The sequence below is a fragment of the Miniopterus schreibersii genome (genome assembly GCF_964146895.1).
Source record: "Miniopterus schreibersii genome assembly, chromosome: 1".
In the NCBI taxonomy this organism is placed as follows: domain Eukaryota; kingdom Metazoa; phylum Chordata; class Mammalia; order Chiroptera; family Miniopteridae; genus Miniopterus; species Miniopterus schreibersii.
In genome coordinates, this window is record NC_138101.1 from 179116744 (window position 1) to 179238639 (window position 121896).

Sequence of the window (121896 nt, forward strand, 5' to 3'; positions counted from 1 at the left end):
TTTGTTTTTCATCTTTAATCCATTCTGAGTGGATTTTGTGTATGGCGTGAGATAGTAGTTTGGCTTCATTTTTCTGCATGTGGCTGTCCAGTTTTCCCATCACCACTTGTTGAAGAGACTATCCTTTCCCCATTGCATATTCTTAGCTCCTTTCTCATAAATTGACCATACATGCACGAGTTTATTTCTGGACTCTGTCTTCTGCTGCACTGATCTATGTATGAAAATGAAAGATTTAAAAAGTAAATAAAACATACACTTGAAAACTCATTCTGAAAAGAAAAATACACCAAATGTGATTAACATCAGATTTAACACCACAGCAGAAAAGGTAAGTAAACTTTAAGAAACCGTAGTAAAAATGAATTCGGTAAAGTATCAGGATACAAAATAAATATCCAGAAATCGGTTGCATTTTTATACCTTAATAATGAACTATCAGAAAGGGAAACTAAGAAAACAATCCCATTTACAATTGCATCCAAAGAAAAAAATACCAAGAAATAAATTTAACCAAGGATGTAAAAGACCTGTACTAGGAAAATTATAAGACACTGAAAAAAGAAATTGAAGAAGATACAAATAAGTGGAAGCATGGAGAGGAAGAATTAGCATCATTAAAGTGTCCATACTACCCAGAGCAATCTATAGATTCAATGCAATTTCTATCAAGATATCAATGGTGTATTTCACAGTTCTAGAACAAATATTCCAAAAATTTATATGGAACCACAAAATATCCTGAGTAGCTACAGCAATGTTGAGAAAGAAGAAAAAAGTTGGATGAATCATGCTACCAGGCATTAACCTATACTACAAGGCCACAGTAATCAAAACAGCATGGTATTGACATAAAAACAGGCATACAGATCAACAGAACAGAGAGCCCAGAAATAAACCCACACCTATATGGTCAATTAATATTTGACAAAGGAGGTAAAAATATACAAGGGGGTAAAGACAAATAAATGGTGCTGGGAAAATTGGACAGATACGTGCAAAAAAATGAAACTAGACCACCTTCTTACACCATACACAAAAATGAACTAAAAATGGATTAAAGACTTAAATGTTACATTTGAAACCTTAAGGATCCTAGAAAAAAACACAAGCAGTAAAACCTATGGCAATATTTTTTCTGGGCAAAGGAAACAAAAAAATAAACAAATGGGACTACGTCAAACTAAAAAGTTTTTTGCACAACAAAGGAAACAATCAACAATATGAAAAGACATCCACTGAATGGGAGAACATATTCACCAATGATACATCTGATAAGGGATTAATACCCAAAATTTATAAAGAACTTATAAAACTCAACACCAAAAAAACAAACAATCCAATTAAAAAGTGGGCAAAGGGTCTGAAGAGACACTTCTCCAAAGAAGACACAGAGATGGCAAATAGACATGAAAAGATGCTCCAGGTCACAAATCATCAGAGAAATGCAAATTAAAATCACAATGAGATATCACCTCACACCGGTCAGAATAACTATCATCAAAAAACCAACAAACAACAAGTGTTGGCAAGGATGTAGAGGAAAGGGTACCCTCACGCACTCCTGGTGGGAATGCAGACTGGTGCAGCCACTGTGGAAAGCAGTATGGAGTTGCTTCAAAAAATTGAAAATGGCCTGGCCGGGCTTGGCTCAGTGGTTGAGTATCAACCCAGGACGCAGGAGATTGTGGTTCGATTCACAGTTAGGGCACATGCCCAGGTTGCGGGCCTGATCCCCAGTGGGGGCATGCAAGAGGCAGCCGAACAATGACAACTCTCTCATCATTGATGTTTCCCTCTCTCTCTCCATCTCCCTTCTTCCTTCTTTTCCCTGAAATCTGTGAAGATATATTAAAAAAAAAAAAAAAAAAGAAAGAAAGAAAATTACAAATGAAACTGCCTTATAACCCAGTGATTCTACTTCAGGGAATATATCTGAAGAAACCCAAAACACTAATTCAGAAGAAAAAATGCAACCCTATGTTCACTGCAGTGTTATTTACAATAGCCAAGATTTGGAAGCAGCCCAAGTGTCCATCAGCAGATGACTACATAAAAAAGCTGTGGTACAATTACACAATGGAGTACTACTCAGCCATAAAAAAGAAGGAAATCTTACCCTTTCCAACAGCATGGATGGACCTAGAGAGCATTAGTAAAATAAGCCAGGCAGAGAAAGACAAGCACCATATGATATCCCTCATATGCGGAATCTAATGAACAAAATAAGCTAACAAACAAAATAGAAACAGACTCATAGATAGAGAACTGACTGACAGCTGTCAGAAGGAAGGGGAGTTGTGGGGCTGAGTGAAAACGGTGAAGGGATTAAGCAAAAAGAAAGAGAAAAAGAAAAAAAAAATCCACATAGACACAGACAATAGTATGGTGACTACCAGAGGGAAAGGGGGTAGGGGAGGTAGAAGAGGGTGAAGGGGGGATAAATGGTGATGGAAGGAGACTTGATTTGGGGTGATGAACATAAAATACAATATACAGATGATATGTTATAGAACTGTACACCTGAAACCTGTATGATTTTATTAACCAATGTCACCTCAATAAATTCAATTTCAAAAGTAATAAAGAAGTAAATTCAATTAAAAAAAGTTAAAAGAACAACATAGTAACATATGCAATAATAATAGCAAGTGGTTTAATATATATGTTACTGGAGTTCCAGAAGGAGAAGGAGAAGAAAAAGGAAAACAGTAAAAATACTTGAAGAAACTGGCTCAAATCTCATGAAAAATATAAACAAATACATCTAAGAAGCTCAACAAACTCCAATCAGGATAAACACAAAAGGAACCAATGACAAATCATATCATAATCACATTGCTCAAAACCAGGTATAAAGAAAAAATATTAAAAGTAGTCAGACGAAGAAAGGACACATTACATACAAGGAGTAAAGATAAGAATGACAACGGACTTCTCAAAAACTAGGCAAGCCAAAAGTCAATAAAACATAATCTTTAAAATGCTAAAAGAAAAATACAAGTAAAGTTAGAATTCTATATCCACTGAATATAGCCTTCAAAAAGTAAGGTAAAATAAATACTTTTTCACAAGAACAAAAGCTGGGAGAATTTGTTGCAAACAGATCTACACTATGAGAAATGTTGAAAAAAAAATTCTTCAGACGTAAGAAAAATAATATTGAATAAAAATATGGGTCTATATGAAGGAATGAATATCACCAGAAATCATAAATAAATGGGTAAAATACAAGCTAAAATTAAAAGGATAGACACAGATATACTAAGCAGTTGGGACTTTCCCGATTAATATAATAAAAAGTAGATTTCAGAATAAGGAATATTACAAGGGATAAAAAGGAACGTTTGCTAATGAAAAAGGATTCAATTTATCAAGAAGACATTAAAACGCTAAATATGAGTGCATCTACTAACAGAACCTGAATATCAAGGGAACAAACAAACATGAGAAAAGGGCATATAAAAAATGACAGATGCAAATTTCAACACTTCTCTCTCAGTACTTGATAGACAAAGTACAGAAAAATCCGTAAAAATATAAAACACTTGAACAACACTAAAAACCAACTTGACTTAATTTACCTTTTACAGAACAAACTCAACAACTATAGAATAAGCATTCTTTTCTAGTGCACAGGTCATGTTCACAAAGATTGACCGATGGCTGATCCATAAAGTAAGTCTCAGTGAATTTCAAGAGAGAACTGAATGAGAAGCCAGCAAAAAATAATTGTATTAGTTTTTTGGGTTGCCATAACAAAATACCACAGACTGGATGGTTTAAACAACAGCAATTCTGTTCTGGAAGACTAGAATGCCCAACATCAAGGTATCTGCAAGGTAAGTTTCATTCTGAGGCTTCTTCTCTTGACTAGTAGGAGGCCACCATCTCACTGTGTGTTAATGATTTCTTTGTGCCTGTGGGTCTCTTCCTATAAGGACAGTGATTCCATAAGATTAGGGCCCCACTCTTATAACTTCAGTGAACCTTAACTACTTTTGTAAGGGCCCTACCTCCAAATACAGTCACATCAGGGGTTAGGGCTCCAACATATTAATTTGGGGAAGACACCATTTGAAAGTCCCTAAATGTTTGGAAAACAAATAACCTATTAGTTAAAGATAAAATTATATGGGATAGAAAAGATTTTAGCTAAATAACAATGAAATCATAATATATTAAAAATTGTAGGATGCGGCCAAAGCAGCATTCAGAGGAAAATTTACAACTCTAAATTCTCATGAAAGAAAGGAAATAAAAAGGCATAATATTAATTATCTAAATTTCTATCTTAAGAAACTAGAAAAAGAGGAGTAAATTCAATCCAAGGGGAGTAGAAGTTAGGAAATAGTAAAATAAGTACAGAATCAATAAATAGAAAAAAATTTAACAGAGCCAAAAGACTATTCTTTGAAAAGATTAATAGAGTTGATGAATGGCTGGCAAGACTAATCCAGAAAAATAAAATTTACAAATTACCAGTATCAGGAATACAAAATAGATTTTCACTAGAATGGCTAAAATACACATATTTCACTGACATTGCTTGTTTAATTATCTCTTTACTTCAACAAAAGAATCAGTTCCAATTATGAACAAAACTGCTATAAACAGCCATGTACAAATAAATGTTTGTTCATTTAAAAAAATCTTGGTCCGGCTGGATGTGGAGGAGGAAGCCGATCAATGACTCTCATCATTGATGTGTCCATCTCTCTCTCTCCCTCTCCCTTCTTCTCTCTGAAATCAATAAAAATATACTTAATTAAAAAAAAAAATTGTACTCCTGTGCCCATACACTACCTAGTACATAAACAAACCTTGGTTGGTGCCAAATGACTATTAATGCCATAAGAAATAACAGGAATTCCTGACATTTCTATTTCTGTGCAAATCTAACAAGGTTAAAAATGTCTCTGTGAGCCGCTAGCAGGCTTTTCCATAATCCAAAAAAAGGACATTAAAAAAGGGGAGGTGGGGCAGGAGAATATAAAAGAGGAAGCCCAATGTCCTTAAAATTCCTATGACACAGGTTACCCTATCTTTTCTACATGACTCAACTCTTGCCCCACTAAAATCTATTCTCTACACAACAGCAGTAATGACAGGCGGCATTTAAGCTCTGTAAATTAATTAAGTGATTACCTTTTGGTAAAATGCTTAGAAAAGTGCCTGGTAGAGTCAACACTATAAAAGTATTTGTAAAACAAAACAAAAAAACATTTAATTTTTTCAACTCTATGAGTAGGTTCTATTAATACTCCCATTTTTTTGGCTTAAAAAAATTAAAGCATAGAGAAGTGAGGTAACTTGCCCAATGCCACAGAGCTAGTAACTCAGACATTGTAGCTTTTATTTACTATGCTCTGCTGCTCACTGCACTTGTATTAAAATTCAATTCTTTTGTATCCACAGCGCCTGGCACAGAAACTTGCCCTACAGTTGTTGCTCAATAATATGTCTGGATTGAAAGAATGATTCAATGATTCTAATGAATGAATCCAGAGATTAAATGACTAGGCATCTTTAGACCCAAAACTATTATATATTCCCTGGAGAAACTCTCTGGTCCAAAGATGAAATATGTCACTTGTCATTTTGTTACCTCTCCCAAAAGCCAGTAAGAAATATGCATTGACAAATAAAGGCAGCAAGAGGAAAATCTTTCACCTCAAAGGAACAAAAAGATGGTGCAACAATAAAAAAAAATGTATTATGCCCACGGTCAGTCAGTGCCTGCCCATCCCACTGCTTCATCTGATGGGGGCAACAAGTATGGCCTACCAAAGATGTTTCAGGCAGTACGTGCCAGGATGTACACCGGGGCCTCTTCTTATTGCTCCTCAACTTCTCTTTCAAATATCTAGGTAGACATTCTTATTTTCTCATCCCAGAATAAGCCCTTGTTCAAGCACTGAATGTAAATGCCTGGCCTCTACTACATCATGTCTCTGCTCCCTTGCTTTTGAAATGTTTCAGTCTCTTCATTTTTGCCTCATGGTACAATATGTACCCTCTCCACTGCCCTCTTTTCAACTTTCTCTTACTCTACCTCTTCTTGCCCAACATATAGTAAACTGCACAATGTCTATTCATTGCATGAATATACTTTAGTTTTGTGCAAGGGGAAAATGACATTATCTGTTTCCAAAATATTTCCTAAAGGTATTTAATATTTTCTTGGGTCTTTTGCCTGAAATGGTTAATTGACTTTGACTCTTCAAGGAACACAACATACCTGATGAAGATCCATAGCTCTTTCATTATTCTACCTCTTGAAGGTACTTAACACATGCCTACCATCCTTATCCTCCTATTGAACTGCAATATTCCTAAAAATAAGGATCACATTTTAATGTTTTATTCTAGAATCCATGATTTCTAATCATAATGTAATAAACACTAAATGAAGATTTTTAAAAAGAGCTTCCCACCCAGCCGGGCGTGGCTCAGCGGTTGAGCGTTGACCTAGGATCCAGGCGATCAGGGTTCGATTCCCGGTCGGGGCACATGCCTGGGTTTCGGGCTCGATTCCCAGTCGGGGGCGTGCAGGATGCAGCCGATCATGACTCTCATCACTGATGTTTCTATCTCTCTATCTCCCTCTCCTTTCCTCTCTGAAATCAATAAAGATATATTTTTTTAAAAAAACACCAAAAAAAAAAAAGCCCCAGCTTCCCTTCATTTCTGAGTCTCCTGAGACCAACAGCGTGTTCTGATTCATAATCTAAGTATAAATTTTTTCCTCAATAAATAATTTTGCTTTTATTCAAATACAGTAATTGGCTACTTTGCTGCCTAGTCACATGGCTTTACAAAATGTTTCTACAGTTGAGCATCTATCAACTTACCTTTCTACTTCTTCAAAGTAATTCCTAGATATTTAACACTTTACCATTATACTAAAGGACTGTCCGGAAAAAGTCTTAATAAGATTGATCCTTTCCCTGGCCGGTGTGGCTCAGGTGGCTGAGCATCATCCTATGCACCAAGAGGGCGCCGGTTTGATTTCTGTCAGGGCAGAAGCCTGAGTTTTGGTTTGATCCCAAGTGGGGGGCCTGCAGGAGGCAGGTGATCAATGTTTCTCTCTTATCAATGTTTCTCTCTCTCTCCATTTCCCTTTCTCTCTCTCTCAAATCAATAAAAACATGAAAAAAATAAATAAAAAGACCGATCCTTAAGCAATCTTTAGAGACTTGTACCATATACTCTTCTCTCTATGTGGTTTCCCATCTATTCCATCTCCTTGTTTCTGGTATCTTAGTTTCCTATTCATTATAATATATTATGTCCAAATTCATTCTTTCAGTCTTAAATTATATTTATTGGAGAACCCTGTTTGTGACTTTTTGAAAGCTGAAACAGACCACGTTACTGTTTTAATTTATTTAACAACATGCCTAGTCATTTAATAAACATTTGCTGACCACTTTATGTCATGTACCAGGCAAGGTGTTAGGAAAACAAGGGATGAAATATATATCCTTTGAATCAGAAGAGCTCAGAGTAAAGTAGAGGAAGGACACACAGTAAGCAAGCAAATATAAAAATAAACACTGAGATAGGAATATGCACAGAGTCCTTTAGTAGCAAAGGGATAAAAATAAAACTTTCTATGATAGTTCAGAGCCTCGATTTTTAAGTCACACAGACCTGGATCCAGTTCTTAACTCTGCCACCTAAAGAGTTATATGACGTGAGGGCCAAGGCTTTCTCATTTGTATAATGGAATAATAACCATTTCATCTGTTCTTTGTTGGGAGTAGATGAGACAAAGTGCTTAGTGTGGCAGTACACGACAGGTACTCAACAAGAGGTGTATGATATTCTTAATAAGAGGAATATCTGACCTGGGTCAGGAAGGCTTCCTAGAGGCAGCGACTCCTGAATTCAGTCTTAACCACTGAATAGGAAGGGAAAGGAATCAAGATGGAATCTTAAAGAAAGGTTAAGTTTCACCCTGGCTGGTGTGGTTCAGTGGTTAGAGCGTCGGCCCATGCACCAAAGGGCCGCAGGTTCAATTCCCGGTCAAGGGCACATACCTGGGTTGCAGGTTCGATCCATAGCACTGCCAGTTGGGGTGGCATTCGGGAGGCAACCAATCGATGTGACTGTCTCACTTTGATCTCTTTCTCTCTCCCTTCTTCTTTCCCTCCCTTCCTCCCTTCCACTCTCTCTACAAATCAATGGAAAAAATATCCTCTGGTGAGGATTAACAAAAAACAAAAAAAGAAAGAAAGGTTAAGTTTCCACAGTAGCATTGAGAACTTTTCATAATCCATTCTCCACCTCTCTTAGCAACCTCGTCTCCCTTAACTCTCCTTCTACCCAGGCTGCTTGACTCACTAATTTATTTCCTTTTCTCTATTACTGCTTAGGCCATACTCATCCCTGTTCCTCACACTAGCCTAAAGCCTATCTATAAAACTAACATAAGTTCTATCTTCTTGGAATTGATCAGTCTGGCCCTTATCAATGCCTTCATTCTCTGAGCTTTTCAATGACAGAGTCAGATGAACACACTCCCCTACACACATCCTTTGCCCTCCCTCCCATTACATACATGCTGGTCATAGTCCATAACCATCGCACCGAGATTTCACTTTTTACATGAGAATGCCATGTCCCCATTGAAATGTAATTTCCAGGAGGGCTAGATTTCGTGTAATCAAGAGAAAATAGGGCAAGGATATAGCATTTTAGTCTCAGATCTATTGGGTACATGAAAGAACAGATCAGAAAACTGTGAGCAGCAGTCTCAGGGTTAAACACAAAGCATGTGATGGGTCTGTAGAGGCTTAAACGCTTGCCCTTAATGAGGTTTCTTGTTTTTAGGTTCTCACCTTGACATGCCCTCAGCTCTATCAACAGCAAACTATAAAAACTTTCCCCTGTGGATTGTGTAAGTCATTTAAGATGCCTCAAATCCTTTGGGGATAAGGCATGATATAATAAAATAAAGGTCAGGAGAAAAGTTGGAGTCAGCTCCTTAGACTTCGCTACTATACTGGGATGCAGCATATGAAATAGTAGAAGCAAGAGATCGGGGGTTAGCCCAGCCGGTGTGGCTCGGTGGTTGGGCATCAGCCTAGGAATCAAGAGGTCATGGTTCAATTCCCAGTCAGGGCACATGCCTGGGTTGCAGGCTCAATCCCCAGTATGGGGCATGCAGGAGGCAGCCGATCAATGATATTTCTCTCTCACCAATGTTTCTGTCTCTCTATTCCTCTCTCTTCCTCTCTCTAAAAATCAATAAAAACATATTTTTTTAAAAAGAGAGAGAGATCTGGGTTAAATTCCTGACTCCTGAAACGCAATGGCTTTAGAACTTGGTTAAACCCTTAACCTCTCTGGGATACAATTTCCTCATCTAATAATGTGGATTAATCACTTAACCACTCAAGGTTCCTGTGAAAGTTATATGAGTTTAATACATATATAAAGCAAATAGCAGAGTGCCAGAAAGATAACATTTGCTTAATTATTCATTATTAAAACATTAAACCAACCCATTTATCCTTTGCAACTCCTTTAAAGTAGAGAAAGGGAGATTTTTTTTCCCTCTTTAAAGGTGTATCAGGAGCAACTTGCTGACACCCATTGAGGCCTCAGTCCTGAACAAGGAGTCCTAATCCTAATACCCAATGTACAACAGAGTTGTATTTATGGCCAATCTCTGGGGGGGGGGAAGCTAGATTAGATTCTTGTCATACTTCTTGTAGTAACTGAGTCTTTCCAACATTAAGAACTCTCAGTTTGATAAAGGAAAAAGTGGGAGGCTTAGAGAATTAATCAAGCTGGACTCCCATAAAAAGAAAAGAGATAAACAGTGTTCCATAAGGCATAAAAGGTAAACCCTTCAAACCCTTAAAGGCACTTGAGATTCTGACCACTGCCTTTGACAATTCTTTGAGCACCTATTGTCAAACCAAAGTGGCAGGAATCACAAAATAACAGGCGAAATAGGCCAAAGAATCCTGAACTCTTGGAAGTGGAAAAACCTACAAAGTTATCCGGCCTAAGTAAGCCTCTCCTTACAAAGTTGAGGAAGTTGGTACAGGACAGAAGCCAAACTGCATGCCAAGCTTCTCTTTGTCTCCCCAAATTGTTCTAATTTTCCTAAGATTTCATTATTTCCTTTAAAGTAACCAAGATCAGACAGTTCATCTGCCTTGCAAAATGGATCCAAACACTGGGAATATTTAAGACTCTTGCCCCTGACACAACACTGCTGCCAAAAAGAAAGGAAAGGTATGTACATATTTGCAGTTACCTGATTAAACTATCAAGTCCTTGCATAGGAAGTTGTACACAAACAGTGACAATACTACCTACAAACAGAAATGAGAACTAGAGGCTTTTCATAGTTCTACAGAAAGAAAGATCTCTATGGGACTACCAAAATCACTGGAAGTTTCTAGTGGTGGTAACTTACTTCTTGCTTGTTTATCTGCATGATGACACAGGGAAGAAAAGCAAACTAGACTGAGAGACTTCTTAGGAGTACCAGCTCTGGGAGGTGATAAACAGAAACTTGATACCTTTTCTTGTTAATTGAAGCACCCAAACTTCAAATGACGGATTTAATCTAAGTGCAATCCAAAATTTGTGGCTCTACTCTCTAAAGTTCATCAACTTATATGAGTATGACATGAACACACTTAAGAAATTTAAAGAAGTCACCCGGTGAATAAATCCATTCATTTTGAGGGTTTTTGTTTGCTTGTTTTTGTGTTTTTTAAATATGTTTTTATTGATTTTAGAGAGAGAAGAAGGGAGAGGGAGAGAGAGAAACATCAATGATGAGAGAGTCATAGATTGGCTGCGTCCGGCATGCCCCCCACTGGGGATGGAGCCCACAACCCGGGCATGTGCCCTGACCAAGAATCGAACGCTGACCTCCTGGTTCATGGCTCGACCACTGAGCCACACCAGCCATTCATTTTGAATAAATGTACGTATAATACAGAAATTAAAACACTTTTGAGTGAAATATATTAGCTAAATATAATTATTATTCTTAATTAGTCCCTTGAAGTTTGTCCAAACTCCAATGATTCAGAAAAAAAGGCTAACATTAGGAACTTTAGGTCTGCAAGATCAACATGGAATTTTAGTGAATGGTGAACTAAACATTAAGCAACACTGTTAGGCAAATACCAAAAAAGGTGAAGCAATACTATACTGAACTTTAAAAATATTTAGTGACTGGAACATGCAAGATCATTTCAGAGTTCTGCTCTGCTCCAGGCAGGAGATACTGAAAATACTGTTGGATACCACAGCCCAAGGTCTATGTCAAAGTACGTTAAATTCCTAACAGACAAGAATCAAACCTCAAATCACATCACAAGACAACAAGTATAATAACTACAGGTATTTAGGCTATAGAAGGAAGAGACAAAACAGGAGGAGGACAACTCGATGCCTTTAAATACAGGGTGTCCCAAAGAAATGTGTACAAACTTTAACAGCTGATAGCTCAATTTTGAAAATGAAATGTAAATAAACATTGCTTTAATAATTATTCAAAGTGTGTGTATACATTTTTGGGGGGGACACCCTATATTTGCAGGGAAATCAGGAAAGGAACTACCATTGTTTTAATGGGCCCTTAGGAGAAGAACAAGTACCAATGAATGAAAAACAGATTTTGGTTTAATAATAATTTTCCATGTTAGCTTCAAAGACAATAAATATTGAGAGTGAAAGGAGAAATTAATACAGAACGGGAAAAGTGAACCTAAGAAACAGGCATAAGAGCTTTTGACAAAAGTTTAGGAGCTCATACGGCGCATGACACTAAACCATACAGATTAGCAATGAATTATATTGATAAGTCAACTTCCAATTTTTTATAACCAGAAAGAAGGCAAAGTATGAATGATTCTGAAAGCCATATTTTGTGGAGAATAATCTAAGTGGTGGTCAAGCTACTGCAAAATTCCAGGTGAGAAAATATCATTGGACTGTTCTAGGTAGTGGTGATGGGAACAGAAAGGAGTGGAAGGCTCACAGAAACATTTCAGAGATTGCGCTCTTGGTACTTGATGACTTATTGGAGACTCTCAGAATAACAGTATTGAGTGGGATTTACTGTGTTATTAACAGTAACAACAGTAATAGTAAATACTTACATAGTGCTAACCATGTGTTAGGACATGTTCTAAATGTTTTACATAGTTTAATTGATTTCATTCTCATAACCCTATGAAGTGTATTCTATTATGCACATTTTACGGAAGAGAAACTAAGGTTTCCATCAGTCAAACTGAACAGAGAATAAATATCAAAGAACTGGTAGGAAATTAGATACCAGATCTGAACCTACATTATCCCACAGCTAAAACTCTGAATCCATACACTAGACAGGTGTAAAGGAAAGGCAACGAAATTTGAGGCAGGCAGCATGCAGTAATAGTAACAGGCTCAGTGAGTGAAGAACATCAGAGGGAAGAGGGCTGTAGGTGTGAGAATTTGGCAGTATCAGAATCAGAGAACCATGATCCATGTCAAGAAACAGAAAATCGTTGGCGCTCCAGAAGCATGATGCGCTTGTTTAAAAAAGAAAAACAAAACAAACACACACAAAAACACCAAAACATAAAACACCCGCATTAAATCTAAATTCCTAGAGACAGGGCCTAGTAATTTCATTTTAAAAGCAAAACCCCAAACGCCTGAGTAATTAATTCTGAGGCAGAACCAGGTTTAGGAACTTCTGTAATAGATCTCTAAGGTCTCTTTATAATTTAAAATTCTAGATGACACGAAATGAATTTCCCAGAAGTGAACAGCGGGAGGGAGGGATACTAGCACCAAGAAAACGGCTGTGCATTTTACAGTCTACACCGTTTATGCTCCCATTTTTACTATACAGTCCTCTCATAGAACAGGTATAGCCCAGGCAATGGGAGGAGAGGTGTGTTGTTCATGGTGTGCTGGCTAAAAAGCAGGCTTTCCCCCAGGATTTTCTGGTACCATTCGCAGAAAGAAACCTGTCCTGACTATAATAGAGGCGGTAATCAATTGGAAAAATGAGATGGATTCCTCAGGTCCATGTCTGGCTAACAATGGGTACCAATATATTCTTCTACGTGCTCAAAAGCATCGCAGGAAACCTCTAGGTTGGGGCCTGTCTGCTCTGAGGCCAAAAAATCTGGCTTAGCAGAAAAGGTGTCTGCTCTGCAAGCACACCTCAGTGCGCTGCTCCCAAAGATGACCAGGACCTGTTCCGGACGTACCTGAGGGTCCTCTGGTAAGATTGATCTCTTCCTCTATGACCAAATAATCCACTCTTCCGTTCATGTTTTACTACCTGCCTGGTTTCCCACTTGGTCCACTAAGGCTCTCACAGGTGAAGGTGAATCAATCTCAGCAGGGCGCCTAAAACACCGCACTTTCAGTTTCAGCGGCCCCTAGACCGGAAGAGGAAGCCGGGAACGCTGGGAGCGCCAGGAATGCTGGGAATTGTGGTTCCGGTGGCGGGCGCGTTGCGACGTCTTCGCCGGCCGTCCGGCCTAGTGTGAGGTGAGCAAAGAGCTAGTTACTGTTGAGGGTGGGGACGGAGGGAAGGTAAAGGTAAGAGGCGTAAGTAAATTCAGTGTGGAGGAACATGAAAACTAAGACCTCCTGCCACTTCAGGAAATCTCCACAAATGAAAAGGGAAAAAGAAGAACTGTGTTATTCAGTAAGCACTAAACCAGACTGGGCTGGGCGTCTCCGGCAATCTGCTCTTAGGACTCAAAGACAGAAACCTCACCCTTTTATGTAGCCAGGCCGGTACAGTGCACGTTTTCACGTAAGAGGACTTCCAACAACACCGTTTGCTATACCACCTTTGGTAAGTCACCTTTTGGGTGGCCATTATCCAGAGTGAAAAATAAAACTTTTCTATCTCTATGGCAAGCAGGCCCTTACAGCTTGGAGCAAGGCCCCTATCGACATATAAAAGGGGCAGTGGAAGGATTTATGATTACAAGTTCGCTCAAGAAGATACCTTAAGAAAAGGGGTAAAGTTCTCTTTCTTCTAGTAAAAGAGAAAATGCAATCTTAAAAAAAAAAAAATCCTTGCAATAAGACTAGTGGGTGAACTGTGACTTCAGCCGGGCCTTCCAGACCCTGAAGGTGGAATTCCAAAACAGGGCTTGAAGGAAGCTTAAGGGGTCAAAATCTGACAAGCCTTAAGGGCCAAGAAGGTGATTTAAATGTGGGAACAACCTGGAGTTAGACCACAGCAGTTAGCGGGGACTCTGGGGGACTGAACAGTGCAGTTCCAATTAAGGCATTCGAATTCAGATTAAATAATTAAAACAGAAGCTACAGTGTTTACCAAACAAAGAAAGAAAGAGGTGGATTCCTCAGGAAGGCCTTTTATTTGCTAATCCTGAGAGAAGTTAATAGGAAACAGTGGAAAAGAAAACGAGATAATGTTAGAAGGCTTGATCTCAAGTTTCGATTTTATCTTCTTCCAGTTGTCGAGCTTTGAGCAGGTAACATAATTGTCTCCCTTGTTTCCCCATCTGAAAAAGGGCATAATCATAGATCTTTAAAAGGTTGTTGAAAGGATTAAGTGAGATGAAATTTTAAAGCTTGCGCCTCAACTTCAAACTCAGATCCCTACCACCCTCACTTCCAACCCTCCTCAACATAAGTTGGTTGAATGAGTGAATAAAATGATCATAATAAAACATGGAGTATGATAAATTAAAAAAGTATGGTATAAGTAAGAGACGCTGGAATACTGAGAGGGAAGAGATAAAATAGAAATAGGAAAGGGAAATCAAGGAAGTTATCAATGAAGAAATTTGGAGGGGAAAAAAGTTTCTTGGGGACTACTGGGGGAAATCACTAGCCTGTACCTAGGAAGATTACCTTTCTCACCTGAGCACACAGCTTTAAGAGAAACACGTAGGGCAGTAAAAGGAAGAGTCACCAGTTATTTGCTCAGGAAACTATGTTCAGGAAATGCTGGTAATAAGTGGGGTGACAGATTAGGCATGTAAATTGACTTTATATCTTAATGTAAGTATAGTTTTTTAACAATGAGGAAACTTTAATATGTATGAAGAAAGAAAACAGGATATATGGATTTCTGCTCAGAGAGAACAATTCAGAAAAATGATGGAATCAGGATAGTAATGGGTGGGGGTGTTTAGAGAATAGCAAATACAACAGAGCCTATGAGTAGAAAAAGCATGAGTTGGTAGGTGATGACACTGAAAAAATAGGCTACAAACAGATGCTGGAGGAACACTGTGGCAGAGATATTCACTTAATTCTATATGCAATAGGCTAAGATGGAAGTTTATTTCTCTTGTATTAAAGAACTCTGGAAATCCATAGTTCAGGCCTCATATCAAGGCTCCTTAGTCACTGAGGCCCGGGTTCCTTCCAGCTTTCTGTCCTCTCTCCAGCCCCCTCCCCAGAGTGTGGCCTTTGCTTCATGGTCCAAAATGGGTTTTGGAACTCCCACCCTCATCTTCACACGCCAAGAAAGTAGTGAAGAAAAGGCAAAGAAAGTTTCACTCCATACTTTTATGGAGACCTCTTGGAAGTTTCATACACTTCTTATATCTCAGCCAGAAATCTGGTCTTACGGTTATACTTAACCGTAAGGGAGGCCTAGGATATGTCATATTTTAGTGAGATAGAAATGTGCCAACTGAAAGAAACCAGGATTACTATTATAAGTAAAAGGTGAGAATGGATATTGGTAGTCTGACACACAAAGCGACAGTCTGAACTAGCCTTTCTACTTAAGGCCTTATGACTTTGAGGTATATAAAAAGTATGAATCTTGGTTACTTCAGCCTACTGTTTTTACAAGATTAGTGGAAACTTTGCCTCACAGCTTGAGGGACTTTATTCACAACTTGCTCTATTTTTGCATATTTCGTGTCATGTAGTCACTTTTTCTTCCCAATCTCCTGTTTGCTCCTACCCCCTCCTACTTCAATATTTTATTGAAAACACTGACAGCCAGGTGTATCATAATCAATGCCTAAGTTATGACCTAGTGAGTGTGCCCCAATAGTGGCACCTAAAAATAAGTGATAATCCGCTATACATACATGTGCTACTCTCCAATTGGGGTTGCATACTACATCAAAGTTAGAAAAGTAGGTCACCCCATGTATTTCATGTTCTGTAAGAAGCAATGAAGTATCATGAGGAATAGTGAATCACCATCCCCAATATTTCCATAGACCAAATCAATTTATAGCAGCTGCAACATTGGGCCAGTTATACATATCCACCTAATCCCACCCATTTCATATACATATCATATGCATGTGGACCTCTAGAGTATTATGGTTACAAATGCTATGCAGGATGCTGTTTATGACCACTGCATTCTCTATTACATGTGTCTCATTATTGTACATTTGAAAGCTGTCAAGAGAATAGGTCTTAGAAGTTCTCATCACAAGAAAAAGTTTTTAACTATGTATGGTGAAGGGTGTTAACTAAATTTATTGTGGTGGTCATTTCTCAATATATACATATATGAAATAATTATGTTGTACAACTAAAACTAATAGGATGTTATATGTTAATTATGTGTCAATAAAACCCAAAAACACACACACGCAAAAGACAAAAACTAAAAAAGAATGTGTATACTTTTATTTTTCTACTTTAAATTTTTAAAATATTGACTTCACATTTTGTGATAATATAATTTCAAGGTCCATTTCTTTTTTATTTTATTTATTTTTCAGTTACAGGTGTATTTTGCTCTTGTTGGGTAGAGAATTCTGTGTATCTCTGTTGGTCCAATTGGTTCAAGTCCTAGTACCTTATCAATACTCTGCCTCATTATATCAAATATTTATAGTGGTATGTTGAACATCCAACTATTTTTATAAATCTGTATTTTCCCTTTCAATTCTGTCAATGTTTGCCTCACATATTCTGGAACTCGGGTGCTTGTGACATATATGTTTATAATTATTATATCTTCTTGGTGAATTTACCCTTTTATAAGTACATAATGTCCTGCTTTGTCTCTTTGTACAGGTTTTCCCTTACCATTTGAATATATTTAAAACAGTTGTTTTATAGCCTTTGTCTAGTAAGTCTGATGTCTGTGCTCCACTGGGGATGGTTTCTGTCAGCTTATTTTGTTCCTTCAAATGAGCCACGGTTTACTGTAGTTTTGTATGTGTTGTGATTTTTTAGTTGTTGAAAATTGGATATTTTATTAAAATGTGGTAACTCCGGAAATTATTTTCATCCTTCCTAGTGATGCTTTTTAAAAATTAGATTGTTGCCCTGTCTAGTGTGGCTCAGTTGGTTGGTGCATCGTCCCGTGGACCAAAGGGTCATGGGTTTGATTCCAGGTCAGGGCACATACCCAAGTTGTGGGTTCAATCCCCCGGTCAGGGCCTATACGAGAGGCAACAAATCGATGTTTCCCTCTCACACCGATGTTTCTCTCTCTCCCTCTCCCTTCCTCTTTCTAGAATCGAAGAAAAACATATCCTTGGGTATAGATTAAAAGAAATTTGTTGAAAGTCACTGGAGACTTTTTCAAACAAAAGTTTCAAAGACTGCTCAGGGTTATGGGTGCTCTCTGAAGACTGTTCCTTTAGCTCGTCTTGAGCTTATATGTTCACAAAGGTTCCCATGAATTCCTGAAGCAATTTGAAGATGGTTCATTCCTTTTTGTTATTGTTGTTAATCCTCTCCTGAGGGTATTTTTTCCATCGACTTTTAGAGAGAGTGGAAGGAAGGGAGGGAAGGGGAGAGGGAGGGAGAGAAACATCGATGTGAGAGAGACACATCAATTAGTTGCCTCCTGCATGTGCCTGGACCAGGGCCAGGGATGGACCCTGCAACCCAGGTATATTCCCTTGAAGGGGAATTGAACCCATAACCCTTTGATATGCTGGCCTACGCTCCAACCACTGAGCAACACCAGCCAGGGCAAAGATGGCTTATTCCTGACTGGGCCTTTTCTTGGTTGCTGGAAACATTTATTTTTTCCCCTGATCTCCTATAAAGTTGGTTCAGATAGTTTCTAGTTGTTTTTCTTCAGTTTTACTGTGGCGGAAGGAGAGCTTGGAGCTTCCTAGTCTGTCATTTTACTGATGTCACTCTCAGTACAAAACTTTTAAAAGTTGTATGATTTACACTGACCGGGTGGCTCAGTTGATTGCAGCGTCATCCTATCCATGGAAAGGTTGCCGGGTGTGTACAGGAGGTAGCTGATCAGTCTCTCTCTCTCTCTTCCTCTCTCTCTAAAATCAATGAACGTATCTTCAGGTGAGGATAAATAAGTAAATAAAATCTGTATGATTTCACAAAACAACACAGTAGTTCATTAAAACCCACAAATTGTTTCAAGACTGCCACTTAGCAAAACATGGTCCTGTTTCATTTATCACCATAGGGAATGGTATGAATTACAACTATTGCAAAATCCATCGAATTACCTCTCATTTTCATATATATCCAAACCTCTTTCTTTTTTTCTTTCTGTAATAGTAGAGCCTAATTCTACCATAAGTACACCTTTGCTTATAAAATATTAATTTATATTCTGGTCCATGATATTCTTAAGAATCTTACTGACTCTAAAACCATGATTTGTTTAAAATCTCATGCAGTTTTTCAATTGGAAAAATACATGAATCAGCGTCCAATTGTCACCACATCCTAACTCTCATATTGAATACCCCCACACTTACCACCCTCCTTCCTCCTCCCAAAATACCCACATTACCCTCCCTTAAGCAGGAGATAATATAAGTTGGTACAAGTGTTGACAGGTGAGATGCAAAAGAAAAATTCACAAAGACTTTTTTCTGACTTTAGCTTTTTTAATAAAATGAAGAAGAATTTTGAAAGGGTAAACATACACACATGATTACTCAAAACTAACTCATTTCTGATTTCTCCATGTATGGGAACAATCCTCTTCAGACCATTCAGATAGCCTATGAATTTGTGCAACATATTGTGTAGTAGCTTTCCTGGCTATACTTTTTCTATGGCCTGAATGCTAAAAGCAGCTTAATTATCTTTCAAACATTACCATCCTTGTATCACCCCTGTCCTCACAAATACCCTCCCAATAAACATAAATGAAAAATGGGTAACTTACTATCACTCTGTCCCAAATGGCCGAACTTTCTTGTCTGTTCCATTTTCCAAAAATACATATCTGATGTTTGAGTTCATCAGTTTTTCTAATCCTTACCAATACAGTTAGTTCTATTCATTTTTATACCATTCACAGTCCTTTTTGTTCTTAAAATTATCTTTTTTTTAATCATGGCCAGTTCATCTCAGGCTGAGGTCAAGGCATGCTTATAACTTTGCAAATGTTCCATATTGCACTGATACTGAAAAAAATCTTCCAGTGCTGCATAAAACATTTAAACATTTAAATATTAATGTGTGAGTTACTCTTCCCAACTGAAAGATATGATCCATAAGAGAAGAAAATAGGTGCCTGGCTCGCCATCCCATGAACCAGGAGGTCATGGTTTGGTTCCCAATCAGGGCACATGCCCAGGGTTGTGGGCTCGATTCCCAGTAAGGGGGTGTGCAGGAAGCAGCCAATCAATGTTTCTTCTCTCTCATTGATGTTTCTCTCTCTCTCTCCAGCTCCCTTCCTCTCTCTGAAATCAATGAAACATATATATATATATAAAAGAAAAAGAAAACAGATGAGATAAGTTCTTCTTGGTAACTTCCCTATATGGACTTGAGTACATTCACATGCAATTCAATGTTGAAATGATTTTTGAAAAGGTAAAGAAGATGGTGCGTGAGATAAGTTAATGATGTGTTTCTTCAGACTGGGTCAAAAAGAGGCTGAAGTCAGAACTTTTATACAAAATTAACTTCCTGAGGCATACTTAGCATTGCAATAAAATACACAGATTTTAAGGGTGCAGCGTGATGGATTTTGATTTGTAACCACAAGCCTGTCTTAGTCTGTTTGGGCTGCTATAACAAAATGCCATAGAGAGCAAGGGGGCTTCTAAACAAGAGAAGTTTACTTCTCACAGTTCAGGAGGCAGGGAAGTCCAAGTCCTAGGCACCAGCAGATTCAGTGTGTGGTGAAAACTGCTTTCTGGTTCATAGATGGCACCTTCTTCCTGTAACCACACAAGGCAGGCAGAAGGGGTGAGGGATCCCTCTGAGGTATCTTTTATAAAGGCACTAATCCCATTCCTGAGGGCCCTGCCCTCCTGACCTAATCACTTCCCAAAGGCCTCACCGCCTGATGCCTTCCCCCTAGGGGGTTAGGATTTCACCCTTTGAATTTGGGAGCTACACAAACATTCAATCTATAGCACACCCCCGTCAAGATACACAAGTTTTCCATCACTCCAGAAAGTTCCCTCCATTCCCACGTCAGGAAACTACCACGTTAAATTCTATTCCCAGAACTGATTCTGGACTATTCTAAAACTTTATGGAAATTAAATCACATATTAACTTCCTTTGGTCTGATTTCTTTCTGTCGTCATCCTCCTCCTCCTCCTCATCATCGTATCTGTGAGATACATCCATGTTCTTACACATAACAGAACTTTCTTCTGATTTACTGGTTATTCCACTAATATACCCATTTCTTTATCCACTGCTGTATTAAGTGCTGGTGGTTCCAGGTGGTGGGATAAATTCATGAATAATGCTGCTATGAACATTCATGTGCAAGACTCAGTGAATAATTTCCTAGGGCTAGAATCGCCGGGACATAGGGTAGATGTAGGTTTCACTCTTCAAGAAACTATTAATATACGCCCTGAATTTCCTACTCATGACATTTCTTTACACTTTCTTTCCATAACTCGGCCCAAATGCATTCAGTTTTCATAAAGTGTGTGAGAATATATTTCTCTCCTCAAAATTCTTAGAGAGAGAAGCTTCCACTCTCCTCACCATGCTCTCTTTTCATGTCATGTTGACGTATTATGTCCACCAAGCTTAAGGCAAAAAGCCACCATGTGTCTTAAAACTGTCACAAAAGAACATCCCCTGTGGGCCAAGACCTGTAGCCCTGGAGACTACACAGGTGCAGGGAGGGCAGCGGAACAGCCGCCAGTGGGTCAGTAAGAGGAATGGAAACTGGGCCACCCAGCTCCTACTCCTTGGTTCCTGGTCCCATGTGTTCTGCGTAACGGATGTACAGCACCACATAGCGGTCTCTGATTTAACACAGACACTGCACGCCGAAGGAGGGCGCTCTGTCCGTCCAGAGTAGTGTTTCAGGGCTGGCATTTTGGCCATGTCTTCAGTAGGCTCTCTCACACACTACGAGGGTAGCTGCTACTAAAAATTTGATAAGCGATGCAGACTGTGTATTCCCTTGGGTGGGCCCGTTCCTGTACCTCATTCTCTCAAGGGTGAGTTCTCTGTTTTCACGCTCAGTCGTGTGGGATTCCGTTTTTAAAGATCACACATCTCACCAGGAAATCCACTTATTCTTCCCCTGGGTCTTTTCCAAGAGACCAAGCGACCTTTCAGCGCAGGCTCCTTGGATCCCTGAGCACAGCCTCCCCTGATGAATGCGCCATTGTTATGTAATAGCTGCCCCCTCCCTGCTCCACCTCTCTGGGGGTGCCAGACCTCCAGTCTCTCTCTGCTCTCCTCCTGACTACACAGCTGGGAAAGGTGCTGTTGCAGGTTAGTCTTGCCTGCCTCCCACTTGCCTGCAGTTTCTTTGGTCACAGGCTGCCTCACTCATGGGGCCTGCCTGGGCCCAGGCCCACCTGACAGGTGATCTCTGGCTGCCTCTACTCTGGCTGCTCCTGTCCCAGGTCTGCTGCTCCCATGCCCTGCCAGGATGGCGCTTCACTTCCTCTGAAATTGTGATCCCCAGGAAGGTGTCCCACAGGGTGGGTGGAGCTGGGGTGCAAGACCAGCTGTCGTACAGAATTCACTTCAGGGGCCGTAGGCATGTGGTTCACATGAAGGTCAAGAAGAACTTGCTGCCCAGACAGTTTCCTGTTATCACCGATAATGACCAAGGTGCCATGGAGGAGGACTACCCCTTTGTCCCTCGAGACTGCTACTACTACAGCTACCTGGAAGGAGTGCCCGGGTCCATGGGCACGCTGGACACCTGCCGTGGGGGTCTGCGTGGCATGCTGCAGGTGGATGACTTCACTTACGAAATCAAACCACTGGAGGATTCTTCCAAGTTTGAGCATGTGGTTTCTCTGCTTGTGTCAGAAGAACAGTCAGCAGAGAATGAAAGGTGTAAGATTGAAGAAGAAGATGGTGATCTAGCATATGAAGAGGGAATGGTTGCTGAAAACCCTAGAGCTGTGCCCGTGTATTTGTGGTGGACCCATAAGCAATACGCGAAACTTCACTATACAGTTACAAGCTCATTATACATGATGTCCCGTAATATGACACAGGTAATAGAGAATGTGGTGATGATAAATAACATAATGCATACCATTTATATTCAAAATCAACTAGTCATCCACATACGCGTTATGTGCATATGGCAACATAGGGATCCTACGGACGTAACCCGTCGTGAGAATTCTTACAAAATTGTAGAACAGTTTGCTTTGTGGAAATTTTGGAGGTTTTATAAAGAAATTCCTCATGATACTTCATTGCTTCTTACAGGACATAAATTGGTTAGAGATATATATTTTAGCCACGACAATGGCGTATGCAACCCCAACTGGGGGGCAATGGCTGTATTTGTAGCAAATTATCATATATTTTTAGCTGCCTCTATTTCAGCACATGCACTTGGTCATGGTTTAGGCATCCTACATGATAAACCCGGATGTAGATGTTTTCGAAGGACCTTGTGTGTCATGGTTCCTAAGCCAGGTCTTTTTGATATGTTTAGCAACTGTTCTTATCTCGCACTCCAGTTTCGTCTGGCTGTCTTTCCCAACTGTCTGGCTCATAAAAATGAACCATATGGTAATTTTCCTTATATAGCTCCTCGTTGTGGTGACCAGATCATAAATGAGAGGGAAGAATGTGACTGTGGCACCTTTAGAGACTGTGCTAAAGATAAATGTTGTGAGACCAATTGTGCCCTCTCCCTTGGCAGTCAGTGCAGTGGAGGAGGTTGCTGTTTGAATTGTAAACCTGCTAAACCTGGATGGATTTGTAGGGAGAGGTCTGGCATTTGTGATCTAGCAGAATACTGTGACGGAAAAACGGCTCTTTGTCCAGAAGATGTTTATATCCAGGATGGAACCCCGTGTTCAGGATTAGCCGTTTGTGTGAGCGGAAACTGTAGTGACCATGATATGCAGTGTCAGGCCCTTTTTGGCTACCAAGTAAGAGATGGTTCTCCAGCGTGCTATAAGCAATTGAATGCAAGAGGTGACCGATTTGGAAACTGTGGGTTGGTGAACGTCCCTTACGGAAAAGTAACTGGGAAATGTGAACCAGATGATGTTTTTTGCGGAATGTTGCACTGTCGTAATGTCCCGGAAGTACCTGGTGGAGGTGATCATATTACATTTCGTCACATAATAGTAAAAGATGTTCAACAAGAAGTATGCTTTGGATATGATCTGCACCTTGGCTCAGAAGAACCAGCTCTCGGACTTGTAATGGATGGTGCAACATGTGGGCCAGGAAAATTTTGTGTGAAACAGAAGTGTACTTTTCATGCAGACATGGGTTATGATTGTGATGTCAAGACATGCAATTTCAGAGGGGTGTGCAACAATAAGAAACATTGTCACTGTCAACGAGGGTGGAATCCACCAGGATGTAACCAAACAGGACCAGGTGGTAGTGTGGACAGTGGCCCTGCACCTGACAGAGAACCAGGTGTTCGCGGCAAAATAAGTGTTAATGTAAACCACGCCCTAGTTGCGCTCCTTATTCGATCAGCCCTTTTACTGCTTGCATTCATTTTGGGTTGGCTTACATACTTAACTGAAGATGATGATGAAGGTGATGATGAAAGAAGGGGTAAAAAGTAAACTGGGAAAGAAACAGAATCCCCTGAACTTTACTAAATGCTAACTGGAACCTACACAATGGAGAAAAATCACATTGGCACTTACTGGGAGAAACGATCAAGAATCACTCTGAGAATGGCATCATCCTACAGCTATTCATCCCAAGGTTGTCATCTTGAAATAAAGTGACTTGGAAAGTGAAAAACATTCTGTGTGTTTCAGTTCACTTAACATATCATGTGTGGAAGTTTACATTTTCAAGGTCCACAATTACATTCAGAGAAGAAATAGATTTTTCTAAGGTTGTGTGATGATCAAAAAAGCCTATAAGCCCAGCTGGTGTGTCTCAGTGGTTGACCCATGAACCGGGAGGTCACAGTTTGATTCTCGGTCAGGGCACATGCCCGGGTTGCATGCTCGATCCCCATTGGGGGGCATGCGGGAGGCGGCCAATCAGTGACTCTCTCTCATCATCGATGTTTGCCCCTCTCTCCCCCCCTTCCTCTCTCTGAAATCACTAAAAACATTGCTTTTCTTTTTTTCTTTTTTTACCCCCAATAAAGCCTCTAAGAAAAGCCAGCCCAATTTAAGCACTTACAGGCCAACTCTTATCATTTTTCTTCTTCTTCGGTTGTGCTAAAGCTGGGGTATTCCAAGTATGATGAGTTCAGCATCCCCCCTTATTGTAAAGCTTTCACATAAGGAAGGGGCCACTGATAACTGATCCATCATTTCCTAAGGCCTCGGGTTATTGTGTCATAGTATCTCACATTCAAAATCACGGGAATTGACTCATCACAGCCTGTCCATAAATTACAGAATGGCACCGACTGTCTGACACATAGGGTGTTTCCGAAAAAGTGTATATACATTCTTGAATAATTATAAAGGCCGTGTTTTATTAAAATACATTTAATATTGCAAATTGAGCTATGGGCTGTTAAAGTGTGTATACGTTTTGGGGGGACACAGTGTATATATGAAGACAAAATTTTAGGTAAGAGGAAACAGGAAGCGGTCACTTCAGAAACAGTGCACTAGAACAGAGTCTGATAAGTGGTGTGTTGTGTTTGTGCTATTTAGATGCCTCAGGCCAAAGTTTACATCTCTTTCTGAAAATATGGGATGCAGATGAGGCCAGCCACCAAATGGTGGAGGAAGGATGCAGCAGTGGAGAATCGGTAGGATCGCCAGTGTGTGACACTGTAACTTGTCCATCTTTTATAGAGCTCTCATGGCCAGCACTTTGTGACCGGTTGGCTTCTCTGGTCGAGCGATCTGGACCTTCATCCATGATGGGCCTGAGCCCCTGCTTCCTTTACTCTTATCAAATATGGGCGCTCCATCAGCAACTGTCATCAGTATCTCCTAAAATCGAGGTTGGATGACCATTTCCTAAGAGGGTTATTTCTTGCTGATCCATGGGCAATTGTTGAAACTAGACTGTCTTCCTGGGGGGGTGGGGGTAGGGGGTGGGGGGTGGGTAGCAATTCGGTTTCTGTTTCAGCAGCCTGTTTACCAAAGCATGTGAACTCTGGGCCCTGTAACATTTTCCCTCTTTTTTCCCCACTTTCCCAGTACTGGTTCATATCCTCACTGATCTGTTTTGCATTTGTTAAGGGCCTGTTGTTTCCCTCAGGTTGTTTAATTTGTACTACAGTAAGTTTGATTGTGTGTGTGTGTGTGTGTGTGTTTGTGTGTGTTTTCTTTGGTTATCATGCTCTCTCCAAAAGTGTGAAGTAAGATTTTGACCCAAGGATGGGTGTGGCGTGCAAGTCTAAAATGTTTCTAAATAGCATTGACAATTCAGGTTATATGCCATAACTTCTAAAGAGGTGGCTGTGTCATGTTAAGGCCTAACATGTGTATTCCTTAAAAGTGTTTTCTAATTGGTGCCAGATATTCAAGACAGATCCCTTACAGCCTAGTGAACACAGCTAGACTTTTCCCAGTTAACATAAGAGCAGAAATGCTCAGGGTTAGCCTTAAGTTCCGTTTAACCCTATTTGTAGGGCTTTGGCATATCAAGAAAGGGTGAAGTTCCAGGACAAAGGTAAGGGGGAGCTGCAGAAGGTGAGGAAGAGGAGCAGTGGGGCTGAAAGGAAGAGAGGGATCAGGATAGGAGGGAGGTGAGAAAGGAGTGGGGCTATGAGACACACAGTTACAGAGGTAGACAGGAGGACAACGTCTTTGGGAGGGGAAGAAGGCTGAAGTTGTTTAAAAGGAAGCCTCAAAGTCTTAGAATTTGTTCAAAATCTTTCTTGCTTTCTTTCTTGCCTCCTTTGGACCAACCGAAGTAAGCAGCCCGTGGTGTGATCGCTGTTCTAATACCCTCTGTTCTAAGGTGGCACGCTACACAAGTGTGACCTGCCCAAGAAACCAAAGGGCCCCTGCAGTTCAAGACTGTACTTCCTGAAATCATGCCACTTTCAGAAGAAAGTAATAGAGTCAGGAACTTTGTGGCACACCACAGAGCTAGCACAAATCTGACCAGGGGTTGGGCGGATTACGGGTTTCCCCTAGTTAAAGAGGACTGACATAGAAGGAGGGACTTGCCCAACCTTACAGTAAGCCTGATTCTCTGCTCATCCAAAGGACTCCAAAAAGCAGGCAAATACTGACATGAGTCTGGCAGAGGGTTGACCTGCAGAAGAATGGCAGCCTGCAATCTCCATGCTATAAAAAAGAACAGAGACCAGGAGGAGGACTTGCAGCCCCACCCAAGGAAGTTAGGGTTCTTTGATAGGTGCTGTTCTTGACCCAGCCACCCAGTGTTTGCCCAACCTTTCTCATGTAATGGCACCAAGTTATTTTAAAAAACAAAGATGTACATGCCTCAGATAGAGGTTAAATTCTTCATTCGGTTGAAGCCTATCAGGGAATGCCTGAAGACCAGGCGGGAACCAAGGTCAGGGTTTTTCTAAGATGGAAAGAATTTGAATAACCCTCCCGTGTTTTAACTTCAGTGGCAGTTTCCACCTTTTGCAAAACTTGTGGATGGGGATGGTTCCTCTTTTCCTGCCCTTTGTTTGGAGTCCCAGTAACCAACAGAACAGTATTTCTGACAGCTGTTTCTGTAAGCCTTGCGGCACTTTTAGGTGGTCATGGGGTGTAGGAGGTATAAAGCCAAAGAAAGAAAACGGGGCAGAGTAGAAGGAAGGTAAGGGGAAATGAGAGGACTCTCTGTATTATTTGTTGAAAATCTTTTGCTCCTTTATCCTTGAGGGGTCTGAGGCCTCCTGGGTCAAGTTGGCTACACAGGTCCGTTCGGAGTTACCATTGCCCAAGGGAGTTCCACGTGGCTCCCAAGTGAGTCACCTGGATTCCACATATAATCCTCCATGGCTGTACCGAGGTTCAGCAGCAGCCGTTCCCTCCCCTGCTACTCAGAATCAGTTAGTACTCTGTCCAAAATGGCAACTCCCCTTCTCCCCAGCTGGACACAAGATGTGTGAGGTGCCCTGATGGCAGCTGTAGCTTGCAATTCTGTGGGACTCGTGCCACGTCCCTGGCAAAAGCACATCCCCTGTGGGCCAAGACCTGTAGCCCTGGAGACTACACAGGTGCAGGGAGGGCAGCGGAACAGCCGCCAGTGGGTCAGTAAGAGGAATGGAAACTGGGCCACCCAGCTCCTACTCCTTGGTTCCTGGTCCCATGTGTTCTGCGTAACGGATGTACAGCACCACATAGCGGTCTCTGATTTAACACAGACACTGCACGCCGAAGGAGGGCGCTCTGTCCGTCCAGAGTAGTGTTTCAGGGCTGGCATTTTGGCCATGTCTTCAGTAGGCTCTCTCACACACTACGAGGGTAGCTGCTACTAAAAATTTGATAAGCGATGCAGACTGTGTATTCCCTTGGGTGGGCCCATTCCTGTACCTCATTCTCTCAAGGGTGAGTTCTCTGTTTTCACGCTCAGTCGTGTGGGATTCCGTTTTTAAAGATCACACATCTCACCAGGAAATCCACTTATTCTTCCCCTGGGTCTTTTCCAAGAGACCAAGCGACCTTTCAGCGCAGGCTCCTTGGATCCCTGAGCACAGCCTCCCCTGATGAATGCGCCATTGTTATGTAATAGCTGCCCCCTCCCTGCTCCACCTCTCTGGGGGTGCCAGACCTCCAGTCTCTCTCTGCTCTCCTCCTGACTACACAGCTGGGAAAGGTGCTGTTGCAGGTTAGTCTTGCCTGCCTCCCACTTGCCTGCAGTTTCTTTGGTCACAGGCTGCCTCACTCATGGGGCCTGCCTGGGCCCAGGCCCACCTGACAGGTGATCTCTGGCTGCCTCTACTCTGGCTGCTCCTGTCCCAGGTCTGCTGCTCCCATGCCCTGCCAGGATGGCGCTTCACTTCCTCTGAAATTGTGATCCCCAGGAAGGTGTCCCACAGGGTGGGTGGAGCTGGGGTGCAAGACCAGCTGTCGTACAGAATTCACTTCAGGGGCCGTAGGCATGTGGTTCACATGAAGGTCAAGAAGAACTTGCTGCCCAGACAGTTTCCTGTTATCACCGATAATGACCAAGGTGCCATGGAGGAGGACTACCCCTTTGTCCCTCGAGACTGCTACTACTACAGCTACCTGGAAGGAGTGCCCGGGTCCATGGGCACCCTGGACACCTGCCGTGGGGGTCGGCGTGGCATGCTGCAGGTGGATGACTTCACTTACGAAATCAAACCACTGGAGGATTCTTCCAAATTTGAGCATGTGGTTTCTCTGCTTGTGTCAGAAGAACAGTCAGCAGAGAATGAAAGGTGTAAGATCGAGAAGAAGATGGTGATCTAGCATATGAAGAGGCAATGGTTGCTGAAAACCCTAGAGCTGTGCCCGTGTATTTGTGGTGGACCCATAAGCAATACGCGAAACTTCACTATACAGTTACTAGCTCATTATTTGTGATGTCCTGTAATATGACACGGGTAATAGAGAACATGGTGATGATAAACAACATAATGCATACCATTTATTTTCAAAATCAACTAGTCATCCACATACGCGTTATGTGCATATGGCAACATAGGGATCCTACGGACGTAACCAATCATGAGAATTCTTACAAACTTGTAGAACACTTTGGTTTGTGGAAATTTTGGAGGTTTTATAAAGAAATTCCTCATGATACTTCATTGTTCTTACAGGACATAAATTGGTTAGAGATACATATTTTAGCCACCACGATGGAGTATGCAACCCCAACTGGGGGGCAATGGGTGTATATGTAGCAAATTATCATATATTTTTAGCTGCCTCTGTTTCAGCACATGCACTTGGTTATGGTTTGGGCATGGGACATGATGGAACTGGTTGTAGATGTTTTCGAAGGACCTTTTGTGTCATGGCTCCTAAGCCAGGTCTTTTTGATATGTTTAGCAACTGTTCCTATGAACGATTCCAGTTTCGTCTGGCTATCTTTCCCAACTGTCTGGCTCATAAAAATGAACCATATGGTAATTTTCCTTATATAGCTCCTCGTTGTGGTGACCAGATCATAAATGAGAAGGAAGAATGTGACTGTGGCACCTTTAGAGACTGTGCTAAAGATAAATGTTGTGAGACCAATTGTGCCCTCTCCCTTGGCAGTCAATGCAGTGGAGGAGGTTGCTGTTTGAATTGTAAACCTGCTAAACCTGGATGGATTTGTGTGGAGAGGTCTGGCATTTGTGATCTAGCAGAATACTGTGACGGGAAAACGGCTCTTTGTCCAGAAGATGTTTATATCCAGGATGGAACCCCGTGTTCAGGATTAGCCGTTTGTGTGAGCGGAAACTGTAGTGACCATGATATGCAGTGTCAGGCCCTTTTTGGCTACCAAGTAAGAGATGGTTCGCCAGTGTGCTATAAGGAACTGAATGCAGTAGGTGACCGATTTGGAAACTGTGGGTTGGTGAACGTCCTTTATGGAAAAAGAACTCACAAATGTGAACCAGATGATGTTTTTTGCGGAATGTTGCACTGTCGTGATGTCCCAGAAGTACCTGGTGGAGGTGATCATATTACATTTCGTCGCCTAATAGTAAAAGACATTCAACAAGAAGTATGCTTTGGATATGATCTGCACCTTGGCTCAGAAGAACCAGCTCTCGGACTTGTAATGGATGGTGCAACATGTGGGCCAGGAAAATTTTGTGTGAAACAGAAGTGTACTATGGGTTATGATTGTGATGTCAAGACATGCAATTTCAGAGGGGTGTGCAACAATAAGAAACATTGTCACTGTCAACGAGGGTGGAATCCACCAGGATGTAACCAAACAGGACCAGGTGGTAGTGTGGACAGTGGCCCTGCACCTGACAGAGAACCAGGTGTTCGCGGCAAAATAAGTGTTAATGTAAACCATGCCCTAGTTGCGCTCTTTATTCGATCAGCCCTTTTACTCCTTGCATTCATTTTGGGTTGGCTTACATACTTAACTGAAGATGATGATGAAGGTGATGATAAAAGAAGGGGTAAAAAGTAAACTGGGAAAGAAACAGAATCCCCTGAACTTTACTAAATGCTAACTGGAACCTACACAATGGAGAAAAATCACATTGGCACTTACTGGGAGAATCGATCAAGAATCACTCTGAGAATGGCATCATCCTACAGCTATTCATCCCAAGGTTGTCATCTTGAAATAAAGTGACTTGGAAATTGAAAAACATTCTGTGTGTTTCAGTTCACTTAACATATCATGTGTGGCCATATTGTTAAAATTCCTGTAGATGCCAGTAGGACCTCTTAGATTCGCTAGCCAGAGGGCCTGTACTTAAGATGTTGGCTCTTATGTCTTGGAGATGCTCCTGTAGAAGATCTTGTGGGCAGTGGTGTGCCCTTTGTTATAACAGTTTTGCCCAATTGGTTATGTGCTAGATTTTTGTTATCTGTTCATTTTATTGGTAGTGTCAAATAAGCATAAAGAGATTCCCTCAGCACACAGAGTAGGAAGATCAAAAACTTCTGTGTCATAGGCCCGTGATGTCAACAGTAGTGCTAGCACCTGCTCTTTATGTGATCTTGCCTGAAGTCTTTGAAGTTTACATTTTCAGGTTCCCCAATTACATTCAGAGATGAAATAGATTTTTATAAGGTTGTGTGATGATCAAAAAATCTTCTAAGCTCAGCTGGTGTGTCTCAGTGGTTGACCCATGAACCAGAAGGTCACAGTTTGATTCTCAGTCAGGGCACATGCCCGGGTTGCATGCTCGATCCCTAGTGGGGGGCATGCGGGAGGCGGCCAATGAATGACTCTCTCTCATCACCGATGTTTCTCTCTTCCCCTTTCTGTCTCTGAAATCAGTAAAAACATTGCTTTTCTTTTCTTTTTTTTTTTTTTCCAAAAAAGCCTTTAAGAAAAGCCAGCCCACTTTAAGCACTTATAGGCCAACTCTTGTCATTTTTCTTCTTCTTTGGTTGTGCTAAAGCTGGGGTATTCCAAGTATAATGAGTTCAGCATCCCTCCTTATTGTAAAGCTTTCACATAAGGAAGGGGCCACTGATGACTGATCCATCATTTCCTAAGGCCTCGGGTTATTGTGTCATAGTATCTAACATTTAAAATCACGGGAATTGACTAGTCACAGCCTGTCTATAAATTACAGAATGACACCAACTGTCTGATATTTAAGGTGTTGCCAAATAGTGTATATACATTCTTGAATAATTACAAAGGCCGTGTTTTATTAAAATACCTTTAATATTTCAAATTGAGCATTCAGCTGTTAAAGTGTGTATACGTTTTGGGGGGACACTGTGTATATATGAAGACAAAATTTTAGGTAAAAGGGAGCAGGAAGCAGTCACTTCAGAAACAGTGCACTAGAACAGAGTCTGATAAGTGGTGTGTTGTATTTGTGATATTTAAATGTCTCAGGCCAAAGATTAGATCTCTTTCTGAAAATATGGGATCCAGATGAGGCCAGCCACCAAATGGTGGAGGAAGGATGCAGCAGTGCAGAATCGTTAGGATCGCCAGTCTGTGACAGTGTAATTTCTCCATCTTTTATAGAGCTCTCATGGCCAGCACTTCATGTCTGGGTGGCTTCTCTGGTCGAGTGATCTGGACCTTCATCCATGATGGGCCTGAGCCCCTGCTTCCTTTACTCTTATCAAATATGGGCGCTCCATCAGCAACTGTCATCAGTATCTCCTAAAATCGAGGTTGGATGACCATTTCCTAAGAGGGTTATTTCTTGCTGATCCATGGGCAATTGTTGAAACTAGACTGTCTTCTTAGGGCTGGTGGCAATTCTGTTTTTGTTTCAGCAGCCTGTTTACCAAAGCATGTAAACTCTGGGCCTTGTAACCTTTTCTCTCTTTTTTCCCCACTTTCCCAATACTGGTTCATATCCTCACTGATCTGTTTTGCATTTTTTAAGGGCCTTTTTTTCCCTCAGGCTGTTTATTTTGTAGTACAGTAAGTTTGAGTGTGTGTGTGTGTGTGTGTGTGTGTGTTTTCTTTGGTTATCATTCCCTCTCCAAAAGTGTGAAGTAAGATTTTTGACCCAAGGATGGGTGTGGCGTGAAAGTCTAAAATGTTTCTAAATAGCATTGACAATTCAGGTTATATGCCATAACTTCTAAAGAGGTGGCTGTGTCATGTTAAGGCCTAACATGTGTATTCCTTAAAAGTGGTTTCTAATTGGTGCCAGATATTCCAGACAGATCCCTTACAGCCTAGTCAACACAGCTGGACTTTTCCTAATTATAACATAAGAGCAGAAATGCTCAGGGTTAGCCTTAAATTTCATTTAACCCTATTTCTAGGGCTTTGGCATATGGAGAAATGGAGTTGTTACCGGGCAAAGGCAAGGGGGACAAGTGAATATAACCGTTGGGGGCAGAGTTCCAAATGTTTATCCATGGCACATGAAGCCTGGCTCTTTATGAAATTGTTTTCTGATGAGAATAGAAATTATTAGTCTTTTCTTCCTCCCAGTGCCTGGCTCCCAGCTCCCCTCCCTCCCCCCTCCTTGCAGATGTTCTTTCCAGATGAGGCGCCTTGTTTTCCTTCAGGAGATTTTCTTGCTGCTGCCACCCCTGGGCTCATTTGCCCTGACCCCTTCTGGCCGCCCTGCCCCTAACCCCACACAAGATGTGAGAGGATCTAGCAAAACAGCTGGCAAGCTACAAAGCTGAACTTCATTCAGCAAGTTGAAGTTGCACTGTCTGGAAATGGAGAGAATGAAGATTTCCTAAAATTGAAGAAAGATTTACAAGAAGTTACAGAACTAACCAAAGACCTTCTGTCAACTCAACGTTCAGAAACTCTTGCAAGTTCAGACTGTTTTGCTTCTACTCAGCCCACTCATTCTTGGAACGTAGGGGACAAGTGTATGGCAATCTGGAGTGAAGATAGACAGTGTTATGAAGCGGAGATTGAGGAGATAGATGAAGAAAACAGCACCGCTGCAATCACCTTTGCTGGCTATGGCAATGCTGAAGTGACTCACTGTTGAACCTCAAGCCTGTAGAAGAAGGAAGGAAGGCCAAGGAGGACAGTGGCAGCAAACCTATGTCCAAAAAAGAAATGATTGCCCCGCAGCATGAATATAAAAAGAAGAAAGCTTTGAAAAAACCACAGAGAATAAAAGATCTTGAGCAGGAGAGAGAGGACCAGAAAGTGAAATGGCAACAGTTCAACAACAGGGCCTATTCTAAAAACAAAAAAGTCCAGGTAAAGAGGAGTATTTTTGCTTCACATGAGAGTGTAACTGGCAAAGTTGGAGTAGGAACTTGTGGAATTGCTGACAAGCCTATGACACAGTATCAAGATACCTCTAAATATAATGTCAGACATTTGATGCCTTAATAATCAGAAAAGCAGTTGGATTTCATCTCTGCAGGGCTTTACATTTACCTTTTTATCCTTATATTTTTCTAAAGGTAAATTATTTGTTAGATGAGTAAGGCAGATGCCATTGTCGTCATTGTTTGCCTTCGGTAGAATGAAGCTTGAAGAAATGGCTTTGATAACCGCTATTCATTTAACTTGCTTCATTGCTACCACCAGTTTCCTCAGTTTGTTGGGTAAAGCAACTTTTCTAGATAGATGGCTGTTTAAATACAGCAGTTAGATGAATTGTTGATCTTTGTAATATCAGGCCCATACTTTTTGTGAAGTCCTAACCTGGAACTTTGAGAAGCTTTGAACTTGCCACATATTCTAGCAATTCACTGGAACATCAAGGCAAAACGCCAAACTTCCAGAGATCTTTTAAATTTTTTTTCTTATTTCCCACTTAAACTTAGCTGTTGGCCAGTTAAGCCTAAAAATAGGTTAATTTATAAATGACAAAGGCCATTTTGAGGTTTTCCTTCAATAACTTGTTTCCTCAGCCTGTTAGGCCATCTCTAAAATGTATCCAGCTCTTTTACTTACATTGAGTTTTAGTTTTATGTAAGAAACCATGTTTTAGGACCAGCTAACTTTTCTAATGTTTTTGGGTGTTTTTTATGTACATTTGCTTTTTTCCTGTTGGTTTTTCACTTATGGTAGTGGTACCATTTTTTTGGATGTGAAATGTTTATATGAGAAAACAAAAAGCTGATGTATAGCCCAGTAAACAGTGTGGGTACTATTTTTGTAAAAATACAAACGAAAAAAAAACCAAGGCTAAATTAATGAGCAAGAGTACTAATGTTTCATCATTAAAAATTTGTTGTATTTCTTGTGCATTAATCCGACCGTAATGTCCGTGTATATTATGTTCATGTAGCTGTGTTTGCAATTTTTTGTTAATTAGATCAAGTTGTCAGCATTTGCTGGTGTTAAGTAAACATAGTTATCCTGACTTGAGTTTAAGCCAAATATATGCATAGAAAAGTGTCTTCCTGTTAATGGAAGATGGTGAATTTTTTAATGTGTTAATTTCAGTTTTTGTATGTTTAATTTTTATTAAATAAAGTGTTTTTAAAATCTCAAAAAAAAAGATAGAATAGAAATTGTCACATTTTTAAATTAATGGCTGCATGCCTTCCACTTGAGGCCATGCTAATTTGCTCTAGCAATGACCGCACATCTGACCCAGCAGCTACACTAAGAGATTCTACTGGCTAGAGCTTGATGTAATTAAGGTCATTTTTCAGGATCAATACGTTTTGCGTAGGGGCCAGATTGGTGATTTGAATGGGATCTGATAGAGGCAACCACTGCTACATCTTCTAGTCTTTAATGATGGCACTTAGGTCCACCTTCCCTCACAGAACACAATATTGTCCTTGATTTACTATACCGGCCAGGGGTAGAGGGCCATTTAAGAACTTCTACCTGTGGTAAGATGACACCAAAGACCCTATGAGGACGTTATTCTAACTGCTGAAGATGTCAATCCCAATTATCTACCTAGGGTGTCCCGAAGACCACTGAACCATCGCAATCTCTACGTCAGCTAGGACTCCACTTACTGACTGATGTCCAAAGGCTGCCACTGTAACAGTGTCCATGATGATTTTTTGGAGCTCTGGGTATCCATGTCAGTGCAGACACTATACCCAATAATCCTCTCAACTCTAAATATTTATCTCTGGCATACAGACTCCCACGAAAATGGCTGTAGGTTTCTTGAGGGAAGAACAAACATAATGGTTACATTATATGTTTGTTATAATGTTGATATGTCCTTCCTCTTAGGAACCCACTGATCTCCTTAGTCAATAGATTCTGTATCTGAAAATTGACTTTGTTCCAGGAACTGAACTGAAATCATGATTTTATATCCCTTTAAAAGAGATCTACCCAGAGTTAGAGTTAATATTTTATTGACTTAGTTTTTACTCTATGCAATATTTATATAGTTGAAATCTTATAGATGATACATTTTGGCAAATATTATACCATAAATTCTCTCATAAACCATTGTGAGCATATTTTTCTTAAAAACATTATAATAGGACATGCAATTTAAAAAACATGTGTATAAAACAAAATAGCAAGGTTTTAAATTGTATAATTAAAAATATATTGAATATGGTAATTTAAAAGGGTATTAACCAAGTTTGACTCTGTACAAGTTGATAGCCAGAATATTATGTTGGATAATGGGAAGTTTAATTTTTGTTTTGTTCTCCTTGAGCATGGGTGGGGTAAGGTGTTGTGGATAGGGTGACTAACCATTCCAGTTTACCTACGACTGAAGGGGTTGCTGGGATATGGGACTTGCAGTTTAAAAGCCAGGAACCAAGACAGCCCAGGGCAAACCAGAATGAATTGCTTACCCTAACTGTCAGTTAAAAACTGGTAAATAGGGAAGAGTTGAAAGTAGGGAAAATTGACAGGCTCAGTCCTCAAATACGTAGATGTGATCTTGGAACAGAAGATGAGGGGCTACTACCTGAATCCGGGGGAGGATCACTCGTCTCCTGAGACTGGACTATGGAGTGGGGTAAAGGAAAAGTAGAAATGGGCTTGGATGCAGATGGGTTTGTACTGGTGAAAATCCTAGAAGCCATTTTGTCTTTGAATTTGGCATCACTATAGATGTATATTTTTACTATATTCCAGAGTAAGAAATCCATTTTATATTGTGCCCCAGTAGCCACATACACAAACACCCCCCAAATTTTGGCACCATATGCATAAGAGTTGCTAAGGAATTTCTAGGAATGTCCTCTGATATTTTTATTCAATTTCCTTAAAGAAAAAAACTGCAGCTTATGACCCATTAAACTGATTTCATGACTTGCTAATGAGTCAACATTAATGACAGACAATGGGAAAACAGTGCATTTGAGCATGATAGAATAAGAGGAGATATGGGTAGGTAGTAGTCTTGAGGAATTGGAAATAGCTGTGAGGAAGGGAAGAGTTGATAAAACATATGGAGGAGGGCTGTTGTCTATTTTGAGATCCCAATAATGTTAGAGCATATGGAATTTTAAAAATGATTTTAGTGAAGCGAGAGAGATAGAAACATCAATGAGAGAGAAACATGGATTGGCTGCCTCCTGCATGCCCGCTACTGGAGATCAAGCCCACAACCCCGACATGTGCCCTGACCAGGAGTCAAACCAGTGACCTCCCAGTGCATGGGATGACACTCAACCAACCGAGCCGCACCGGCTGGGCAAGCATATGGATTTTTAATGGCACCACTTTACATTATTGATGGTAGAATGATGTTCCTTTAGGAGTTTGGGTCTCTGGGGTCCTAGAAATAATATAACAAGGGCAAAGAGTATGGTGCAAAGATTCTTTGAAGCATTTTCCTATTATTGCCTCCTCTGAGCTCTAAGAAAAATATTATGACATGGTTTATCATATCTTATCAGCCGTCTTCACACTGTATTTTTATTAGCCCTTCCGACATTCCATCCACAACTGCCACTCCATGATAAGTAACAAACATATCAAGAGAGATAAAGAGAGTATCACCCAATTTAGAGATCTTTGCCCTTGGAAATTTTTATATAGTTGAATTTATCTATGAACTTTGTTTTTCTCTTGTGAGCTACTTGCACCTGGAATAAAGTGCCTATCCATTAGCAATGGAATGTGCTCATATGGATCCAAGCTCTCTAGGTAGGTTAATGCTAAGGATATTGTTCAGACTGAAACAAGTCCTCCCCCTCTACTAGCATCCACATAGCAAGTCTAGAATAAATTATAAACTTGAATACTATATGTTAGAAAAGAAAAGATGAAATCTACTTGGTTAACTATTTAACTGTGATTGAAAGGCAACCAGAAGGTATGGACTACTGGCACTATATGTAAATTAGGAACTCAGAATATTAAGGATGTGTAAATGTAATGTCCAGGAGAATGAATGGAGAAAAGAGCAACGTGGCGTAGGAGAGTTTGAAGTAACCAGGTGAGTTCTTGTCTCTATCCCTTAGGGTGAGGAGCCAGCACAAATCTTTCTAGTTTTGACTATGCATTCCGTTCTTAAGATTTTCACAAACAAATTGTTTTGAGATTCTCCCCCGCAGTGGTATATGGTAATTTTGACACAGAAATGGAAATATAGTATATGACAGAATTAAACCAGTTTTGTTTCTTTTGAAAATTAGAGTTTACTGTAGAGCTTTAGGGAGTTAAAGATTTTGGCATAAAGTGGTTGAAGTGATAGAGCTGGTCACCTAGGTTCAAACGGAATGGAACTGAAGACAGGGACATGAGATTGAGAGAAATGGGAGATAATGAAAGACAAAAGTATGTGGGTTTTCTTTGAATCTGAGGAATAGGTATAGCAGGAGTAAGGGAGAGCTGGAATGATTAAAATTATTGGTAAGTTGCTTAGGATGTAAGAAATGGTTTGGTTTTGCTTCGTTTGGTGACAAGGTATAGATTATGACTGTGGGTGGGTAAACTGAAGTACACTGAAACTGAATTAGAGGTTAAAAAATGTTGAAAAATCCTTCTGGTTTTTAGATGCGTTGTCTATATACTTGCTATCATTGTTCATGATGAAGGTGGGATTTTGGGTGGCGAATAATTCACGTATCAGACTTTGAAGTTTGTACAAGAATGATAGGGAATGATTAATGGAAAAGTGAGAAAGGAAGGTTAAAAATTAGTGCAGTCAAATGTAGCAGGATGAATGGTTTGGAGATGACTTTGTGGGCTGTCTAGAATAGGAACCCAGGCTCTAGACCATGAGGTACATAGGGCTTCTGAGAATTGGATTTCTCTATTGTGAGCTTTAGGGAAAGCAGTAAATTCTGCTGAAGCTCAAATTTAGTAAGGTAAGTAAATATGGGGAGCTCTATGAAGAAGTTTAGGATTCAGTTTGGCTCTCTTTCTCTCTCTCTCTCCCTCTTCCTTTGTCATCAAGAAAAGACAGCAGAAGTCAGAGGGGAAGCTGTACAGATGGATGATATAGAGGGATTTGAATCAGCGTAAAGGAGTATTGATAGGACTGAATTCAGAGTCCAGGAGATTGATAGTAGTGGGTCAGGCATCTTCATTTCCATATCTCCTATGCAAGTCTAATCAGATTAAATGAAAACCCAGGTACCTGTCACCTAACTGCAACAATTATCAACATATGGCCCATACTGTCTTATCTATAACCCTAACTTCCCACCCCCATTTATTGAAAGCAATTCCAAAGCATTTTCATGATTCATTAATCATTTTTCATGACTTGATTCTTTCTCTCTCCCACTTTCCTTACCCAATCCCACCACCTTCCCCACCCTTCTTTTTATTTTCAGTTTCAGCACTGCAGCCCTGATGGCCAACTCTGCCAGGATTCAGATCCTTAAAGGTCAGCTCTATACAATGACCAGCTCAGAGGAAGGAGCCAGACCAACAGTGTCTCACACTTTTTTTCTGGACAGATGACTCCATAATGACAGCTCCATAATGGAGGCTGGTGAGGCCAGGGTGTCCATGAGAGTAGTTCTCCTGCTGCTGTGGCTTCGAGTGTCTCTATCCCCTTCTGGCCTCTCCCAGGCTAGGCTCTCCCAGTGCCTCAGCTCCCCAGAAGTGGTGGTCCCCCTGAAGGTGCCCAGCAGGGGCAGAGATGCTAAGGCTCCGGGCTGGCTCTCCTACAGCCTTCAGTTTGGGGGCCAAAGACACATTGTCAACATGAGGGTCAAGAAGCTCTTGGCTTCCAGACACCTACCAGTGTTCACCTACACGGACCAGCATGTCCTCCAGGAGGATCAGCCTTTTGTTCCTGATGACTGCTACTATCATGGTTATGTGCAGGGTGTCCCTGAGTCCCTGGTTGCCCTCAGTACCTGTCTGGAGGCTTTCGAGGAATGCTACAGATAAATGACCTTGCTTATGAAATCGAGCCAATAAGGCACTCTGCTACATTTGAACACCTGGTGTATAAGATAAACACTAATGAGACACACTTCCCACCTATTCGATGTGGCTTAACAAAGAAGAATATAGCACACCAACAACTGGGATTTGAAGAGGCTGAGAAAACAACTCTGAAACAAAATTCTGATAACTGGTGGACCCACTCATGGTTTCTGGAGCTGGCTGTGGTGGTAGATCGAAATTTCTTTATTTATTCCCAAGGTAACTTCTCAAAGGTGCAGGAGGATATATTTCTTGTTATCAACATAGTGGACTCCATTTATCAGCAGTTGGGTACTTATGTGATTTTGGCTGGGATTGAGATTTGGAATCATGAAAATGTTTTCCCAATGACAAGCATAGAACAAGTTCTGGAGGATTTTGCTCAGTGGAAACAAATCAGTCTTTTGCGGCTACAGTATGATGCTGCACATATTTTCATTAAAAATTCACTTATATGTACACTTGGTATAGCCTATGTTGCAGGAATATGTCGTCCTCCTATTGACTGTGGAGTTAATAATTTCCAAGGAGACCCCTGGTCTCTTTTTGCCCTCACCGTGGCCCATGAGTTAGGCCATACTTTGGGCATGCAGCATGATGAAGAATTCTGTTTGTGTGGGCAAAGTGGTTGCATCATGAATGCTATCAGAGTGCCAGCAGAGAGATTCACCAACTGTAGTTATGCAGATTTTATGAAGACCACTTTAAACCAGGGATCATGTCTGCACAATCCTCCAAGTCCAGGGGAAGTCCTTATGCTGAAGCGCTGTGGGAATGATGTAGTTGAAGGAGAAGAGGAATGTGACTGTGGATCTACAAAGCAGTGTGAACATCACCCCTGTTGTCTGCTGAACTGCACTCTGAGGCCTGGTGCTGCTTGTGCTTTTGGGCTGTGTTGCAAAGACTGCAAGTTCATGCCATCAGGGACTTTGTGCAGACAACAGATGGGTGAATGTGACCTTCCAGAGTGGTGCAATGGGACATTCCATCAGTGCCCAGAAGATGTATATGTGCAGGATGGGATTCCCTGTAGTGACGGTGCCTACTGCTATCAAAAGAGATGTAGTGGCCATGACAAACAGTGCAGGGAGATTTTTGGTGAAGGCGCAAAGAGTGCGTCTCAGAATTGCTATAAAGAAATCAACTCCCAGGGAAACCGTTTTGGCCACTGTGGTCTAACTGGTACGGCATACCTCAAATGTAATACCGCAGACATCCTCTGTGGGAGAGTTCAGTGTGAGAATGTGGGAGACATTCCCCACCTAAGAGATCACTCTACTTTGCAGCACACTCACATCAATGATGCCACCTGCTGGGGTATCAGTTATCATTTAGGGATGGACACACCTGACATGGGTGAAGTGAAAGATGGCGCCGTGTGTGGTTCAAGAAAGATATGCATACACAAGAAGTGTGTCAGTCTCCCTCTCCTGTCACAAGTCTGCCTGCCTGAGACCTGCAACATGAAGGGAATCTGCAATAATAAACATCACTGCCACTGTGGCTATGGGTGGTCCCCGCCCTACTGCCTGTTCAGAGGCTATGGAGGTAGTGTTGACAGTGGCCCAGCATCTGCCAGAAAAGGAGTTTTCTTTCCACTAGTTATGATTCTTAGTGTGTCTCTTTTACTTCTACTGTTGACTACTGTATTTATGTATATTCAAAAACATTTTGGTCCCAAGGAGACGAAGGCTCATCCTTCAGATTAAGAAAATGCCTCTAATTTAATATCTTATGCATTATAAAGATTTAGTTTCTTGGAGTAGAAATGTTACATGCCTGAAGCACATTTCTAAGTTTACAGAAAAATGAAGAGACCTTCCTTTCAGTCAATATCAGAAACATTGCCATCAAGGAAAGGTAATTTCCAGCACCTTCCTAACTACTGTTCATTGTGTAAGCACCAAGTAAAGCTCGTTTCCCTCTGAGTTGGTGCTCTTTGTGTTTCTAGAGTACACATATGACTCACAGGAAAGCCAGGAGACCGACATCTAAAGACCCATGGGTGAGTCTTGCCTCTCCATTTATTCCCAAAGTAATTTCTCAAAGGTACAGAGGTTACATTTCCTGTCAGCATAGTGGATACCATTTTTCAGCAGTTGGGTACTTATGTGATTTTGATTGGGATTGGGATTTGGAATCATGGAAATGTTTTCCCAGTGATAAGCACAGAACAAGTCAAGGCTGTAAGTTCATGCCATCAACAGAATTCTGTGGAAATCAGGTCAATGAATGTGACCTTCCAGAGAGGTGCAATGGGACATCATCTTTTCAGTGCCCAGAAGATGGATATGCACAGGACTGGATTCCCTGTAGTGGCAGTGCCTATTACTATCAAAAGAGATGTAATAAAGTTGGGAAAATTACTTAAAATTTCTAATATTCTGCTTCAGAATCTGAAAATGATGATGATAGTATCGCTTGTTCCACCCAAAGTCTTGGGTTTATTTGGTAACCAAAAGAAAGAAATTTTTGTTAAAGTGTAAACAAATTGTTGTTTAATAAAAATTCCTGGCGCTGTACCCTCTCTGTTTTCTAGCCAAGTTTGTCTGCTCTAACTCTATGAGGGCAGGGTTGTTTTTATCTGTTTTGCACACTGTTTTATCCCAAAACATACAACAGTGCATAATACGCAATAAGGAATAATATAATTAATTGCATGAAATTAATTAGGAAAAGTAAAAATAAACCGTCCTTTTTTTAAAAAAAAAAACATATTTTTATTCATTTCAGAGAGAGGAAGGGGGGGGAGAGAGAGAGAGAGAACCATCAATGATGAGAGAGTCACTGATCAGCTGCCTCCTGCACGCCCCCGACTGGGGATCGAGCCCGAAACCCGGGCATGTGCCCTGACCGGGAATCAAACCGCAATCTCCTGGATCCTCGGTCGATGCTCCACCGCTGAGCCACGTCCGGCCTGGCCTTTTGTCCTGTTTTTAAAACCACTGAAGCTCCTACTCAAAACTGGGCCCTGAATATTTAAAATACTGTGTATTTACAATGCTCTTTGCTTCTAGTCCTCCAGTCTCTTTGTCCCCAATTTGTCTTCTCAGTCTATTCACAGTGTTTTTAGAAATCCTGTCTCTAGAAAATACGTATCTAATCAGGCACCCTCTATATATGGTCCAGATAACTTCTAAATGACACTCTTTGTAAACTGAGTCAAACAGCATTCTTGATATCGTTTTCTATTATGTTTTGCACACTTGGCATCCTCTGGCTGTCTGTTTTGAGTATACTTGGTTGTGTCATGTGTCTGCACATCTGTACATGTAATTCTCATTTCCAAAATGCTGTTTACCACCCTTCCCCACCCCCATCCCTACCCGTGCCCTGGAAAACTCCAATTTTTCTCTCAATAGAGGTTAAACATCCTACCTTTAGAAAGGCATCTCCTTGTGAAATGTTATGTGTCTACTTGTGTGCTTCTGTCACTCTGTGGCCGTCCCTTTGAGGCGCTCTAGGAGCAGACCAGGAGAAAGCCTGACAGTGCACCAGCCGGGACAGAAAGAGGAGCAGCACATCTCGTGGAGCCACAGAACCAGGGATGCATGAACCAAGAATACAGTCTGATTAAACTTGGAGGAAGATCTACATGTGTTAAGTATATATGGCCATTTGGAGACAAATAGCAGCTGTTCCAATTTACTGATTGTCTTTTGAAGTTTTTTTTTGTTAAAAAGAAAAGTTAAATTTGATGATAGTCAAATTTATCAACCTAATATATTTACTGAGTTTTATATTTATATATTTTTATAATTTTGTAGAATTAACCTCCTACTACAAACATAAAGTCTTACGTACTATCTTCTTTGGATTCCCAAAAAAGTAGATGATAAGACCAGGATTTAGGTGGGGTTAGTTTATTTGGAAGCACACAAAAAAGCATGTTACTGAGCAAGTTCCCACTGTGGGCTACTGGGGCTATCCCACAGAAGAAGTCATGTGAAATACACCTCGGAATATTATCCCATGGTGCAGGAGAAAGCTGTGAGGAAAAGAAGTGAGGTACAACACTTAAAGCAGGAAACTGTCAGAGATGGATATTGTTTACTGTAGCTGCCAGTGAACACTGGTGGGACAAGGGGATGTAGGGTGGGGCCATCAGCATCTGCTGTATCCAGGTTCCCTAGAAAACAGATGCTAAGGCAAGGATTAAATGCAAATCTATCTTCTGTTATACTGGTGACAATTCCTAAATACACTAATGCCTTTCTACTTTACAGGAGTGTGCTTGGCCCATTCAGGAGCAGGCCGGAAGCAACTGTTAACCAATGAGAGATGTTTTGTGACTATGTCTCACAGCTCCCCCAGTCCTCATGGGATAATTGTGAGGTGTCTAACAGTGCCTCTCAGACAGGCCACAGTAGAATTGTGTCCTGGTTGCTCAAATGGTCACTCACCCATTAATATATGCTTGAATTGCTTTTAACCCTTTCCTGTCTTAGTTTCCCACTCCTTCACCATGCACTCACATTTTGGGACAGTATCCCAGATAAACTGCTCACACTCAAATTCTTATCTCAGAGTCAAGGACAGTTGGTACCAGAAGTGTTCCTTAAAAGGCAGATCCATAGGATGTGAGATTCTAGAATTGGACGGTTACTTGTCAGAAGGCTACTAGGACCCATAGTTATAGCCAGTGGATTTGTGACAACTGGTGTGCTGCAACATCAGAAACTAAGACTCTTACTTGTGGTGTGTTAAGATAAGGTACAGATGGAAGGGGTGCCCTCGCTTATACAATAGCTTTCATGTTTGAATTAGAAATATGAGAATTGGGAAGTTAGTTAACTGATGAAGAAGCCATGAATAAAGAAAAAGACAGGCTCAGGCCAAATAAGTTGGGCATGGTACAAAAGTCCTAAGACCTCTATGAGGAGAATCTCATTCTATAGACTGTGTTGAAAATAATACCCAAGGTTTGTCATAAATATGCAGATTTTTAAAGATTACTGAATTTAGAGTTCTGGTATGTTTCCTATGTAAAAATCAGAGGTCCTATTAAGGAAGAAATGCTATCCTGAGATTCAGGATGAGGACATTTGAGTGGATGCACTTGAAAATTTGAATCCTGAGATTCTTATGAACTCCCTAGGCCAACAGAACTCACTCCTTACCCTTTGCTAGAAGAGAACAGCCTCTCATTGCCTGGATACCATGTTTCACCAAAGATTATACTAATCTTCCTAAAGATCTGTCCTTAACTTTCTCTCATTGCATCTAGACCAATAACTAGGGTCAGTACAGTTCTTAGGATAAGAGGAAGTAGATCACTGGTCAAGAGAGCTCCGGGAGCTGGCTAATATATGCCATCAGAAGCCAGGAATATATAGAAACAGATCCTGAGGATACTGCTTCAGGAGAAATAGAATATAACATTATACAAGGGAAAGCTTATAAATAAGGAGGTGCTCAGGATTTAACATTCTTGCAAAGATACCCAGAGCTGATCCTAATGTGCTGCATCTTTGAGGCTTGGAAATGTTGAACTATAATAGTTGAGGTGGAGATGCTAAAACTACTTTGGCAGAGAAGTGAATTTGGGGGTCACAATATTCAGGGAAGGTGTTTTAGCATGGATTTCTTAGAAAAGGCCAGAGAAACCACCACTAACCCCATCACTCTGAAGGCCCTGGAGGAATGTCTTCACTCAAGCAGTAGGAAATGCACATCAAGCAGAGGAAAGCAGTCAGCATTGGGACCTCAACAGTGGCTGTCTCTGTAGGCCTGGGTTGATGACTCGACAGGGTGCTTTAGAAATGGGCTCCCTAGGGTCAGTGAAGGTAAGAAGATTCCAGAATCCCAAAAAAAAAAAAAAAAAGGTGTTAGGGAGATTAAAGATGGCCGTGGACTGAGTGGAAGCTACACTGACACTCCCAGGATCAAACTGGAATTTGATTATATTTGAACAACTAAAATATAGAAAAACCATCCTGAATAATCAACTGCAACTGAAGACGAGCTGGAGAGCACCCTCATAACCCAGGAGGAAAAGTGGAGACCACATAGAGACTGGTAGGAAGTGTGGAGGCATGAGAGGGCTGGCTGGGCCCCCACAGGCAGCAGCTGAAGGCCCAGAGGGATATCTCAGCTGTGGGGGTTCCCAATGAGGACTCTGGGGCCTAAACCCCAGGCTGGGCTTCCCAGCTAAGAGCACCAGAACTGAGAAAGGTGCCGACATAACATCTGGCTGTGAAAAGCAGCCAGGTTTCTGTCTGCCAGGGAGAAACAGCTGGAAATGCAGGCACCCTCTTAAAGAGCCAACACACAAAGTTTCATGTGCAGCCACTCACCTTGGGCACCAACAGAGGGAGGGCAGAGGGGACTGGATCTGTGTGAGGAGAATCTAGGGTTGTGGATGCTGGAGATAGAGCTCAGAGGACACCCCTCTGGATTCCTGTGCCATTCCTCCAAACTGGAGAGGACATGTTTCACAGACAGACATTTATCTTCCAAGCAGCTTTTGCCTGAGGGGGAAGCAATTGGCCCACCCTGCTGCAAAACCTCTCTCCCTACCTGTGGAGTTTGTATAGCCTGAGGCTCATTAAGAGAATCAGATTAATCAGCCTGCAGGCAGAGGCAGACCTCAGAGTGCTTTAAGTCTTTGCCTGATCTGCTTCTGGACCCAGGCCTTGGAAAAGCAGACTCTGATGTGCATCTTGGTCCTGTCCAAACGCACCCAGCCCCAACAGAGGGGATCTCAAGCTGTGGGTTGTTATAGCTCCAAACAGGGTACTCAAGGCCAGTCACAAACAGCGTCTGACATTGGCCTGCACCAGAGGCCCTCCAAAAACACTGAGAGTCCTAGCAGGCCTACCTAATATATAGAAACAAACCCGAATAGGCAGCCAAAATGGGGAGACAAAAAAGAAAAAAAAAAAAAAGCCCCAAAGGAAAGAACAAGAGAAGTCTCCAGAAAAAGAGCTAAATGGAATGGAGATAAGCAATCTCTCAGATACAGAGTTCAGAATACTGATTGTAAAGATGCTCAATAGCATGAAAAAAAGATATGGAAACTATGAAAAATGACCAGTCAGGAATGAAGAAGGACATAGCAGAAATAAAGAATACATTGGAAGAAATAAATAGCAGATTAGAGGAAGCTGAGGATCAAATCAGCGAATTAGAAGAAGGTAGAAAAAAAATCAGAGATCCAAAAAGAAAAAAACAATTAAAAAACAGGAGGACAGTCTAAGGGAGCTGTGGGACAACATGAAACGTAACAATATTCGCATCACAGGAATGCCAGGAGAGGTCGAAAGTAAGCAAGGGTTAGAGAACCTGTTTGAAGAAATAATGGCAGAAAACTTCCCTAACCTGGTGAAGGAAAAAGTCACACAAGTTCAGGAGGCACAGAGAGTCCCAAACAAAAAGAATTCAGAGAGGCCCAAGCCCAGACACATCATAATTAAAATGCCAAGAATTGAAGAAAAAGAGAGAATCTTAAAGGCGACAAGAGAAAAGCAATCCGTTACCTACGAAGGAGCTCCCACAGGCTGTCGGCTGACTTCTCATTAGGGACTCTACAGGCCAGAAGGGAAGGGCATGAAGTATTCAAGGTAATGCAAAATAAGGATCTGAAACCAAGACTACTCTATCCAGCAAGGCTATCATTCAAACTAGATGGTGAAATAAAGAGCTTCCCAGACAAAAAAAGGCTAAAGGAGTTTATCACCAGCAAACCAGCATTGCAGGAAATGTTAAAGGGACTGCTGTAATAAGAAGAAATAGAGAAACATAGGCATAAAGAATTAGAATGGCAATAAATAAGGACCTATCAATAGTAACCTTAAGGACGTTAAGGGAGAGATCAACAGCAATACAGTCATAGTTGGGGACTTTAACACCCCACTGACTTCACTGGATAGATCTTCCAGACAAAAGGTCAACACAGAAACAGTGACTGTAAATGGCACACTAGATCCGATGGATTTAATTGATATTTACAGAACATTTCACCCCAAAGCTGCAGAATATACATTCCTCTCAAATGCACATGGGTTACTCTCAAAGATAAACCACGTTAGGACACAAAACAAGTCTCTACAAGTTCAAGAAAACTGAAATCATATCAAGCATCTCAAATCACAAGGGCATGAAATTAGAAATCAACTACAGTAAAATCACTCAAAAACATTCAAACACATGGAGGCTAAATAGCATGTTATTAAACAGTGAATGGGTTACCAATAAGATCAAGAAAGAAAGAAAACCACCTTCCTGGAAACAAATGAAAGTGAACACACAGCCATCCAAAATCTATGGGACACAGCAAAAGCAGTCCTAAGAGGGAAGCTCATAGCACTGCAGGCCTACCTCAAAAGGCAAGAAAAATTTTCAGCAAACTATCCAACCCTACAACTTAAAGAATTAGAAAGCTCCCCTGTGAAACCATCCTGACCAGGGCTTTTGTTTGCTGGGAGTTTTTTTTTATTGCTGCTTCGATTTCATCAGTTGTTATTGGCCTATTCAGGTTTTCTGATTCTTCCTGATTCAGTTTTACATGATCTCACTCATATGTGGAATCTAATAAACAAAATAGACTGAGGAACAAAATAGATCCAGGGACATAGAAGCATGGAACAGACTAATGAATCTCAGTGGGAAGGTGGGGTGGGGGAGTGGTTGGGAGAGATTAATCAAAGAACTTATATGCATATATGCATAACCCATGGACACAGACAATAGTGTGGTGAAGTCTTGGGGGGGTGGGCGGCAGATGCGGGGTGGAGGAGACCGGGGGAGGGGATATCTGTAATACTTTCAATAATAAAGATAAATTAAAAAAAAATTTTTTTTTAAAAAGGTGTTCGTCCTTAACTATTAGAAACAGGTGGGTATAATTACTGTAATGGGCCCTGACCTAAGTATATCTGAGGCCATGTCTAATAGAGTTTGGCTCTCCTAGGGATGATATAGGAGGGCAGGCAATGAAGGCATTTATTGCATTATACAACAAAAAAAGATTCAAAAAGTGGTGATCAGCATACTGATGCCAACTTCTGCAACGGGTATCTCAACCAATTTTCAAATCCTGAGATCAATCATTGACCCATTGCCAACTGAAGGAAAAACCAGGTACCGTTAGGAAGCACCCTGCAATGTCACCACAAATATATGCAATGAACATCCCTTACCTTGTTTCCCCAACTGGACCTTGTTTCCCAAAGGGACTTGCTCCCCAAATGGACACACATGTACCAGAGTAACTACACAATGGCGAAAGGGGAATACTCAGATCTTTTGAAGACTATCAAATGCAAGGTCTGACCTGACAGAGATACCACAGAATCCAAAATGCCTCATGAAGGAGACCATGTTAAATAAAATCCTGATCCAAGGGCATCTCACAGTGGGTCCGATAGGTCCATGAACCCACTCTGTGGTAATTTCCCTGGCTCCTGAGTAAATAAATTCAGAAGATGACGGGACCCTCAAAATGGTTCTTTCACCTGTGAAGTCAGAGTTATGGTAGCAAAGACCAAGTGAGAAGCCTTAAATATTTCCTCCATACCCACCTATCTCCATAGTAAGACAGAAACACTAACACATCATGAGTGAGACAGCAGAGATTAGTGAGGCCACTTAACAGTTGCAGGTGGTGATCCACATCCATTCCCATTTAATTCAATAGTATTTCTGCGGCAAAGAATCAAATGGGTCTTGGTGAGTGATGGTAAATTACCATAAACTTAGCAGCTCCGATCATGGATACTGTGCTGGATATAGTAACTTCACTAGAAGAGATCAAGAAAACAACAATCTTTAACTGTAAAGGAACACAGGCACATAGAAAATTGATCAAGAACAAAATTGAGAAGGCACAGTATCAGGAAGGAAAGAATAAGGAGACATAATTAGAGACATAAATATGAAAAGATACTATGAACACTTCATGCTAATAACTTTGAGGAAAATACGAAAACAGGAGAAATGCCTTGAAAAACATAATTCACCAAAATTGACACAAAGAATTAAAAAACTGAATAGTTCTACCTCTGTTAAAGGGATTGAATCTGAAACCATAGGTTCACAAAGGATTTCAACAGTTAATTCTTCCAAATATTTTTGAGAAAACAAAGTACTGGATTGTCAGGAATCAGAGGTCTTGCCCTCATTAAACTTTATAACTTCAAGGAAACAATCATATGGAACAGGCAGTGAAGGTGAGGTCCAGAACCACCAATACCTACATTTCATCTATAACTAGGGTATGAAGGCCCTGCCATTGCATCCCAAAGCAAGAAAAATATGACAGGAAATATTTGGTCCACAGTGCTCATCCAAGTTGGCCAAGGTTTGTTTAGGCCTACAAAATAATTCAGTTTCTCTGTCTGTAAAACTGGCTTCATCACAGAATGCTTTCCTTTCCAGGTGTTCATTCCTAATAAACATCTTAGACACTAAAACTCCAATTGAGTGTCTGCTTCTGGAGAACTTAAACTATCACAATGGAGTAATTACTGATAAAGTACCAAATAGCCCTAGGGCCAGGGGAACAAAGAAAAGAAGTTGAGCTTATTAGAGTACTCATGATTAAAGGAGATCCTCTGCAGAGCAGGGACCAAGGCCCTTTAAGGAGGGCAAGTGACCAGCTAGTGCTCATGCTTCAGGAACTCAGAGGAGAATCACCCTGCTAACCCCAGAGCTGCAACTCAGATCTCTGAAGGTGTCAGTGGCTAACTGGTGCTGGTACTTCTCAGGAAGAATGAAGGTGGTTCTAACAAATCCAACAAAACTGGAACCCCAAACCAAGCATAGCTACCAGAGTGAATGGTCCCAGCCAAAATGACACTAAGTGTAACTTTTAGCACGCAGGGAATTAAACTCTCTTCTCCCCTCATCTTTCATTCCAGGCTACTTCTCTGCCCCCTTTTGGCATAGCTACCTGGAAGAGTGCTGGCAAAACAGAAATGGGGTATATAGTGGCACATCCCAGACATTACATCTTACAGAACAAAGGTGGGAGAAGGTTTAGATCTGATAAACATCAGCTTCAAAATGTGTCTTTGCTGTTCTTCTGCTCAAGGTACATAAAGAGACGACTTCCACGGAGCATCTGAGATCTTGGTCCCCAGCATGTTCTCAATTTGGCTCAAATAAATTCTTTTTCAAAAGTCTTTTTATAGATTTTAGGGAGGAAATGAGAGAGAGAGAAACATCGATGTGAGAGAGAGACATTGATCAGCTGCCTCCTGCATGCCCCGTACTGGGGATCCGAGCCCACAACCCAGGCATGTGCCCTGACTGGGAATTGAACCAGTGACTTTTCAGTGCACATGACAACACTCAACAAATTGCGCCACATCAGCCAGGGTTCAAATAAATTCTTATAAAAATTCTTTAAAAAAAAAAGATACATGATTTCCAGAAATAATAAACTTCTAATATTGCTTGAAACACTGAAGAGGAAGTTAAGAACATGCTAGGAATCCTTCAGTATAACATGATCCAGACATGAGAGATCCTTAAATTTTGCTTTAAATAGTAGACATGTTTCTCTACTATTAAAAAAATGAGATTTTTAAAATGAAGCAGGAGCTTTACTGTTCCTTCTCTTCCTCCTTTATCTCCTCTTCCTCCTTTACCTCTTCTCTATTTTTCCTTTTATGTTTCTTACAAAGCACAAGGAAGCGATACAAAAAGAAAGCAAACAAAGGACCAAGGCACAATAACGACACGTAAGCCAACTTTGCCTCTGGTCCTTGGTTCTTAGGAGGTGGGCCGCTATCATCACTACCTCCATTGCCCTTGTGCGTGCAGTTGGGAGGTGCCCACCCACGGTTGCAGTGGCAATGCTGTTTATTATTGCAGACCCCATTCATGTGGCAGGTCTCACACCGACAGGGCTGTGGCAGATGGACCATACTGACACACTTCTGGTAGATGCCCATCTTTTCTGGACCACACACTGTGCCATCTTTCACTCGACCAATATCAGGTATGGACATCCCCAAATGATAATCAATACCCCAGCAAGTGGTGTCATTGAACTGACCCTGAAGTCCTGTAGCATGTTCTACCAGATTAGGAATAACTGACATGTTCTCACACTGAACTCTCCCACAGAGGATGTCTGCGGTATTACATTTGAGGTATGCCGTACCAGTTAGACCACAGTGGCCAAAACGGTTTCCCTGGGAGTTGATTTCTTTATAGCAATTCCGAGACGCACTCTTTGCGCCTTCACCAAAAATCTCCCTGCACTGTTTGTCATGGCCATTACATCTCTTTTGATAGCAGTAGGCACCGTCACTACAGGGAATCCCATCCTGCACATATACATCTTCTGGGCACTGATGGAATGTCCCATTGCACCACTCTGGAAGGTCACATTCACCCATCTGTTGTCTGCACAAAGTCCCTGATGGCATGAACTTGCAGTCTTTGCAACACAGCCCAAAAGCACAAGCAGCACCAGGCCTCAGAGTGCAGTTCAGCAGACAACAGGGGTGATGTTCACACTGCTTTGTAGATCCACAGTCACACTCCTCTCTCTTCAACAACTAGGTTCCCACAATACTGTAACCTGAAAACATTCCCTGGATATGGAGGAGGGTAAATACACATGCCTTTACTCATAGTGTGGTCCCAATAGTAGGCACAACTGCAGTTGCTGAATTTAGTTGTCCCCTGCACGGTAGGAGCCATTATGCACCACTGGGAAGCACACACACACACACACACACCATTCAGTGTCGTGCTGATTACCCAAATTATGACCAAGCTCATGGGACACAGTAATGGCAAAAGAATACAGACTGTTGCCTTGGAATATACCAATTCCACAATTAAAAGGATGCTGGCATAGTCCTCCGATGTAGGCAATACCAAGCTTTCTGCCAAAATATTTTTTTATGAAAAGACGGGCATCATCATGTTGCAGTCAGGCATCAAGTTGGAGAAGCTTCCAGGAAGCAGAGTCTTCCAGCATCTGAACTATGTCATCGGTGGGAATTTGGTTTCCTTTATCCCAGACCTCAATTCCAGTCAAAATTACATCAACCTTGAAAGGCTGATAGAAGATACCCAATATATTGACAACATCAAGTACTTCACGCTGCACTAGTGACACATTACTTTCAGAGAAAAGGTATCGGAAATGGTCCACAACCACTACCAGCTCAAGATATCGCAAGTGAGTCCACCAGCCCACATAAGAACTTTGCATCAGAGTGGACCTACAGAACTCTCGCAGCTCCAATTGACGTGCTATTTTCTCTTCTGTTAAGCCACATCTCATAGGTGGGAGCTGTATATCATCACTATCTATCTTATACACCAGGTGTTCAAATGTGGCAGAAAACCTAATTGGCTCGATTCCATAAGCAAGGTCACTTATCTGTAGCATTCCTTGAAAGCCTCCAGAACAGGTACTGAGGGCAACCAGGGACTCGGGGACACCCTGCACATAACCATGATAGTAGCAGTCATCAGGAACAAAAGGCTGATCCTCCTGGAGGACATGCTGGTCCGTGTAGGTGAACACTGGTAGGTGTCTGGAAGCCAAGAGCTTCTTGACCCTCATGTTGACAATGTGTCTTTGGCCCCCAAACTGAAGGCTGTAGGAGGGCCAGCCTGGAGCCTTAGCATCTCTGCCCCTGCTGGGCACCTTCAAGGGGATCACAACTTCTCGGGAGGAGAAGCGCTGGGAGGGGCTGGCCTGAGAGTGGCCAGAAATGGACAGACACTCCCCAAACCACAGCAGCAGAAGACTGACCTTGATGTGCATCGGGGCCTCACCCGCTGCCATTATGGAACTATCATTATGGAGCCACCTGTCCATGGTAGAGGAGAGGGCCGGGCATGAGGCGCTGCTGGTACAGTTTCTCCCTTTGAGCTGCTCAGGGTGCAGGGCTGACCTTTACAGATCTGTCTTGGAAGAGCTGGACCATCAGAGCTGCAGTGCTCGAAGTTGAAAACAGAGCTAAAGAGCGGTGGGTAGGGTAGGAGGGTGGGGGAGAGGGGGAGAGAGAAGAAAGTGGCGTAAAAAGTGATTCTTCAGTTGGGACAAGGCTTGAATCAGTAAAATACCCGAGGTTGCTCTTATACATATGTAAGGGGAGGAGGTGGCAAAAAGGTAGGATTCCAGAAAAACAGATGAAGGAGATTTATCAGGTGGATTATAGTTGAACCTGTATGGGAGATACATAAAGTTTCCTTACAGACTATTCTCTAAACATGTAAACTGGCATAAAAATTTTCCACATTAAAAAAACTGACATCTGACTTCCAAATTTCTCTTCTATCCCAAATCTACCGATGCTCTGCTATCTTCAACAAGTACGTGGACACCCCATCCAAAACCCAACATTGTTGGTCCCTTTATTCAAACAGTTTGTTCCATCTCTTTTCTTCTGCAGACATCTTATCTACACCCCCCCTCCCATTCTGTTTGAAGTTACCAATCAAAGTAAGCCCCACTTAAGGGACTCATTAGTTTTGAGAGACCCCCTCCAATGAAGATAATTTTTTATTTTACAATGCAATCTTATCTGCAGAAAAGACTGGACGAATGTCCAGGGAGGCAGCCATACTGATGGAGTAACAGGGAGTGGGGCTGCTATTTTGGGGCAAGGCAGACAGCCTGATTGCCTCTACTCACAGCATGACGGCAGCAGCCTTTTCTCTACCCCGCCCAGTGCATCATGCTCTCAATCATAAGAGACTCATCCTGGCTGCATAAACACAGATTCTATTACATGTTTTACATGGCTGGCGAATTAGTTGAGCTCTCTAGAGAAAGCTGGACTGAAGAGTTTAAACCGAGAATCAGTTTGTTAAAATGTTCAAAAGACCACAATTCAAGTGGCCTTACATCACGACTCCTATTGCAAACATAATTTTAGCTCAGGCAAAAGCTAATTTTTCTCATTCACTGACTATCAGTTAAAAGTATCCCCAGGCATCAGAAGGTTGCCGGTTTGATTCCCAGTCAGGGCACATGCCTGGGTTGCGGGTTTGATCCCAAGTAGAGGGCGTGCAGGAGGAAGCTGATCGATGTTTCTCTCTCTCTCTCCCCCTCTCACTCCCTCTCTCCCTCAAATCAATAAAAACATAGTTTTTTTTAAAAAGAAAAGAATGCCTGCATACATCTGGATAATATTCCAGAACTAATGGATGGCTACTGAAAACCAAGAATGCTAGATGAAACCTTTTAGAGAAAGCATCTCTGACAGAGGTGAAATCCTAATGACCAGATTTCCTCTTCATGACTGTCATGATATCCTTGGTACTTGCTATAGATCTGGGGTTATTAAGATGGATACGCATTTGGAAGAGAATTATTAACAATAAAATGTTATAAAGAAAATAACCCATACTAAATTTTGTCAGAAACATGATGTGGCGGTAATAGAAAAGTTTACTGACGAAAGTCTTTGAGGGTGCTCACCAGTCTCTGTCAACACTGCATGACTCCAAAGACAAGCTCTGAGGGAATATCTAACCTTACCATCAATGATGTGATGGTACTGATGTTACTCCAAAGCCCTTCTTTTCTAGCATTACCGGCACTTCAAGCAGTGTATCCTCTGTAGCAATCATTAATTCTTTCCTCTACAGGTGTCCCAAAAACATGTATACACACTTTCACAGCTGATAGCTCAACTGATGTTTCTTTCTTTTCAGTCAGACTAAGCTTTAAACAGAGGAAACTCATCCTAAAATGCTACTGGAATTTTGAAAATGCAGTTGAAGTGCAAACACTGCCTTTATAATTATTCAAAGTGTGTATACATTATTGGGGGGGTCTAGGGTTTCCCCTCAAAAATGTATACACACTTTAACAGTCGATAACTCAATTTTCACTCCTTTTCAGGTTTAGCTGATTTGAAATAACGCGCGAAGCCAGACTAAGCTTAGAACAAAGAAAACTTATCCACTAGACTTTTTTATGAGGATACAAAAAAGATAAAGTTTATGGTACAAAACTGGCAACAGCTGACAAATTGAAGGCGCACAAATACTGAAAAAAATGATTCTTGATGTTTGCAACTCCACTGCTTCAAGTTATCAGCGATGCCTGGACCAGAACGGTCATCAGTTTGAAAACAGGCATTGACAAAAGAAAGTATTCATTTCTGTAGATTCTTTTAAATTTTGAAAATGAACTATACGTTAATAAACACTTGACTTTTTATAATAATTTGAAATATGTATACATTTTTTTTGGCACCACCTATATTTCCGACAGCTATTTCAACTCCTTAAAACTCCTATCTTCCATGCCTCCATTCACTCTCAATCTCGGGCTAATTCAGTGTTTCACAAACCATACAGGGCCATGAAATCGATTTAGTGAGCCACAGCTAAATAAGACATAAAAATAAATAATATCAGGGCTGGCTTTAGCTCAGCAGTTCCTTCAAAACGAGCATTTGCTTGTCAACCACTCTTGTGAGGTTGGTCCGAGTCCCGTGGGCGCCCTCCAGCCCTTTCAATAGTAAGAGTAAGAAGAATATCATACAGCTTCACAGAGATCACATTCATGTCACCTGCCATTACCTGTCACAAGAGAAACTATAGCAGCATTCGGCAGCCCTTTCTTATGCTGATTATCAGGTATTTCCTAAACTCCAAAACTAAAACTTATACTCTGTCTATGAAGCTGGAGCTAAGACTCTGCATGGTGTATTTCTCCATTGCTATTTGCCTTCCGGGATGAAGTTCTACCAATCAGGGCACTAGAGGGAGAATGAAAGACAAAAGGAGAGAACAAGGGACTTATTACCACCTATTTGCCTGCTGTTACTTTCTGTGAATCCCCAGCAATGATGCCTTGCTCTGGTGGTGAGGGTAGGTTACCACAAAGACCCAGAACCAGTTCCATCAAGGCCTATCACAGGTACAAGTATCCGGGGGACAGTGAACCCTCCTGAGAACCACTTGTATAGAGCCATGCTCCAGTACCCTAGGCAACCCACAACAGTCAGCCAGTGTCCCTCTCTGATGTTCCAGGTCACACCACCACCTGCCTTGGTACAAGCCCCATGTATGTAGCACCTCTCTCCGAGATCCGAGTCACAGTTTTGGAGGAACTTCTTCCAATTCCCTAAGAAGCCAGCACCAACTCAGCATTACTTTATAAGAGGTACAGCTATCAGCTCCACAATGCTCCTTTTCTGAGTTCCTAAATTACCAGCATCGCCTGGGCAATGCCCTATCTTCTACAGTCCAGGTCTAGATCTATGAGGCCCGTTATAAGAGTTTCTATGTTATGATAACCTCGACCTCTTCCTTTTGTTCCCCCATTCTTAGGGGTGGGTCTCCTTCTGGCAACTCCTACCTATGTACCTCAGTATTGTTTCCTTTTTACCTTTTCCGGTCTCTAGCACCTTTTAAAGAATTCCCTATATTAATTACGCTTGGTGGATTTTTTTCTTCTGGACTAGATCCTGACAGATACAGAACTTGGTACCAAGAGTGCTGCCGAGAGAGACAGACAAAACGGGACTCTGGGATTGGTTTGGGCATGTCCATGGCTTTAACACACTGCTGAACTCCTGTCCAATGAGGAACGAGCATGTACTGGCATCATAATTAAACTGCCACCGAATGTGGATTGTGATGAAGTGCCCTATTGAAGCAAGTGTGTGGGGACCCAGCTGTGATGGTAAGTACCTCAAGGACTGAGGAGCAGGTTGGCTATACTGAATTCTCCTGCAGAATTTATACAATGAAGCTCACAGTTCTAAATTCTCAGCTCAGAGAGCTGATAATCGTGGACCTAAAAGAATGTCTCCTTTCTTTCAGACACAGAGTCAACCTCATAGAAAGTCAAATTTTAATTGTGGAGTTAGAGAACCACAGTGTAAGTTGAATACATAGATTTGCCAAGACTTGAGCGGGAAAGTTAGGATGCTGAGAAGGGGGAAAACCTTGACAGCTGCAAAGGGGAATTCCAGCTGGACTTGACTGATTCTGAATATCTAGAGCCTGCAAGTATCTGAGTCTCCTTTAGCAGGGAGAGAACCCAGCCCTCTCCCGAGAGAAGTCTAGCCACCTCTAGCTTGAGACCCTGTCATTATCTCAGCTAGGGAAGTTGCCCTGCAAGGGAATGTCTAGTCTCCTCAAAATGTACTCTTAACACCCTTTATTGGCTCTAAATGCAAATCAGAATCTAATTCAACATGTTCCAGAGGAATAAGTTCAATCTGAATTGAGAGGAAAGAACTTCTACTCCAGAATAATTACAATATTTTACTAACTCACACTGGCAAAATTAAGGAAACAAACCATATTAATAGAAATGATGAAGTAGTTACATAAAGATACATTTAATATAAAATTCAACAGGAATATGTATCTAAATAAATAGCTTCAAAGATATAAAGCACTCTAGTGTTTCTCTTCAGAGCGTACAAATCTTTCCCCTTTTACAAAATATATAAAGCAAATGTTGAGAGATCAAAAGGAGAAAGAGAAAAATCCAAAATCTGCTTGTAGGTATTAACACACTTCTCTGAGCAACTGATAGATCAGACCAAAAAACCAAACCAAAACAAAAAGATTTAAGCAAGGTTTATCAAATTAACCTAACTGACACATATAAAACACGACATCCAACAATTGCAGAATACTCACTGGGTTCAAATGCACTCAGGCCCCTCCCTAGTGGTGATTTCCTGGAAGGCCCCGTGCCCCCAGCACCAGCCTGTGCTTGGAGGGCGGCACCCACAGCATTTGTCTACAGCCTAAGAGCCTCCTGGTTTCCAGACGACTGCCAGTGTTCACCTACACAGAGCGGCACACCCTCCAGGAGAGCCAGCCCGTTGTCCAGGATGACTACTACTATCATGGTGATGTGGAGTGGCCCGAGTCCAAATGCTCCTCTGTACCTGTTTGGGGGCCCTTCAAGGGATGTTACAGATAAACAATCTCGCTTATGAAATCGAGCCCGCCGGTAAGGCACTCTACCACATCTGAACAGCAACTGTATAAGATACACAGTAACAAGATAAGACTTAATTCCCAGCAATGAAATGTGGCGTGACAGAAGACGAAATCCAGCATCAGAAGCTGGAGTTGGAGGCAGAGAATTCAAAACCACCACCAAACTCCCAGTTGGTGGACCCACAGGCCCTTTGTGGAGTTGGTCCTATAGATGGACAGCTATAGTTTTAATTACCCAAACAGGAATGTCTCAAAGGCAGCAGAAGAAATATATATTCAATGTGATCAAATTAGTAGATTCCATCTATCCACAGCTAGCCCTTCATGCTTCCTTAATTGGGGCTGAGATTTGGAACCAGGGGAAGCTTTTCAAGACGTAATCAACTACTTGCCAATTCCAGTGAGTGGAAGTGCTCATCTTTATCTCTGTTTGCCACATTATTCTGGGCATCTCTTTGTGGGCAAGAGTTTTTCTAATATATTTGGTCTGGCTTGAAACTCAGGAGTATGCTACCCTCATTTTGGGCCAGCAGTTTGTAAATGCATCAAAGAGGGTTTCTTTCATTTTGCAGTGGTTACTGCTCACCAGCTGGGCCATAACCTTGGCATGTCTTACATGGAGAAATTCTGTGTATGCAGGAAAACAACACTGCAACTGCAGTCATGGAAGTTCTTTAAACCTCATTAACCACGGGAGAGGAAATCTGTCAGGCGAACATACACTGGCTTTTTGAAATGCTACCCCATTGGAACATGGTAACAAGGTAGTAGACGATGAAGAAGACTGTGGGTCAGAACGTCAGTGCAGAAAGGACGCTTGCTGCGGCTCCAACTGTGAATTGAAAACCGTGGGCGTGCTATGCTCTTGGACCTCTCCTGGAAAGCCCTGTAGAATACACATCAGTGAATGCGACCTTTCTGACTGGTGCCATGGACGGTCAAGGTGGTGCCCTGAGGATTTCTATGTGTAGGATGAGATGCCTTGTGGTGACAGTACCTACTGTTATCACAAAATGTGCAACAGTCACAACAAACAATGTTACTATATTTTGGCCAAACAGTAAGGAGCCTCTGTGAGCTGCTATTCAACAATTAATATGCAAGATCATTTTGGCCACTGTGGTATAAAAGGTTTAACATACAAAAGATGCCCTCCAAGTACTTTGTGTGGAAGAGTGCATTGTGAGAATACAGAAACGATCCCCAGTGTAAAATGAGACAATGCCGTAGAACTCAGATATATATTAAGGGTACCAAAGTGTTGGGGAATGGACTACCACTCTGGCAGGAATACAGCTGACACTGGACAAGGAAAAGATGGCACCTTGTGAGGTCTAGGCAAGATATACATTAGAAGGAGCTGTGTCGGTTCTTTGACCCTCAACTATGACTAAAAATTACAGAAATGTCGTGAGAGGAGAGTGCAACGATGAACAGCAGTGCCACTGTTGGTGAGCTCTTCTTATTGTGAGTGCACAGGCTACGGAGAAAGCTAAGACAGTGGCTCAGCTCCAAGGGGCAGTCCCCTTCCTCACTATTCACAATTCTTTACACAATAATTCTATTCACACAGTTTTTCCTTACCTCAATATCTTACGGTTTTGTTTTTATCCTCACTGAGGGTATGTTCTTTTCTCACTGATTTTAGAGAGAGGGAAAGGGAGAGAGAGAAAAAGAGAAACATTGATGTATGAGAGAAACATCAATCAGTTGCTTCCCGTATGTGCCCCCCGCCCCCCGGGATCAAATCTGAAGCCTGGGTATGTGCACTGACTGGGAATCAAACCAACAACCTTTCAGAGTAAGGGATGGCGCTCCAACCAACTGAGCCACACTGGCCAGGGCTCAGTACCTTATGTTTTTATCAGAGTACACTGTTTTTAAGAGTCCCTAATCAAGAAAATATCCTTACAACTTAGAACAGGAAATGGAAGGGTTACAAAATATTCACTGGTTCAAAGAAAATATCTTTGGAAAGAGAAGATACCGCATGATCATTGCCCAATGACCACAGTTCATTAATTTAGAAAGTGTGATCAAAGGTAGGTTTTCTTGATTCTTTGTTTAATTGAAAGATAAACGGCCAACTTCTGAAATTAAATGTCTTTTGCTTTTCCTTAGTAAGTACTCAGTTCTCTCCATTTTCAATAGGGTTGCACTCAGTAGGAAACGCTGGAAACGTGTTCCAGTGCGTTCATCATATTAGCTCTGTGGCTACACCCTTTAACCAGGTCTAAGGGAACAAATGAGTGGCATAATCACTAAGACAAAGCGTTAAAAGACACAGGCTCCCTTTGTAATATCTGAAGGAGAACTGTTAGAGCAAATCAGCAGAAAGAACAAGGCTTATAAACAAATAGCCAGATAAGGAACCAAAAAATTGTAAAGAGATATAAAAAGGCAAAAGTTTGCATGGTTTCCCACTGCACATTGCTGTTTGCAGAAGGGACATACAAGATCACTTAGATACATCTTTCCACACGAGATTAATTGCTATTAATTTAATAGATGGCTGGGCAATGTTATTAAAATACTCCTTTAGATGTGATGTTTTGATAAGAACTTTTGTTGTCACTAATAATCCTTTTCTATTTAATAATGATAGCTAACATCTGTTGAGTGCTTTCTCTATGCCAGTTACTGTTGTAAGAGCTTTACATAATTAAATCACATTAACTCTACTGTTATCATTCCTGTTTTCCACATAAGGAAACTGGGGCATGACGTAGCTAAATAATTTCCCCAAGATAATGCATGTATATATTAAATATATCCATATATATTTAATTTATACAATATAATGTTCCTCACTATGGTTCCTCTCTAGTTCCCTGTGACAGAAACAAGCTTATTTGCAGAGCATTTGGGGAGGGATGTGGTGCTTTGCAGGAGCTGGGGAAAGCTGACTCTCGGTGCATATGAAAGTAATGCGTTTGAGGGAGAGGGGGGCAGAAGAGCATGCGTTGGGAGGGTATTGGTTAACAGCAAGAGATCCAGAAACAGAAAAACCAGGATCCATTGAAGCTGGGCCCTACAGAGGGAAATGGCCAAGTGAGAAGAAGATGGAGTGCCCATGATGGACGTTGTGGGAAAGAGAAATTTAGTAAGGGGACTTCCTGAGTTACTCATTGTATGGTGTGCAGTGTAAACCTCCTGTTCTCTATGAAATCTTCAGTAAATTTTACATTGATTACTAATACTTTGTGTCAGAGAGCCGAGTATTCTTTAACGTGGGGAACTCAAAGACAATGACAGAACATCACCAGTCAACTGCGTTATAAACTGAAATGTTCCCATGGATTCTCAAAGGCAAAAGATATCAATGTCTTAAATCAATCTATTAATTTCTTACGAGGAGCTTGGAAGGACCTTCCACAGCAAATCAGCTCAGAAAGCAGTCTCTGGTGTTGTTCTTGAGAGAGGAGAGAGAAGAGATTGGGGAGGATAATTAAGAAACATCCTCTGCCCTTGAGGTTTACAGTCTTACCAAATCCTAATGTCACCCTTTTAAGTGAATATCCCTGTAAGTGCTGAACTCATTTATTAGTTATAATAGTTGGTTGTTTTAAATATTTTTATTGATTTCAGAGAGAGGAAGGGAGAGAGAGAGAAAAAAAAACATCAATAATGAGAAAGAATCATGGATTGGCCGCCTCCTGCACACCCCCTCTGGGGATCAAGCCCGAAACCAGGCATGTGCCCTGACTGGGATTCAAAATGTGACCTCCAGGTTCATAGATCGACACCCAACCACTGAGACACACCGGCCGGGCAGTTATAATAGCTTTTAGTGGGTTCCTTAGAATGTTCTACACACACAAAGTCATGGCATCTACAAACAGAGATCATTTTACTTATTTATTCCAGTCTAAATGCTTATTTCCTTTTCGCCATCCCAATCGACCTGGCTAAAACCTCCAGTTCAATGTGGAATAGCAGTGATGAGAGCAGACATTCTTGTCTTCTCCTTTCTTAGAGGCAAACACTCATTCTTTGCTTATTAAGTTTGATGTTAGCTGTGAGTTGTTTTTGTTTTGTAGATGCCTTTAATCAGGTTGATGACGTTTCTTTCTACTCCTAGTTTATTGAATGTATTTATCATGAAGAGAGGTCAAATTTTGTCAGATGTTTTTCTGCGTCTGGATTACGATCATATAGTTTCTTTTTTGTCCTCAATTCTACTGATATAGGGTATTACATAATTTTTGAATGTTAAATCAACCTTGCATTCCTGAGATAAGTCTCACTTGATCATGATGTATAATCCTTTCAAAACATTACTGCATTTGATTTGCAAGTATTTTGTTGAGGATTTTTGTATCTACATTCTTAAGAGGTGTTGGTAACTTTATGATGTCTACCTCGTGATGTTTTTGTGTTAGGATAATACTAGCCGCACAGAATGAGCTCGGAAGTGATTCATTCTCTTCTATTTTTTGGAAAAAGTTTGTGAAAAAATGGTATTAATTCTTCTTTTGAATATTTGGTAGAATTCACCAATGAAGCCCTCTGGGTCCGGCCTTTTCTTGTGGGTTTTTAAATACTAATTCAATTCTCTACTTGTTATAGGTCTTTTCAGATTTACATTCCTTCTTAAGTCAGTTTTGGTAGTTTGTGTCTTTCAAAGACAATGATAGAACATAACTTAGATAATCTAAATTATCTAAGTTATTGGCATATAATTGTTCATAGCATTCCCTTATAGTTCTTTATTTCTCTAGGGTTGCTAGTAGTGTCCCTTTTTCATTCCTGATTTAATAATTTGAGTCTTCTTTCATTTTTTTATCTTGGTAAAACTAAAGCCTTGCCAATTTTGTCTATCTTTTTAAAAACAAAAAACTTTTGGTTTTATTGCTTCAGGTATATTGCAGCTATGTCATCAGGTGCAAGTACGTTAAATACTGTCCTATCTACCTGGAGAACTGACTCCTTTATCTACCTCTTTATCCCTGACAGTTTTCCTTGCTCTGAAGTCTGCTTTGCCTGAAATTAAATATTTACTGCTCCCTCCTCCTCCCTTTTTTCCCCTCCTTCCTCCCTTCCCTTTTCTTTCTTCAGTCATGTCTACTCTGTGGATGACCCCACCAAAGGCATTCTTCATTTCTGTTCATTTTTGATTTCTAGAATTTCCTTTTGATTCTTAAAACTTCCATCTCTCTGCTTACATTACCCATCTGTTCTTGCATGTTGTGTACTTTTTCCATTAGCGCTCTAAGCATATTCATCAGATTTTAAATTCTCAGTCTGATAATTCCAACATCCCTGCCATATATGAATCTAATGCTTGCCTACTTTCAAACTGTGCTTTTTCTTTTAGTACGTCTTGTAGTTTTTGTTGTTGAGTTGGACATGATACCCAGCTGGACTGGGTAAAAGAAGCTCCAGTGAATAGGCCTTTAATGATGTGGCAGTAATGTGTAGGGGGAGGGTAACATTCTATAATCTTATGATTAAGTCCCAGTCTTTTAGTGATCATGGGCCCCTGGGATGGACCTTCACAACTGCTTCTCAGTCTTCCTCCCGCCACTCCCATTTAGGTGAGAAAGGAAGGCTAGAGGGGCCTGGAGTTGAGTGTTTCCCTTGCCCCATTTGGTTAGGCTCTGGTAAAACCCAGTGTGATTTGGCTCTAGCAAAATAAGTTTCCTTTGAGGTGAGGCTTTTGTAAAAGAGAACAGAAGGGGGGGGGGATATTTCTGAATAATTACTTTCCCCTTCCCTGCTGGAAACACAAGGATATTTTTCTCTGATATTCACTGTGAGAACCTGGTGGGCTCCAGGAAGTAAAACACAAAATATGCCCCCAGCCTGGTCTCTTTTTTAACTGCAAGTTAGTCATGCTCAGTCTCTAGTAATTAGTCAATTACCCTTTAAATTATTCCCAGGGGTGGTTTCCCCTCCAGGGAAAGTGTGATTTTCTGTATTTGCCTCAAGTGCTCAGGGTAGTGGTTTTGTCTTGTGACCTTAGTCTCTCACGCACTCAAGAAGTCATGGATTTTCAGTTTTTCAGCTTTTTTCTATGTTAGGATGGCAGTTAAGACTTCCAAGGTTTCTACAATGTTGAACTGGAAACCAGAAATCTATTTTGTTTTTCAAGAAACTGCCAAAACATGTTCTAGACTGATTGTACCATTTATCCTGCCAGCAATGTAAGAGATCTAGTTTTCTACATCCTTGTCAGCATTTGGTATTGTCAATTTTTAAAATTTTAGCTGTTCTAACAGATGTGTAATGATTTATCAATGTAAACAAATTTGTATTTCTCTAATGGCCAGTGATGTCAAACATTCTTTTCATGAGTTTGCCATTCATATATCCTCTTCAGTAAAATGTCTCTTTGTCTTTTGCCCGTTTTCTAATTGGATTGTTTGCTTTTTTTAACTGTTTAGTTTTCAGAGTTCTTTATATATTCTAGATGTGTGTCTTATGTGGCTTACAATATTTTCTGTCTGGGGATTGGCTTTTCATCCTTCCAAAAGGGTCTTTGGAAATCAGAAGTTTTAAATTTGATGAAGTGTCCAATCTATCATGTTTTTCTTTTATGAATTTTTTGGTAAGAACTATATACTAGGTCCCAAAAACTTTGTTTTTTCCTAAAAGTTTTATGCTTTTTACATTTAAATCTGATCCATTTGGAGTTAGATCCTATATAAGGAGTGAAGCTTAAGCAGAGGTTTTATTTTGTTTTGTTTTTGCCTATGAAAACCAATTGCCCCCTCAGATAACTAAGTCTTATGAGTCAGCTCTATCACAAATTATCACCACTAGATAATCAGCTTGCTTTGCTTTTTGCTAACACTGACCCACTGAAAATAGGTATTATTTATTATTTTGTTGTTGCTAATCCTCACCCGAGGATATTTTTTCCATTGCTTTTTAGAGAGAGTGAAAGGGAGGGAGTGAGCGGAAGACAGAGAGAAAGAAAAACACTGATGTGAGAGAAACACATTGACTGGTTGCCTCCTGCATGTGCCCCGATCAGGGCTGGGGATCAACCTGCAACCCAGATACCTGCACTTGACCAGTAATCGAACCCAAGACCCTTTGACACACGGGCTGACACTCGAACCACTGAGCAACAGTAGCCAGGGCAAAAATAGGGATTTTGATTGCGGAAGAGGTGGGTGGATTTATAAATTGTTTTGGCAATTAACGTAGGGAAACAAGGCTGAAAAGAAGAAACTGAGTAAAAAAAACTAACTTTCCTCAATTCTACCCTTTTGCCTACCGTTTAGATCACAGCAAATGCTGGCCCTGGCCGGGTAGCTCAGTTGGTTAGAGCGTTGTCCCAATACACCAAGGTTGCGGGTTCAATCCCCGTTCAGGACACATACCAGAAGCAACCATTGGGTAAGTGGAACAACAAATTAATGTTTCTCTCTCTTTCTCTCTCCTCCCCTTCCTCTTTCTCTCTTAAATCAATAAAAAATAAAATAAATAAAATAAATCACAGCACATGCCAAGCTAAAAAATAAACTAGTTAATTTGCATGTCAAGGCATAAAGCATACCTTCAATCAGTGTTTCCCAAACTATAGTCATCTGTGGATTACCTGAATAAATTTGCCATTTCTGCATATAATATGTAATATTCCACGACTTTTGTCTTAACCAGGAAAGTATCATTGTCTTAACCATATTAATGGTATCAATACAATCATTAAGTGATGCTTTGGAAACTGATTAGCATACCATGTGAGGTACTATAAGTAAAGACAAGATTCTTATCAGACTGTGCTCAGTATTATCCATGTAGGTTGATACAACATCTCTGCTTGGTGTTCCTATGAGAATTTGGATCCAGACACTATTCTCATTAGGAATCAGGCTGAAGTGTCAAAATGCTGCCCTGGTGGCTGGGGGAAAAGGAGCATGACTGTGTATTTGAGAGTGGGAAAAAAGACAATTGTTAAGCAGCAGTGTTCACATTTTTATTGCGTGTTATAAAACATATGTGGTCAACATCTGTTACTTTCATTTGCAAATGGCAGAGTTGGGAAGCAAAAAACCTGTACCTGATCTTTTAATCATGACTATCTGTCACCAAATTACTCACATCCAGGCTTCTGCAGATCTGGAATTTTCTTTCCACCAGATAGGAGTACGTAGTGCAAATTCAGCTGGTAACATTAAAAAAAAATCAGCATAGTCAAGCTGTCTTAGTCTTTAAGATTTCTGGACTTCGTCCTTGGAGGAGATCAGGATCTTCCCAAGGCCTGGGTCCTCGAATATTCTTCCAGTCATCAAAAGCAGAATCCTTTATTTTCTATAGAGCCACAAAAATTAAAGTATGTATATTAGTGTAGGGGTCCTGTGGCTTTCATTAGGACATCAATGAGCAAGTGAAAAGAATCCAAACGGCCCTCACTTATAATTTTAGTAAATAAATCACTGCATATCAAGCATAACAACTGAAGTGACATATTTCTTAGGATTAGGAATTTTTCTTGCTTGCCTTCGATGTAAATGCCCATCTTTTTCCCTATCACAATAAAACGATTAAAATAAAATTTTAAAAATGTACATGCCTTGTTTTTGAGAGCACAGAGAAAGGGAAGAAGCTAGGAAAACAGAAGTCCAACTCCAAAGGCTGACCCAGCAGAATAATGACCAGCATGCATTAGCAGGAGTGACAGTAGTAAGTGAGAGGAAAAGAACAAAGGTGGAGACCCCGAAGGCTGCTAGAAGGACAAAAACAGACTAAGATGATTTGTCCTGCACCTGAGAAGTGAGCATGGGCTCAAGAATGAAAAGACATTCCCCAGAGCTGCCATGAGCAAAGCCCATTCGGGTAATAAAAACTACTTAGCTACAGTTGGATCACTGTACCTTCCGTCAGTGTGAAATGTCTCCCAGGCATAAGAATAAAGGTAGGATAAAAGGGAAAAACATGAGTGTTTCTTCACCCTTCCAACAGTAACTTCCATTCATCTGCTTTCACTGTTCTAGACTAACTGAGTGAATTAAATAGAAAAAGAGGCTCAGAGAACACAGGATACCTTATATCCAAAGACAGGGAATAAAAGAAGTTTACCTTGACACTTGGATACTGAGCTTTACTCTTTTACTAATGAGCTGTATAACCTTGGGCGAGTAACTGAAGCCATCTGGGCACTAATTCCCTCATAAGTAATAATAAAAAGGCTGGAACAAATGGTCTACGTGGTTTCTTCAGGTACCAAACTCTACGGTTTCTAAAAGAACTAAAATCCACTCTGAGACAAACCCTCCACAGCATCACTACTGACACAGTACTCATATATTGAGAAGTAGCAAGTTATAGGTTTGAACAAAATAATGGGGAAGTAGTGAATGAAATCATTTCTCTAAATTCACTTATAGTTTTACCAGGAGTTTATACTGAATATATATGGATGAACAAAATTTTATTAATTTAATGTGCAAGAAAAAAGTAAATTATTTTCAAGTATAGTTATGAAATCATCCAAAATTATAAAAAGGTTTTAAAAAAAGAATAATAGCCTTCACCCAGATAACATAAGACACACATGCTCAAGAGAATTTAAGAATAATTATTGGATGGGATACAAAGTTGGCAGAACAACTTCATGTAAAAGTGCTCCAGTCTTCAGAGATCTTTGGTGAATAAAAGATTCTCTGTAGAATTCTGCAAAACATGCAGTCGTTGAAGACTAGGCTGTATGAGCCCTAGGTGGGCGAGACCACCTAAGGCTCACTAGTTAACAGCCAACTGCTATAGAACTGATTGTGGAACAGAGTCAAGAAGTGCTGAGGAAAAGCAGTGTCAGTACTGGATTTTCAGCAGTTGTCACAGTGGACTTAATACCTAGTTGCTTCCTTCACAGCCAGCTGAGACACCAAAAAGCTGCTCTTTAGGAATAAGAATGATGTCAAGAGAAAGACCTACTTAAGACTCATCCAACAAAGCTTAAAACTAAGTAAGCTCTGACAAGATCCTTTGGGGAGACAATTTGAACAATGAGATCTACAAAACGGGGTTTAGGAAGCACCAAAGCCTTTCCACAGTTCCTCCCTTATACAGCACAAAACCAAGTTCAAAATAACCAGCCAATAATTGAACTGCCTGCTAAAAGTTCAGATCTCTTCAATGTATTATTCACAATGTCCACCTTTCAGTAAAAAATGACCAAACACACAAAGAAACAGAAAAATACAGGGGTAGGTTTACATAATACAAATAAATACAATAATAAATAAATAATAATAGAAGAAACTGTTTCATGTACACTGTACTTGCAGCCGTCAACCGACTTTTGCCCACCCCTGTATAATTCATAGGTAAAAAATAGAGAGAGACATCGTCCTCCCTCATCACATTCTATGATACAATGTGTAATTTATTAAACTCTCTGATTTATGCTAATCAAATGGGTAGGAAATGACACCTCATTATAATTTTAAGTAACATTCCCATTATAAGTTGAGCATCTCTTCAAGTTTAAGAAAGATATTTATTTCCCTTCCTCTGAACTCTTTACAATGCTTCGCCCATGTTCCTACTGACCAACTAAATGGCTGAACTTTTCCATTTTGATTTGTAGATGTTCTTCATATTTCAATGAATTCATCATAATAAAGATAAATATTTTTAGGATTCCTCACTTAACTACTGACTTTATATGCATTTTTTTTTTATTTTTAGGCTGAACTTCTGAATTTTTAATTATGAACTCACCAATCTTTACTTTTAAAGCTTCTGGGTTTGGTATCACATTATTTTATTTTATTATTTTTTTATTTTATTTTTTATTTTATTTTATATTTTATTTTATTTATTTTTTAAAAATATATCTTTATTGATTTCAGAGAGAGGAAAGGAGAGGGAGAGAGAGAGACAGAAACATCAATGATTAGAGAGTCACTGATCGAGCCCACACATCAGGCATGTGCCCTGACCGGGAATCAAACCCCAATCGCCTGGATCCCAGGTCGACACTCAACGGCTGAGCCACGCCTGGCCGGGCGGTATCACATTATTTTAAATAGGCTTTTTTGACACGAGACCACAAAGAAGAATGTTCATTTTTTTCCTCCTCGGACTTTTAGCATTTTGGGTTTTTATTTGTAAATTCTTGATCCATCTAAAACGTATTCATTTATAGTGTATGAAATATACATCCATCTTTGTTTTCTTTTCAAATGACTACATAGTTGTCCCAATACCATATAGTTAAGGTAAATGTTTTTTCTGCACTGTTAATCATTGAAGTTTACCTTAAGGCAGACAGAACCAGTCACTGACAGGGAGGATTGTTACAAAAGAAAGACTATATTAACATACTGTACCTCATACTCTGATTCCAGTGACATTTTATTCATTTTCAGTCTTTTTTCTAACTCAGGATCAATCTGTAAAACAGAAAGAGGACCTATACATTATTTAAGTCTGTAGGATTTAATTTTCAATTTAAAGTTATATAAGGGATGGCTAGGATGGTATGGTAGATGACAAACACATGGCAAAATCTCCATCATCCATCACCCATCCATCCATCGAATCGCATAATGATAACTGATGTAGTACTACCACCACCAGTACTACTAACAGCAGCTAATGTTTACTGAGGACTTGTTATGTACCAGGCATTTTGACATATAAATACCTCTTTTATCCTCATAAAAACCTAAGGTAAGTATTAGTAGTATGATCACAACTAAGGAAAGCAGGACACAGGGAGTTTGAATAATTTGTCAAAGAGGCAGAACTTTGCTCTGAACCTTGGCCCTCTGCCTGCATGCTATTAACCGCCACCCTAAATTATGTTATTACACAAAAATGTTATGCTAATAAATAGAATGCTGCTCTTGAAAACAAAAAAGAACACCTTCCATGTACCGAAAACAAAGAAGTATCTACGAAAAAATCAGACAGGATTCCACGGTGGTGCCGTATTACCTGTGCATGGCAAAGTCTTTAGGAAAGAAGAATGTGATTGCTGAAATTAATAAACCAACAACAACAAAATCCAAATTAAATTAAATGGGATAGCTGAATAGTGACTGAACACAGCAACCAAATTAGTGCACTAGAAATACAACCTGAGGATTTCACTAGAATGATGCACAAAGAGATGGGATGAATGAAAGGTGTATTATGAAAGCTAGATCCAAAAGTTCCAACATGTCTATTAGGGGTTTCAGAAACAGTGAAAAGAATGGAATAAGGGCAATAAATAATTAATCAGTAATTAAAAAGAAATGAATCCTTAGACTGAAAGAACACAATAAAAAATACCCACAACAAAACAAAAAAAGCCCATCTTAAGTAATAGCAAAGCTTTAGAATATTAAGGATAAAAAGAAAATCTCAAAAGAAAAATAAGATGAAAAGACAGATTACTTACAAAGGGATGAGAATTAGAAAAAAAACCTCAATTTTAAATGCTAAAATAAAATGAAACTATTCTTCAATGTTGATTATGGAGAGATTATTCTGAACCTCAATTTTACTTTTACTATATTCTTATTTCTTCCTCCTTGGCTTCTACTTGATTGAGGTTTTCTCTATCGCTGTTTTGAGTGGTAGAAATACATATAAACATATCAATAATTCCAGTAAATATTGAATTTCATCTATTAAATATTTTTCTGACTGAAATTTTTAGAAATCCAGCTATATACTATACTATTTATGAGAAATGTACTTAAAAAATAAAAGCACAAGGTTGAAGACAGAAGGTTACAAAAATGATACAACACAAAAAATACTAGTGGGGGTGGATATTCAATACATAGCTATATATATAGTTTATATATACATAAAATATATAAAATATTTTTATACTTTTGTACATAAATTATATATACACATACACTTACATATATTTTAATCCTCACCTGAGGAGTGAGGATATTTTTTTCCATTGATTTTAGAGAGAGTGGAAGGGAAGGTGGGAGGGGGACAGAGCGAGAAATGATGATGTGACAGAGACACATGGACTGGATGCTTCCCACACGCACCCCAACCAATGGCGGGGACTGCAACTCAGGTACCTGCCCTTGACAAGAATCAAACCCTTGATCCTCTGAAGGACAGGCTGATGCTCTAAGCACTGAGCAACGCCAGCCAGGGACATACCAATATTTTTTTTTAACTTACCTTTATTGTTGTAAGTATTACAAATGTCCCCTTTTTCCCCCATTGACCCCTTCCACCCTGTACCCCTCCCTCCAGGCCTTCAACCCCACTACTGTCTGTGTCCATGGGTTATACACATAAAGTCTAATGTTAATCTCTCACCACCCACCCCTGCCTTCCCTCTGAGACTCTTCAGTCTTCCATGCTTCTATGTCTCTGGATCTACTTTATTCATCAGTTTATTTTGTTCATTAGATTTCACATGAGTAAGATCATGTGACACTTGTCTTTCTCTGACTGGCTTATTTCCTTTAGCATGATATTCTCCAAGTCTCACCATGCTGTCTCTAAGGGTAAGGGATCCTTCTTTTTTACGGCTGCATAGTATTTCATTATGTAAATGTCCGAGAAGATGCTTGATATAATTTCAATCTTCTTGAACTTGTAGAGACTTGTTTCGTGTCCTAACATGTAGTCTATCTTTGAGATGTCCCATGTGCACTGAGGAGAATGCCTATTCTGCAGCTCTGAAGTGGAATGTTCTGTAAATGTCAATTAAATCCATCTAATCTAGTGTGTCATTTAGAGTCACTGTTTCCTTGTTGATTTTTTTGCCTGGAAGATCTATCCAGTGAAGTCAGTGGGGTGTTAAAGTCCCCTACTATGACTGTACTGCTGTCAACCTCTCCTTTAAAGTCCTCCAGAAGTTTTTTTGGGTTTTTTTCCAGCCTGTTGTGAGCCTTTTGTTCCGAGGTGGGTCTCTTGTAGACAGCACATATTTAGGTCTTGTTTTCTTATCCATTCAGCTATCCTATGTCTTTTGATTAGGACATTTAACCCATTTATATTTAAGATTATTATTGATAGGTACTTATCTGTTGCCATTTTATTTCTTTAGGCCTATGTTTCTCATTCTCTCTATTCCAACTTCTTATTACAGCAGTCCCTTTAACATTTCCTGCAGTGCTGGTTTGCTGGTGATCTACTCCTTTAGCCTTTATTTGTCTGGAAAGCTCTTTATTTCACCATCTATTTTGAATGATAGCCTTGCTGGATAGAAGAGTCTTGGATTCAGATCATTGTTTTGCATTACCTTCAATACTTCATGCCATTCCCTTCTGGCCTGTAGGCTTTCTGATGAGAAATCATCTGACAGCCTTATGGGAGCTCCTTTGTATGTAACAGATTGCTTTTCTCTTGCTCCCTTTAATATTCTTTGTCCTGAATTTTTGGCATTTTAATTATGATGTGTGTTGGCTTGGGCCTCTTTGGGTTCTTCTTGCTTGGGACTCTCTGTGCCTGCTGAACTTGTGTGACTTTTTCCTTGACCAGGTTAGGGAAGTTTCCTGCCACTATTTCTTCAAACAGGTTCTCTAACCCTTGCTTACTTTTGACCTCTTCTGGCACTTCTACGATGCAGATATTGTTGCGTTTAATGCTGTGCCACAGCTCCCTTAAACTGTAGTCCTGTTTTTTTATTGTTTTTTCTTTTTGGTTCTCTAATTGAGTGATTCTTTCTACCGTCTTCTAATTTGCTGATTCAATCCTCAGCTTCCCCTAATCTGCTGTTCATTCCTTCCAATGTTTTCTTTATTTCTATGTCATTCTTAATTTCCTTCATAGTTTCTATATCTTTTTTCATGTAATTGAGTATCTTTATGATCAGTATTCTGAACTCTGTATCTGATAGATTGCTTATCTCCATTTCATTTGGCTCTTTTTCTGGAGACTTGTTCTTTCATTTGAGGCTTGTATTTTGTCTCCCCATTTTGGCTGCCTCTTTGGATTTGTTTCTATGGATTAGGTAGATCTGCTAGGACTCCCAGGCTTTGGGATGGTCTCTGGTGTAGGCCAATGTCAGATGCTCTTTGTGACTGGCCTTGAGTACCCTGCTTGAAGTTTCCCACACTTCACAGCTTCTTGTTCCTTCTGCTGGGGATGAGTGTGTTTGGACAGGACCAAGATGGGTACCAAGGTCTGCTTTTCCAAGCCCTGGGTCCAGAAGGAAATCAGGGAGACACCCAAAGTACCCAGAGGCTGTTATTCAGTTTCTTAATGAGCCTCAGGCTATAGAAAGTACACAGGGTGGGGCCAGAGGTTTTCCAGCAGGGTGGGGCAACTGCGTCCTCCCCAGGCAGAAGCTGCTTGGAAGGTAAATTTCTGCCTGAGAAAGAAGTCCTCTGCCTTATGGGGGAATGACTCAGCACCAGAATCCAGATGGCTGCCCTCTGAGCTCTACTCCCCCAACCAGCCCCCCTGGATTCTCCTCACACTGCTCTAGTCCACTCTGCCTCTGCCAGAGCCCAAGGTGAGTGGCTGCACACAAAAGTTTGTGTGTTGGCCCTTTAAGAGGATGCCTGCATTTCCAGCCACCTCTCCCTGGCACACAGAAACCCTGCTGCTTTTCATAGCCAGATGTTATGTGGGTACCTTTCTCAGTCCTGGTGCTCTGGGCTGGGAACCCAGTTTGGAGTTAGGCCCCAGAGTTCTCAGTGGGAACCCCCCACAGCTGAGATATCCCTCTGAACCTTCAGCTGCTGCCTGTGGGAGCCCGGCCAGCCCTCTCGCACCTCCACACTTCCTGCCAGTCTCTATGTGGTCTCCACTTTTCATCCTTGATTATGACGATGCTCCCCAGCTAGTCTTCAGTTGCAGTTGATTATTCAGGGTGGTTTTTCTGAATTTTAGTTGTAATTCCAGTTTGGTCCTGGGAGAGCTTCAGTGTAGCTTCCACTCAATCTGCTGCCATCTTGGATCTCTCCATAGCAATATTTTTAATGGACAAAAGTTTCAAGGAAAACAGCATCAAAAAGGAACATTTTATATTCATAAATGGAACAAATTTTCAAGATGATGTTAGAATTATAAAATATTACATGACTACATCGCTTTGAAATTTACACAGCAAAATATATAAAAATATAAGTAATACACAAAACAAATTAGAGGAGCTTAATATATCTTTCCGAGAAAGTAACAGATCAAGTAAATTATAAACACGTATGACTTTTGAAGATATGAGTAAAATAATTACGTTCTTTCTAATAGGTCTATACAGAATTTTGAGCCCAGCAAATTTAGATTGCCATCATCCCCTCAAATGTACACATTAACCTGGAACAATTGCCCCGACTCCCCAAACATCCTTCTTTACCTGAAGATGGTATTTAAGGAGATGGCTTGGAACATTTTGGGGGAGCGTTTTACTAAGTTTTTCTGGGTATCTCCCATGTATATAGGAGGTATACATATTATTAAACTTCTGTTTGTTTTTCTCTTGTTAACCTGTCTTTTATTACAGGCAGAATCTCAGCCAAGAACCTAGCAGGGTAAAGGGAAAATTATATCTCCTTCCCTACAGTTGATTGAATCACTCTGAAAAATACTTTGGAAATTACATACATACCCTACAACCTTCAGTTGTACTTGTGCAACAAAAGAAATAGACAAGAATGTTCAGAACAGCATTACTTTCAGTAGGCAAACTGCGAATCAACCCAAATGTCTGTCAGTGGTAAAATGGATAAATAAAAAATGGTAACACTTAGTGGAATACCATATAGCAATGAAAGAATCACGGGGTCAGCAAGTATGGCCCAAATCTAGTGTAAAAATTCATGAAAAGAAACCTGATTTCAAATCAAGTTGGGAGGAACTCTCATGATCTACATTGATCATGAAGCCCAACAGGAACAACTCTTTGTTTATAATAGCGCTCCCAGCTTCCTCTTCTCCCAATCTCAAGTTCTTTTTTGCATATTTTGTAGTATGCTCTGTTTTGGTTATTTAACTCCCTAATCCAGCTGTACGTGTCCTTCCATCTGTCATTAAAATAACAATCATTTAGCTTTCTTTTTTGGTGATGTCTGGATCATACTGGCATTGGTACTGTAATTTTTCTCATTTCTATTATCTGAATCTTAGGAAACCTGGTCACTATACTTGTAATGTTAAAAATTAAACCAGCACTAATTCCTTGCAAAGTACAACAGACAAAGCCAAAAAAACACACACACACCAAAAAAAAAACTGGTAATGCTCAGGATTACAACACACTTAACTGCACACTTATATCGTATTACTTGGCGTGAAGCAACAATGGATGATATATTATTGTGAATCCATGGCTGTCAGCATTAAGAATCAGGAGATAAAAGAGCAATGGCCACTAAGGCAGGAAGAGAAACTATGTCATATCTATTTCATACTGAAATTGAAAGCTACTGCTTTCAGTTTATTTTCTTAGCCCATTTCATGGTTTCTATTTTTTCTTTTCCAATTAAAAAAATGTATTCTTAATTATAGTTTACACACACAGTATATTAGTTTCTGCTCTACAACATAGCGATTCAACATTTACATACCTTGCAAATCGATCACCACAATAAGTCCAGTAACCATCTGTCACCATATATAGTTATTACAATATTATTAGGATCTCATGGCTAGGTGGGCCAGGGTATTCTAAAATTCTAGAAAACTCTGTTCCTTATACTTTGCATCACATCCCTGTGTCGTCTCATGGTTTCTATACTTCCTTTTCAACCTTCTACACACATGACTGAAAAGCAGGAAATTTTGTGTCCTGGGAAGCTGGACTTCCAGTCCTAAAATCAGAATAGTTCCAGGCAAACTAAGATGGTTGGTTACCCTGAATCAATGCCACCTTTCTCTACCCATGTCAAAACTTCTCAACTGAACTTATCCTCTCTTGCTTCTTCTCAATCAAATTTGTCCTCTTAACCCCACTTTTGACCCCCTCTTGAATTCAACCTCAGCAATCTCGCTCTCTTGACTCCCCCTTGATCTCAACTTCTCAAACCTTGTTAACACCTGTCAACCTCAACCAATCTTATCCTTCGTCCCTCTCAAATTTAGTTCACTTCATCCTCTCTACCCTGTTTGAGCACAACCTCACTCAATGACTCGACTTTATCTCAGTTTAACTTCTCAACATCAAACAACCTAGTCTTCTAAATCTTAGGTCCTGCCCTCTGATCCTTCTCACCTGAACTGTCCTCTCAGCCTCCTTCCACAGACCTTGACCAACCATACCTCTCAACCTTACTCTCTTGACTTCAATCAACCTCTTTCTCTCAACTTTACCTAATTTTGTTCTCTTTACTTTAACCCCATCTTCTAGATCCCCCGTTATCCCAATCTCCTTCATTCTCTCTCCTTAACTTACCACCACCATTTATCCAATCCTCAAAACCAAACATCAAGTCATCTGAGATTTATTCATATTTTTATATTATGTATATCACATTAATCATCAAATACTATGTTTGCTGCTAAACTTTTTTCTGGAACCCATTTATTTCTCACTATCTTCATTGCACATTTTATTTCAGATTCCATTATTGTTCATCTATACTACTGTCAAAGCATCTGAATAGGTCTCTTTGCCTCCAGTTAAAACAATCTCTTCCTTACTATCTTGCTCCCCCAAACACCATCCACCCTGTACTATGTTGCCAAAGAGATATTTCTAAAATGAAAATCTGACCATATACTTAATACTCCCTCTGTTATAGAATATTAATCATTTCCCCCATTTAGCTCTTACTCGTTCTTAAAACCTGAATTCAAAGGTTGACACCTCTAGCAGACCTTCCAAATACCCCATTCCCAAGTCTAATCTGTATGCCTCTATTTGAAGTTCTAGTAATGTTTTATGCAAAATTCTAATATACCATTTTCCTGGGCACTGTTATATGTTTGGGTACATGTTCACATTTAGATGTCTTCCAGCTGCAATTATGCCATAAGCTTTGTAAGAATCAGTTTCTTAAATCTTTATCTGTAGGATCTAATACATGATAAACATATGACAACTATTCAATTATTTTTCAAATATATACGTGTTATCTTACTTCCAAAGGTCAGATTGTTATAACTTTCATCTTAAAGCAAAACAGAAAAGAATTCCTCAATAAAATAATTGGGATGTGCCCTGGCCCGAGTTCCCAAGTGGTTAGAGCACTGGCCCACACACCAAAGGGTCTCGGGTTCAACTCCCAGTCAAGGGCATGTACCTGCGTTGCGGGTTCACTCCCTGGCCCTGGTTGAGGCAGGTGTGGGAGGTAACCAATCCACGTGTCTCTCTCATATCGATGCTTCTCTCTCTCTCCCTTCATCCCTCCCTCCCTTCCAGTCTCTCTGAAAAGCAATGGAAAAAATATCCTCAGGTGAGGATTAACAACAACAAAAATTGGGATGCTAACAGATCTTTTAACTCAATTGATAATTGCCCTATTCCCTTATAGAAACCATTGTACCATATTCTTTTAAAATGTAATATTCATTCTAATAATACCTATTGTCTTTAGGACTAGCTGGAGTTGGTGTTTCTCTTAAACCATAAAATTAACTGAGCAAATTGAATAGGCCTTTGATACTCTTTACTTTAGCACCCATGTTACTGAGGTCTGCTAATGAAATTTATCTATTACTCGGAGAAAAACAAATATCAGATGTGTGCCACACACAAAAACTACCTACTTCTCAATCAACCAGAATTCTTGTGTAACACTTGACTTGAATTTGACAGTAATTGGGTAATCACTGAGGGTGGGAATACTAGCTCTACCCCTCAATAGTCATATGACCTTAGGCAAGTTACTTAAGCTCTCTGGGCTTCAGTGTCCTCACCTATAAAATAAAGACAACCATATAGATATGAACCAGTACAGTCTTCCACAAAGGGATACTTATAAAAAGATAAGTATAACTATGTATAATGAAAAATAATTTTTCTTTCTTTTACTATAAGTTACTAAAGATGCACTACAATATAATTCATAAAATTACTGGTATTCATGTGAAATAGCTAATTTAAAATTGAAGTAATAAAACGGAGTGAAATTGTTGTCCCATGTTCTTTAGTCCCTTCTAAATCCTAAAAGCAACTACATCAGAGCACATGTTGTGGCAAAAAAGCTAACAATATTGCAAATTTTCTAGTGAATAGGAGAAAAATTACTAAACTCTTCACATTTCCTGATTCATTTCCATGTGATCATTAGTGTTGTTATAAAGAGTAAGAAAGAGCCCAATCATCATATATCAGTCCTGAAAGGCTAGACAAGACTCAGACTGCTTAGTATGCTGAGTATACACATCTCCTAAACCAGAACACACATATACACAGACACATGTCAAACTCCAACTACAGTTCTTACTTTAATCTTCACAGCATCATAACGGATTTGTGAAAACTCACGAAGACCAAAAGAACCTCCAACAATCAACAGCTGAAACAAAGAAAGGAAACAATTAAACAAAACAGAAGGGCAGAATTCAGTCTACTGATAGATTACTAATCTAAATGCCCCAACAGCGATAGATTATACAAAATCTTATAGATTATCTTTCCTGGTTAATTACCATTCACCTTTCAGAACAGGTGCTTTATATACTGTCACTGGGAAACGTTTTAGCACATTACCAAATACCAAAATCAGTACTCCACACTTGTACCTGACCTTATGGTTTAAGTATCATCACAAGCATTTTATTAGTTCATCCTTACAAAAGACGTGTGAGCTAAAGAAAAAATCCATTTAATAGATGACTTGTCCATGATCACAATGGATAACGCCAGGAATAAAATTCTGGCCTTGTTTCTTCAAGACCAGAATTCTTTCAATTTTATATTTTACAAAATAAGCCAATGGAAGAGCATTTTTCTCCACTTCCTTAGCAAGTGATAAAAGAATCTCATGGAATATGCCATATCCCTCAGTATATGGTCAATCTTAAAAGAGCCCTCGAATTGTCATTGTTGCTTTATCATCCCATCAATAATCTAATGGGCTTTAATTCCTAATCCTAAAGCTGCAAAAGTCTAACACTTGGAAAAACATTAAGTTTAATCCCTATCTTCCTTATTAATATTACCAATTAAAGAAATACAATGCCCTAGCCGGTTTGGCTCAGTGGTTAGAGTGTCAGCCCTAGGACTGAAGGGTCCTGGGCTCTATCCCTGCCCTGGTCAGGGCAGGTGCAGGAGGCAACCAATTGATGTGTCTCTCTCACATGAATGTTTCTTTCTCTATTTCTGTCTCCTTTCCACTCTCTCTGAAAAGCAATGGAACAAATATCCTCAGGTGAGGATAAAAAAAAAAAAAAAAGACAAAAAGACATAAAACCATAAAACATCATGAAATATAAAAATTTATCATTTTGAAGTTGGAATATCAAAAAAACCTTGAGACTACAAATTTCAAAACCCAATAAATCTGACCACATAAAAATGTAAAACATCTATCCCAACAAATACATGAAATTAAAACAACATAAATCAAAATACAACAAATCAGGTACATATCTGTGATTTATAAGCAGCTAATATTTGCAATGTTAATATGTAAGAATTCCTTGTAAAATGAAATAATTTTTGTCTCTTAGTTTCAATGCAAAGACACACCCCTGGTTTTCCTAACTCCTTCTCAGTTTCCCTCTATTTATTCCTCACCTTTCCAAGTTTCATACCTCTTCTACCTATTCACAACCAACACTGAGTCCCTAGGTGAAGTCTTCCAGTTCCATGGATTTAAATGTAGCCTCTATAACCTAACAGCCTCCAAGTGTACATTTTCAACAGGAAATAGCCCCCTGAACTAAAGATCTGCCTTCCTACTGGGCATCTCCACTTAAAAGTCTAGCAAGAATATACAAATTAACATTTTTTTAAAAAGCCTTCTGATTTTTACCCCAACACTCTCTCTACCCCAACCTGCCCCTAATCACTAGTTCACATCCCGGAAAATGTCGATTACTTTCATCCAATTGCTCAAGCCAACTTCTTTAGTCATCTTTAGCTCCTCTCATTCCTATCTCACATCTAACCCATTCCGGAGTTGTCACCTCTACTTTTCAAAATATTTCTTGAATCTGACAATTTCTGACCATATCGTTTCCTAATACTGTAGTCCAGGCCACTATCATCTCTTTCCTGGAGCACTGTCATCACGGTACCCACATGTTACTTGGGGGGGGGGGGTCTGGTCTTTGTCCTGGGTTCCTGGGAGGGAGCTGCTAACTCGGAATTTCCTGAGTGCTTTAAAAATATAAACATCGACCTTTCGAGGGCCGCTACGATGTGGCAGGCGCCGCGCTAAACACTCAATTCACAAGGTTTTACTTAACAACAACCCTGGAAGAATTAAGCCAGTTCACAAACTAGGAAGCTGAAACATGGAGATGCCCGCAACCGTACAGTTACATTAAGCAAATCCGTCTAGTTCCAGAGAGCCGGGCCACCGCCAAGCTGTAGAGGCGCGGGGCGGGGTGTTTAGTGATCATTCAGATTTGGAGTAAAATCTGGTTCTGCGTCGCTCTCGGAAGCACCAGGGAAGGTAGGAGGAGGGGCCTCGAGATCCCACTGCCCGGAGAAGACTAGAAATAGGGCTGCCTGAAAGCTCCCAACCTACCCCAGCCCCTTCCTAGCCCGGGCATCAGTTCCCCGCCTCTCGAGCTACAGGTACCCCGCGGTCTCCGTCCGGCCAAACTTGAGGTCCCACCCCTTCCGCAATCCCGCCCCCACACTTTTTCTCCAGCACTCACCAGCATGGGGACCCCGTAGCGAAGGGTCTTGCTCTTGCGCAAGGCGCGCGTCGTCGCGCGAGTAAACATGACAGAACTCTCCGACCCGCCCGCGCACCCGGCCAAGCAGGCCCCGCGCGGCCCCCCAAGTCTCAGCGGCCCAGGCCCCCTCCGAGACCAGGACGTCCTAGGCGCGTCCCCTTCCCTCAGCCTCCGGCCGCTCGTCCGCTCCGGTCAGGCCTCCGCCAGGCAAAAGCCATCGAGTCATCGTAACACACTCGCGCGGCCGCCCGGAAACCGAGCGTCAGAAGTTTGGTTCCGCAGGCCGGCTTGCTACAGGGACTTAGGGGTTTCAGTCGCCTTGGTGCTCGTCCTCCAGCCGTCTGGTGACCGGTACCGCCCACGCTCTGGGTCTTGACCAGCGTCTTCTTAAGACAGTGCCTAGGACGTAGTCGCTCGATAAAGTCAGCTAAAGAAAAAATAAAGTTGGAGATAGTTTCTATAGCTATTTAAACGGGGAATGGGGCCCGGCCGGGCGTGGCTCAGTGGTTAAGCGTCGACCTGGGATCAAGGCGATGAGGGTTCGATTCCCGGTCAGAGCACACGCTCGGGTTGTGGGCTGCAGCCGATCAGTGACACTCTAATCATTGATGTTTCTCTCTCTCTCTCTCCCTCTCCCTTCCTCTCTCTGAAATCAATAAAGATGTATTTAAATAAATAAGTAAGTAAATAAATAAATAAATGTGGGATGGGAAGTTGACCAGCTTAATAGAGATTTTCAGAAATAAATAAATCGCCACAAAAGATTAGGTTGAATGGTAATCAGTATAGTATCTTGCTAATCACTGAACCTTTAATGCTAATGGTTTTACTATGAAATAGCTTATACTCTTCATTTATGAATGTCAGTTCCTCACTCATTCAAACTATGTAGCACATCTTTATGTGGATCATTAGAAGGCTCCAGGAACACAAAGATGAAAAGAGGTGATTCCCTGCCTTAAAGACGCTGGCAGTCTAATGGGCACACAAGTGAACATGGGTCTAACTGCTGTGAGAGCTCAGGAAACAGCCCCCATGTGCCATTTACCAGGGCGAGTCAGAGAAAGCCTCACCTACCAAGAACTACATAGTCACTCCAACTTTCTCAGCAAGGAATTTGAGGCCCTTTGTGATATGACTTTGGCCTGCCTTTTCTGCCACTTTTCCTCATCCGCTCCATGCTCCATTCTGGAGGAGATAGCCTTCCCTGCGTATTTCAAGAACTTCCATCCCCTCACAGTGCAGCTTCAGGAACACCAGGTTCTTGAATCCTCCCTACTCCACAGGCAATGTCAATTACTCCCTGCTTGGGCGGTCCAGTAGCCTTTGACTAATATACATCACCGAGCATCATCACTGTAGTTTTAGTATATAAAGTCATTGTCGCGCTGCATAACATGTAAGCAAAATGAAAATAGCACAGTGGGAAGGATACTTCAGTTTGAATTTGAAACTTGGGGTTTTCCTTTTGGTTCTGGACTGAGGAAATGAGTCAAACCTGCCAACCACCATCACCACCCCCAAAAGCATCACCTAAACTGAATCAAGGGAGATTTTGGAGTATAAAAGGAAGACTGCTAATTCCTTTCCTCACTCCTATTTCTCCAACCTTTCCTCCAATCTCTCCAAGGAAGAAACACCTTGCAAATCTGGAACAGTAAGGAAGGTGGGAGGAGGTAACCTGAGAAGTTTGGGAGTGCTGGGAGAAAATTCTGTATATTTATGGGGGAGTCTGGAGCATTTGTAGAATGCAGGAGAGTTTAGGATTGAAACGATGGGCTTATAAACAGGGTCGTTATGGTTTATAAATAAGGTCTCCTTTAATGTTGTGATTCTTTTGTACTTTATTTTGGATTGTTTGACTTATGCTTTTTGTTGTGTCTTTGTTTAATCTGTGTGCAGAGAAGGAACCATACAGGGCCATAGGGTTTATTAGAGAATGTATTGTGACATATGCTAGATTTGTGTTTGGGATTGCTTCTCTCCTCATTCATCTCCTTTGATATTTCAGAACTCCGACAGCATCCAGGTTAGTTAAGTGTATTATTTTTCCCCTTTCCCTCAGATCATAGATTCCAAGGGCACTATTCTAAAAGTCTAGACCCTTTTCTATCTTTTAACTACAAAAACATCACCATACTGGATCCAACTTCAATAAAGCTTTTGTACTCAGCTAGAGGTTAACAATGGATTAAATAATACACATATACTCTAGGTAATACTATAGCTAATCATCTGTCACCCCTTCCAGATGAAGCATGTATTCAATTTAAGTGAATACATGTCTTCAGCCTCTCATTTGTTCAATCGTTCTAATAAGCATTTATTGAGAACCTTGAGATGACCCTGAAAATGCAACTAAATTGTAAGAACTACAAGTATGCTGGAAAATTGTCAGGAGACAAATTTGGGGTCAATGAGGAATTTAAGCACCAATTGAATAGTATTATATAGGTGGGAAACTCTATTGTCTATGTTTAGTGCCCACCTGAAGTATCACTACTTGTATACATCAGTTTCTTTTTTTAAATATATTTTTATTGATTTCAGAGAGAGGAACAGAGAGGTAGAAACATCAATGTTGAGAGTCATTGATCAGTTGCCTCCTGCACACCCCCCACTGAAGATCGAGCCTGAAACCCGGGCATGTGCCCTGACCGGGAATCAAACCTCGATCTCCTGGATCCTAGGTCGATGCTCAACTCCTGAGCCACACCTGCCAGGCTACCTCAGTTTCTTTATCTGTTAAATCAGAGTCACATTTGTCATCGTTTTTTTACAGTTCTCAAAAAACAAAAAAAACCCCACACACAAAATAGCTCATCAGTATGGCCTCTACTATCTTCTCTGAAATATGACTCAAATCCCATCTGTGCATTTCCAATGTAATAAACAATCAAAATGTTTACTCAGCCATTATAACTGTCACACTTCCAAGTGGGAAGATATAAAAATTTACATGCAGGAAACAAGGCATCTCCACCACGCAATCCAGTCCCTCAGGACTGGTTATGTTCTTGATCTCTAGGTACATTATCCTCCAGTATCTGCTCTACCATCACTTAACTCATGCAGATACATGAGAGTTATCAAAATCACCAATCTTGAGGACTTTAGCACTGAGGTCAGGCTTTAGAACTATGGCCAGATCTAATGGCTTATGGTATGAAAAGATTAGTTACTTCATGAATCTTTGTATGATTCCATAATTGACATCTAATATCTAATTTGATTCACTCAAAAACTTTATAAAGTTTGAAAGAGCATGAGTGCATATTCATTTTGCAGGTGAGCACATTGAGGCTCAGAAAGATTAAGAGGCTTGCACAAGGTCCCACTTTGTAAAGTAGTACAAATGCCCCAACTGGTACTAAACTTCCTATAGCATTTGACAACAGTATCTCCTTCTTAAATGCCCTCCTCCTGTGACTTCCAAGGATGCTTGGCTCTCATGGCTCCTCTCCAGCTTCAGGACTTTTTATCTCCTTCAGCTTTGTAGACTGCAAACTGGAGTCTTCGGCCCTTTTCCACCTTTGTTCTGCCCCAGGGACTCTCAAACTATAGTGTGCACAGAATCCCCTGGAGAGCTTGTTAAAACACAGATTGCTGGGTACCCTACTCAGTTTCTGAGTCAGTAGGTCTGGGATAAAGCCCAAGAATTTGCTTTTCTAAAAGCAAGTTTCCAGGTGATGCTGATGCTTTTGACCAGAGACCTCACTTTGAGAAGCACTGCCAGTGAGGAAATGTCATTGCTGGCGCACCTGTGGCCCTGAGTTTAAATCCTGATTCTGTTATTTCCACGTATGTAATCCGAAGGAGTAATCTTGTCCTCTTTTCTACGGTGTCTTTATAACAATACTTAGATCTCAGAGTTGTGAGGCATGAACAAATAGTGCTACCAACCAGGGTTTATAGTACAATAACTGGCACAGGATGCAGTAACAAATATTAATTTCCCTGTTCCACTATACATGGCTAGATGGTATGATTAATTAAATCAATTAGCACAGATAAAACTTGGCAGGAAAAGGAAACAGACGACTGACGCAAACAATGTCTTATTAGGGTTATATGTATACTGGCTAACTATAGAAAAGTGTCCTAAGTACATGGTCTTAAAAATACTTTTTTTTTTTTAAACTTTGAACACAGTAATTTAGGTGGTGGGAATAATTAGATACACTCTATAAAGTGACAGGAATATTAGATTCAATTTATAAAGAGCATAGACTTTTTAAAATGACTTACAATAGACTCTGACATCTTATCTATGATAATGTAGTCTTCTAGAGAATCAGAAATAAAAATATAGCACACCTGCCTAAAATGTTATTGACCCTTAGATGCTATTTAAATCCAGAGAAAACCAAAATTATTAAAGTGCATCAGAATCCCTATTATTAACCGAAGCAAAACTTCTAACAGTGATGGGATAGGTGTTCTCTTTATTTACACAAACCAATAAAAAACTAAAAATAGCTTTTCTTCTTGCTTGCCATTTTGCTTCCTTTGGTATGTATGTCCCAGGTCTTCTCAAGAGTTAATGTCCAAACCCTGAGGTGCATCCTGGGAGGCAAGTAGGCCCACTGCAGAAGTGGCTGCACATACCTCCAGATACAAGGAGAGCCCAAGAGGCTGCCTCCACAGTGGGGCAGTTGAGGCGAGAACTAAAATACTGTGTTTCTCTGTGGAACGTACAAATGCAGTTGTCTAAGTGAACAGTTCAGGTTTAAAGGCACGAGTCACACCAGCATTGTTTAAAGCCATTTTCTCCCTATAGGAATAGCTGACCCAGAGGCGAGGTCTTACTGGGATTTTTATTTTTAAAAGCCTTCCCTTTCCACTCTGGCCTCATGTCATTATGTGCCAGCTTTCTTTTTCTGAATACCTTTAAAAAAAAAAAAAAAAGTGATGGCTGTCTGCATATCTTTTTTTGCTACGTGTTGTGAACAGTACTATTTCTTTTATTAGTGTTTTCAACTGTTATTTAACCTGATGATATATATACTTTTAATTTCTCATCTACTTACAAATTCTCCTAACTAGACTGTGAGCTCCTAAAGGGTCCTTAAGTTGTCCCCTTCCTCCATGGAACTCTCTCAAGTGTCTCAATTCTCAGTAACTCTTCCCTTTTGTTGTCTGCAATATAAATCTGACACCAACTTACACTGCCCTGACTATGAGGCCAATTACGTTTTATGTGTATAGGTGTTCTCTTCCAAACTGGAACCAAAAATCCCTTTAGGATGGAGGCTATATGTATTTTACTACTCTGTAAAAGTGTATTAACAAAGCTGATGTACAATCAACATTTGTAAAATACCTGCTAGATCATCTGAGCTAAAAAACAGACACAACTGATCATCCGAGGGAAAGTCCTCATACTCTTGTTGTCAAGATTGTATGCATAAGGCCGATGGTCTAGCCGGTATATTTGGACTATGGAAATGATTTTCTTGAAGCCAGGAAATTAGCCTTGGGCCAGCTCTCCTGAGTGCTTTAAAACCACCCTTCAGCAGCACATAACCAGGATGTCCCTACCTTCTTATTAGCCTTAGTATTCCCCAGCATCCATTCCTCCGCATCCTTCCCTCAAGGTTTCCCTACGGAGCTTCCCTCCCACCTAAACAAACAAACCTTTTCTTCCCTTCCCCACAAAATTGTTCATTCATTAAAAGCCCAGTGTTAAGAACTTTTTTTTAAAAAAACAACAACTAGCAATCCAAACCCTCTAAACTGAACTGAATCAGAAGCACGGCTGGTTTCATGCCCATGCTGCCCAGGAGCAGTTCCTTCGCTAAGATTTGCCTGTTACTAGAAACCGGAAAGACTGGCTGATAGCCTGAGCGCTCGGGCACCACCTTGGAGGCACTATCTTCTTTCTTTTTAGAGTTTTTTCTTTGGGTTGGTTTGCCCCATCACTAGTGCTCTGACCACAATCATTCCAGCTGATACTTTCACAGGACTGTAAGGTATCAAAAAAGTCACTAGGGCAGACCAGAGATTGGCAAGATTTATCTTTAAATCTCAAAGGTTTTCGAACAGATTGACATGCGCAAAGCTGGATTATGGAATTTTGCCTCAATTTCACCTTAATTATTATGAGAAGAAATAAGAATTCTAAGATTTTAAATTAGTTGCTTTAGTTTTTTGTGTGTTTTTTTTTTTTTAATGACTCAGATTGGGCATCCTGTCAGGCTCTCTCTCACTCCCTCAATTAAGATCATCCCTTACATCAGGAACCTAGAAACCAGGGCAGCTTTCTACCTCTTTACCTCTCCATAAGGCATCACTGTTATACTATCATTTATGCATATATGTGTATACATGTGTAGATATATATTTGTTTTTTAAAAAGTAAAAATGGTCTCCTCATTATGTTTTGTTTGATACAGGCACCCAAGTATGTTGTCAGAAAGTAAATAAAGACCACAAAAACTTCCCAAGGAAGATCATTAAAAAGAAAAATCCTCTCTTCCTCTTATATCACACCGCTGGCCTTTGCAGCATGCCAGCTAAGAAAATAGGTATCACCATGGTGACGGGAAGACTGGACTTTTCCCTCTTTGGCTGTAGCTGAACTTCTACTGGCGGTCCTAGTAAAATGTCCAACTCCTCATTTGTTCTAAGCAAGTCTTTTCTTCAGCTTTCCTTCAAACAATGCCTTTCCTCTCCCATTAGAAAACGAGGACTTGGAGATTTTGAACAGCAAGGTTCTAGGCTGGGAAGCAGTCTCTTTAAATCATGTGTGAGCTATGCAAAGTGAGGGAAAGATATGGGAGAATGGCAGGGAGGATGAGAGAAAGGAAGAAATGTTCTCCTCATCAGGAGCACTGGGAGAAAGCAAGCTTTTCAAAGTTGTTGCCGGTATCTCATGAAGGCCCAGGCTGCTACCATGGCGAGGGCAAACAATGGCACCAGCACCATAGGTATGGGAATACCACTCGGCTCCCCTTCACCTCGATGTCCTATAGGCCCATTTTGCACCTGTAACTGGAAGGGAAAGAGAAATGTTAACTCTAGTGACCAATGTGTGTTTACAACAACTGAAATATCTGGGTTGACACATTACTTGGGTCTACAGTCTCTAGACTACCCAAAGCTGCAAATCCAGGCACTACCTAGCAGAGGGTGTCCTCTCCGTTTGTTCTTACTTGATACATCAATGTCACCAATTTGTTGGAAACAAAGTAAGTCTTATGGGGAGGCATCTGACTTTGCTGTGCTACTGACCTAACGGAACCCTGAAGGTAAATCAGATAACACCTTTCTGCTTTTGTACTGCTTCCACCAAGTTCTACGTGTATCATATCAGGAAATGAAGATATGAAATGAAGTCCATCGATCCTATAAGAAACCTGAAAATTATTGGGCGGGATGAGGGGGGACGTCCATCTTCCTAGAACGTTTACTTAGAAAGATTATCAGTCATTAGAGTACAATAAGAGCAGATCTGAGCGATGTTATTTAAATGATCTGTTATCTAACCGTAAGTTGCACATCGGTGTAATGCCATTATTTGGAAATACTTTACAATTCTCAAAAGGCACCCACTCCCTTCTAAGATGCGGTTGTGTCCTTCATCCCCTATTGTGTAACACTGGACACGGACAAAGGTGAAATCTGTATGGAATGGAGGTAAACAGATTCAGAGGTAAGTCAGTAAAAAGAAATCACATCCAGGCATCAAGTTAAGAGAAAAGAACTTTAAAGACACCTTGAACCTGTGTTGCAAATGCCCCCAAAATCCTTGCTATGGGAGGAATTATGTCTATAGGCTTCTCTTTCCATCATTCAAATTATAAGACACCTGACCTAAGAAGTGGATACAGGGATAGGTGCTGCCTTGACTGAATCCTGAATTCCATTTTCCGTTCTCCTGGAGCTCACCTTTGAGCATCAGGGCTTTGGTCAGGAGCGTCACCAAACTGATAAGTAAATGGTTCGTGGAGGTGAAAGGGAAAAGCACACAGTGACTAGGTATGAGGAAGCCCACCATCTTTGTACTTAGAGTTTTATAAACAAGAATGTTCAATGGCAGACATATGTTTTCCTTCTCTACTGAAAAACTGATTGTGGTTGTATTTTTTCCCCATTTATTTCAATTTGGTTGTCAAGTTTTATCTTTAAGGTACATTACCTTGAAGCTAGGACCTGGGTTGCAAAAGATACTGTGATGAATTTCCTTTGATGATAAGCAGAGTTCCAGAAGACCCTTGCCACACAAGCTGTTCAAAAGAGCGGGAGTGGCCCTGGCCTGTGTGTCCCAGTGGTTAGTGTCGGCCTGCACACCGAAGGGTAGAGGGTTCAAGGGCACATACCTGGGCTGTGGGTTCGCTCCCTGCCCCCAGTCGGAGTGCGTGTGGGAGACAACCAATCGATGTCCCTCTCTCCCCCCTCCCTCCCTCCCTCCCACTCTCTCTCTGAAAAGCATTGGAAAAAATATCCTCGGGTAAGGATTAACAAGAAAAAAAAGAATGGGAGCGAAAGGAAAAAAAGCCAAACACACCACTGAAGAGTACATCACAGGGTTTATTCACAAGAAAGGTACAAAAGCCTGGTGCCAGGTTCCTAGCAGCAAATAACACGACACCTACACGACACCTACCCTGTGCTGCACTCTCAGGGACACGGCATAGCCTGCGTTACGAAAGAGGTTTACAGCATCCTGGTGCAGCAGGTTCTTTAGGTCTTGGCCATTTACCTGTGGAAAACAGCAAGAAAAAGTAGTAAGTGGTAGAATGTAAACTCTCTGAAGTCAAAGATTTACTTTCGTGTGACCAAACATTTAAAAAACAAACTCCTACAAGAGCAAATTCCAAGGGTTAGGAGAATGGGTAAAGTCCCTTAGAACTCAGCATAACTGTTTTCAAAGCTATGTTTTCCTAAAATTGAAGTTCCATGGGCCATGTGAAGATCACTTAACTTAAAAAAAAAAAAAGGTAGTCTCCCTTTCATCTTAGCTCTTATGGCCTGTCTCATTTGGACACCTGGAATTCTTTTTGCTGTATTTGTATGTTTTCCATAAGCATCGGCCTAGCTTTCTACAGCTAGCATGGTCTTCCAGGTTTATTTCTAATCCCTGGTATTGCCACCTTCAACTCCAGAAATATAATTATATGAAACTCTCCCACAATTTATTTTGGTGTGGTACAAATCTACTGGCCCATTCTGTTGGTCTTGTTCTATTGTGAACAATTTCCCTTGATCCCATTAACACTCCTATCCTCCTCAAGTTTACCAAAAAACATGTTTCTGTGATAATACAAACATGCTTCTGGGTAGGTCAGTCTTACCACTTAGAGGTGAGAGATGTGAAGAACCACTGGTATTAATACTTTTTAGTGTCAGGAGTGACACTGGCTACAGTGCTATCTATCCTATGCTGCACTCAGTGACACAGCACAGCCCACTTTATGCAAGAACTACCTATCCGTTACACATGTCAACGTCACCAACAGCAGCAGCAGCAAAAACATCTATCTAACATGTTTACTCGGCAGGCTCTGTGCTACATGCTTTACATTATGAATTATCTAATTTAATTCTCACAATAATCCTATCAGGCAGACACTATTTTTATCTTGTTTTCACAGATGAAGAAACTGAAGCTTAGCAAGGTTAGGTAATTTACCCAAAGACATAGTAAGTGTAGAAGCTAGGATTAGGGTTTTTAAACACCGGAAGGAAGCTGAAAGTGCCCTGCATTTTATCATTCTTTCTGCACTACTCCTCCACTTTGACTCACCGACTCTTCTCTGCTCAGTGGAAGCCCAAGTCATTGACTTTTTGAACCCTCTGTCTTCCTTGACAGTGTTCCTTCTCCTAGGGGTTTGTCGTAGTCCTTCCACTCTATCTCCTGCCAATATCCTTGGTGAATTCATCTACCAACAGTTTGGCCTTCCCAAATTAATAGTTCCTACTACTACTAATTACTTCTACTCCACATTAGTCACCACTTGGCATAAGCCTTGGGCTTCAACGTTATGCAGTGAATTCCAATAATCAAATCCTACAGCCCCCTTTGCAGGCTCCAGACCACCTCCCCATTCTGCAGCTCTCCCCTGTCGGTTATGAATACTTGGCTCTCTTGGTTCTTCACTATTCCCTTCCTAATTCCTTTCCTCTTCCTTCCCTCTTAATATTCCTGTGTCAGCTGTCTCTTGTCATCTTACTTTTTCTCCCATGTGATCTTTCACAAGGTCAACTGTAATCTTCAAGACAACCCCCAAATTTGTATCCCTACTTCTACTTCCAGATTTACCTAATTTCCTGTTGGGTACCTGTACTTCGATATTCTGCTAGGCCCCAATTCAACACTTCCAAGGCCTCTTTATTACTTTCCACAAAACCAGACTATCCCAACTTCCTTCTTATTGCCACTACCATCCCTTCAGGCTAAAATTTTGATAATAGTTTTAAACTCTCCCCATTCTGTCAATATTCACATATAATATATTGCAAAATCCTGTAGTCTAACATAATGACATTCCTCACATGCTATTATTTTCTTTCTATTACCTCTCTCTTTAGGCTGTGGATACTTTTAGTTGAACTATTGTAATCTTCTTTCTGATTTACTTTTCTCTGGGTACTCCCCCATACCACCCTATTCAAACACTATGTCTCCAGACCAATCTTTCTAAAGCACAATTCTGTTTATACCACTTTATGGCTCAAAAACAAAAGCAGAAGTAGGAACACGGGAGGGAAGAGTACATGCCTGATTTCTCATTCTGATATGCAAAGTCCTCCAGGAAATGGCTGGAATCTACCTTCCTAATTTAACCTCTCATTACTCCCTTTCACATATCCTTTGCTTTAGCTAAATCACATAACTTATTGACCCCGAGACAAAAAACATATATTCTTACTTTCATACCTGTGCTTAAGCTATATCCACCATCTGAATACCCTTTCCTTTAAAACAATTCTATTTATCTTCCAAGATTGATCTTAAATAAAATCAGACCTGGTACCCATAGTATAGAAATGAATACAAGATTTTCTAAATTGATGGACTTTGATTTCATGCTACCAAACCATGTTCTGATCACATCATTTTTTAAAAAATAAAAATTAATAGGCAGGGAAAGGATCTTTTAAAAAAATATACATCTTTATTGATTTCAGAGAGAAGAAGAGAGAGGGAGAGAGAGATAGAAACATCAACGATGAGAGAGAGTCATTGATTGGTTGCCTCCTGCACGTCCCCCACTGGGGATTGAGCCGAAACCTGGGCATGTGCCCTGACCAGGAATCGAACCAAGATCTCCTGGATCCTAGGTCGATGCTCAAGCGCTGAGCCACACCCATTTTTTTTTTTTTTTTTTTGTAGATATGCCATAGGGAAAGAACTTCAAGTTTTCTGAATTGAGTCATTCTCAATGACTTGATTTTTAAGTTAATTCCTGGGGAGAGAATAGGTGTGAGATTGCTGCAGTGAGAATACTCACTTACCTAATTTAGCCCATATGATAACTGTATTTCTCATTTAAAGAAATAGGTATGTATTTACTTTCTCTCAGAGATAGACAAATAAGTTAATGATGCAGTTCTGTTAACAAAGTGCCAGATATGTCATAGCTCAATATCAGAGACAAGTTTCATAGTAATATGAATGCAAGTGAGAGAACTATATGACATTCAACGGCAAGAATACTGAGTTCAACCCTGGCCGGGTGGCTGTTGGCTGGAGTGTTGTCCTACATACCTAGGTTGCAGGTTTGATCCCCAGTCAGGGTGCATATTGGAGGCAACTGATCAAAGTTTCTCTCCCACATCGATGTTTCTCTCTCTCTTTCTCCCTCTCTCTCTAAAAAAAAAAAAAATCAATAAAAACATATCCTCAGATGAGGATTTAAAAATATATACTGAGTTCAAAATAATCTTTGCCACAGTAGTCAGTAATAATCGCCAGGAACCACTGCATATTTATCATCATCTCTGGAGCTGTCCATTCATTTTACGTGTACGAATTTATTCAGTCTTCACAACAGTCCCATAAGCTAGGAGCCCCATTTTATTGATAAAACTAGAGAGGCTATACAACTTGTGCAGGGGCATATACAATGGGAGCAACAAAATCAGGATTCAAACTCAAGCTGCCTGGCCTCAAAACCCTCACTTTAAAACGCTCAACTATAGAAATTTACACTGTAAGCAGGGATTTTATCTCATTAGTATGGAACCATCCATCACGTTAATGCTGTAAATTGAATTTTTCTTGATTCTGCAGTTTCATTTGTATCTAATATAGGGTGTTCCCCCAAAAATGTATACACACACTTTGAATAATTATAAAGGCAGTGTTTATTAAAATACATTTCATTTTCAAAATTGAGCTATCAGCTGTTAAAGTGAGTAGACATTCTTTTGGGACACGCCTGTACATAACACATTGAAAAAATTTAGAGTTGTATAAAAATATAATGTGATCGTATATTAATATTTTTATTCATTTGAATATATTGAAGTAGCATTAGAAAAGCAATTTAGTTAACTGCCACTTCACTGACAAGGTTGTTCTAGATGTGACTGATATGCTCCCTTGACTCTCTGTACTATATAACCATCTTAAAGCTCAAACCAGACTCTGCCTTATATCATAATCACTTTACATTCTACTGTAAATAACTTGGAGAGCTCCTATCTCAACTCATCATTATAATCCCTATAATATATGAATAGTGTTGAATAACACTTGAGCATAAGTGTCACGTGATTTCCTGAGGCTTGGTTGCAGAGTACACCCTGAAAAAGCCATAACTACACAAAGTCTGACTGACATATTCTCAGTATGACACAAAGCTGAAAAACCTGGGCCCTATTAGAAGCTTTACCCACCAATGACTCAGTGTGTATGTAAACTTGGTCCTCTGCTGAGCCTCCTTCTGCTAACAGGAAGAAAGATATTGGTGACATCAGGCAAAAGAAGGTGCTATACAGGGCATGGGCACATTATACTAATTATGTCTTTTGACCCTCCTAGTTAAGCCTAACGGTATTCTAATATAAGAGGACTTTTACTCTAATTGCTTAAAAATAAATAAATAAATAAATAAATAAATAAATAAAACCCCAAACAAGAGGTCTTTTAGAAATGCAAAGGGGATTCTTTTTTTAAAGAACCATTTCTCATCCTTTGCCCAAGGTAAAGCAACCCCATAAAACAAATTATGATTCTTTCTTTCTTGACAATGTCATCTCTACTACAAAGACAAATTTGCTTTCTAATATTTACCTCCTCTACGTGTTTTTACAGATTCCAGCTCATACTGATTAACCACCAAGTTCTGTAAGCTTTACCCCTAAACATATGTGATATCCACTTTCTTTATCACCATCTTTACTAATACAGACCAGAGGGTCTCAGTGTGGTCCCAGAGTCCGCAGCATTAGCAGTAACTGGAGAACTTGCTTCACGTGAAAATTATTAGGCCCTATCCTAGTATTCTGTGCTTTAAAAAAGCCCTCCAGGTGATCCTGAAGTTTGAGTTAGCTCTAACCTAAAATGCCTGAAATAGTCTTCTCACTGGTTGCCATACCCACTCTATTTACCCTATTTAATACATATTCTATGCATCCACAGATTTCATCAATGATTTTCCATTTACTGCAGTAGTGATTTTTAAAACAATATATGGTCTGTTGACCTATTACAGAAGACAGTGAAGGCAATCCAGTATTTAATTTTTAAAAAGTGAAATGAGAAGAAAACACAACATATCAGAAATCATCACATATAGAATTATTATTTTGTTAAACTTTGCTTTAATTGTGTGTGTGTTTGTGCCCCCATAGGCACACGTGTATTTCCTATTATAGGTAATAATTTAAAAGGCTTGAAAGATATTTGCCTAGAGCAGTGCTTCTCACACTTTATTCACACTCACCCAGGGATCTTGTTATAACGCAGGTCTAGGAAGGTTCCTGGGACTCTGCATTGGTAACAGACTTCTGGGTGACGGCCAGATAGTCTGGGACCTCACTTCTAGTACCAAGAGCTACTCAACTGAGAAATCTTAGAACACTCCTAAACTTACTACTTCAGCTTCCGTAACTCATGGCATAGTAAGTTTTTTACTGAACCTGAGATATGGCAGATTTGCAATATGCTAGAAAATTTTACTAAATGTTCGGCAAATTGGGATGGTGGTACTCTAGGTGCTCTGATGGGAAAACACAAATGTTTTGCTTTAACTATGGTTGTTAGCAGTCTTTAAAAACGAGTTTCCTATTTCCTGCCTTAGGAAATGAATAAACTGAGTTAAAATTAGTTTTCTTTGACGATTAATCATTTTGAATTGCCTCAGGATAATCTAGCATTATCTCAGGATGTTAGTTACAAGAACTCTATTAACTATAGGATAATATAAATGGAGATGTGTAAGACGTAGAGGAAAAAATGGGCTCAATTTAATAAGCACTGACCTCAGATTATACTCTGGATATTTTAATTTTTTACCAAGATCCTGAAATGAACTGCAACTTTGGGGAGGGGGGATGTCTCTTTTTCCATCAAAATTGAAGGAAAAATATTATCCTGTTCCAATTAATCAGGCCCAACCCAAAATGTCAATCATGCTATAATTTATTCACAGAGCAAGTAACTTACTAGATACTTACTCTGTGTCAGCCTCAGGCCTACATGCTGGAGGTACAGAGATGACAAGACAAAGACTCTTCCTTAGAGGTACTTTGTCTAAAGGATTCTGTATATTTCAATGTCTCTGCAGCTGATTGGATGAGGATTTCTGGTGGGTCTTTCCTATTGATTTCTAAGCTGAGGGCAGAAACAAGTCTTTTATTTTCTTTGATTTTCCATAGCACCTGGCACAGTGCTCTGCAGGCCATCAAGTACAATAGTTGATAAATGTTGATGACTACTCAACTCTTTCATCCACCAAATTAATAAGTGCATTTGAACAGAATATGAAATGCAGCTGACTAACGGCCTGATCTGTGCCATTGTTATCTAAGGGGTGTGGTCAAAATGATACACTCATCTGTGCAGTACAATAACTAGCTATATCACCCTAAGCTTTATAAAAATGTATAGTTCACTGACGACTCACTATTCTTGACTACCCACCTCTCTTCATTTAGGCAGACACATGGGAAAAATGAGAAACCTATACAGCTGACTTTTCTTTTCCCCACAAAAGTAAATTTCCCCCAGAGTCCCTGGTAACCTATACAAATATTAAACCATCCTTGCCATCACACACACACACACACACACACACACACACACACACACACACACACACACAAATGAACTTTGGATAAGGAATCTCTTGCCCTCATCTCAACCCAGGTCTGTTCTTCTATTGGTAATATCTGTTTTTTTGTTTCATGGTTATCAGATGTAATAGGGCCTAAATCTTAAATATCATTTACATTTATTAAATTTTTTTCTTTCTTTTCAGTTTAAACCATCCACAGTGATCACAAAAAATTAAACTTCACTTTTGATGAGAAAGGGAAAACTGCATAATAAAATATGCAGTTATTTAATTTTAGAACTTGAAATGAAGACAAAACATTGGGATTTGGGGAGAAATGCAAAGATTCAATTAATGGTCAATAATAACTCACAAGAAATCTAGATAATGTAATGATACTTCTATTAGTTATCCAAAACGATTGTGTGCTGAGGAAGGGGCATACTCTTAGTTTGATTATCTAGCAAAAGTTAAAAGAAAGAATTAGGGCATATTTTACAACAGGGACCCATGTGAGGAGAATAGGAAAGTCCATAAAGACTAAATGGGGCCCTGGCAGGTGTGGCTCAGTAGTTAGAGTGTTGGCCCATGCACCAAAGGGCGTGTGGCTCGATTCCCAGTCAAGGGCACATACCTGGGTTGTGGGTTCAATCCCCCATCCTGGCCAAGGCGTATGCAGGAGGCAACCAATCAAGGTGTCTCTTTCACATTGATGTTTCCCTCCCTCTGCCTCCCTCCCTAAAAATCAATGGAAAAAATATCCTCGAGTGAGGATTAACAACAACAACAAAAAGAATGGGAATATAGGCTAATAAATAACTTGGCATCATTTTATAGAGACTCCAAAGCCAATAAAAAGTACTCAAGTACGTCAAAGGGATAAAGTGAGCTAAAGCATAGATGTTAATTGTTTAATAATTAATGGCTAACTAGTTCACTCAAGGATAAAGAGGGAACAGGATGGTGAGACAAGAGAGTCACTCTTTCTTAAGGAATGGGATCTAGAAAGAGTAATTTTGGAGCAAACTCTTGGAAGGGAAACTGGAGTCAACGGCTATAGATCTGGATAGAATGGAGAGGATATGCTGGCGTTTTCTATCTATATATGCTCCACCGTTTCCTCTTTCTCTGTCTTCTTTATCTCTCTCCATATCTAACTTGCATTTTCCTCTCCCTTCTTTCACATGTCTTTTCCTTATTGGACAGAACATAAACTGGAATCATTCTTTGTAATGTGTTTTATGTATATTTGTAATACTTAATACCTTGTATAGATCTTCATAATATCTTGTATTTTGATAAAGTGAAATCCTCTTTCCTATAAATTTTAAAGTCAAGCGAACTAAGTTATTTAGACATCTACTTCTCTCCTCGACATTCATGTCCTACCCTTTTTAACAACTAGAGTGGCTTTGTGATAATTTCTCTGTGGGGCGATGGCTCTTCATCTCGGCTGCTGTCCAACAAATTCTCTCACACTGAAGTTTAAGTCCTTTCTTCCTTATCCAATTCTACCCTTTATAGAAAGACTAATTTCCATTTTTATATAAAACCGTTTTTACATAAAATCTACTATTAACTCACCACGCAACTTTCTGTTTAGGATAACTAATCCTAGCTTCCCATTGACCTGTTAGGAGGCAGTATAGTAGCTGGTTAAGAGTACAGGCTCCTCCTGGCTGCTGTGGCTCAGCGGTCGAGCACCGTCCCACACACCAGGAGGCCACCAGTTTGATACCAGGTCCGGGTCCACGCTCGGGGTGCTGGCTCGATCCCCAGTAAGAGGTGTGCAGGAGGCAGATGACCAATGTCTCTCTCTCATCGATGTTTCTATCTCTCTCTCCCTCTCCCTTCCTCTCTCTCCCTCTCCCTTCCTCTCTCTAAAATCAATAAAATCTTTTACAGGCCTAAGTTTTAGCCTCTCTGCACTTACTACTTGTGTGACCCTGGGCAAGCTGCTTGACCTTACCAAGCCTCAGCTTTCTTAGCTGCAAAATAGGCATAATAATTGTACCTAACTCATAAGGTTACTACAATATTAAATAAGTTTAAAGTTCTCAGCATACTGCTTAGTCTATGGTGCTGAAAAACTTCCAACCGTTCTCATTTTTCAATAATATACCTTTAACCAAAGCTTTCCAAATAAGATGGCTTTCTTAACCCTTATACTTTTCAAGTCCCTCTTGTGTCAAAATATGGGACTGTATAGTTTCTAACTACATGCTACACCTTTATTTTAACCCCTGTCAAGTTTTCCTTCATGTACCACTCAAGTTGATTTCATGTCTTTAGAATGTCTGCCTCCTTGGAGCTATAGGAAATCTGCTTCTTAACTTCTCAATATCCTTTGAGATAAAGGGTAGGTTACACTATCATTGTCTCTATCTCAACAGATTAATAAATGGGGTCCAGAAGCTTAATGGACTAAAAAGAGGGAAAATGATCAGTGAGAAGGACTACAGTGGGATATTACCATCCATGATGTTTTATTTATATTCTCATCAGCCAACCTTGCTTGGGCTTGCCTGAATTTACTAACTTGCTTTATTTGTTAAATACATATTAAACACTGTGCTAGAATGTAAAAGGTTAAAAAAAGATGTGGTCCCTGCCTTAGGAACTTCCAGAAAACAATAAAATTAATGGTTACCATATAGTAAGGGTCTTACCCGAGGCATTAGCAGAATGAAATGGGAGCACAGTGGACAGATATCCAAATCAGACTGCATTCCAATTTTTTATATTAATAATGGGTAGAAAAAGGGCTCTGAGTCTAAAATGAACACAATTCCTACATTCTTTTTTTGCTGCTTCTGGTGTAAAGGGAGACATTAATCTTTTATTCTACAAAGAGGAAGTGATAAAGTATAACGGAAGAACAACAAAAATTGTGGATTTTAAGTTCCTCCCCCCACCCACCAGTCCCTCAACCCTGTTTCATGTTTTTGAACTTGGGTAAGTAACTTCACACTCTGGACTTAATTTTGCTTTGTCTATCAAGCGAGTTAATATACTCCATATTCTAGGGCAGGGCTGGAAAAGATCACTGATCAAGGTCCCTCCCACTGAACTCTACAAATTGGATATTTCCTGATCCAAAAAGGCAGGCAGGAATCTTACCAAGGAAGGCGCTAGGAGTAGGAAGCAGGGTCTAGGGAGCAAGGGACACTGAAGGAGGCCGAAGCCAGTTCTCACCGAGAGGATCTTATCACCCTCCTGGAGCCGCCCATCCAGGGCCGCAGCCCCATTCTCTTTGATGCGGCTGACGTAGATGCCACTGTCGTTGGAGACATACTGCTGATCTGTCCCACCGACGATGTTGAAGCCCAGCCCAGAGAAAATCATGAAGGAGTTGTAAAGGAGACAGGGGTGAAGAAAAAGAAAGGGATTAGAGAAGAAGAGAAAGAGAGAGGAAAGGCCTAGTAGAGAGGGGAGGCTGGTGAGGCAGACTGATGTAGCTGGTGAACACTCATGGGCAAGGTCAGCGAAGAGTTATCACCAACAGAGGCTAGGAGAATCTAGAGTTGCCCACTCAGATCAGGTAGAACTAAAAATACGAACACAGTGACCAACATGGTTTGTTGAATATAAATAAAGATCTGTGCTAACTCAGTGACAGAATAATGGTGATTATTTTAAGATGTGATTCTGATTCTGTTGATGGCATTCAGTGAACCCAATTCTTGTCTTTCCTTAATGTAACAGGGTTAGCTGTGTTCATGAGAAGCAGCTCCGCTTTTAACTAATTAGCAAATAAAATTCCTAATTTAGTGGAAGAGAGATTCCTAACCAAACTTTCCCTTCCATACTTCTCCCAACCTTTGGGAGACTTTGGGTATGGCGGTGTTTTGGAAGAAATGGTCTTGGTAGTCTCATTTATTTTTTCTATTTTAAGTTGAGGGGGCAGTAGTGTAAGTGTTGGCAGGAAACCTAGAATTAGAAAAGTAAGTGATGCTTCATGATAAACTAAATCACCAAATTCACTCTTTTTTCCTTTTCTACCTCAAGTGCAAACAACCATATACTTGGGGACAATGAATGCTAAGTTTTATGTGCAGAAGAAGCCTGACTACTCAATGATTAGCAACGCCCATTTCCCCTTTGCTCCAGCCCCTGGTGACCACCATTCTATCCTTCGCTTCTAAGAGTGACTATATTAAACAGGCACGGGCATAAAATTTCAGTTACACAACAGTAAGTTCTAGATATATGATGTACAACATTGTGCCTACAGATAACAATAGTGTATTTTACACTTAAAAATCTGTTCAGAGAGTAGGTATCATTTAAGTGTTTTTAACGTAATAAAATAAAAGAAGAAGAAGAAAACTGACTACCAAAGTACTATTTCAATGGACCAACCACTAAGTTGTGGGAAGGATTTCAGTTTATGAAAACCATTGTTATAAAGGGATTTTACCTATGCATTAAAAAGAAAAGAAAAAAACAGAACTTCCCTAGGGTTTTCTTTATGTCAGGTACTGTATAAGTCAAAGCACAGTGCAAAGAGAAAGGAGATAGTTTGGAAACAATTAAAAATCAAAAATCTGGTAGCACAATTGGAAGGACTAGCCATAATCACTAGCCTACTACTGGTTTCAATAGAAAGCAGATACTTAGAGAGACATAAGTGGGCTTTCTAAAAGTTCTCCTCATTGGTGGGATGAGAACTTGCACGTAAAGCTCATAATATTAATATAAGCACTAGAAAATTAATCTGTTATTTAAGAAAATGCATGGCTGAAGAGAGAAGCCGCAGGAAATATTTCACTTAAATAGCATAAGTTGTGCACAGAATATCTGTGGCTAGAGAATGAAAAGAAGGATTTACGATACATGATAGAACTACTTCTGGAAGACGACCACTTCAACTTCCTTGAAGGGTAGGGTATAAAAAATGTAAGTTACTATATGGTTTCTCTTAGAACACTCTTAATTTGTATTATAGTGGGTGGCCGGGATTGGAAAAGGGATGGTGAGTGGTTATTTGAGATAAGGTGGAAAGGTAGGTGGAGACTACCTTATGGAAGGCTTTGAAATGATTTCAAAACTGTGGCAGGTTTGAGGTAGGTGGCTCAGGCCAACCAGCCATTCTCAATACTAGAACAAACTATTTGGAGAAAAATCTTTCAATGAAATCCAGCATCCTCAGTAAGCACTACAGCTGCCTCTGAGAATCTTGGGTAGGAAGCATGTGTTAAGCAGATGAATGCAATACAGTAGTAAGAAAGAGGAGGGACTTTGCTTCTGGTTATCTAAACTTACAGGACAGTGTCTAAACAAGAAGAGCAGAAGAAATCTTACTGAAATTTTCTATAAACAAACAAGTACAGTCTACTCCCTCCAGAAATCACATTATACAGGCATGTTTACAACCTACTGCTGTTTCGGATGTAAATGAACCACACCACTTAACATGAGAATTCCTAGACTGATTGATGTGAAATCCCTTTCTTCGGCCAGAACATTTACAGAACTGGACTCACTTGCATTGCCGCAATAAACAGAAATCACCAAAGCACTGAGTAGCAGCAACATTACCAATTCAAATCTGGGCCCTATGGATATCTGCATAATCCCCAGTTCATTTGTTCATTAAAAATTACTGGTGATTGGCCCTGGCCAGGTAGCTCAGTTGGTTAGAGCATTCAGATAAGCCAAGGTTATGGATTTGATCTCCAGTCAGGGCCGGCACATACAAGAATCAACCAATGAATGCATAAATAAGTGGAACAACCAATCAGTGTGTGTGTGTCTCTCTCTCTCAAAAATCAAGCAATAAATAAAAAAAGCACTGATGATTTGCCATGTGTCAGGCACTGTGTTATGTTCTGAGAAAGACATAAAGCTAAACTGGACAGCCCTTGCTTTAACCACAAACAGAAATTGACCCTTTTCCCTGTCCCTTTCAGATTTTGCAGAAGCAAATGAAAATCAGAAGACCTGCTCACAAATTCAACTCCGTAACTTAACAGATATGCGGACTAAAAAAAGTCATTATACCTCTGATCCTCTGCTTCATTTTCTGTAACATAACAATTACAAATGCTGCCCTCTCTATCTCAAAAGGTAATTGTTAGGGTCCAATTACCTTAACAAATCTGAAAAAATCCTTATAAACTACAGAGCTGCTATATTGAGTAACTGCACTAAGAGTAGTTGTTAGCAAATTAGTAGTACCTGGTACAGCCCAAAACCAGATAGTCTGATAAAGGATGAATAACTACACGGTACGAATGTGAATAAACCTGAAATACGGGAAGACAGAGATGAAAAAGTCCATCTATCTATTAATAGGATAAGACTGGACTGGAACTCAAACTTTTAAGTATGTCTATAACCTGTGACCCAGACATTCTCCCTCATAACTACTATCTAGAAAGAATGGTATTAAAAATAAGCAATAATAAGTCCAACACATTCACCAATCAACTGCAACAGATATCAGCTGGAAACAAAAGGGGAAGGACTACCCCACTGCATATCTGCTGATTTATTGGCTGTGTCCTAGAACAATGAACAGGGTGGACCACATATCCTGGTTTGTTGGTAGTCCTGATATACACACCTGTAATCAAAATATTCCCCTTCAATTTCACAAGCATCTCAGTTTGGATCAATGTGATCATCCTATCTATAAAGGGGGATGTAAGAATATGTTAATCGCAGGATGTTTTGTGATGGTGTAAAACTGATTGTAATCTAGGTGTCCATTCTTTGGGGAACTGGTAACTAAAATATAGTTAAAAGTTAGAAGCATTGAATAATCATATATAAAATAATGGAGGTTTAGAATTTGATGTTGATATTAATAGCACAATATCTTCTCATTAATTAAAAACTCATGCACACAAAACAGTATTACCTACTTACCAAAATGCATGCATATTTAAGGGCATGTGGAGACACATTAGAGTCAGTAGCTATTAGGGAAGGATACAGGATGAGGTTAGAAATGAAGGGTAAAAATGAAACCAAAAAAGGATCTTGCTTGTACTGATGATGACAATGTCTTTATGGGGCTGAAGGATATAATTAACTCAGTTCTCAGAATCTACGATCCAAATAGGATTAAGGGGAGAAGTCAAAGAAAAAGACCTAGACTCAATAGGCTTAAAAAAAATAAATTTTAAAATGTGGTGTGAAACACATATCTAAACTGGAGGCACTAATAATGGTGTGTGGGGAGGGGGGGAGGGACGAGGGACTAAAATGGAGTCAGGAGGCTATTAAGAAAGTAGGGCCTTTGCAGCCTATGCACCTTTGAGCCTCAGTTCTCAGAGCTGCTATTAAGCTGCTAAATCTGTTGCTAAACTCAGCTCAAGGCTGAGTCATCAATATCCTGGAACAACCCTTCTGTAGACACATATGGACTTTATCTCTTTTCTTGTAGTTTTTGCCTCCCTTATTTGCATATCAGAACTAACCAGGCCTGGTAAACCTAGCCAGTAATCCTTCATTTGCATGAAAGAATTACATTTTGTGATTTTTGCCTTTACGAATCCTTCTCTTTGTTCTCCCCAGAGCACAATCTAGGTCGCTACCTGAATCGTGTATCCTGGGTTGCAGCTTCTTATGCTCATATAAATGCTCTTTACTCTTTACCTCAGTCTGAAATTAATTTGGGTTTACAGTAGCAAGATTAAAATGGGTTGCTTAGTCTCAAAATTTAGAAGTCTCAAACGCAAAAAAACTAAATATGGCATAAGAATGACATCCCCTTTTCCATAGGACTGGGAGAGAAAGAGTGCCTAGTATCAAAGCCTTAGAGCCCGGCCAGGCGTGGCTCAGTGGTTAAGCGTCACCCTAGGATCCAGGCGATCAGGGTTTGATTCCCGGTCAGGGCACATGCCCGGGTTGCAGGCTGCAGCCGATCAATAACTCTCTCATCATTGATGTTTCTATCTCTCTCTCTCCCTCTCCTTTCCTCTCTCTGAAATCAATAAAGATATTTTTTAAAAATAAATAAATAAAATAAAAGCCTTAGAAAGTTAAACAAGAAATGCCTTCTTGTGGACTCGTTTCCAGGTCTGGACCTTGAGCGTGTTTATGAATAACAGCAGTAATAGTAGCAGCAACACCTAATATTTATTGAGCATTAAATATGTACCAGGTATTCTGCTGCGTACTTTACATACGTTACCTCAATCTTCTCACATGAAGTGATTATTACATTTTACAGATGAATTTAAAAGGTGAGGCATAAAGAGATTAGATAACTTTACAAAAGGTCAATTAGCTCTTCTCAAAGAAAAGACACTAAGCCAGGATGTTTGGTTCCAAATGTAAGTTTTAAACCATTTTGCTATACTGTATCTTTGTAGAAAATATGAACAACTGCTTTACAAAAAAAGTCTTTGGGCTGGCTGTGAATAAGAAATGGTAGGACAATTGTTGTAGGACAGTTCCCAAGGGTAGTACATTGCAGAGGAAGAATTGGTCATTCTGGAGTTCTATCACCTTAGTTGGGGTCTCTACTGCCTACTTTCAGGCCAGGGAAGAAAACCCTTCATTTCATTCAGATTCTTGTCTATTAAATCTAAAAGTTAAAAAGTAGACCATTGTTTAGTAATCTGTTATTCCACAAATAATAACTTTGAGCATAATTAAAATGAAACAAAACAGTCCACTAACACAAATGATAATAGCCACTTGTTGAGTTATGACTACCAGATTGACAAACACCCTATTTCCCCCCTATTTAACTGTAGGCCTTTTCTATCCCAAGATAATCTTATAATTTCCCCTAGACATCAATCCAACTCTACAGAACACGCAACCCACTATTTATTTATTTTGTGATAAAATAAACATAACATTAAGTCAAACTGTATTAGACACACAACTCGCTGTTTGTTTAGTAGTAAAATATATGTAACATAAAATTTAACATTTTAACCATTTTTAAGTGTGACATTAATTCAGTGGCATAAAGTACATTCATAACGTTGTGTCTCCATCACCACTATACATATCCAGAACTTTTTTATCATACCAAATAAAAACTCTGTACCCATTAAAGAATAACTCCTCACTCCTCCTTCCTCTAGCCCGAGAACTTCTATTATACAGTACTTTCTGTGTCAAGCTTGCCTATTCCACATACTTCATGTAAGAGGAATCATACTATTTTGTTCTTTTGTCTTGCTTATTTCCCTTTGTACAATGCCTCCCAGGTTCATCCTTATTGTAACACATAGCTGAATTATTTCATTCCTTTTAAAGACTGAATAATAATCCATTGTACATATATACATTTTGTTTATCTAGTCATCTGTCAATGTGCATTTGACTGTGTTCACACTTTGGCTGTTGTGAATAATGCGGCTGCCTTAACACTGGTGCACAACTATGTGCTTAAGTCCGGGAAGATGCGAGCCCTCAAACTTTCTTTCTTTTCAAGATTGTGCTGGCTATTAGGTCCTTTGAGTTTTCACATGAATTTTAGGATGGGGTTTTCTATTTCTGCAAAAAGGCTGATGAAATTTTGACAGAGATTGCATTGAGCCTGCAGGTTGCTTTGGATAGTACTGCTTCCTTAACATTATTAATTTTCCAATCCATGAATGTCAGATGTATTTCCACTTATTTTTGTCTTTAATTTCTTTCAGCCAAATTTTGTACTTTTCAAAGTATAAGTTATTGTCTCCTTGGTTAAACTTACTTACAGTATAAGTATTTTATTCTTTTTGATGCTATCGTTAATGGAATTTCTTACTTAATTTCCTTTCCAGATTGTTCATTATTAATGTATAAAAACTTAACTGATTTTGTTTTGATTTTGCATCCTGCAACTTTGCGGAATTTATTATTAATTCTAACAGGTTTTTTGGTACTTTTTTTGTTTTGGTGTAGATTCTTTAGCTTTTTACATATAAAGATCATGCCTTCTGCAAATAGAGACAATTTCACTTCTTCCTTTCCAATTTGAATGCATTTTATTTTTCTTGCCTAACTATTCTGACTAGAACTTCCAATACCATGTTAAACAAAAGTGGTGAAAGCAGACATTCTTGTTTGTTCCTGATCTTAGAAGAAAAACTTTCATTCCTACATCATTGAGTACATTAGCTGTAGATTCTTCGTATATGGCCTTTATCATGTTGAGGAAGTTTCCTTCTATTAGTAGTTTGCTGACTGTTTTTAACATGGAAAGGCGTTACATTTTCTCAAATACTATTTCTGTATCTGCTGAGATAATCATGTGCTTTTTTTCTTCATTCTATTAATATGTTTTATTACATCGATTGATTTTCTTAAATTTCTTTGCATTCCTAGAACAAATCCCACTTTGTCACGGCACACAATCCACTTAATATGCTGCTGAGTTAAAACCATGTAGCTGTAGGATCAGCCTAGCTTTCTGTATAAAAGCAATTTCTGGATCATGACCACAGAAAGAAGGACCCGAGTAGAACCCAGCAGCTTCACTGAGTTGATGAGATGGGAATCAAAGTTTGGGGAGGTTGGGTTGCTAGAAATTACAGGGTAAAGTTCTGGAAAGGAGGGAGTTAGACGGAAAAAAGGGGCTCCAGGTACCTACATGTGTCTTTACCAAGTACTAGGCCATGCATATGTTGAGTGAAACTCTACAAGGCTGGTCAACAACAAAAAAACAAACAGGAAGTTGTATGTTGAATAATTCTCAGAGCTCACACAAGGCAGGGAGACCTTCAAGTTCTGACAAGCCAGAATGGAAATCCTCAATGATTCACTTGGAAATTCAGTTGACATCCACTTAGAACATACCTCATGTATAGGGTTGAACTGTCCCTGAAGTGAATGCTACTTCAGAAGCACCCTAGAAAAGCTTACAAAGGGGCCTTAAAGAAATCAAACTCACCTGCAAGTTACTTAACTGCCTGCCAAAACAAAGATCAACAATTTAACATTAACCATGTTAATGAATGAAAATAAAACGCAGATATTCAACGACATAATATTCACAGCCTCCAGAATCTAATTAAAAATTATTAACATGCTGTCCTGGCTGGGTAGCTCAGTTGGTTAGAGTGCTGACCCGATACGCCAGGTTGTGGGTTCAATCCCAGGTCAGGGCACATACAAGAATCAACCAATGAATGCGTAAATAAGCGGAACAACAAAGTGATGTTTCTCTCTCTCACCCTCTCTCTTTTCCTCTCTATCTCTAAAATCAGTAAACAGATTTTAAAATTGTTTTAATTAACATGCTGAGAAGCAAGAAAACATGACCCATAGTCAAGAGAAAAGCCGCTCAATAGAAACAGAACCAGAAATAACAGAGGATGAAATTAGCAGATGAGGATGTTTGAAAGACTATTACAACTAGGTGAAAATAATTAAAGAAAGTCAAACGTAATGAAAAAATGGAAGATTTGTTTTTCATCTTTAATCCATTTTGAGTGGATTTTGTGTATGGCGTGAGATAGTAGTTTGGCTTCATTTTTCTGCATGTGGCTGTCCAGTTTTCCCATCACCACTTGTTGAAGAGACTATCCTTTCCCCATTGCATATTCTTAGCTCCTTTCTCATAAATTGACCATACATGCACGAGTTTATTTCTGGACTCTGTCTTCTGCTGCACTGATCTATGTATGAAAATGAAAGATTTAAAAAGTAAATAAAACATACACTTGAAAACTCATTCTGAAAAGAAAAATACACCAAATGTGATTAACATCAGATTTAACACCACAGCAGAAAAGGTAAGTAAACTTTAAGAAACCGTAGTAAAAATGAATTCGGTAAAGTATCAGGATACAAAATAAATATCCAGAAATCGGTTGCATTTTTATACCTTAATAATGAACTATCAGAAAGGGAAACTAAGAAAACAATCCCATTTACAATTGCATCCAAAGAAAAAAATACCAAGAAATAAATTTAACCAAGGATGTAAAAGACCTGTACTAGGAAAATTATAAGACACTGAAAAAAGAAATTGAAGAAGATACAAATAAGTGGAAGCATGGAGAGGAAGAATTAGCATCATTAAAGTGTCCATACTACCCAGAGCAATCTATAGATTCAATGCAATTTCTATCAAGATATCAATGGTGTATTTCACAGTTCTAGAACAAATATTCCAAAAATTTATATGGAACCACAAAATATCCTGAGTAGCTACAGCAATGTTGAGAAAGAAGAAAAAAGTTGGATGAATCATGCTACCAGGCATTAACCTATACTACAAGGCCACAGTAATCAAAACAGCATGGTATTGACATAAAAACAGGCATACAGATCAACAGAACAGAGAGCCCAGAAATAAACCCACACCTATATGGTCAATTAATATTTGACAAAGGAGGTAAAAATATACAAGGGGGTAAAGACAAATAAATGGTGCTGGGAAAATTGGACAGATACGTGCAAAAAAATGAAACTAGACCACCTTCTTACACCATACACAAAAATGAACTAAAAATGGATTAAAGACTTAAATGTTACATTTGAAACCTTAAGGATCCTAGAAAAAAACACAAGCAGTAAAACCTATGGCAATATTTTTTCTGGGCAAAGGAAACAAAAAAATAAACAAATGGGACTACGTCAAACTAAAAAGTTTTTTGCACAACAAAGGAAACAATCAACAATATGAAAAGACATCCACTGAATGGGAGAACATATTCACCAATGATACATCTGATAAGGGATTAATACCCAAAATTTATAAAGAACTTATAAAACTCAACACCAAAAAAACAAACAATCCAATTAAAAAGTGGGCAAAGGGTCTGAAGAGACACTTCTCCAAAGAAGACACAGAGATGGCAAATAGACATGAAAAGATGCTCCAGGTCACAAATCATCAGAGAAATGCAAATTAAAATCACAATGAGATATCACCTCACACCGGTCAGAATAACTATCATCAAAAAACCAACAAACAACAAGTGTTGGCAAGGATGTAGAGGAAAGGGTACCCTCACGCACTCCTGGTGGGAATGCAGACTGGTGCAGCCACTGTGGAAAGCAGTATGGAGTTGCTTCAAAAAATTGAAAATGGCCTGGCCGGGCTTGGCTCAGTGGTTGAGTATCAACCCAGGACGCAGGAGATTGTGGTTCGATTCACAGTTAGGGCACATGCCCAGGTTGCGGGCCTGATCCCCAGTGGGGGCATGCAAGAGGCAGCCGAACAATGACAACTCTCTCATCATTGATGTTTCCCTCTCTCTCTCCATCTCCCTTCTTCCTTCTTTTCCCTGAAATCTGTGAAGATATATTAAAAAAAAAAAAAAAAAAAGAAAGAAAGAAAATTACAAATGAAACTGCCTTATAACCCAGTGATTCTACTTCAGGGAATATATCTGAAGAAACCCAAAACACTAATTCAGAAGAAAAAATGCAACCCTATGTTCACTGCAGTGTTATTTACAATAGCCAAGATTTGGAAGCAGCCCAAGTGTCCATCAGCAGATGACTACATAAAAAAGCTGTGGTACAATTACACAATGGAGTACTACTCAGCCATAAAAAAGAAGGAAATCTTACCCTTTCCAACAGCATGGATGGACCTAGAGAGCATTAGTAAAATAAGCCAGGCAGAGAAAGACAAGCACCATATGATATCCCTCATATGCGGAATCTAATGAACAAAATAAGCTAACAAACAAAATAGAAACAGACTCATAGATAGAGAACTGACTGACAGCTGTCAGAAGGAAGGGGAGTTGTGGGGCTGAGTGAAAACGGTGAAGGGATTAAGCAAAAAGAAAGAGAAAAAGAAAAAAAAAATCCACATAGACACAGACAATAGTATGGTGACTACCAGAGGGAAAGGGGGTAGGGGAGGTAGAAGAGGGTGAAGGGGGGATAAATGGTGATGGAAGGAGACTTGATTTGGGGTGATGAACATAAAATACAATATACAGATGATATGTTATAGAACTGTACACCTGAAACCTGTATGATTTTATTAACCAATGTCACCTCAATAAATTCAATTTCAAAAGTAATAAAGAAGTAAATTCAATTAAAAAAAGTTAAAAGAACAACATAGTAACATATGCAATAATAATAGCAAGTGGTTTAATATATATGTTACTGGAGTTCCAGAAGGAGAAGGAGAAGAAAAAGGAAAACAGTAAAAATACTTGAAGAAACTGGCTCAAATCTCATGAAAAATATAAACAAATACATCTAAGAAGCTCAACAAACTCCAATCAGGATAAACACAAAAGGAACCAATGACAAATCATATCATAATCACATTGCTCAAAACCAGGTATAAAGAAAAAATATTAAAAGTAGTCAGACGAAGAAAGGACACATTACATACAAGGAGTAAAGATAAGAATGACAACGGACTTCTCAAAAACTAGGCAAGCCAAAAGTCAATAAAACATAATCTTTAAAATGCTAAAAGAAAAATACAAGTAAAGTTAGAATTCTATATCCACTGAATATAGCCTTCAAAAAGTAAGGTAAAATAAATACTTTTTCACAAGAACAAAAGCTGGGAGAATTTGTTGCAAACAGATCTACACTATGAGAAATGTTGAAAAAAAAATTCTTCAGACGTAAGAAAAATAATATTGAATAAAAATATGGGTCTATATGAAGGAATGAATATCACCAGAAATCATAAATAAATGGGTAAAATACAAGCTAAAATTAAAAGGATAGACACAGATATACTAAGCAGTTGGGACTTTCCCGATTAATATAATAAAAAGTAGATTTCAGAATAAGGAATATTACAAGGGATAAAAAGGAACGTTTGCTAATGAAAAAGGATTCAATTTATCAAGAAGACATTAAAACGCTAAATATGAGTGCATCTACTAACAGAACCTGAATATCAAGGGAACAAACAAACATGAGAAAAGGGCATATAAAAAATGACAGATGCAAATTTCAACACTTCTCTCTCAGTACTTGATAGACAAAGTACAGAAAAATCCGTAAAAATATAAAACACTTGAACAACACTAAAAACCAACTTGACTTAATTTACCTTTTACAGAACAAACTCAACAACTATAGAATAAGCATTCTTTTCTAGTGCACAGGTCATGTTCACAAAGATTGACCGATGGCTGATCCATAAAGTAAGTCTCAGTGAATTTCAAGAGAGAACTGAATGAGAAGCCAGCAAAAAATAATTGTATTAGTTTTTTGGGTTGCCATAACAAAATACCACAGACTGGATGGTTTAAACAACAGCAATTCTGTTCTGGAAGACTAGAATGCCCAACATCAAGGTATCTGCAAGGTAAGTTTCATTCTGAGGCTTCTTCTCTTGACTAGTAGGAGGCCACCATCTCACTGTGTGTTAATGATTTCTTTGTGCCTGTGGGTCTCTTCCTATAAGGACAGTGATTCCATAAGATTAGGGCCCCACTCTTATAACTTCAGTGAACCTTAACTACTTTTGTAAGGGCCCTACCTCCAAATACAGTCACATCAGGGGTTAGGGCTCCAACATATTAATTTGGGGAAGACACCATTTGAAAGTCCCTAAATGTTTGGAAAACAAATAACCTATTAGTTAAAGATAAAATTATATGGGATAGAAAAGATTTTAGCTAAATAACAATGAAATCATAATATATTAAAAATTGTAGGATGCGGCCAAAGCAGCATTCAGAGGAAAATTTACAACTCTAAATTCTCATGAAAGAAAGGAAATAAAAAGGCATAATATTAATTATCTAAATTTCTATCTTAAGAAACTAGAAAAAGAGGAGTAAATTCAATCCAAGGGGAGTAGAAGTTAGGAAATAGTAAAATAAGTACAGAATCAATAAATAGAAAAAAATTTAACAGAGCCAAAAGACTATTCTTTGAAAAGATTAATAGAGTTGATGAATGGCTGGCAAGACTAATCCAGAAAAATAAAATTTACAAATTACCAGTATCAGGAATACAAAATAGATTTTCACTAGAATGGCTAAAATACACATATTTCACTGACATTGCTTGTTTAATTATCTCTTTACTTCAACAAAAGAATCAGTTCCAATTATGAACAAAACTGCTATAAACAGCCATGTACAAATAAATGTTTGTTCATTTAAAAAAATCTTGGTCCGGCTGGATGTGGAGGAGGAAGCCGATCAATGACTCTCATCATTGATGTGTCCATCTCTCTCTCTCCCTCTCCCTTCTTCTCTCTGAAATCAATAAAAATATACTTAATTAAAAAAAAAAATTGTACTCCTGTGCCCATACACTACCTAGTACATAAACAAACCTTGGTTGGTGCCAAATGACTATTAATGCCATAAGAAATAACAGGAATTCCTGACATTTCTATTTCTGTGCAAATCTAACAAGGTTAAAAATGTCTCTGTGAGCCGCTAGCAGGCTTTTCCATAATCCAAAAAAAGGACATTAAAAAAGGGGAGGTGGGGCAGGAGAATATAAAAGAGGAAGCCCAATGTCCTTAAAATTCCTATGACACAGGTTACCCTATCTTTTCTACATGACTCAACTCTTGCCCCACTAAAATCTATTCTCTACACAACAGCAGTAATGACAGGCGGCATTTAAGCTCTGTAAATTAATTAAGTGATTACCTTTTGGTAAAATGCTTAGAAAAGTGCCTGGTAGAGTCAACACTATAAAAGTATTTGTAAAACAAAACAAAAAAACATTTAATTTTTTCAACTCTATGAGTAGGTTCTATTAATACTCCCATTTTTTTGGCTTAAAAAAATTAAAGCATAGAGAAGTGAGGTAACTTGCCCAATGCCACAGAGCTAGTAACTCAGACATTGTAGCTTTTATTTACTATGCTCTGCTGCTCACTGCACTTGTATTAAAATTCAATTCTTTTGTATCCACAGCGCCTGGCACAGAAACTTGCCCTACAGTTGTTGCTCAATAATATGTCTGGATTGAAAGAATGATTCAATGATTCTAATGAATGAATCCAGAGATTAAATGACTAGGCATCTTTAGACCCAAAACTATTATATATTCCCTGGAGAAACTCTCTGGTCCAAAGATGAAATATGTCACTTGTCATTTTGTTACCTCTCCCAAAAGCCAGTAAGAAATATGCATTGACAAATAAAGGCAGCAAGAGGAAAATCTTTCACCTCAAAGGAACAAAAAGATGGTGCAACAATAAAAAAAAATGTATTATGCCCACGGTCAGTCAGTGCCTGCCCATCCCACTGCTTCATCTGATGGGGGCAACAAGTATGGCCTACCAAAGATGTTTCAGGCAGTACGTGCCAGGATGTACACCGGGGCCTCTTCTTATTGCTCCTCAACTTCTCTTTCAAATATCTAGGTAGACATTCTTATTTTCTCATCCCAGAATAAGCCCTTGTTCAAGCACTGAATGTAAATGCCTGGCCTCTACTACATCATGTCTCTGCTCCCTTGCTTTTGAAATGTTTCAGTCTCTTCATTTTTGCCTCATGGTACAATATGTACCCTCTCCACTGCCCTCTTTTCAACTTTCTCTTACTCTACCTCTTCTTGCCCAACATATAGTAAACTGCACAATGTCTATTCATTGCATGAATATACTTTAGTTTTGTGCAAGGGGAAAATGACATTATCTGTTTCCAAAATATTTCCTAAAGGTATTTAATATTTTCTTGGGTCTTTTGCCTGAAATGGTTAATTGACTTTGACTCTTCAAGGAACACAACATACCTGATGAAGATCCATAGCTCTTTCATTATTCTACCTCTTGAAGGTACTTAACACATGCCTACCATCCTTATCCTCCTATTGAACTGCAATATTCCTAAAAATAAGGATCACATTTTAATGTTTTATTCTAGAATCCATGATTTCTAATCATAATGTAATAAACACTAAATGAAGATTTTTAAAAAGAGCTTCCCACCCAGCCGGGCGTGGCTCAGCGGTTGAGCGTTGACCTAGGATCCAGGCGATCAGGGTTCGATTCCCGGTCGGGGCACATGCCTGGGTTTCGGGCTCGATTCCCAGTCGGGGGCGTGCAGGATGCAGCCGATCATGACTCTCATCACTGATGTTTCTATCTCTCTATCTCCCTCTCCTTTCCTCTCTGAAATCAATAAAGATATATTTTTTTAAAAAAACACCAAAAAAAAAAAAGCCCCAGCTTCCCTTCATTTCTGAGTCTCCTGAGACCAACAGCGTGTTCTGATTCATAATCTAAGTATAAATTTTTTCCTCAATAAATAATTTTGCTTTTATTCAAATACAGTAATTGGCTACTTTGCTGCCTAGTCACATGGCTTTACAAAATGTTTCTACAGTTGAGCATCTATCAACTTACCTTTCTACTTCTTCAAAGTAATTCCTAGATATTTAACACTTTACCATTATACTAAAGGACTGTCCGGAAAAAGTCTTAATAAGATTGATCCTTTCCCTGGCCGGTGTGGCTCAGGTGGCTGAGCATCATCCTATGCACCAAGAGGGCGCCGGTTTGATTTCTGTCAGGGCAGAAGCCTGAGTTTTGGTTTGATCCCAAGTGGGGGGCCTGCAGGAGGCAGGTGATCAATGTTTCTCTCTTATCAATGTTTCTCTCTCTCTCCATTTCCCTTTCTCTCTCTCTCAAATCAATAAAAACATGAAAAAAATAAATAAAAAGACCGATCCTTAAGCAATCTTTAGAGACTTGTACCATATACTCTTCTCTCTATGTGGTTTCCCATCTATTCCATCTCCTTGTTTCTGGTATCTTAGTTTCCTATTCATTATAATATATTATGTCCAAATTCATTCTTTCAGTCTTAAATTATATTTATTGGAGAACCCTGTTTGTGACTTTTTGAAAGCTGAAACAGACCACGTTACTGTTTTAATTTATTTAACAACATGCCTAGTCATTTAATAAACATTTGCTGACCACTTTATGTCATGTACCAGGCAAGGTGTTAGGAAAACAAGGGATGAAATATATATCCTTTGAATCAGAAGAGCTCAGAGTAAAGTAGAGGAAGGACACACAGTAAGCAAGCAAATATAAAAATAAACACTGAGATAGGAATATGCACAGAGTCCTTTAGTAGCAAAGGGATAAAAATAAAACTTTCTATGATAGTTCAGAGCCTCGATTTTTAAGTCACACAGACCTGGATCCAGTTCTTAACTCTGCCACCTAAAGAGTTATATGACGTGAGGGCCAAGGCTTTCTCATTTGTATAATGGAATAATAACCATTTCATCTGTTCTTTGTTGGGAGTAGATGAGACAAAGTGCTTAGTGTGGCAGTACACGACAGGTACTCAACAAGAGGTGTATGATATTCTTAATAAGAGGAATATCTGACCTGGGTCAGGAAGGCTTCCTAGAGGCAGCGACTCCTGAATTCAGTCTTAACCACTGAATAGGAAGGGAAAGGAATCAAGATGGAATCTTAAAGAAAGGTTAAGTTTCACCCTGGCTGGTGTGGTTCAGTGGTTAGAGCGTCGGCCCATGCACCAAAGGGCCGCAGGTTCAATTCCCGGTCAAGGGCACATACCTGGGTTGCAGGTTCGATCCATAGCACTGCCAGTTGGGGTGGCATTCGGGAGGCAACCAATCGATGTGACTGTCTCACTTTGATCTCTTTCTCTCTCCCTTCTTCTTTCCCTCCCTTCCTCCCTTCCACTCTCTCTACAAATCAATGGAAAAAATATCCTCTGGTGAGGATTAACAAAAAACAAAAAAAGAAAGAAAGGTTAAGTTTCCACAGTAGCATTGAGAACTTTTCATAATCCATTCTCCACCTCTCTTAGCAACCTCGTCTCCCTTAACTCTCCTTCTACCCAGGCTGCTTGACTCACTAATTTATTTCCTTTTCTCTATTACTGCTTAGGCCATACTCATCCCTGTTCCTCACACTAGCCTAAAGCCTATCTATAAAACTAACATAAGTTCTATCTTCTTGGAATTGATCAGTCTGGCCCTTATCAATGCCTTCATTCTCTGAGCTTTTCAATGACAGAGTCAGATGAACACACTCCCCTACACACATCCTTTGCCCTCCCTCCCATTACATACATGCTGGTCATAGTCCATAACCATCGCACCGAGATTTCACTTTTTACATGAGAATGCCATGTCCCCATTGAAATGTAATTTCCAGGAGGGCTAGATTTCGTGTAATCAAGAGAAAATAGGGCAAGGATATAGCATTTTAGTCTCAGATCTATTGGGTACATGAAAGAACAGATCAGAAAACTGTGAGCAGCAGTCTCAGGGTTAAACACAAAGCATGTGATGGGTCTGTAGAGGCTTAAACGCTTGCCCTTAATGAGGTTTCTTGTTTTTAGGTTCTCACCTTGACATGCCCTCAGCTCTATCAACAGCAAACTATAAAAACTTTCCCCTGTGGATTGTGTAAGTCATTTAAGATGCCTCAAATCCTTTGGGGATAAGGCATGATATAATAAAATAAAGGTCAGGAGAAAAGTTGGAGTCAGCTCCTTAGACTTCGCTACTATACTGGGATGCAGCATATGAAATAGTAGAAGCAAGAGATCGGGGGTTAGCCCAGCCGGTGTGGCTCGGTGGTTGGGCATCAGCCTAGGAATCAAGAGGTCATGGTTCAATTCCCAGTCAGGGCACATGCCTGGGTTGCAGGCTCAATCCCCAGTATGGGGCATGCAGGAGGCAGCCGATCAATGATATTTCTCTCTCACCAATGTTTCTGTCTCTCTATTCCTCTCTCTTCCTCTCTCTAAAAATCAATAAAAACATATTTTTTTAAAAAGAGAGAGAGATCTGGGTTAAATTCCTGACTCCTGAAACGCAATGGCTTTAGAACTTGGTTAAACCCTTAACCTCTCTGGGATACAATTTCCTCATCTAATAATGTGGATTAATCACTTAACCACTCAAGGTTCCTGTGAAAGTTATATGAGTTTAATACATATATAAAGCAAATAGCAGAGTGCCAGAAAGATAACATTTGCTTAATTATTCATTATTAAAACATTAAACCAACCCATTTATCCTTTGCAACTCCTTTAAAGTAGAGAAAGGGAGATTTTTTTTCCCTCTTTAAAGGTGTATCAGGAGCAACTTGCTGACACCCATTGAGGCCTCAGTCCTGAACAAGGAGTCCTAATCCTAATACCCAATGTACAACAGAGTTGTATTTATGGCCAATCTCTGGGGGGGGGGAAGCTAGATTAGATTCTTGTCATACTTCTTGTAGTAACTGAGTCTTTCCAACATTAAGAACTCTCAGTTTGATAAAGGAAAAAGTGGGAGGCTTAGAGAATTAATCAAGCTGGACTCCCATAAAAAGAAAAGAGATAAACAGTGTTCCATAAGGCATAAAAGGTAAACCCTTCAAACCCTTAAAGGCACTTGAGATTCTGACCACTGCCTTTGACAATTCTTTGAGCACCTATTGTCAAACCAAAGTGGCAGGAATCACAAAATAACAGGCGAAATAGGCCAAAGAATCCTGAACTCTTGGAAGTGGAAAAACCTACAAAGTTATCCGGCCTAAGTAAGCCTCTCCTTACAAAGTTGAGGAAGTTGGTACAGGACAGAAGCCAAACTGCATGCCAAGCTTCTCTTTGTCTCCCCAAATTGTTCTAATTTTCCTAAGATTTCATTATTTCCTTTAAAGTAACCAAGATCAGACAGTTCATCTGCCTTGCAAAATGGATCCAAACACTGGGAATATTTAAGACTCTTGCCCCTGACACAACACTGCTGCCAAAAAGAAAGGAAAGGTATGTACATATTTGCAGTTACCTGATTAAACTATCAAGTCCTTGCATAGGAAGTTGTACACAAACAGTGACAATACTACCTACAAACAGAAATGAGAACTAGAGGCTTTTCATAGTTCTACAGAAAGAAAGATCTCTATGGGACTACCAAAATCACTGGAAGTTTCTAGTGGTGGTAACTTACTTCTTGCTTGTTTATCTGCATGATGACACAGGGAAGAAAAGCAAACTAGACTGAGAGACTTCTTAGGAGTACCAGCTCTGGGAGGTGATAAACAGAAACTTGATACCTTTTCTTGTTAATTGAAGCACCCAAACTTCAAATGACGGATTTAATCTAAGTGCAATCCAAAATTTGTGGCTCTACTCTCTAAAGTTCATCAACTTATATGAGTATGACATGAACACACTTAAGAAATTTAAAGAAGTCACCCGGTGAATAAATCCATTCATTTTGAGGGTTTTTGTTTGCTTGTTTTTGTGTTTTTTAAATATGTTTTTATTGATTTTAGAGAGAGAAGAAGGGAGAGGGAGAGAGAGAAACATCAATGATGAGAGAGTCATAGATTGGCTGCGTCCGGCATGCCCCCCACTGGGGATGGAGCCCACAACCCGGGCATGTGCCCTGACCAAGAATCGAACGCTGACCTCCTGGTTCATGGCTCGACCACTGAGCCACACCAGCCATTCATTTTGAATAAATGTACGTATAATACAGAAATTAAAACACTTTTGAGTGAAATATATTAGCTAAATATAATTATTATTCTTAATTAGTCCCTTGAAGTTTGTCCAAACTCCAATGATTCAGAAAAAAAGGCTAACATTAGGAACTTTAGGTCTGCAAGATCAACATGGAATTTTAGTGAATGGTGAACTAAACATTAAGCAACACTGTTAGGCAAATACCAAAAAAGGTGAAGCAATACTATACTGAACTTTAAAAATATTTAGTGACTGGAACATGCAAGATCATTTCAGAGTTCTGCTCTGCTCCAGGCAGGAGATACTGAAAATACTGTTGGATACCACAGCCCAAGGTCTATGTCAAAGTACGTTAAATTCCTAACAGACAAGAATCAAACCTCAAATCACATCACAAGACAACAAGTATAATAACTACAGGTATTTAGGCTATAGAAGGAAGAGACAAAACAGGAGGAGGACAACTCGATGCCTTTAAATACAGGGTGTCCCAAAGAAATGTGTACAAACTTTAACAGCTGATAGCTCAATTTTGAAAATGAAATGTAAATAAACATTGCTTTAATAATTATTCAAAGTGTGTGTATACATTTTTGGGGGGGACACCCTATATTTGCAGGGAAATCAGGAAAGGAACTACCATTGTTTTAATGGGCCCTTAGGAGAAGAACAAGTACCAATGAATGAAAAACAGATTTTGGTTTAATAATAATTTTCCATGTTAGCTTCAAAGACAATAAATATTGAGAGTGAAAGGAGAAATTAATACAGAACGGGAAAAGTGAACCTAAGAAACAGGCATAAGAGCTTTTGACAAAAGTTTAGGAGCTCATACGGCGCATGACACTAAACCATACAGATTAGCAATGAATTATATTGATAAGTCAACTTCCAATTTTTTATAACCAGAAAGAAGGCAAAGTATGAATGATTCTGAAAGCCATATTTTGTGGAGAATAATCTAAGTGGTGGTCAAGCTACTGCAAAATTCCAGGTGAGAAAATATCATTGGACTGTTCTAGGTAGTGGTGATGGGAACAGAAAGGAGTGGAAGGCTCACAGAAACATTTCAGAGATTGCGCTCTTGGTACTTGATGACTTATTGGAGACTCTCAGAATAACAGTATTGAGTGGGATTTACTGTGTTATTAACAGTAACAACAGTAATAGTAAATACTTACATAGTGCTAACCATGTGTTAGGACATGTTCTAAATGTTTTACATAGTTTAATTGATTTCATTCTCATAACCCTATGAAGTGTATTCTATTATGCACATTTTACGGAAGAGAAACTAAGGTTTCCATCAGTCAAACTGAACAGAGAATAAATATCAAAGAACTGGTAGGAAATTAGATACCAGATCTGAACCTACATTATCCCACAGCTAAAACTCTGAATCCATACACTAGACAGGTGTAAAGGAAAGGCAACGAAATTTGAGGCAGGCAGCATGCAGTAATAGTAACAGGCTCAGTGAGTGAAGAACATCAGAGGGAAGAGGGCTGTAGGTGTGAGAATTTGGCAGTATCAGAATCAGAGAACCATGATCCATGTCAAGAAACAGAAAATCGTTGGCGCTCCAGAAGCATGATGCGCTTGTTTAAAAAAGAAAAACAAAACAAACACACACAAAAACACCAAAACATAAAACACCCGCATTAAATCTAAATTCCTAGAGACAGGGCCTAGTAATTTCATTTTAAAAGCAAAACCCCAAACGCCTGAGTAATTAATTCTGAGGCAGAACCAGGTTTAGGAACTTCTGTAATAGATCTCTAAGGTCTCTTTATAATTTAAAATTCTAGATGACACGAAATGAATTTCCCAGAAGTGAACAGCGGGAGGGAGGGATACTAGCACCAAGAAAACGGCTGTGCATTTTACAGTCTACACCGTTTATGCTCCCATTTTTACTATACAGTCCTCTCATAGAACAGGTATAGCCCAGGCAATGGGAGGAGAGGTGTGTTGTTCATGGTGTGCTGGCTAAAAAGCAGGCTTTCCCCCAGGATTTTCTGGTACCATTCGCAGAAAGAAACCTGTCCTGACTATAATAGAGGCGGTAATCAATTGGAAAAATGAGATGGATTCCTCAGGTCCATGTCTGGCTAACAATGGGTACCAATATATTCTTCTACGTGCTCAAAAGCATCGCAGGAAACCTCTAGGTTGGGGCCTGTCTGCTCTGAGGCCAAAAAATCTGGCTTAGCAGAAAAGGTGTCTGCTCTGCAAGCACACCTCAGTGCGCTGCTCCCAAAGATGACCAGGACCTGTTCCGGACGTACCTGAGGGTCCTCTGGTAAGATTGATCTCTTCCTCTATGACCAAATAATCCACTCTTCCGTTCATGTTTTACTACCTGCCTGGTTTCCCACTTGGTCCACTAAGGCTCTCACAGGTGAAGGTGAATCAATCTCAGCAGGGCGCCTAAAACACCGCACTTTCAGTTTCAGCGGCCCCTAGACCGGAAGAGGAAGCCGGGAACGCTGGGAGCGCCAGGAATGCTGGGAATTGTGGTTCCGGTGGCGGGCGCGTTGCGACGTCTTCGCCGGCCGTCCGGCCTAGTGTGAGGTGAGCAAAGAGCTAGTTACTGTTGAGGGTGGGGACGGAGGGAAGGTAAAGGTAAGAGGCGTAAGTAAATTCAGTGTGGAGGAACATGAAAACTAAGACCTCCTGCCACTTCAGGAAATCTCCACAAATGAAAAGGGAAAAAGAAGAACTGTGTTATTCAGTAAGCACTAAACCAGACTGGGCTGGGCGTCTCCGGCAATCTGCTCTTAGGACTCAAAGACAGAAACCTCACCCTTTTATGTAGCCAGGCCGGTACAGTGCACGTTTTCACGTAAGAGGACTTCCAACAACACCGTTTGCTATACCACCTTTGGTAAGTCACCTTTTGGGTGGCCATTATCCAGAGTGAAAAATAAAACTTTTCTATCTCTATGGCAAGCAGGCCCTTACAGCTTGGAGCAAGGCCCCTATCGACATATAAAAGGGGCAGTGGAAGGATTTATGATTACAAGTTCGCTCAAGAAGATACCTTAAGAAAAGGGGTAAAGTTCTCTTTCTTCTAGTAAAAGAGAAAATGCAATCTTAAAAAAAAAAAAATCCTTGCAATAAGACTAGTGGGT

At 40.0% G+C, this 121896-nt stretch overlaps 3 protein-coding genes and 5 pseudogenes across 9 annotated transcripts in view; 4 read left to right on the top strand and 4 right to left on the bottom strand.

Moving 5' to 3' along the window:
* LOC308549142 (synaptojanin-2-binding protein-like) overlaps positions 1–13428 on the bottom strand; it is a 35022-nt gene extending 21594 nt beyond the window's left edge. Inside the window, exon 1 of the mRNA XM_081121474.1 lies at positions 13248–13428. Coding sequence (XP_080977600.1) covers positions 13248–13311 — 64 coding nt within the window. The 5' untranslated portion in view covers positions 13312–13428. The remainder of the gene's footprint in view (positions 1–13247) is intronic.
* Positions 13429–21529: 8101 nt separating this feature from the next.
* Positions 21530–24115, top strand: LOC308549156 (disintegrin and metalloproteinase domain-containing protein 20 pseudogene; annotated as a pseudogene). Its single transcript has one exon. The product of its transcript is annotated as a disintegrin and metalloproteinase domain-containing protein 20 pseudogene (transcript).
* Positions 24116–27973: 3858 nt separating this feature from the next.
* LOC308552274 (disintegrin and metalloproteinase domain-containing protein 20-like) lies at positions 27974–30372 on the top strand (annotated as a pseudogene). The gene has a single exon. The product of its transcript is annotated as a disintegrin and metalloproteinase domain-containing protein 20-like (transcript).
* A 1598-nt stretch (positions 30373–31970) lies between these two features.
* Positions 31971–33730, top strand: LOC308552277 (survival of motor neuron-related-splicing factor 30 pseudogene; annotated as a pseudogene). Its single transcript has 2 exons — positions 31971–32054; positions 32998–33730. The product of its transcript is annotated as a survival of motor neuron-related-splicing factor 30 pseudogene (transcript).
* A 5471-nt stretch (positions 33731–39201) lies between these two features.
* LOC308549160 (disintegrin and metalloproteinase domain-containing protein 21 pseudogene) lies at positions 39202–42356 on the top strand (annotated as a pseudogene). Its single transcript has 2 exons — positions 39202–41514; positions 41606–42356. The product of its transcript is annotated as a disintegrin and metalloproteinase domain-containing protein 21 pseudogene (transcript).
* Positions 42357–51041: 8685 nt separating this feature from the next.
* LOC308564638 (disintegrin and metalloproteinase domain-containing protein 20 pseudogene) lies at positions 51042–53786 on the bottom strand (annotated as a pseudogene). Its single transcript has 2 exons — positions 51354–53786; positions 51042–51059 (listed from the first exon to the last, which is right to left on the bottom strand). The product of its transcript is annotated as a disintegrin and metalloproteinase domain-containing protein 20 pseudogene (transcript).
* Positions 53787–66464: 12678 nt separating this feature from the next.
* LOC308549172 (cytochrome c oxidase assembly protein COX16 homolog, mitochondrial) lies at positions 66465–83205 on the bottom strand. Of its 2 annotated transcripts, none has more exons than XM_081121549.1 (4): positions 81199–83205; positions 78813–78884; positions 69837–69899; positions 66465–66813 (listed from the first exon to the last, which is right to left on the bottom strand). In XM_081121549.1, the coding sequence occupies exons 1-4, from the start codon at positions 81265–81267 to the stop codon at positions 66697–66699; spliced, it is 321 nt and encodes a 106-aa protein (XP_080977675.1). In that variant the 5' UTR covers positions 81268–83205; the 3' UTR covers positions 66465–66696. The 2 variants fall into 2 exon arrangements, with proteins under 2 accessions (XP_080977675.1, XP_080977676.1); XM_081121550.1 differs by lacking the exon at positions 81199–83205 and adding an exon at positions 80108–80206.
* A 2437-nt stretch (positions 83206–85642) lies between these two features.
* LOC308549164 (synaptojanin-2-binding protein-like) lies at positions 85643–121241 on the bottom strand. Its single transcript, XM_081121536.1, has 4 exons — positions 121051–121241; positions 99642–99748; positions 89828–89923; positions 85643–88212 (listed from the first exon to the last, which is right to left on the bottom strand). Exons 1-4 carry the CDS (start codon positions 121112–121114, stop codon positions 88072–88074), a joined length of 408 nt encoding a protein of 135 aa, XP_080977662.1. The 5' UTR covers positions 121115–121241; the 3' UTR covers positions 85643–88071.
* Positions 121242–121896: the final 655 nt, after the last annotated feature.

What these genes read in the sequence shown, in the direction of transcription:
- LOC308549172 (XM_081121549.1), bottom strand. Translation starts at nt 81,267, where the DNA reads ATGTTTACTCGCGCGACGACGCGCGCCTTGCGCAAGAGCAAGACCCTT. An exon ending in ATGATGCTGTGAAGATTAAA is followed by an intron (nt 69,900 to 78,812) that starts GTAAGAACTGTA and finishes TCTGTTTTACAG; the next exon opens with ATTGATCCTGAGTTAGAAAA. An exon ending in CACTGGAATCAGAGTATGAG is followed by an intron (nt 66,814 to 69,836) that starts GTACAGTATGTT and finishes GTGGCTCTATAG; the next exon opens with AAAATAAAGGATTCTGCTTT.
- LOC308549164 (XM_081121536.1), bottom strand. Translation starts at nt 121,114, where the DNA reads ATGAACGGAAGAGTGGATTATTTGGTCATAGAGGAAGAGATCAATCTT. An exon ending in AGGGTGATAAGATCCTCTCG is followed by an intron (nt 89,924 to 99,641) that starts GTGAGAACTGGC and finishes TGTTTTCCACAG; the next exon opens with GTAAATGGCCAAGACCTAAA. An exon ending in CCCTGAGAGTGCAGCACAGG is followed by an intron (nt 88,213 to 89,827) that starts GTAGGTGTCGTG and finishes TTTCCCTTCCAG; the next exon opens with TTACAGGTGCAAAATGGGCC.